This window comes from Sciurus vulgaris, assembly GCF_902686455.1.
Source record: "Sciurus vulgaris genome assembly, chromosome: 4".
Lineage (NCBI taxonomy): Eukaryota > Metazoa > Chordata > Mammalia > Rodentia > Sciuridae > Sciurus > Sciurus vulgaris.
Window position 1 is genome coordinate 651,027 of NC_136464.1, and position 137,903 is coordinate 788,929.

Here is a 137,903-nt window from a genome sequence, read left to right on the forward strand (position 1 = left end):
AGCTTCTTAGGCCTTCTCCAGGTGCCCTGTGCTGGTGCCTGGTGACTCCTGGACTGGGCAACTGCTGTATCTGTGTCCATGTAGGTGCCACGTGGCTACCTGGGCTTGCTACTGGCATGGTGGCTTCAGGGTCATTGAGCCTCCTGTTGGTGTCCTCTGCTGCCACGTGAGGGGCAGGTTCCAGCTGGCTGGAAGTGGCACAGTGGGGGCTCCAGGATCTAAGTTGGTAGACTTGCTGCCCTGTTGGGAGACCCTCCCAGAGCAGTGTCTTCCCAGCCCCTCAGGAGGGGCAGGGCTGGGCGACAGGACGAGGGCTTCAGTGACCTTAGGGTAGGGATGCCTGGACCACCGGCCTGGAATGACTGCCCCTTTGCTTGCCCATTGTGTTTTGGCATAGCTGCCAGGCAGAGAGCAGCATTGTTCATACAGGAACTCCCTACCCAGTCTTGTCCGGAGAATCCCCACAACCGTGTCCCCTGCTCACCCGTCTCTGAGCCAGGGCTGAAGGCCCTTCCATGCAGGCTGCCCTAACTGGCTGGGGAGAAACAACCCGAGGCAGACTCACTTGGTCTGCGGTCCTCACCAGGGCAGGTTCTTTACCCAGCAGGAGGGTGGGTTTGCTTTCTCCTTCCCGGGAGTTAAGGCATTTGGGGTTCTCCTGGCAGCGCCTGCGTTAGTGGTGAGTCTGCAGACCTGGCCCCGCTGGGTGTCACTTGGTGTGGGAGAGTGACGAGGGGCGGTCCTGTGACCTGGCAGTTTGGCTGCAAGTCTGGGCCAGGCACATCTACCGAGCAGCCCTCGAGGGCCAGGAAGACCGTCTACACTGCAGCGGGGTACCACTTTGGGACGAGGCAGGCAGCAGCAGCTCAGTAGAAATGACTTTATTCAGAAATCCGTACTGCGTGACATCAGGGTGCCATGCAAACAGTGCTGAAGCCGGAAGCCACCGCTTCCCCAGAGGCGCTGGCCCGCTGGAGTGCCTCCCGCCGGACGCTGTCTGCGCCACACACACCATCCGACACGGACACAGGGTCCTCACAGCAGAGCCCAGAAACGGAGTCGCAGGTGCGCGGATGGCCACATGACCGCCTCCCTCTCACATCCGCGAAGGCAGGGCTGTCTCTCAGCTGATTCGTGGAAAAACACCTCAGCCTTGGAAGTTCAGTGCCTACCGTGGGTTGCAGCTGCCCTGGGAACGTCCCTAGCTGGCCCACTAGAGCCACCTACCCTAAAACACACAGCCTTGGGTCTCCCAGCAGTGGTGCCTGGGATGGGCCTAGGCCTATGGGGTCCAGCTGGGTCCCTGACCCACTGCACCCCACGTGTTCCCAGCCCCTGGCCAGAGGGGCTCTCTACTCGCTGACCAGTGCTCACCACTGATTGCCTGAGACCACGAGCTTGGGGAGGGGCTTGGTACCACCCAGACGGAGCGAGCCTCATGTCTGCGTCTGACAAAGCGCTGGTGCTGGTGCAGAGCAGGGGGACAGGTGGTCGGGTGTGCACATGCTTGGCTGCTAACGGCCGTGGGTGCCGCCCCGGCCGCAGGGCAGGTGTAGGTGCTGTCAGCTCAGGGGCGTCCCTGCTCTGGAGCTGCTGTTGGTGCCTTGCACCCTCCTGGAGGGTTGGAGTCTTTGCCTGGACCTGTCCCTCAGGGCAGCTCTTCTCAGCTGGGGTACCAGGCATGGGGACGGGCAGCCGCTACAGCAGGAAGGCTGGCTGGGCATGGTGGGGCACCTGTGGGAGGCCTGGTGGGTGGGTGGAGGAGCTGACCCCAGCAGGGCCCCAGTCAGAAGCCGGGAGCCACCAGAGCAGGGGTCAGTTTTGGTCCTTTGCTTCCAGGCAGGTGTGGAAGCACTGCTGCGTGGGCAGTGTGTGGAACCTGTGGGGTTAGGGTGGGTGGGTTTTGGGTTGTTTTGGGGGAAGTCACCAAAGAGTAGGGGAGAGCCATTTGTCTGTGGAGATATTGTAAGTATGGAACTCGGGAGCTTTACTTATTCTAGCTTCGTTTCAAGTTGTAGCAGAAATGGGCACAACGAATGCTGTCCCACCCTGCACGGTGCCTGGGGAGGGCCGGGCCACTCTGGTGCTGGGACTGGCTGCAGGCTCCACACACCCTGTGGCAGGGACTTGGGCAAGTTCCTCCGAGCTCCACCTCCAGATCCGGACCTGGTGGAAGTCCAGGTTCTGCAGGGCTCCGGGCGCTCAGCCACCTCTCGTGGGTCTGGTCCTGCTTGGACCTCCCTGGCTACACCCTTGGCTACTGGAATGTGGCCTTCATCCTCCGCAGCTTGTCCTGGATCTTCCGAGAGTGCTTCTCACTTGGGATCTGGTGCAGCTTGGCCCTGTTGTCTGCTGCCAGGATGGCAATGTCGGCCCCGCTGAAGCGGGCGATCCTCTGCTTGAGGTGAGACTGCAGCTTGGGGTCAGGGCTGAACGTGTAGGGGTTCTCCTGGAACGCGTGGACCTGGCTCACCACCTTGGCTATGTTCCTGTCATGAGGAAGGAAGAGAGAAGGTCAGTCTGCACAGGTCACAGGGAGTCCTGTCCCCAGGTGTGATCCTGGCGCGTTTTAGGAAGGGCTCAGACCTACCGAGGGACAGGTTTCCTGCGTCTGTTCACAAGGCCTCAGCCCGGGTGCCATGTGGCCTGTCCACCTACTCCCTACGCTTGTCTCACAGTGTTTATTGGAGAGCCTCTGTCAGTCTGCAGAACTGAATGTCCGGGCATGAATGGAACCCAGTGGGCTTGGCTCATGGGGGGGGACGCGTGCAGACGAGTCCTTGTGTGGTGCCTGCCCATGTGGCAGCATGGCCAGTGGCAAGCGCACCACTGGGGCACCAGCCAAGGACTCGGCCCCTCTGCCTGTCAGGGGCACTCCACCCCACTCTGGGTGGAGAGTCGGTGTGTCCAGCAGGAGCCATGTGGCTTTGTTCAGCAGAGGCCAGCTGCATCCACATGATCCACACAGAATCAAAAGAGGTCACTGAGCCTAAGCCCAGGTCCTTTCTAGACGGTGGCGCTGCCTCGTGTTGTCAATTCTGTGTATGGACGCCGGCTTTCTGGTCTCTCAGGGTCAGATATCTCAGAATAAGCTTACATTCTGGGGGCACTTTACTTATTTTTCAAAATAATTAAATTGTTTTATTTAAATCATCATTGTTTCTGTCTGAAAGGAGCCACAGTGCACTGGGTCCTTGGGTCCTCGTCTGTTTGGCCAGGCCCCAGATTGACCAGGTGCTCAGCTGTGTGGATGACGCAGAGTGGGGTGAAGACAAGAGGGTGAGGAGAAGGGGAAGCGGAGACTGGGGCCTGGGCACCTGCAAGCTGTAGGCACCTGGAGGGCACCTTGGACAGGCCCGGGTCTGAGGAGAGGCTGCCTGGCCAGCACCTCCTGAGGCAGAATGAGAGCCAGGCCCCTCTGAAGCCGGGGTGTGCAGGCCGCGCTGGGTCACAGCAGTGGGCTTTACAGCCGGTTCCTGGCCTGTGCCTCCCAGGTCGCATGTGGATGGCAGAGTCCCGAGTGTGTTGGTCAGGGGAAAGCAGGACCCAGCAATGGCCCAAGAACTGACCGTGGTTTCACATGGATGGCTCGGGGGTGCCCCCGGGAGGCCTAGAGAAGGGACACTGGCCTTGGGAGCATTCACGTTCTGGGCAGCCTCCCTGCTGCAGGAGCCAGGGAGCGGGGACGGAAGTGTGCTGGGTCCGCAGCAGGTCACCAGAGACCGTGGGGCATCTAGGGACCATGGATACTGAAGTGCAGGAAGCACCACTTTTGAGGCCTAGCTGGAGGTCTCAGTAGAGGGAGGGCTGAGGTCCTGGGGCAGGGCAGGGGCCGAGACAGGGCAGTGCCCAGGCCTCCGACGAGCAGGAGGAACTGGAGGAGGGGTGCACCTCAGCCCACCTGTGGGCTTGTGGTCATGGTGGAGCCCCCACCTGAACCTGCTCACCTGTGGGGCATGTTGGTCATGCTGAGCCCCCTCACCTGAGCTTGCTCCACCTGTGGGCTCCGTTGGTCATGGTGAAGCCCCCTGTTTCTAGCTGCTGGATGTGCATGGCCAGGAGGCGGGCTGAGGGTAGGGTGGGCTGGGCCCGGAAACGCCGACCTTCCATTAGACACAAGCTGTCGCTCTTCAGGAACACCTGGAGGCCCGACCAGGGGTGTTGGCAGGGAGACAGGGCAGTGGTCTCTCCAGGAGGCCCATCCCCATTGGGCCTGCGCATTGGGCGACTGGGGCTGCACAACACTCTGCATACCCAGTCCAACTGAACCTGGGGTCCTGGACGAGGTGGCAAGCTGGACATTATGCTCTGGGCACAGAATGGACTGAGGTGGCAAGCTGGACATTATGCTCTGGGCACAGAATGGACAAGGTGGCAAGCTGGACATCTATGCTCTGGGCACAGAATGGATGAGGTGGCAAGCTGGACATTATGCTCTGGGCACAGAATGGACGAGGTGGCAAGCTGGACATTATGCTCTGGGCACAGAATGGACAAGGTGGCAAGCTGGACATCTATGCTCTGGGCACAGAATGGACGAGGTGGCAAGCTGGACATTATGCTCTGGGCACAGAATGGACGAGGTGGCAAGCTGGACATTATGCTCTGGGCACAGAATGGACGAGGTGGCAAGCTGGACATTATGCTCTGGGCACAGAATGCTGACAGGGAGCTCTGCTCTGTGCTGCTCAAATGGCAGATTCCTTATTCTCTGCTGGGCTCCAGAAGGGCCAGGGACCCAGCCTTCCCAGAGGAGACCTGTGCCAGCAGCGCAGGCCCTGTCCGCGTGTCTGCGTTTGCTGTGAGGACACACCAGCCCAGCCACACGGATGTGGCTGGGGCCTGGGCGGTGAGCGCTCTGGATGTCTGCCACAGGCCACAGCTGGGGGCTCCTGCCGCCTTACTGGAAGATGCCAGGGCACTTCAGCAGTGCTTCCCAGGACCACCTGTGTACTTGGAGCAGGCTCCCAGTCAGCCGAGCGCAGGGCCTGCTTCCGACCCCGTCGGTGCCTGGGGCACCTGTACCCTGTGCTGGAGGGCAGCCTGGCCAGGCCATGTGAGCTGGCAGGTGGGGCCCCTTTGCCCAGGTGGCCAGGCTGTGTCTGGGGCCCTGATGTGGGCTGTCCTGGGCGGATGCCCTGCAGGGCGTGGAGCAAGGCCTTGGTCGGAAGCTCTGGGGTCAGTACCTCCACAGCTTTCAGCTCCTCCAGGACCTCTGCAATCTTCGCGGGCAGGGTTCTCCAGGCCTGCGATGGGAGCGCAGGTGAGACCCCTGCTGGCTGTGTGCCACCCACCCACAGCCCGGCCCAGGTGCACGCACAGGGGACTGCCTCACGGCCAGGTTCTCCAGCCCGCCCAGGATCTGCATGGCCGTGGCAAAGTTCCTCTGCTCATAGCAAGACTTTGCAACCAGCAGAAACTTGGACAGCACGTTCACCTGCAGCTGAAAAGCGGAAGCAAAATGTTTAGTGTCTTTGAAGCTGAAGAAACGGCTGGGGTGCAGCTCAGGAGAGGCTTGCCCAGCATCCTCCAGCACTGCAAAACCAGGCTGAACCAAAAGAAACAGACATCAGTGAACGAGCTCACCCAGGTTCAAGGCACAGACAGTATGGCTGGCGCTCGTGCACAACAGAGGCGGTGGGGTGCATAGGTCTGAGTGGTGCTGTGGGCTCTGCTGGCAGTGGGGCAGGCTTTGCTGGAACAGCCAGCTCCCACCAGGATTCTCTGCAGTCTGGTGTGGTCCCTCCCCACCTGCCTCTGTCCCCATCCTCCATCCCCCTCCCTCCTCCCCTGCCCCTGTCCCCTTCCTCCGTCCCCCTCGCTCCATCCCCTGCTCCAGCAATGGGGGGCTGATCTAGCCAAAACACCCTTCTCAGAGCAGCACCATGGGGCTGCATTCACAGACCCACTTCCAGCCACTTCCTGGATTCTGGAGAACTTGACTCGTCCTTGGTTTCTGAGCTGCCTTGCCCTTGCTGCCATGCCAGGCATCCTTCAGGTGGGAACAGGACTCGGTGCTGTTCCACTGGGGGTTCCCAGGTCTGCTGGGGTCCTGCCTGGCGAGGGTCAGTCCTGCTCCTGGAGGTCCTTCGTTCGGCTTCTGGCTACAGCTGAGCCTCTTCAGAGACTCACGTGCTCAAACTCTATAAGTCGACTTCTCATTTTCCCCCCCATAGATGCAAAGTATATCATTTCCAGCATTTTCAGGTAAAATCATTCTATCACTTTTTTGTGTTTCTAATTCTTTTTTCCCCAGTGCTGGGATCAAACCCCCAAACCCAAGGGACTCATACCTGCAGGCCATCACTCTACCCCTGAGCCACATCCCCAGTCCTGTTTTTAAGTTTTAATTGTAAAAATGCAGACTTATGGGGCTGGTGGTACAGCCTGTAATCCCAGGGACTCAGGAGGCTGAGGCAGGAGGATTGGGAGTTTGAGGCCAGTCTTGGCAATTCAGGGTCACATTGCCCAGGAGTCCATACACCCCGGTGCCTGCCATCTGCCTGGGAGTGTGGCCACCCCAAAGGAAAATAACTCTGTGGAAAGCCAGGCCCGGCCGACCTCCGGCCACGAAGCAGGAAGCCCTTGCAGTGGGGCCTCTGTGAGGGTGCAGACCCCTTGGGCCCAGAGGCTGGACACCTGGCTCCTCCTTGGGTGAAGGCTGTGGCCTGAGGCAGGGGATGTCCCTCCTGGGTTGCCAGGGGCCTCCTGAGACCAGGTGGTCAGGTCAGGCTGAGAAGGCCTCAGGTGGGCCCAGGGCCGGGGGACTTCGAAACCAAGGATCGGGCCCATGGCCGCTGGAGCTGGACCCTGACCTGGCCAGACACTGAGCAGTGTCCTTCATCCAGATGGCGCAGGCCTGAGGAAGACCAGTGGCTGCAGCTGAGGCAGGTGCGTGGTGGCCATAGAAAGGCAGGTGGGAGTCACAGCCCAGCCCTGGACAGGTCAGGCAAATTCACACGGGACGGCAGCCTGGCTGTGGGGAGGGTTCTGAAGTGGATGAGTGTGTGCAGGACAGAGGGAGTGTGAAGAGAGTGTGTAAGAGGGCCTGTCGCAAGGGAAGGGTGTGTGAGAGGGAGTGTGTGTAAGAGGGCCTGTTGGAGGTGCTGTGTGTGTGTGTGAGAGGGAGTGTGTGTAAGAGGGCCCGTTGGAGGTGCTGTGTGTGTGAGAGGGAGTGTGTGTAAGAGGGCCCGTTGGAGGTGCTGTGTGTGTGAGAGGGAGTGTGTGTAAGAGGGCCCGTTGGAGGTGCTGTGTGTGTGAGAGGGAGTGTGTGTAAGAGGGCCCGTTGGAGGTGCTGTGTGTGTGAGAGGGAGTGTGTGTAAGAGGGCCCGTTGGAGGTGCTGTGTGTGTGAGAGGGAGTGTGTGTAAGAGGGCCCGTTGGAGGTGCTGTGTGTGTGAGAGGGAGTGTGTGTAAGAGGGCCCGTTGGAGGTGCTGTGTGTGTGAGAGGGAGTGTGTGTAAGAGGGCCCGTTGGAGGTGCTGTGTGTGTGAGAGGGAGTGTGTGTAAGAGGGCCCGTTGGAGGTGCTGTGTGTGTGAGAGGGAGTGTGTGTAAGAGGGCCTGTTGGAGGTGCTGTGTGTGTGTGTGAGAGGGAGTGTGTGTAAGAGGGCCTGTTGGAGGTGCTGTGTGTGTGAGAGGGAGTGTGTGTAAGAGGGCCTGTTGGAGGTGCTGTGTGTGTGTGTGAGAGGGAGTGTGTGTAAGAGGGCCTGTTGGAGGTGCTGTGTGTGTGAGAGGGAGTGTGTGTAAGAGGGCCTGTTGGAGGTACTGTGAGTGTGTGTGAGAGGGAGTGTGTGTAAGAGGGCCCGTTGGAGGTGCTGTGTGTGTGAGAGGGAGTGTGTGTAAGAGGGCCTGTTGGAGGTGCTGTGTGTGTGTGTGAGAGGGAGTGTGTGTAAGAGGGCCTGTTGGAGGTGCTGTGTGTGTGAGAGGGAGTGTGTGTAAGAGGGCCTGTTGGAGGTGCTGTGTGTGTGTGTGAGAGGGAGTGTGTGTAAGAGGGCCTGTTGGAGGTGCTGTGTGTGTGAGAGGGAGTGTGTGTAAGAGGGCCTGTTGGAGGTGCTGTGTGTGTGTGTGAGAGGGAGTGTGTGTAAGAGGGCCTGTTGGAGGTGCTGTGAGTGTGCGAGAGGGAGTGTGTGTAAGAGGGCCTTTTGGAGGTGCTGTGCGTGAGAGGGAGTGTGTGTAAGAGGGCCCGTTGGAGGTGCTGTGTGTGTGAGAGGGAGTGTGTGTAAGAGGGCCCGTTGGAGGTGCTGTGTGTGTGAGAGGGAGTGTGTGTAAGAGGGCCCGTTGGAGGTGCTGTGTGTGTGAGAGGGAGTGTGTGTAAGAGGGCCCGTTGGAGGTGCTGTGTGTGTGAGAGGGAGTGTGTGTAAGAGGGCCCGTTGGAGGTGCTGTGTGTGTGAGAGGGAGTGTGTGTAAGAGGGCCTGTTGGAGGTGCTGTGTGTGTGAGAGGGAGTGTGTGTAAGAGGGCCTGTTGGAGGTGATGTGTGTGTGAGAGGGAGTGTGTGTAAGAGGGCCCGTTGGAGGTGCTGTGTGTGTGAGAGGGAGTGTGTGTAAGAGGGCCCGTTGGAGGTGCTGTGTGTGTGAGAGGGAGTGTGTGTAAGAGGGCCCGTTGGAGGTGCTGTGTGTGTGAGAGGGAGTGTGTGTAAGAGGGCCCGTTGGAGGTGCTGTGTGTGTGAGAGGGAGTGTGTGTAAGAGGGCCCGTTGGAGGTGCTGTGTGTGTGAGAGGGAGTGTGTGTAAGAGGGCCCGTTGGAGGTGCTGTGTGTGTGAGAGGGAGTGTGTGTAAGAGGGCCCGTTGGAGGTGCTGTGTGTGTGAGAGGGAGTGTGTGTAAGAGGGCCCGTTGGAGGTGCTGTGTGTGTGAGAGGGAGTGTGTGTAAGAGGGCCCGTTGGAGGTGCTGTGTGTGTGAGAGGGAGTGTGTGTAAGAGGGCCCGTTGGAGGTGCTGTGTGTGTGAGAGGGAGTGTGTGTAAGAGGGCCTGTTGGAGGTGCTGTGTGTGTGTGAGAGGGAGTGTGTGTAAGAGGGCCTGTTGGAGGTGCTGTGTGTGTGTGAGAGGGAGTGTGTGTAAGAGGGCCTGTTGGAGGTGCTGTGTGTGTGTGAGAGGGAGTGTGTGTAAGAGGGCCTGTTGGAGGTGCTGTGTGTGTGTGAGAGGGAGTGTGTGTAAGAGGGCCTGTTGGAGGTGCTGTGTGTGTGAGAGGGAGTGTGTGTAAGAGGGCCCGTTGGAGGTGCTGTGTGTGTGAGAGGGAGTGTGTGTAAGAGGGCCTGTTGGAGGTGCTGTGTGTGTGTGTGAGAGGGAGTGTGTGTAAGAGGGCCTGTTGGAGGTGCTGTGGTGTGTGAGAGGGAGTGTGTGTAAGAGGGCCTGTTGGAGGTGCTGTTGTGTGTGTGAGAGGGAGTGTGTGTAAGAGGGCCTTTTGGAGGTGCTGTGTGTGTGAGAGGGAGTGTGTGTAAGAGGGCCTGTTGGAGGTGCTGTGTGTGTGAGAGGGAGTGTGTGTAAGAGGGCCTGTTGGAGGTGCTGTGTGTGTGTGTGAGAGGGAGTGTGTGTAAGAGGGCCTGTTGGAGGTGCTGTGAGTGTGCGAGAGGGAGTGTGTGTAAGAGGGCCTTTTGGAGGTGCTGTGCGTGAGAGGGAGTGTGTGTAAGAGGGCCCGTTGGAGGTGCTGTGTGTGTGAGAGGGAGTGTGTGTAAGAGGGCCCGTTGGAGGTGCTGTGTGTGTGAGAGGGAGTGTGTGTAAGAGGGCCCGTTGGAGGTGCTGTGTGTGTGAGAGGGAGTGTGTGTAAGAGGGCCCGTTGGAGGTGCTGTGTGTGTGAGAGGGAGTGTGTGTAAGAGGGCCCGTTGGAGGTGCTGTGTGTGTGAGAGGGAGTGTGTGTAAGAGGGCCCGTTGGAGGTGCTGTGTGTGTGAGAGGGAGTGTGTGTAAGAGGGCCTGTTGGAGGTGATGTGTGTGTGAGAGGGAGTGTGTGTAAGAGGGCCCGTTGGAGGTGCTGTGTGTGTGAGAGGGAGTGTGTGTAAGAGGGCCCGTTGGAGGTGCTGTGTGTGTGAGAGGGAGTGTGTGTAAGAGGGCCCGTTGGAGGTGCTGTGTGTGTGAGAGGGAGTGTGTGTAAGAGGGCCCGTTGGAGGTGCTGTGTGTGTGAGAGGGAGTGTGTGTAAGAGGGCCCGTTGGAGGTGCTGTGTGTGTGAGAGGGAGTGTGTGTAAGAGGGCCTGTTGGAGGTGCTGTGTGTGTGTGTGAGAGGGAGTGTGTGTAAGAGGGCCTGTTGGAGGTGCTGTGTGTGTGAGAGGGAGTGTGTGTAAGAGGGCCTGTTGGAGGTGCTGTGTGTGTGTGTGAGAGGGAGTGTGTGTAAGAGGGCCTGTTGGAGGTGCTGTGTGTGTGAGAGGGAGTGTGTGTAAGAGGGCCTGTTGGAGGTACTGTGAGTGTGTGTGAGAGGGAGTGTGTGTAAGAGGGCCCGTTGGAGGTGCTGTGTGTGTGAGAGGGAGTGTGTGTAAGAGGGCCTGTTGGAGGTGCTGTGTGTGTGTGTGAGAGGGAGTGTGTGTAAGAGGGCCTGTTGGAGGTGCTGTGTGTGTGAGAGGGAGTGTGTGTAAGAGGGCCTGTTTGGAGGTGCTGTGTGTGTGTGTGAGAGGGAGTGTGTGTAAGAGGGCCTGTTGGAGGTGCTGTGTGTGTGAGAGGGAGTGTGTGTAAGAGGGCCTGTTGGAGGTGCTGTGTGTGTGTGTGAGAGGGAGTGTGTGTAAGAGGGCCTGTTGGAGGTGCTGTGAGTGTGCGAGAGGGAGTGTGTGTAAGAGGGCCTTTTGGAGGTGCTGTGCGTGAGAGGGAGTGTGTGTAAGAGGGCCCGTTGGAGGTGCTGTGTGTGTGAGAGGGCCCGTTGGAGGTGCTGTGTGTGTGAGAGGGAGTGTGTGTAAGAGGGCCCGTTGGAGGTGCTGTGTGTGTGAGAGGGAGTGTGTGTAAGAGGGCCCGTTGGAGGTGCTGTGTGTGTGAGAGGGAGTGTGTGTAAGAGGGCCCGTTGGAGGTGCTGTGTGTGTGAGAGGGAGTGTGTGTAAGAGGGCCCGTTGGAGGTGCTGTGTGTGTGTGAGAGGGAGTGTGTGTAAGAGGGCCCGTTGGAGGTGCTGTGTGTGTGAGAGGGAGTGTGTGTAAGAGGGCCCGTTGGAGGTGCTGTGTGTGTGAGAGGGAGTGTGTGTAAGAGGGCCCGTTGGAGGTGCTGTGTGTGTGAGAGGGAGTGTGTGTAAGAGGGCCCGTTGGAGGTGCTGTGTGTGTGAGAGGGAGTGTGTGTAAGAGGGCCCGTTGGAGGTGCTGTGTGTGTGAGAGGGAGTGTGTGTAAGAGGGCCCGTTGGAGGTGCTGTGTGTGTGAGAGGGAGTGTGTGTAAGAGGGCCCGTTGGAGGTGCTGTGTGTGTGAGAGGGAGTGTGTGTAAGAGGGCCTGTTGGAGGTGCTGTGAGTGTGTGAGAGGGAGTGTGTGTAAGAGGGCCTGTTGGAGGTGCTGTGAATGAGTGAGAGGGAGTGTGTGTAAGAGGGCCTGTTGGAGGTGCTGTGAGTGTGTGTGAGAGGGAGTGTGTGTAAGAGGGCCTGTTGGAGGTGCTGTGAGTGTGTGTGAGAGGGAGTGTGTGTAAGAGGGCCTTTTGCAGCCGCCGTGTGTGTGTCTCTCTTTGTGGTCTGTTGTGGAAGGCCATATGTGAGAGGGGTGAGTGTGAACAGCAGCCCTGCTCTGTCTGTGGGCGGGGCTCATACCCCTGGGGTCTGGGGTATCCCTGCAGAGTGGATCGTCGGCTGGGTTGTGCTGGCCGTGTCCTTGGGCTGCCCGAGTAGCCACGGTGGCTGGCCCCTGGTCTGCTTGGGTGAGTGTGGTTCCCTGCCCCTGGAGAAGGGCTGCCTCCTGTCCCCACACACACGGTCCCGGGCCTCTGACCTCAGGCAGGAGGCTCCTACCTTGGAGGTGTGGCTGGTCACTATTTCGGCGGCCACCCAGGTGCTGACGTCATCTGCATTCCTTAAAAGCTGCAGCAGGTACTTGTCCTGGACGTAGTTGGGCAGGAACAGGCTGCAGGTTTTGGCTGACAGAGACTCAGAAGAGCTGGTTCTGGAAGAGAGCAGGAGCACCTCACCTGGGGATGTGGGAAGCTGGCCCTGCCTGGCCCTGGGACAGCGGGGCCTGTCTTCAGCCAGGAGCATCCAGGAAGCCCTCAGGGGAGGCCCGAGCCCTGTCACCAGTCCTGCAGACCAGGGACTCGGTGGACGCTCACCTGGGGATGGTTCCACTTGTGTCCACGACGCCCAGGGCCCGTGAGTTCAGGAAGTGGACGGGGTGGCATTTTTGAAACAATTCCTGCCAGAAACATGAAGTGGACAGTGAGACCACTGTCCCCAGGGGCCTGACCATCACAGCAGTGTCCCAAAGAGGGCCGGCTGTTTGGGGTCCTCTCTGGGAGTGCAGGGTGACCCAGGTGATTGCCTACATGCCTTGAGCTTGGCCAGCAGCTCCCCGTGCTCAGTCCCCATACCGGTGACATGCAACCCTGATGATGGGAGACTTCTTGGCATTTCTGTCACCTGCCTTGTGGTTCAGTGCCTCAGGATGGCAGGGGGTCAGGGAGGGGCCCCTGGGCTCTGGACCCAGGCCAGGAGCAGAGAGGAGTTGGGCAAGGAGCTGTGGCTGGCCCAGGTCCAGAGGGAGATGCCCCGTGTGTGGTGGCCTGAGCGCCATCCCTGTGCCCTGAGCAGGGGAAGAGGAGGGTCCTGCCTGGCTGGAGACCAGGTCTGTCCCTGCCTCTCCGCTCTAGGCAGCTGCCCCTTGGGACCTGAGTTCCTGGCAGCCAGGTTGCTCCTCGACTGTCCCACCTGTTCCTTCCGGGAAGTGTCTGCTGAGGCGCGTGATGCCAGAGTGTCCCTGGGCTTGGCCCTCGCTGCCTGCGGCCAGCCCGTGTGTAGGACCCCTGCCCCTCCTGGTGCCCACGGCCCCCACGCGCCTGTTGCAGCAGCGTCAGCTGTGTGAAGAGCTGGTGCGTGCTGCACTCTGTCAGGAAGTAGGACCCCTTCTCGCTGGCCTTGGTGTAGGGGCCATAGAAATCTTCAAAGAAGCAGGGCTTGGGCAGGGCAGACGCGATGGTGTACTGGCGCTCTTTGTGGTGTGGCAGTGTCAGCCCGTTGCCCCGGGGCAGTCTCCAGGAGAAGCTCTGCGGGCAAGCCAGGTCCCCTCCAGGTCAGGCGGCCATGTGTGGGTGGGGCCAGGTGAGGACGGGCGGGGTCAGCTGGAGTCAGAGAGCAGATCCCTCCCGCCCATGCTTGCTGGCACAAAGAGCACTGTCCTTGGCCAGGCACAGCAGGACCCAGCTCATTGGCTGCCCTTGCCCAGGACAAGAGGCCAACCCCAAAGAGGGGTGTGCACAGAGGGCATGTGTACACACACCCGATGCAGGTCTGTGAACATGGTAGCATGCATACACGTGTGCAGGCCTTTGCACATGTGTGTGCACATGTGCATGCATGTGCAGGTCTGTGTGTGCAGTGTGCCTTCCAGATGTGGCACGTGGTGTGCGTGCACATGTGTGTGAGCATTTGCACACCACGCCCTCCAGGTGGGGCTCAGGGAACTTCACCTGCTGGTACAGGGAAGCCCTTCCCTGGGAAAGGCCCCCACCTTCCGGGAGATGCCGTCCTCTGAGAATCTCTTGCAGAGGGCATTGAAGGGTCTGGCGTCCTCCTCAGCCTCCTTGGGGTCCTCCAGGTCTGTGCCTCGAGGGGAACCGTCAGCCCGCCGGTCAGTGCCTACCTCCAGGAGGCCCAGCAGGTGCTCCGCAGAACCATCCAGGGGCAGGATCTGGGAGAAGCATAGGGGAGGGTCAGGGCAGCGCCTCCCTCTGTGGAGCCTGGAGTGCTGGCTGGCCAGAGGTGCACTGGCCACCTTGGAGGAGATGAAGTCCTCGAGCCGCCCCAGCAGCCCTGTGTTCCTCGTGAAGTCCACGGTGTAGCAGTCTTCAACCCAGGCCTGCAGGACACACAGGCTGCGCCTGTAGATCTTGGTGAAGGTTGAGGTGGGGTCCTGGTGGGCCCTGGAGGGAGAGGGGATGCCAGCTTGTGTGGGTGGGGGCAGCGGGGTGTGCAGAGCTTTCTCCATAGCCCGCTGCCCCTCTGCAGCCCCGGCACCAGCCCTGGTGCCCTGGAGAGGGAGGCCAAGGCCAGCAGTCCGTTCCCTGGCCAGGCTCCCTGGTCCCTGGGTCCCTTCGCAGGCCTTCTTCCCCACCCGTCGTACGAGGCGATACCTGGACAGGGTGCTGCTGATGCGGTCCAGGAGGAAGTGCAGGAAGTCCTGCGGCGTGCAGAAGTACCGGAAGGTGTACAGGAACTGCTGGACGTAGCCCTCCAGGAAGGCGTCGCTGGGGAGAGAGCCGCAGCCTGGGGCCTGGGCCTTGGGATGGCCTTCCCACCGCCCTGAGCTCAGCTGCGCAGGACGGTGGGCGTCCTGGGCGAGCGAGAGAGTGGGCATGCGGCTGCGGGCCTGAGTGAGAGCGAGGCCCCTGCGGAACCTTGCTCCTGCGTGTGGGCGGGTCCCAGGTGGGCTCGGGCACCTTTGCGGGCCCTGCCCACGCGCCGTCCCCAGGCTTCAGGGGCAGCCTTCTGAGGTGCACGGCCAGGCCCTGTCCCCACCCCACAGGCTGCCCCAGGGCTGCACTCAGTGCAGGGAGCCGCACCCAGATGCAGCGCTGCGCTCACAGGGCTGGCTGGAGCCCCACAGGGGGCCCAGAGGGTGGGGGGCCTGGCAAGGTGCTGCCCGGGGCAGGGCAGGAGTGCAGGGCCGGTTCACCGTGTCCACCACAGAAGACCTCTGAGGGACGAGGACACTGGTGGGCACACTTAGGGAGGGCCTAGGCAGCCATTGGCTCAGCTGGCCCTACAAAGGTCAAGCCCTGAGGTTCTCGGAGCATCCACCACCACCAGGGCGCTGCTCATCACAGCGCTGAGCTCCCCCATGCCACCCCTACGTGGACACCAGTGTGCATGCCACACATCACCTGTCTACACCACACACTGCCCCAGCATGCACTGTGTGTGCAAGCATGCACATCAGTTGTGCACAGTCCTGCACTGTGCCCACATTACCTAACGCATCACCACATACACATGCGTACCGCACAGTACCACGTAGTGCCCACCCCACCCTACAGCACATATGTGCATGCACGCACTTCACACGTCATATGCACCACACCAATGTCAGCACACGCCCATGACACGTTAAGTTTGCACATCGCACTGTGCACACATAGCACCACACCGCCCGCCCCTGTGGCAGGCAGCAGGGCCCCTGGTGGGCATGGCTGCACCCTCCTGCTGGTGAGGGAGGCTGAGTCCAGGGTTGGCCTGGAGACCCAGCTGGCGGGGGCCCCAGCATGACTGGGTGAGTGCCCCTGGGAGACGGGGCTGGTGGGCAGGAGGCAGCGGTGCTCGGCTGAGCATCTAGAGGGACTCTGTTCCCTGACTGTCCTCCCCAGGCCTGCTGACATGCAAGGGTCAGTTCTGGGGTTGCCACAGACGCTAACCAAGAGGATGGCAGTGATGTGGAGGCCAGGAGGACCCCCGCTGTCTGGGAAGTCCCAGGTGATCTCTCTGGGCCCAGGTCCAGTGTGGGTCATGCTGTCTGACGAAGAGAGCCTGTGGGAGGTCTGGTGCCTGGGGGCACGGTGACGCTGCCAGGCCAGAGGGGACAGGGGCTGGTGCGTGGGAGAGGCGGGCACCCAGCCACAGACGGCCCTGTGGCCCTGGCAGAGGGGTGTTGTTTCCAGAGCTCTTCCCTGTGTGCCTGGTGGTCACTTGGGGCATCTGACACCAAAAGAGAGCTCACGCCCAGAGGCTGGGGCACAGCACCCCACAGCGCTGTCTGAGCCCACGCCCTGCTTTGGAGGTTCCGACAGAGGGCATGCAGGTGGCGCCGGGCTCCGTGCGTGTTTGTGTTGAAAGACTGTATTGTGCGAATTGTACAGCCTGTCCTCTCCTCCGAGACAGCCTCCCGGGCTCACCTGAGACCCTGTGCCGGCCACGGCACCGGCAGATACTGGCTGGGCCTCAGGCACCCGGCAGTGGCAGTGAACAAGGTCAACAACTCTGAGCGGATGTTTTCCTGAACTAAACAACCCAGCCTAGGCGGGGCTTCCCCGCCTCTTCCTGAAGAAGCTTTCCCCTCCTGCTCTCAACTGTGTGCCCGAGGGTGGGCGGGCGCCTCCCCAGGCCCCGGGCGCACCTGGAGTAGAGGTAGGCCATGAGCCCCAGCGGTGTGCCGGCCTGCAGGATGCGGGCCTTCTGCTGCCGGCCCCCACACGGGGGCTTGTTGACATTGTAGAAGATGAGGGAGGAGGACTCGTCCAGGGGGCTGAAGTCCAGCGTGTCGCAGGGGGCTGCCGCGATGTTCACGATCACCGGCAGAGCGCAGGGCTCCAGGCCCCAGCGCTCCGCGTACATGACCTGGGGGAGGGCCGGGTCACCACACCCACTGGCAGCGCTCACCCTGCGACTGCCCCCTCCCTGAGGGGGAGCTGGGTGCTGAGCAGGGGAAGGGCCTTGCCTGCAGGTACTGCCCACCCCAAGGGGGAGCTGGGAGCTGGGTGCTGGGTGCTGAGCAGGGGAAGGGCCTTGCCTGCAGGTACTGCCCACCCCGAGGGGGAGCTGGGAGCTGGGTGCTGGGTGCTGAGCAGGGGAAGGGCCTTGCCTGCAGGTACTGTCCACCCGAGGGGGAGCTGGGAGCTGGGAGCTGGGTGCTGAGCAGGGGAAGGGCCTTGCCTGCAGGTACTGTCCACCCTGAGGGGGAGCTGGGTGCTGAGCAGGGGAAGGGCCTTGCCTGCAGGTACTGCCCACCCCAAGGGGGAGCTGGGAGCTGGGTGCTGGGTGCTGAGCAGGGGAAGGGCCTTGCCTGCAGGTACTGCCCACCCCGAGGGGGAGCTGGGAGCTGGGTGCTGGGTGCTAAGCAGGGGAAGGGCCTTGCCTGCAGGTACTGTCCACCCGAGGGGGAGCTGGGAGCTGGGAGCTGGGTGCTGAGCAGGGGAAGGGCCTTGCCTGCAGGTACTGTCCACCCGAGGGGGAGCTGGGAGCTGGGAGCTGGGTGCTGAGCAGGGGAAGGGCCTTGCCTGCAGGTACTGCCCACCCCGAGGGAGCCTGGGAGCTGGGTGCTGAGCAGGGGAAGGGTCTTGCCTGCAGGTACTTCTTGACCAGGCTGAGGAACTGCACCTTGGCCTTCATCTCTTCCAGCTGCCCTCGCAGCTTGGACAGCATGGTCTTTACCTCAGAGCCTGTGGGCAGAGCAGGTTGGCACAGGTGCCCCCAGAGTCCGGGGGCTGGCCTGCATGGCAAGCTGGGCTTACCTTTGTTGCGCTTTTCCTTCTGCAGGAGTTTCTGGTAGAACTTCAGGGTCTTCCGATAGTTTCTTTTCTCTATCAGGAGCTGCTGCTCCAGCTCCTGTAAGGAAGCACAGCGTGTCAGCCCAGCGTGGCAGCCCCGTGTACCAGAGCCAGCACTTGCCCGTCCCACGAGCCCAAGACCAGAAGGACACAGCTCTGGCAGCTTCCTCCCCAGGGAAGTACCATGCAGCAGCAGAGGGCACGGTGGTGTGCCTGGGGATCGGGCAAAGCTGTCCTGTCCACTGAGGAGAAAGGGACAGGTAGGAAGTTCCTCCATGGCACACTGAAACAGGGCAGCTGGTGGAGCGTCACCTTGCAGTGACCGTCCCTCCAAGGGTCACCACATCCGTGGGTTCTGGTCTGTCACCCCCAGCCCTGCCTGGGCACGCCCATCCTTCCTGAAGTCTTGTTCCCTTCCCTCCCAGGCAGGGCCAGGATCAGGCCTCTTTGGGGCTCCCTGGTCTTGGGGTCCACTGCAGACTGCCCACCTGCCACGCATGTGGTCCAGGAGGCCCTTCCGCTGCCCCCAGCCTTGCTGGCAGCACTGGCTCAGGGTCAGCCACCTAATCTGTGGCCACAGGGGAGCCACCCTGACTGCTCGCCTTGTCAGGTTTGGGGCACTTGGGACAGCGCCTGTACTGTGGTCGGCTCTCCAGCCACCGCCACCCACCCCTGGGCCACTGGTGGGAATGGGTTTTGGGGTCACTGCCTTCCTATTAAGTCAAGCTCAATGAATCTCACCACCTGGGTTCCCGGCTGGCATGCAGAGCCGCCCCACCCCAAACCCTGCCCCTCCACCCCGGTGGCTGCACCACGCGGCTGGTGCAGCAGGCTTGGCTCCAGCCATAGCGAGTATGTGTACCAGTGAGTGTTTCTCCTGAAGCTGTCTGGAACCCACGCTCCTGCCCAGAAGACAGCAGGGCTCAGCTGAGTCAGTCCACCTCCATGAGGACAGCAGGACTTGGGCCAGACCCAGGTCCTGGACTCCCCTGCCCTGGACTCCCCTGCCCTGGGTTTTGCTCCAGATGCCCACGCCAGGTGGTCTAAGCTGGTCCTGGGATGAGGTGTTTTTCCTTCTTTTTCCACCAGGGATTGAACCCAGGGTCACTTAACCACTGAGCCACATCCCAGCCATTTTTATGTTTTGTTTTGAGACAGGGTCTCACTAAGTTGCTTAGGGTCTTGCCAAGTTGCTTCAGGTGGCTTTGACCTTGTGATCTCTTGCCTCAGCCTCCTGAGCTGCTGGGAGTCGGGAGTGTCACGGTGCCCAGCTGGATGAGGTATTGTGAGGGTTCGTTTCCCACTCAGGAGGAGGGCGCCTCACTCCCCCGGGACGCCTCTCGAGCCTGTCAGGCAGTCCCCCTGCGGCATCATGTCTCTTCTGTCTCATGGCCTGAGCCACCACCTCCCTGACTGCACCCGGGGCCTTGGGCTGGGCTGGATGGGATGGGTCTGGGCCAGTGTGTGGCAGGGTGTGGGCCAGTGGGCAGCCACGATGGTCAGTGTGGCCAGGCCCAGGCAACTGTGGGAGGGGTCGAGACCCAGCAGAACCTGAATCTTACTGTTAGGCCAGGTGGTCCAAGACCTCTGGTCTGCCTGTTTGGTGTGACACACTCGGGGCAGGGACTGTCCCAAAATGTACTGGAGAACACTGACGTGGACATGGCAGAACTCCATGGGAGTGGTCTTTGCTGGAGCTGCCCCAAAAGCTGAGGAGCATCACCTTCCCGGGGGCAGAGGAGAGCCAGGGTCTGACACCTGGTAGCCTGGCTTCAAGTCTGCCTCCCCTTAATGGTGGCTGGAGTCAGCTCCCCTTCACGGTGGGAAGCAGGTGGGGAGCAGGTGCCGTGGCTGTGCCACGGGTGCCTGCCCAGAGCCCAGGCCTCCCACCTGGAGGCACGTGAGGCTGTCTAGATTATTAAAATGAAATAAAACCAAAATGCCGATTTCTTAGCCACACAGTCCAGCATTCGAGTGCTCAGGAGCTGCACGTGGCTGGTGGCTCCTTACAGACACTGCAGATCCAGAACATCCTGTTGCAGAGAAGCCCAGGGACCACGCAGGCAGAGGCTGGCAACTAGCCCATGAAGCTATGTGTACAGACTGTGCCAGTTGTCTACTGGCTGGACCCAGGCCCGAGGGCTCTGCAGCTGTCCACACATGCTTCTCTGTGATCTTGGTTTCTGAGGATGGGCCACAGCCCCAGGGCTGTGTGACAGAGCTCACATCTGTCCCTGGAGGACACCCTGTTCTGGGTTCTGTCTCCCGTCGCCTCTCGTCTGCCGTGGAGATGCTGATGCTGACAAGTTCCTGGGGAGGGTTTGTGGGTGCCAAGGATCCAGGAACCTGGAGGTGGTTCCTGCATCCCAGCACGTGCCTGCCACCTGCTAGAACAGCTTGTGCAGACACGCCGCGGGGAGAGGCTGTTACCAACAGTCAGCGGCAGTGTGCACCACCCTGAGTGGTAGGCAGGTTCTTTGAGGACTGTTGTGACTGATTGTAGGTCGATCTATGTGACCTAAAATCCCACATGCTGGGGTGCTGGAGAGGGAAGCAAAGAGCTGGCCTCACTGTGTCCACCTCAGTTGGTTCGTCAGGCCCAGGTGCCAGGACGGTGAGGGAGGCCTGCCCGTCCTAACCAAGAACTCTTGGAACATCAGGAGGGCACTGCCATGTTAGAGAAATCCGGGTGCACGATCTGAGGTGCAGTTTAGGCACCACGGCTGCTGGGTGGCAAGACGAGCGGCTCATGGGTGCCAGGGTACATGGACAAAGTGGCTGTCAGGCGGAAGTTGGAAAAACCAGGAATTACAGAAAGTGGAAGAAAACGGGGATGAACGGAGCCACTGTCAATCCCCAAACGATGAAAGCAAAGCCAGGGGTCCAGTCTAGGACGTGGGTGTCCGGGTGCCACGGCTGCAGGCGGGGGTCAGGAGCCAGTGCTGCGGGAGTCCCTCTGGCGTGGGAGGCGGGGTGCTGTGGCTCCCCTGCCAGGCATGGTGCCTGGGCCCTGCCAGTCAGTGGACGTCTGTGTGCAGTGCCCCTCCTGGCTGGTCCCCAGGCACATGGGCTGGGGCTGGGGGTGGGTGAAGCCCGGGCAGGGTTCTCTCCTGCCAGGGTCCCCAAGGGGCCTGGGCCTGACTGCTGCCACAGTGGGAGCTCCCGGTCACGGTTGGTGCCCAAGGGCAGGGGTAGCTGCCTTCCATCCAGAGCTTTCCTGAACACCGTGCTGCCCAGGCCTGGCTCCTCGAGCTGCAGCCTGCTTGTGCCCTGCTGACCAGTGAAGAGCCTGGGCTGCCCCTAACCTGGATGGTGCTGCCCACCAGAGAAGCCCATGCCAGGCCACACCAACCTGAGTCCAGCCTGGACTTGCTGTGGACAAGACGCTTCTAGTGCTTGCTATCATCTCAAAATGGCACTGCCCGAGGTCAGGGTCCCAGCAGGGAGGAAAAGACTGTACCCGTGTGTCCTACCAGGAGATGATCTGAAACTTCCATGGTGGCCAGAATGGGGTGACCTGAGCCGTGTGACCTGGTAGTCACATGCCCAGCTGACAGGAGAAATCTATAGACTGCCTCCAAAATGTAGATCGGCGTGCTAATGGGCAGAGCTCTGCCACCAAGGGACCCGTGGAGAGGACTATGGGAAGGGTGGGCACATTGCCATCTACCCTTGGCGTGACCTGAAGCTCTGCCTGAGCAAGGCTTGCTGCCTACAGCACTCCCAAGGCCAGTGACCCCCACAGTGGGCGGGTGCCCTGGACTCACAGGGCTCTGGGCTTCGGGCTCCGGGTGCCCGCTGGCCTTCCGTGTGCCCAGACCCTTCACGTAGTTGTGGACGTCGGCTCCAAAGCAGTCAGCCTCGTAGAAGGCGCTGGACCAGCCCGGGCTGCAGCTCTGGAACTCAGCTGGGCCCAGAGGCCCTGCAGGGCCACAGTCCTTGGGCCTGGCCAGCTGAGACACTGTGTCCATGTCCGAGGCCCTGTTGGCAGGCTCTGGCACAGGGTCTCGCTGCCCGTCCACTTCAGGCTGACCCTCTCGAGTAGCTTTTATTGACTTTTGAGGCCGAAATCCCACCTCAAAGTTTCCCTGTGAGAGTGCATCGGAGTCTCTGTCCGACTGTGTGGGGGGCGAGCAGGGGCCCCCGCTGCCCCGGGCTCCTGCCACTTTCTCTTTGCCTTGAGAGAAAGAGATGAGGGTCAGGAAGGAGGTTCAGGCCTTGTGTCCCAATGAACGTGAGGGACTTGCCACACAGGGAGCATGGGGGCCCTGCACATGCTGTGTGGGGAGGCCTGATGCCCTTGGGGTGGGTCCCAGCCACACAGTCGTCCTGGGGACGGGACTAGGGAGTCTGGGGACACCACTCTGCTTGTGACATGCCACCGCCAGGTGTGGGCATGTGCACTGTTTCCAAACTTCTTGTGGGACCTGGACCCTCTGCCCCAGCCCTGGCCACCAGGCCCAGGCCCCTCTGTCCCTGCAGCCCAACCTCTCAGACCCAGCTGTACCCTTCCCTGCTCCCTTACCCTCTGGGCTCTGTCAACTCTGACACTTCTCTGCTGGCAGCCTCCTGAGTGCCTGGCCATCAGGAGCAGGTGGACCCAATGCCTGGCCCACCATGTTTTCCCTGGTTTGCTAAATAGGGATGAGGCCATCACCAAGGCCCTGTTCCTGCCAGCTGACAGACCCGGTGGTTAGCACCCACCTGCTCTGCCGGCCTGCCTCTGCTCCCTCAGGTTCCGGAAGTTAGTTTTCAGCTGATCTGGGGTCTTGGGCTGACAGTCTAGGAAGCCAGCTCAGAGTATTTAAATGGCTAGTGTTCCCAGGGGGATGCAGAGGCCCCCAGTGCTGTGCGGGTGGCTGGCAAAAGCAAGGAGGAGGTCCCTCTGACCGACAGCCCTCAGCCCCAGGATCCTGGGTGTCCCTGGGGCAAGTCTGCTCTGGACACTGGAAGCCCTTCCTGCTACTGAACAGCCAGGACGGGAGAAACCAGAGAGCTGTCTGTGGAAAGCTTGCTCCCTGCCCCCTGAGCTGCAGACCGTCTCTTACCCAGTCCATGGAGTGAGGGTCTTTTGCCGATCGTTGAACCTGATGAGCTCTCAGGCTGAGACCCCGGCTCCTCGGAAGTACTGACAATCAGAACAACTGGTCAGGACCCCTACCCTCCTGGATGAGGTAGGTCTTGGGCCTATGCAGAAAGGCCCCCAGTGTGGAGCCTCACCTGCACACACTGGGGGGGTGGGACCTATGGCCTCCAGCTACCTGCACCTTCCATGATATTGACCCCACGGAGTCCCGCTGGACAGAACCAAGGAACAGGCCAGGATGGCTTCTCTGCTAGAATCACCAGCCGGGGTGTGCTGCCCCGCAGGTAGCAGAGCTCCGGACAAGCGCCCCTGCCCAACAGCAGGCACACCCCACAACTGTCACACCCAGCAGCCCTGTGTGCAGTCACCCTGGAGGGGGCCCGGAGGGTGGCCTTGGCCCACAGACCCACCTGTTGGAGGGCAAGGCCGGCTGGTTGACCACCTTGAAGAGGTTCTGCAGCAGCCGCTCATCCCAGTAGAGGTCGCAGAACTTCTCAGATATGGCGCCACAGAAGGTGGCGAAGGTGAGGTCTTTCAAGGCGTGGATGTACTCTCCTGATTGTGCAAACGACAGGGCGGTGGGACGTGGGCCAGGGGCATTTCTCGTGTTTGCTCTGTCACCTGGAGGAGGTGGTCTCGGGGTGCAGAGGGCTGGGTATGGGTGGCGGCATGAGGTGGGCTTCCCAGACCTGCTTCCTGCCTGAGGCTGCCTGGCACCTGCTTCCCTCAGTCACTGCTGTCCCTGGGCTCTGACTGTCCCTCACTCCTGGGGTGGGGACAACGAGTGGGGCTCCAGATTGCCCTCTGAGCCGCCCCTGGGGTCAGTGTCTGCCCGCCTCTGCCTGGTCCTGGGGCTGCCCTTGGCCTGCGGCCCCCTACCCATGATCAGAGCCTCCAGCCCGTTGTCCAGGTAGCCGTCGAAAGCAAACTCCTCCCTGATGAGGCGCATGGTCTCCTGCAGCGAGGGGCAGGCTGTCCTTGTGGGGGGCAGTGGGGCGTCCACGCTGGACGGAGGGAGTTTTCGGTCTGCTGTCCGGGGCCTCTCAGGGTGACTCTCTGGGCCCCTGGGGTTGTCTGGACCCAGTGCAGCCGGGGCGGGGCTCCATTCGACTGGCCGGGGGCCCTCTGACTCTGTGGCCTTGCTCCTGGGTGGCTTGCATGGGTGACGAGGGCCATGGCTGGCTGAGGAGGGCCCTGGGGGCAGGGAGGCTCCAGAGGGGGCCTGCCCATCTGGCCCTTGGTCGGGCTGCAGTGTCAGTGCCTTCTGGGGCAGGGCAGGGCCAGGAGAGCCAGGCACCACTGACGTGGCTCCCTCTGGCTGGTTGGCTGGGTCAGGGCCTGGTTGGCAGGAGCCCCCCCGGTCCCCGACAAGCTCTGGGGCTGCTCCCTGTGGCCCTGCACCAGGCACTGGGTGACCAGGTGTCTCCAGGCTGGTGACCCTGGAGAGGTCGTGGAACACCTGCTTCCCCTTGCCCTCCATGTCTAGCTGGCTGTTCCTCTCCTTAGGGTGGTCGACTGGCCCTGAGGACACAGCAAGCTGGTCCCTGTGGGGAGAGAGGAAGAGTGCTCAGGAAGGCCACCCATGTGCCCTGTGTCACCAGCCAGGGTGGGCACGCTCACCTGGCCACACCTGCGTCTTGCGTGAGGATGATGGGTTTAAAGTGGGTGGCTCTGGTGCTGAAGGCCTCTGCTGGCTTGCTGGCTCCTTTGCTGGAGGGCGGGTGAGGCATGGGCCCTGGCACAGCCACGAGTCTGGTGTCACTACTGCCTGGCAGGAAGCCTGGGCCACGGGTGGTTGGGGTGGCCGGTGGGGAGAAGGGTGGTTATGGGGCTGGCAGATGCTCCGACCTGCACCTAAGGGCCCCTGCTCATCGGGCCCTGAGCTTGGGCGCTGTGTCCTCCCCATGCCTCCCCAGGCCCACCTCTGCCAGGCTTGGCCCGAGGGCCTGGAAGGTGGAGTGGCCATGCCTGGGGAGGACTGGGGCGGGGGGATGGGCTGGAGGCTGGCTGCAGCCGGTGGGTGGAAGAGCTGCTGGGAGGGAGCTGGCAGCGTGGAGCTGGGCCTGGTGGGAACTGGGGCTAGGAGCATGGATGGAGGGTGGGCTAGGAGCATGGATGGAGGGTGGGCTGGCCCACTTGGGGCAGCAGAGGGAATCTGACTGGAGAGTGGGCAGACGAGGCCTGCTGGGCGGGGTTGGCTGCCCACTGCACTCACTGTCCTGGTCTGGAAGCCATGATGTCCCCACCAGGGCAGGACTCCCAGGAGCCAGCAGACCCACCTGGGCTGGTCTCAGGAGTAGGTGCTGCCCGGGGCTTCAGTTCAACCACAGAGAAGGTGTCTTGGAGACCAGTTGTCTCTTCTTCCTGGTGAACGTGGGCAGAGGGTCACAGACAGCTCGTCACGGGACACTGGAGGTGCAGCATGAACATCTGCCCTGTGGTGGCCATAGGCCAGTCCAAGGGACTTCCTGTGGGGCGGGGAGCCCAGGACAGAGGGCCTCTGCCCCAGATTTGGAGCAGCGGCCGTGGAGGCCTCCTTGGTGCTCAGTGAGGCTGCAGAAGGCTTCCAGGGAGTGGGGCGACGGTGGCCAAGCCCAACCTACTGCCTGCTGCGTGTCCAGTGCCAGTGGGGTGCCCACCCTGAAGGTCACCTGAGCCGTAGAGCACTGTCTCACCTTGCAGGTGGACACCCGCAGGTGGGTGAGGATCTTTCTGCTGTCCATGCCTCGCTGAAGGAGATAGCTGCCACACACCTGAGGGCAGAGAGGTGGCTGGGCAAGCCAGAGGGCGGCCTGGACTTCGGCCCACCACGCTGGCCATGTCCCCTGATGCTGCAGGGAGGGTGGGCAAAGGCCAGGAGGCCTCAGCAAGACTGCCTCTGGGGTCTGGCCTCCCTGTCTGCAGCTGCGAATGGAAACTGAACAGGAGCTCCACAGCTCCTGCTGGTGCTCGGGTGGTGCCAGGGGCTGCCCCAGGACTGCCGCCGGTGTGGGCCCGAGTCGAGAGGCACTGGGCCAGGAGAGGCCCCCTCTGCAGAGCCTCGTGGATCTGGCCAGGACCAGTCCTGTATGATCACAGGACACTGCAGCCAGGAGGATGCACAGCAGGAGGGGCACAGCAGAGACCTCGAGGGCTGCCCGTGTGGATGTGGGCAAGGAATGAGACCCGCTCCCTCCCTCGCCCGTGGCCCGAAGGCCCTGGGACTGTGAGCAGGGCTCAGCCCTGTGTTTACCTTGATGGCCTCGGCCACAGATGGCCGCTCGGGGGCATGGCGCCTGGCCATGTCCAGCAGGAGGGTCTTGAGCCTGCGCGGCAGGGCCAGCTTGTGCTCACGGGGCACGCTGAACTTGGCTGCAGTCCACAGGATGGCGGCCACACAGTACACGGAAGCCTGGGGGGCCGAGAGAGGAGGGTAGGGGTAGCCAGGCCACTGGGCCAGCCAGGCAAGGCAGGCCTGGTGTCCTGAGGGGCACCGAGACACAGCCCTGTGGAGTTAGGACCTGCCCAGAGCCCAGGGGTCCACCCAGCTGGCCCTCAGGGGAGCCGGGGCAGGTCCTGGGAGCAGTACATCTAACACCACCTTTGTGTCTGGTCTTTAACACTTGAGCGTGAGGAGCTCCTAGGGAACTTCCCACCTCTGTCCTTACAGGTAGCGGATGGGCAGTGCAAGGAGACCAGCTGCCCCACAGCACCCGACTCCCTGCCCAGGGATGCGGCCCAGCAGTTAGCAGCGGGCTGGTGACAGGCACCTGCTCTGTGTGCTCAGACGGCTGCTCCATCTGCCGAGGGCCCCACGTGCAGGCCTGAGGTGCTTTCTGGAGAGTGCCAGGGCGGCCTCCTTCCATTGGGAACATCGGTCACTGAGTACCACGATGCTGGCTGCAGATTGCTTGCTGTGTTTATTTCCTGTAGATACTTTTTATTGACGTGATGTTTCTTCTATTTCCAGTTTTCCTAGGTTTTTTCTCTTTCGTAAGATCACGGATGGGCGTTGGATCTTGTCTGATGCGTTTTCTGCATCAATCATTACGCTCGTGGGTTTCCTTCCATAGTGCTGATGTGCTTGTCTACGTTGATTTGAGGGTTGAAGCAGACTCGGATCCTTGGAATAAAAGCCCTCTGTTGTGGCATATGACTGCTGTATATATTGCTGAATTACATTTGCATATGTCTTATGGATTTTTGCCTTCATCTCGTGAGAGATACTGTTTTTTTTTTTTTTTTTTTTTTTTTTTTTGGGTACTCTTGTCTAATTTGGGATCAGAGTGATACTAACTCCATAAAATGAATCAGGAAGTGTTTTTCTCTTCTGCTTTCTTGAAAAGATTGTGTAAAACTGGTGCTAATTGTTCCTTAAACACTTGGCATATTTTCTAGTGAGACCGTCTGGCCTAGAGATACATTCTGGTGAGTTTTAAAATCATAAACAAGATGTCCTCGATACCTGATGGACTGTTCAAGTGACCTGCTTTGTCCTGAGTGATGGTGGTCTGCTGCTGAAGAACCGGGCATTTTATCTGAGGCTCCAGAGTGGGTGAGGGCTGCGGACAGCCCTCCCTGGCCATGCTCTCCATGTCCGCAGGGCCATCCGAAGCCCCTCTGTGCTCCCTGGTGCTGGTAACTCACGTCTTCTCTCTCTTCTTCCCGCCAAATCCATGTCCTTTGTGGCATTCCCTTGTGGTATGGAGGTGGAACCCAGACTGCGTCATCAGGAGCCGTACCCCAGTCCTTTGGCTTTGCTCCTTTTGCAATGCTCTTGCCTCAGCCTCCCGGTTGCCGGGGTGACTGCTGTGGCCACTGTATTTCTACTGGGCATTTCCTCCCTTTCTCCTCCTTCCTTCTATCTTCCCTCCTGCTCAGAGTTTCCCATTAGCTGTTCTTGCAGGGTGGATCTGCTGCAGGAGTCCGTGGCTTCTCTTTACCTGAGGCTCTCTTGTCCTTCCTTTGTTTCTGAAGGGCCTGTGCTGGCCACGGGGTCCTCAGGACCAGGGCTGGAGCCCATGGGCGTGTGAGAGTGCCATCTGGTTGGCTGCCCTGCACAGAAGCTGTGCTTTCCTTCTTTTTTGGTCAGGAGCATGCGGAGGTTGACCAAAACATCTGTGCTGTTTTGGTGTAGATTCCCTTGAATTTGCTCTGTTTGAGTTTCATGGGCCTCTTGGATCTGTAGGTCTGTGCATCCTGCCATAATCAGGAAGTCTGCATCCTGGTTCCTGAGTGCCTCTGCTGCCCGCCTGCCTTTCTCCTTCTAGGATTTTGATGACTTGGCTGCTACATCTTTTGTTATGTTCCCACAAGCTCCTCAGGCTCTGCTCATTCTTCCGTGTTTCTCTTCTCTTTCTTGTCCCACCATGTCCTGTCTGTGGTTCTGTCTTGGTCGCACCACTTTCGCATCCACTGATTCATTCTGTGTGCACGTGGTGCTGGGCTTGAGTGCCGGGCTCCTAGCATGCTGAGTCTGGTTTTTAAAGCTCGGCTCTGAGATTTCCACAGTTTTCTATCTTCTCTGTATTGTTGAAACTTCCTGTTTCCATTTGTCATTTGCTTCAAGCATGCTTGTAAAACTGCTCCCTGAAGCTGTTGGGACGGCTGCTCCCAAGTCCCTTCAGTGACCTCTGGCGTCTGTCACCCCAGAGCCCACACTCTCTCATTCCAGTGGAGATCTTCCGGCTCTTGCTTTGGTGGGATCTTCAGTAGAAATCTGCAGGTGTTCCTACTGGGACCCTGATCTTGCTGAAGCCTGACCCTTTGGCCTCATCCGGCTGCAGTCCCCACTGACCGTGAGGGTGACAGGCCCGCTCCTGTCTGCTGGCCTGTTGGCAGTGAGTGCTCTGTGGTGTGGGCTGCAGTTGGGACTCGTGTCTAGACAGCCTGCTCCTTCCTCTGAACAGAGAACCAGGTTGGTGGGGCCTCGTCTGCCCCTGGGGTTTCCCAGCTGGGCTTCTTTGGCTCCAGGTCTCCACACAAGGCAAAAGGAGCCGTGGGGCCTGCCCTGCCCCTCAGGGCGCTCCCCAGGGGAGCCCTCGAGCTGCCCGTCCTCTTCCATGCAGACTCAGGTGTGAGGAGTGTCCAATTCCTGGAGTTGCTGGAGTGGCCCCTCCACCTCTGGAAGCCCTGCCTAGTGCTAGTGGCAGTTGTGAGTCACACTTGGAGTTCGCAGAGCTATTAAGCTGGGGTAACAACGCCTTCCTTGCAAGTTTCCCTGAAGGTGCCCTTGGCCCTCTGGAACCAGGCGCTGCTCCAGCACGCACACTCATCCTGCCTAGGGGCCCTGCCCTCTGCCTGCCTGTGGCCCCTGGAGGAGGCCCTGTGGTGGACACTGCTCAGCACCTGCTAGGCAAGCTGAGGTGCTGAAGAGGGCACTGCACTCGGGCCCCAGGCCACTGGATAGGATGGGGACAGGGCACGGCCAAGGCTGGGACAGGTGTACCTGGGAAGCTGGGGCATTACCTTCTCTGTCACCAGCTTTTCCTCTGCCACTTCGGGAGCCAGAAAGAGCGAGTTGTAAGCGCCTAGGAGAGAACAGCAGCTCAGCGGTCCGTGCACCCCGGTGAGCCTCCGGGCATCCCCGCCCCATGCGTACCATTGGCAGGGGGCGGCCCGAAGAGCACAGCCCCGTCCTCGGCCAGCAGCACATTGTCCAGGCACAGGCAGGCTGCAACAGAGTGCGGGTCAGGAGTGGCTGCCCATGGGCCTTGCTCAGGGTGGGCGGCCCCAGCCTCACCCAGGGCATGCCAGGAGATGGTCCTGCTATGGCCCAGCTTCTTCCTGCCACAGAGGCCCTGGCAGGGCACCCCTCGACCCCCAGCAGAAGGGCCTCAGGACAGACCTGCTGCAGCGCCCTCCTCAAGCTGGGGGTGGAAAGGGAGGGGCCAGAAGAAGTGGATGCGGCCCATACCATGCACTGCGCCAGGAGGCCGGGTCTCAGGGCCCCAGACACCCCCGCAATGTTCCCAGGGAGCTGCAGGCGGCCCTTTTGGTCTTATCTTGGACAGGGTGAGGCTCAGCTGCCCAGGCTGTCCTGGAAGGTGAGCTCCTCTTGGCTTGGATGACGGGCAGGTCACTGAGTCAACCCTGTCTTTCTAGACACTGCTTGCCACGGCCCCCTGAGCTTTGATAGCACAGGGACATTCATCTGTCCTATAGTTCAGCAGGGTCCAGCTTGGGAGGCTACACACAACGTGAAACACTGCCCCTCATCCTGGTCCCAGCATGGACACTGATCCCATTCCTGGTCACTGTGTGGACACTGCCCCCATCCTGGTCACTGCTGCCCCCCTCCCAGGCTCACAGCATGGACACCACCCCCCAGCTCGCAGAGTGGACACTCCCTCTTCCCCCAGCCACTCTCTGGCTGCCCCTGGGCCCAGCCCAGACTTCACCTGGGTGCTGGGTGTGGGTCTGCAGGGTGCGGAGGCAGGCGAGGCACAGGGCCCACAGCTCGTACTCCCGGAGGGGCCGATCCAGCTGGCACAGGAGGTCCTGCAGGGACAGGCTCTGTGGGGAGAGTCGTCCCGTGAAAAGGCCTCTGCCCTCGGTCATGGGAAGCACTTCCACGAGATGACAGGCGAGGGCGGCCTCGACCCCATGCCCAGTGCCCACGGGCAGTCCAGCGTGGGCCCAGCACGCAGGGCCTGACCGGCAGCCACGGGGGGCCTGGTGCTCCCTGAAGACCCAGACAGCCCGCCCTCCACCACTGCTTCTGGGCACGCGCTGGACACCCATGGCTGGACACCAGGCTCACGGGGCCCTGGGAGCTGCCAGCTTCAGCCTGGCAAGAAAACTAAGGCCCAGGCTGTGCAGTGTGGTGGGCATGTGGGCTGGGGTGGCTGGGGGCTGCTTCTGGTCGTCCAGAGATGAACGCCCACCTTCAAGGCTGGGGAGGGGTCCTGGCCTCAGAGGAGCACCTGGGACAACGTGCGTATTCACAGCTTCCTTCAAACACAGCAGCTGGATGCCCAAGCCGTGCCCACCCCACCCGACCTCGCCCACCAACCTGCTCTGTGGCTGCACTCTCTGGCTGCCCGGCTCCTTCTGGAATCCCCTCGTCGTCCCCTGGAGTCTGGGCTTCGTGGCCTGCATCTCTGGGGTCCATGGGACGGGGTGGAGGGCTTTCTCCTGCAGGCCCCTGGCCGGAGAGTGGGGTCTCTGGTTGTCCTGAGGACCGCGGCTCCCTGTGCATTGCATCTGGTGCCCCTTCCGGCTGGAGCGAGGGTTCCTGCTCGGGCCACAGTCTACTTGTGGGCTGTGCCTTGAAGCTAGGAAGGCCATTTTTCCCCTCCAGAAAGACCTTCCTGGGATCAGGGGGGGAGAGTTCAGAGATGGTCAGCTGTCTCCTTGAGCTGGTCAGTGACAGGCAGAGAGCACTGGCCTCTGGGCCCTCAGGCAGCAGCCTGGGAAACGTCTGTACCTTCCTCAGGCTCCGCCTGAGGACGTCTTTGTCCAGCTCGCGGAGGGGCCACTTGCTATCAAGGACGAGGCTGGCCAGCCCTTCCCGGCTGGGCTTCTCGCCGTTTCTCATGGGGGCTGACAGCAGTGGCTTGGTGGGCTGGGGTCTGGGGCCCCTGCTGGGCTCCTGCTCTGTGTCTTCATGTGCAGTGGGCTGGGGCTGGCCCTCCGGGGCGGGCAGGGCCTCTGGGTCAGCACTGGAGTCCCCAGGCGGCCTCCTGGGCCCTGAGCTTCTCGAGGCAGGTCTTCCCTTCCAGCTGCTCTCGCTGACGTCTGGCAGGAGGCAGGATGTGGTCACCACAGAGAGGCCTTGACTGTGGGGCCACCCTGGTGGGCGGGGCGTCTGTCCTGTGCTCCCACCTTCCCCTCAGGCAGGGCCCAGCGACCTCCGGGGTCATCCAGCGGCCCCCTCGGCCTGCCAGGTGCAGCTTCCCTGGGTCGCCCTTGCTGCCCAGACGTCCCTCCACGAGCTCCTCCTTTTCTGTTACGATGGCACCGTGGTCCTGCCAAGCGTGGACTCAATCCTGGGGCGGCTGTGCCACGCTCCTCAGGATGCTGTGGCCTACTTCAGTGGCACCGTTCTATGGCGGCCGTTCTGCACCCCAAAACTACACCTTCCCTGCTGTGGGAGCAATGCTGGTGGCCACTGTTGGCAGGGAGGACCCTCCGGCCACTGTGAGGGCCTGCATGCCGCTTTCCTGAGGCCCCTGGAGGCTCCCCAGACTCCACCAGGGTCCCACGTGTGCACAGCACGTGTGTCCCAGATGCACAGCAACGACCTTGCACATGGAGCAAGTGTCTCCAGACCACTGTGATGTGGGCATGCAGGACTGTGGGCTTTCCTTCTACAGGGCACTCGGAGATGGGCAGAGGAGGTGGGCAGCGCCAGCCTTGGTGGCATCCGAGTGTAAGCCCGATGCTCAGCTATGCAAGACTTGTTTGGGTCACTGGATGAGTGTGTACATGCCAGTGTATGCACACCTGGCACACGTGATGTGGACACGTGGATGCATGTGCATGCTTGTGTGCACCTGTGAGTCTGCATGTCTGTGAGCATGTAAAGGTGGACGTGTTTGTGGGTGCATGGGGGCTCTACCTGAGCACACACGTGGGTGACTGGTGTGGTGGGTGTTTGCAGGGGTGTTGGTATGAACAAGTGTGAGTGTGCATGCATCTTAACACACACTTCCCCAGGAGGGTGCATGTGTGTGTGCACCGTGTGCACATTTGATGCACATTTTGTGCCTACACACGGCATACATGTGCACGTGTATGCATGCGTGTGCACATGTGCAGGCATGTACTGTGGGTGCCCGTGCTTACCCTGGAATGCTCCGAAGGACTCAATGGAGAGCACCCTCCTCCCGACGGCTGAGAGGCTCCGGCACAGACGGCACGAGGATACGGGTTGCACCTTCTCCTCACACAGTGCTATGATGCTCTACGACACACATGTGCCACCCAGGTGAGGCTGGTCTCTCAGGAGGAGGCTGCCTCCTGAGACCGCCTGCAGTGTATCTCCGAGGAGGCCCCTGTCCCTGGCTGCCCTCTTGCCCGCCACACGCACCCTTTGTGTAAAAAGGCAAGGTGTCCCAGGTTACAGAGGCCAGGGCTTCACTGCAGACTTGCAGGACAGAAGTCATGCCCGTGTTCAAGCACAAAGCAGTGCCACTGAATTCTGGTCGGGAGACCCTGAAGAGGCTGCTGGGGTCTGTGCGTGTGTGTGTGCCTGGGTGTGTAGCATCAGGCAGGTTGGGCAGGGGGTCAGCTGTGGGCACCAGCAACGGACAGCTGTGGACTCACCTCCAGGTCAGGCCGGTCTCTGGGGTCCTCTGCCTGCATCTGGTTCAGCAGCGCCTCCAGGTCTGGGCTCAGCCTGGGCTCCAGCTCGGGCTCTGCCACGTACTCAAGGGCAGCCTTCAGTGTCGCCCCCAGAGAGTAGATGTGAGCCTGCGGTGGCAAGGAGCCATTACTGCCTGCTCTGCCCACGGCCACCCTCCTCCAGGGCCAGGACTCCTGGTGGAACACACCTGCAAGCTTGGCAGGGCACTGCCCGCTGCAGCCACCATCCCGGGAGGAAGCAGCAGCAATCACGCTGCTCCCAGGTCCCAGAGGCCCCACATGCATGCTCTGCCCTCCTGTCCAGTCCAGCCACTGCTGGCCCTGCCAGCACAGACTCAGGCCCTGTCTAGGTGCTCTTCAACAAAGGCCGGGGAAACACGGGTTTGCCTTTCTTTGGAAGTGGGGGCCTTCCTAACTGTGCCTGGGAGTAGGCTCTGCTCATGGTCCATGCCAGGACACCAGCTGCGCTGATGGTCAGCCCCGGGTCCTGGTGGGGCTGCAGTGGCCGCTGCCTCCCCTGTGCTGAGTGGCACCGTCGAGCCTTCAGCACTTCAAGAACAAACCAGCGTGGGTGGGATTGTGTTGAAACTGCAGTGGCTTCTTTTAATTTGGGAGAGACTGACTTTCTTACAGAATAAAATCTCTATTGCAGAGAGACTGTCTTTTTTGTTGGTTTTCCTGTTAACTGACGAGTGACTGGACACTCCACCTTTTCCGGTACTGGGATGGACCCAGGGCCCCCACGATGTGGCACTCCTCACCCACGGGGGGCTTTCTGCCTCTGGCTTGCTTTCCGGTCCGTTTGTGCCCTGGTTCCTATGGTTTTGTGGCAATTATTAAAGGAATGTGTAAGCTTCGTTTCTAGCGGTAGTTGCCAATGCAGAGGGTGCCGTTTGTTTGGGAGGCATCTTGTTTTGGCTAGCCTCTGACACCCTCTGTGCTCCTGGGGTCCGGGTCTGCAGACATATTGACAGATGAGGTGATTCTGCCCCGTCCGAGAGGCATCCTGTTCAGGGTCCATGTCACCGCACTGACTGTCCCTGAGCCCATCCCTTCTCCTCATGCCCACACCAGGACCAGGAGCCACCCCCACCCCTGGCAGAGGGAGAATGGCATCCCAGCCCCGGGCCCCGCTCACATGCTGTGAGCCTTGGCCAAGCCACAGACCCTCTCTGAACCTCAGGGAACCCCAAGTGTTGTCACCCTCACAATGACAGGCAGCAGTAGGCACAGGGTCTGAGAATGGTTGCGGAGGACATAGGCAAGAGATGGAGGCCATAGCCCTGCCATCTACCACCTTCCACCTTGTCTGTCCCACAAGCTCCTGGGCCTTCTGCCAGTGATCGCTCAAGTCCACACGGCTTGTCTGTGGCCTGGCACTTGCTAAGCACAGGCCCATGGACTGGTGACACACTGACCACACAATGAGCCTGTCTTCCTGGCTGGACCCTGTGAACCTGCATATGCTCAGGGTCTTGAGGGCTGGAGGACAGCCTGTGGGGCCAAAGCCCAGCAGGCTTAACTTCTGGGATCTCCTGAGCAAGGACCAAGGAGTGCAGTGCGTCCAGGGATTTAGGGAGCCCTGGGGTCAGTCTCAGAAGTGGAGGAGAGATGGTCCCAGGAGGGGTAGCTGCATGGTACCTGGAACATAGTGATGGGGCCAGGCCAGGACACTCGGGTGAGGTAAGAGTTGGGAAGGTTGTTCTGGGAGACAGGGAAGCAGGTGTGTGGGGGTGGGGGTGGGGCAGGCCAGCTGCAGGAGGGAGCAGGGCCCAGATGCATCCCAGCATCATCAGCACATGGCCAGTCAGTGGGGTCTGGGGTGACAGGAGGAGGCATAGGTGAGGGATGGGGCGGCCCAGCCTGGGTGCAGTCAGCAGCCACGGCCCGAAGCGCCCATGCCTCAGTCCAGAAACCCAGGAGGCTGGGTGGGGTGTCTATCTATGGTGGCCGTGGTGCCCTGCCACATGTTCCTGGAAGCAGTGGTGCCTGGAGGGTGAGCTGGGTGAAGGCTGCCCCCAGCAGGGTTAGCTCCTGAGCTGGGAGAGGGCTGTCCAGGCTCTGGAGCTGCCTCTGAGCTGTGAGGCTGTCCAGGCTCTGGAGCTGCCTCTGAGCTGGGAGAGGGCTGTCCAGGCTCTGGAGCTGCCTCTGAGCTGGGAGAGGGCTGTCCAGGCTGTGGAACTGCATCTGAGCTGGGCGAGGGCTGTCCAGGCTCTGGAGCTGCCTCTGAGCTGGGAGAGGGCTGTCCAGGCTGTGGAACTGCCTCTGAGCTGGGCGAGGGCTGTCCAGGCTCTGGAGCTGCATCTGAGCTGGGCGTGCCTGGGCTCCATTTGCAGCACTTTGATCACTCAGGGGTCCTGCAGCCCCCGGCAAGAGCCCCAGAGTAAAGTTCATCTGGGACAGAACAGAGACCTTGGCTCTGCAGGCTGGCCCAGATGATTGGCCCATGCTGATGTGGGAACAGGCCTTGGTGTACCCCAAGGGCCTTTCCACAGAACAAGGTAGGCAGGACCCACCTGCTCTGTGAGTAGAAGGATGGAACCCTTGCTGTCACCCTGGGGACTGACTGGGGGTCCTCAGAACAGAAGTTCATCACTCATCAGTTCTGAGATGTGAGGACCTGGGGCCCCTCCCCTGTCCCACGCCCTCCAGCCTCCTGGGTTCTCCGCCTGGCAGTCAACACGTTGAGCCCTCCTGCCTCACACCGGTCTCCTGGGGAGCTGCCTGTGAAGCTTGGTGGCTCCATCCAGACAGGGCCTCAGCGCCTCTGTGTAGGGTGTGCCAGGCTAGCTCAGGCACAGGTAGGAGCCAGGGGGTCAGAACCCAGACCCTGGGAGTTGGGTAAAAGCAGGCTTGTGGCGAGCAACCTGCAAACTCATTTATTGCAGGAAAAACCATACATTTTATAAACCTTTTGCCCAATCATGATGTGCCACGGGGGATCAGACCACCAGGCCCCTATACAGGTTCCCTTGGTAATACTAGGTGAACTTGGGGCAGTTGTTTACTTTCCTAAGTGGTCAGAGCGGAATGCTCCTCTCTGCAAGTTTACGAGACATTAACTGCTGTCAGCCAAGAACTAGGATTCCTCCCAACACCTCTGCAAACTCGGGAGCTCAGCATCCTCTACAGGAAGAGGCACATCCGCCCACCAGCAGAGCCCACCTCAACGCACTTGCCTCGATGGTAGTAGGTAAGTGGGCAATACATTAAAATAAACCAAAGTGCCACAGACACAGGCCAGCGCACAGGCTTGTGCCACACCACAGGAAGCCCGCATCCCGCCCAGGGGACACGAACCTTCTTAACACCAAGAAAACCCAGCAAACTGCAAAAAACCACAGCACATGGACAGCACTCTGAAGCCACAGCGTGACTGAGTGAGAAGTTACAAAGAGAAAGCAAGCCCTAGTGCATTCAGGAATGAGAGAGGCCCACTGGGCCTGAATGCTCGCCAGTGGACCACATGCTCACAACAGCAGCCGCCCAGTCAGCCCTGCTGAGTCCATCCTGCGAAGCAGAACAGCTGGGAGAAACCCACTCAGCTGTGCGTGGCCTGGAGGCCCGCGAGGGATGGTGGGTCCTGGCGTGGATCTTGCTCTGGCTGTGTCGGATGCCGCGCACAGGGATGTGCAGTGGAGAGGACCCGCGTGGCGATGTGCCCGTGGTACATTCATCTTCTGCATATACGTCTCAATGAAAGGTACCAAAACCCAACCTACTCACAAGGCTAAATTACTCAGGGGCTAAAGAAGAAATCTCGATGGAAATAAGGTTCTTAGAAGCAAATGCTGTGTGGCAAAGCTCACAGGATGCAGCAGAGATCACAGGTCGAGGGAAATTCATGGCCTTGGGTAGTTGACATGGACGCTGGGGAGAGGAGCTGAAAATGGGTGAGCTGGGTCCGACTCAGGAAAGGAACAGATGCCAGACTCAAACAGGTAAGAGGAGAGGGTGATCGACAGAGAAGAGCGCATGCCCAGGAGACAGTGCAGGACTCTGGACAGACCCACAAGGCAAGCTGTGAGGCTGCCCAGAGCAGGAAAGGGAGGTGCAGACTGGCACTCGGGCAGGGGCGGCCTGAGGAGCCGGCCACAGAGGGCTCTACCTGCCCCCATTCTCCTCTGCCGGAGTTGACCAGAGAGCCCACCCCATGAGAACGCTGGGTGGGCTGGGCCTCCGCCCACTAGAATGGACAGTGAATGCACCTTTCTGCCAGGACAGAGACAACTGCAGCAAGCTCTGCCGGGTGGTGGAGGCCAGCTCATCCCATGCTTAGACACACAGGGCGAAGACTGGGACACCAGCAGGGCAAGACCACCAGCCACCCACGGACCATGCAGGACAGTCCACAGGGGGCACTCTGAGCCAGACTCCGTTGTGTGCAGGAGAGAAGACAGCTGGCCAGCGAGGTTTTCCTCAGTGGGAAAGGGCGATTCAACACCAGGAGATAAATAGGTAAATCACTCTTGTGGTGAGGGACTGAACTCAGGGCCCTGTGCATGTGAGACGAGCAGTCTACAAACTGAGCTGTATCCCCAGCCCAGGGAGTCAATCTTGATGAAGAAAAAAATCACATCATCCTTTCAAGGAGCACAGAAGGAGCACCTCGCGGAAACACAGCGTGCACTCAGGACAACGTGATCGGTCCAGCAGGGGACGTCTGTGCCAAGGCAGATGTCCTGCCAGGAACGGTGGGGGCACACTTGGAATGGGCAACCCTTCGCGGGGGCAGGAGGGGCTCGCACTGTGCTGCTAGCCCGGCTCCACGCTGCTCCTCATCGCACAGAGTGCCACAGCGAAGGGAACCCCAGGGGTAACCTGGCGGTTATGTCGGTGATTTGATCGGGGAAAGAGAAGAGCTAAAAGAATCTGCCCACTGCTAGAAACAATAGACAGATTGTGCAAGATGGTGGGCTTAAAATCAGGATAGTAAAGTGACCTGTACCTCCGTAGACTAGCAACAAGGAGCAGAAGACTGCAGATAAAACACAACGTCAGTTTCAGAACAGAAGCAGAATTTAACAAAATCCTGAGAAAATCTAAACCTGACACCAGGACTCCACGGCAGGTGAGGCGCTGTCAGGGGCTCACGGAGGCCACCAGGTATCTCACCTAGAGCCACTCCAGCCACGTGCCAGCTGAGCTTCCTGGGACTTGTGGAGCCGATTTCAAAATTCACCTGGGATAAAGGGCCAGAGCAGCCGGTTGCTCCCGCTGGCACGGCCCTGAGGGCACGGGGCTTGCCGAGAATCAGGTGATTCAGAGAGCCAGTTCTAGTGCAGGGATGGGCCTGGGGGCACAACAGGACAGAGCCTGCTCTGTGGCGGGGTGGTGTGCATCGGAGCTGGCCAACTAACCACACCAGGGAGAGGCCGGCGACGAGGAAGGAGGAGGGGTCCGGGGGTCACACTGGGTAAGGGGACTGACATGTGAGTCTGAGTTAGTCACTTCACGTGTGCTTTGGTGAAAACGCAGGGATCTTGTCTGTTAATTGGAGTTGAGTAAAGTAGGAGTGACGTAGGCTTCAGGCAGATACGGTGTGAGGAGCAAAGGGTGACGCTTTCAGTGGAAACAGCAGCGAACGCCTGCCGGGTGCTGGGGCGGGAAGCCTGTGCAGAGACGGGCTGTACCTGAGAGGGAGGACGCGCTGCCCACTGCCCGTAGAAGAACCCAGGTGCTCGGCTACCTCCCCGCCAGCTCCCAGCTCCCCCACGCCCTCTTTCCCAGCCAGCAGGGCCTCCTCTGAGGCCCGTGATGTGCTATCACAGCAGGGAATGGAAATTGTGCACTCACAGGAAGGACAGGCGGCACAAAGCCACCCCTCCAAACACCCCTGTCCTCAAGCTTGAGGACGGGCCCTAAGGCAGCCCCAGGGATGGAGGGTGAGCTCAGAGGCCAGCTGGGAGCCACTGCAGCAGCCAGGCGGTCAGGAAGCTCAGAGGCAGCGAGGAGGGCCCCTGGTGGGCCGCCCTCCTGCAGCACTTACCTCAAACGTGTTCCCAGTCAGGTCGAACTCCGGGGGAACAAAGGCACCCTCGGGGTCATCTGGAGAGGAAGAGAAAGGCCTTGTTCTGATCACCCACCAGGAGGCAGGGCGAGGAGGCACGCCGACCAGAAGCCAACCAGGAGCCTCTGGGCAGAGTCGGGAAGGCTGCTAGGGCCAGGGCCGGGTCCTCCCCTCTGCCCTCCCACTGCCGTCCTGAGGATGGCCCAGGCATCAGGAGAGGCAGTGGTTAAAAAGAGGAACCTTTAACTGTAGCCCAGGGTCCTGTCCCTCTTCCTGAAGGCCACCTGGGGAACCACCCAGCAGCTCTGCTTCCCCTGGAAGGGTGCAGGGCAGCCTGCCCAGCTGAGCCACGTGGTCTCACTGTCGAGTGGTGGGTGGTTCAGGCTGGCCGAGACCCTCCCTGGCTCTCCGAGGGCATGTGCCCCGTCTGGAGTAGCAGGAGCCCACCGGCCACCTGAGTTCCTGCGCGGCCTGCCCCTCCCTCCCTCCGCAGTTCTTCAGGGCCGCGGATCTCATCAGGCTGCCAAGGACCCTGGCCCCGGGCCTGGGCCCCCCGGTCCGCCTGGACTGCCCAGTGCTCACGATGCCCTGAGAGGGTGTCTCTGTCCCAGCCGCACCCACCAGCGGTTTGCCATGGCCTCACCACTGAGCTGCTCCTGAAAGCACACCCGTTCCCACTGGTGTTGAAGGCCAGCGTGTCGGGCGTGATGCATAGCGTCTGGAAGATGGCGGCGTGGGCCACGCTCCGCATGGACAGGCTGCACTCCAGGCACACGGCCCAGGCCTCCTGCTACGCTGAGGCCGCTGTCCCGCAGGGAGAGGATGTCGGCCAGGGACAACGTTCTCCTGCCAAGACAGGCCTTGGTGAGCCCACAGAGGGTCACCCAGGCAGGGCACACGCCCAGCACCGAGCCGGGTTCTTGGGGAGCAGGGGCTTGCGGTGGTCTTTCACTTCATGGGTTGGGGAAAGGAAGTTTCGGGCCAGGACTTTTCCAGTTACTATTGTTACTTGTTGTGAGATGGAGTCTCATGGCCTTGCCCCAGGCTGGTCCTGTGCTTCTGGGCTTGGCTGCTCCCAAGTGCTGAGCCTGCAGCTGGGGGCCACCACATCTCACTCCAGTCTTTTAGATTTTACCTGTTTATTTACGTCTTGGTGCCGGAGCCCAGGGTTTTGTGCTTCCTTGTGCTCCCCAGGCCCTCACCACTGAGCCACACTCCCCTCCTGACCAGGTCATTTTTTTTTTTTTTTTTAAAAGACCCATCCCACTGTTCTCTGGCAGTCAGAACTGTGAGCATTTGGTGAAACCCCAGCATGTGGCCTGGAGCCGGCGTCTGCGCGTGTCGCGTAGGAACGTGGCTGTACTCCCGGGAGGCTGGCTGGAGCCTGTGAGCTTGTGCCCAGCTGGCCACCTGCTCAGAACAGCCCCGACTGGCAGCTCAGCCAGCTCACGGAGTGCTGTGGCACAGGTTAAGCCACGGTCTTGCCTATAGACCACACTCCCGTGCACAGGGAGCCGCACGGAGGGCTGAGGTGGTGAGCCTGCAACCCAGTCATGTGATGTTCAACTACACGTGTGTGACAGGTACAGGCGTCCAGACGCTAGCTGTGGGCAGTTCACATGGAGGACAGAGTGGGGAGGACCCCACTCAGCTGACCGCCTGGCCTCCCCATGCTGAGCCACTGCAAATTCTTAGTAGGCTCCAGGATCCCGGAGCTCAAGGAACCCGATGGCCTGTACCAACACCACACTCACATGCACACGGCTACCACAACACACTCTTGCACACATGTGCCATGTGTACCTACTGTCTGTTCCACATGTGCATGCACATGCACAGAAACACACTCCTCCACTCATGCATTAACATATGCCAACATACGTCCACACACATCACACACATCACACGTACCCACAGGCCTATCATACAGTCACACAATTCTGCATCAGTCACGATACACATACTGACTCACACCCACACACCACACCTGACTCTGAGGCCCTGTTTGGTGCATACCCCCCTGCTGCTCGCCCGTGTGTTTGTGTTTGTGTACCTATGGATGAGGGAGGAGGCTCAGAGGGAACCGGCTGGGGCTCTGGGTCGGCAAAGGATGTGGGCTCTCTTGGAGGGGTGAGGATGGGACAGGAGGCAAAGCCCCAGCACCTGTCCCAGCCTTGGCTGCAGCTCCCCAGGACATGGGCTCTTCTTCAAGTGTGGGCAAGAGCTCAGGTCCTAAGGGTGAGCCTGCCTCCAGGTGGCCCTGCTCAGGATCCCCACAGCCACAGCCGAGGGAGCCAAGGGCTCCATGGTGGGGCCTGGGTCTGCCCTGCTGTGTGTCTCTGCACATCCACCGTGTGTGTCCCTCTGTGGTCCAGGGAGGGGATTGTAATGGCACTTCCCTAGACCTTCCAGCTCCTCCTGTGTCGGCACGCTCTCTGCTTGCTCCTGGGGTTCCCTGGCTGTTGTGGGTTGAATCTAGACAGTCCCCAAAGGCTTGTGTGTTGAAGGCTTAGTCCCCACACAAGCAGTGTCCGAGGTGGGGTTTTGGAGGTGCCTGACCTTGAAGGCCTGACTTCATCAGTGGACTGGCCTGTTGGTGGATTCATGATCTGAATGGACTATTGGGCGGTGTGGGCTGGCTGGAGAAGTGGGTCACTGGGGGTATGGCTTGGACTGCACCTTGTCCCAGGCCCCTTCCTCTCTGTCTTTCCCTCTCTCTCTCTTTCCTGACTGCCATGACCTGAGCAGTATCCCCCCCTGCCCCCATGCCCTTCCCCCATGATGTTCTGCCTCATTAAGGCCCAGAGCAATGAAGCCCTCCAACCATGGACTGGGACCTCTGGAACCATGAGCCCAGATAGACCTTTCTTCCTCTGAGCTGTTTTATCAAGTACTTTGTCGCAGTGACGTGTAGCTGACCGACACACTGAGATACAGCCTTCTTGATGTGGGTCTCCCCGCACCACCTAGGCTCTTCAGGACCCAGAGAGCCCTAGGAGCCAGCCATGCCCACGAGACCCATGTGCACACACATGTATCACACCTGCATACACACCTGCACCAGCACAAGGCACCTCATGTGAATGCACAGTGCAGTGCACGTGCACACAGCACACAAGCACACGTGCACGAGCACACACCAAGCGAGGCACTGCCCCAACAGGCCCCGTGATTCTGTGCCACTTAGGAGGAACGAAGCCCGCCCACGACATGAGTCTGTGCCAGGCCCAGTCCCACAGCAAGGCTGCCGACACCCTGCTGCCGCTGCTCACACTGGCCAGCGAGCCCGCCTGCTCACAGGCGGCGACGGAGCCTGCCAAGAGAAGGGAGCCTCTTCAGGCACACTGCAGGGCCATCCTATGGCCGCAACACACCACCTCCTTCTCCGGCTCGGCGGGGAGGGGCCCCTGAGCGCTTGCCAGTGCTTGGGCAGCTGCAGACCTGCACCCCCAGCACCTGTTTCGTGCTGAGCGGGTCCAAGTGGGGAGGAAGCAGAAGCCCTGAGGGTCTGGAGCCACTGCTTCCAGTGGGGCTCGGGCCTCCCCCAGACAAGGTTGTCTCTGCCTCAGAGCACACAAGGTACCCCAGGCCCTGCTGGATCCCCTCATCCAGCACCAAGGGACCCCCAGCCTGGATGCTGGGCCCTGTAGCCACCCACCCTCTGAGGCCTGGTCTAGAGGAGGCAGGAACACAGGATGAGCCTTGGCTAAGGGGCCAGGGGGCAAGGATGAGAGACCGGGAGGGATGTGGGCAGCACTCACCAGCCGCTCAGCCTCAGTCCATGGCCCCCCCAAATTCCAGCAGAAGCCCCATGGCCACTCATGAACAGAGCCCAGCCATATGCTGTGCCTGCCCTCTGGAAAGGACAGCTGTCAGCCTGGTTGCCAGGCAGGCCCAGGCTCCAAGTGAAAATATGCTTAGCCCAGCTGCAGGGTCCCAAAGTGGGTTCCATGAGGCTTAGGGCCACAGAAGACTTCCAAGGAAGGGGAGTGCTGTGGTCAGCACACAGCTGGCCTGGGCTCCTGTGGAGGCCTGCCTGCATGGCACCCCTGCCCAGAGGGCCCACACTGGCTGGGGCATCATGACTCACACTACAGCCTCTTCTGGCTCCTGCCATCCGACCTCGCAGCCTCTAGCAGCTCCCTCTGCTGGGTGCAGGCCTAGCTCCTGGGGTGGGAGAGAGGGTCCTGCTCACCCTTCTCCAGCAAGGAACTTCCCAGGGGGTTGAGGGGGATCACCCAGATTTTGTTCCCTGCTGGGCAGGAAAGAGCAGCCCTTTTCCTGCGACTGTGTGGGCCTAAGCCCAACCCCCATGCCTGGAAGGAGGGTCCCCATCCCCAGGGGCTGTTCCCCAGGGCAGAGGTGGCACTTCAGCTCATCTCCTGTCCCAGAGGGTGGGGCACTTATCTGGTTGTGCAAAGCATTCAGCTCGGCTTCTGTGCATTGAGGGGGCCTTCCCCCGGGGCTCAGACAAACTTCGAGCCTGGGGTGCAGGGGACTCAGGGGTCACTGTGTCCATTTCAAATACACTTCTTACAATCAACTGACTTTTGAGATGTGGTATGTTCCAACAGGACCTCCAACCCAAACCAAACTCACCACTGAGAGCATGGCAGGCGGCAGGCCCCAGGGAGCCTGACCACCAGGCCAGGGGAGCTCTGCCACAGAGCCCTGGCCTGCCCTCCCCAGGAAGATGCCCTCCCCTGTCTGAGGCTGTTCCTGGAAGTAGCTCCCTGGGTCTCAGGCTGCCCCTGTTCTGGGCTCCTGGGTTCAGGAGCATGTCACACAGAGTCCAGGAGGGGACACTGGGAGATGCTCCCTGTGTGGCCCAGCCACTAGCCCCGGAGCCCAGCCAGCCCCACCCTAAGAAGTTCTGGGAGGTGCTTTCTGGGTTTGACAAGGGTGAGACCCTCCTGCCATCGGGGAGGCATGGGACAGGAACTGCCCTGCCTGGCACCCAAGGGAGCCATCATCATCTCCTAGCCTGCCCTGGTCTGCACCCTGACTCTCAGCCCTAGCCACTTGGCATGTGTCTGCCTGTCCGGTAGCCACAGTGCTGCCCAGGTCTGATTATGCTGTTCTGCCTCTGACCCCATATGCCCTGTCCAGAGCAGCTGAAATCCATGGGAGTTCAGGGAGGGACAGTTCTTCCCAGAGGTTGGCCTTGGGCAGTGCCTGGGCAGAAGGTCTCCACTGTGCACTTAAGGTCCTCTGCGGTATGCCTGCAGGTGGCCAGGGATCTAGGGTGGCGATAGCTCCAGGACCTAGCCAGATACTGCCGTCCACTCACTGAGAACTCTGGGTGGTTTCCAGCCCAACATCTCCTTGCACACTATGGTCTGCCATGTGCCACGCATCTTGGGGCGGACTGGGCTGCGGGGTGCTGACTCTGTTTCACAAGTGAATGCCAAGCTGTTTCCAACGGTGAGCAAGCACTGCTGGCCTGTGGGTCCCACCCACACACACCACTGTCCACCTCAGTTATCGCCATCTAGTGACCATGGGAGATATTCAGGATGGGCATGTTCTGCATCCCCCTGACCGTAATGAACTTTCTCTTGAGTTTGCCAGTCATTTGGACTTCCTGGATCGAGACGTGAAAGGACCTTCCCAGGCGTCCTGGGCTGTCTGTAGGCTCCACTGCTCCCACGTGGTCTGTTGTGTCCTCACTGGCACTGCCCTCCAGGTGAACAATCACCCTCTTCCTTACCCTACAGGACAGGTGCAGAGGCTAACAGGTAGGAAGCAAAACCCTCTTCTGTGAACCAAGCCAGGCAGTGCAAGAGGCATGAAGTCTGGACTCCAGGTCTGCTCTCAGACACAGGACATATGACATCTCAAGACTGGGCCCAGGGGACCCCACTCCTGCTCACAGGAGAGAAGGCAGCACCCTCCCCTGCTGAGAGGCCCACCTGAACCTCCCACTGGACACCACTAAAATGGTAGCCTCACAGTTCACCTGCAGGTCTCTGCACAGTCACAGAGGAGACTACCCACACCCCATGCACACCGAGACTGATCCAGTCCAGGGAGTGCTGGGACATTCCTGTGACAGAAGGTGACATGGTATGGTGGAAGGGCAGACCAAGCTCAGGTTGCAAGCCTGTGTTCAAACTTGGCATTGCCTTCTGTGGTGCCTGCTGCTGCCTCGGGTGCTGGACACAGAGCAGACCCCCCAAGCTCAGCAGCTGGTGCACAAACGTACATGGTGTGCAGAGCCATGTTTTCAGATCTGCTTCCAATGGCGACCAGAGGGCGAATCTTCTGAGGGGACACTGGAGTGCATCCTCTGGGGGAGTTTCTGAAGGCTGGGGCTGAGGACACCTTTTCTTTTCCATCAAAGCCAGGGAGATATCCAAAGGTTTATTTATTTCCTGGCCTCTCCTCTCTGCAGCCTTTAATTGCACCAAATCCAGGCCACATTGGGGGTGGGGGCGGTGCCAACCCCCTGCACTGCTCAAGCGGCCTCTGGGTGGCCAGGCAGCAGCAATGGATTCCTTCTCCCTCAGGAGCTCACTCCTCTGGGAAGTATGGGGCTGGCAGAGGGGCCAGGCTCTGGGGACTGCAGCCATGGGGCCTCTGCTCCAGGAGGGTTCTGGCCAACTTTCACTCATCAGACGGCCAGTTTGCCCAGGAGGGCTAAAGGAGGGTCTTCAGCATCACACTGTCCCCAATGGATACAGAATGCCATATTCCTTAACAGAGAGCCAGAAGCCCAAGTTGGAAGGCTCTCCCCAGAGACCCCATATTCTGAGAGGAGAGGGTGTCCCAGACACCTGACCACACTCTCTGGGGGTTGCTTTCATACTTGTTCACAGCACCGAGTTAGTGCCTCTGACGCCAGCATGGCCTGTGGGGCCAAGTGGGGCCCAGCTTCTCTGCCCCTTGGATGGAGACCACAGGCAGAGCACTCCCTGGGGAGGGGGTCTGCCTCAGGCTCCCAAGTCCCGGGCAGGAAGCACAGCTCAGTCCTGGGGAAGCACAGTGCTCACCCTGCATTAACCCTTCACCTACAGCTTCTGAGCCTGGCCCACTGCAAAGGTAAACAGCACCCTACACTGTCTGGGTGCTGACGGTGCCCCACTTGTCTGCCCAAGAGCTACAAGAACAAGCCCACCCAACGCTGGGCGCCAACTTTGGCAGTGACAGCTTCCACTGCCGTCCCATGAGGCATTCCAGCAGAACTGGGGGCATGAGGACAGGGCTCCCAGCGGCCACCACCTGCTCCGCCAGGTCTGCGGGGGCGGGGGCCGCCCAGCCCCCTGTTCCTCCGCAGATCCCGGCGAGAGCCGGTGGGGTCCCCGGTGTCTAGGGCTCACCTCGTCCTCCGGCAGGGTGGGGAGCGGCTCGAAGTCGTAGAAGTCCAGGTCCTTGCTGTCCTCCTCATAGAGGCTCACGGCGGCAGGGTCCATGGCCTGCATCCTGCGCGCTCCGCCCGGCCTGCGCGGCGGGCTGGTGCTGCGGCCAGGTCCGCGCCCCTCGCCGGTCCGCGCGCCCCCGTGGGTCCCTGCCGCGCAGCTGGCTCCCCTGGGGTCCTCTCCCGGCAGGTCCCCTCCGAGGCTGGCCGCAGCCTCTGCGCCCGCTGGGCCGCTCTGGGCACCACCAGCTACGCGCGACCGGCCGCCATGGCAACGCGCCCGCCGCCTGCCGCAGTGTCGACCGGCGCGGGGGACGCCTGGGGCGGTGCCGGGGCGGTGCCGAGGGCCGTGTCACTTGGCTGGCCCGGGGGCCCCGCGGGCGTCCTGGAAGAACGACTTCCACGGGGTGCGGGCGAGCCGCCCGCGCGGCTGTGACTGTCGGGGGCGGAGCCACTCGGTCCACGGCCGCCGGCGGGTCCGCGCTCACGCCCGGCACACCGAAGGCGGAAGGGCCTGGCCCACCGCGAGAGCGCGAGGGCGCGTAGCCCGCGACTTCTGCCCCATTCCCTACTCCGCCTCCCCGGGGGGCGAGGCTGCCGCAGTGTCCTCAGTGGCCGCGTGGGGAGGGGGGGTGCTGGGCTTTCCTGCGCACCAGAGTGAGTGTTGGGCTGGTGGGGTGGAGAGCCTAGCAAAGGGCCAGCTCCCCCTGCCCCTCTCCCCGCTCCCCGAGCTTTACCCAGGGCCAAGACTCCCTGCGTCCCACCTTTCCACGGGAATGGTCATTTTGGTGGGATCTCCTCATGCCTTAGAGAGCAGAACTGTGGGTCCGAGGTCTCTCAGGAGAGAGGACACTGGCCGGGCTTGCCTATGAGGCTGGCCCTAAATCCGGAGCCTAACTTGGTCAGGCATACAGAAGGTTCTTAATATGTGCTTCTTGTGACAGGTCCTGCAAAGTCTGAATGTGCAGTGTGGATAGGCACTGTCGGTCCTTGGGCAGGTTCCCACAGGTCCCCTCCTTCCTGGCAGGTGTAAGGAGCTCCCTGGAGAAACTGCCGGGAGTGGTTGGGTACAGCCTCACCTGTTCAAAACCCTTTCCTATGAATGGCACAGTGGTGTGTGCCTGTAGTTCCAGCTACTCGGGAGGCTGACACAGGAGGATTGCTTGAACCAAGGAGTTGGAGGCCAGTTTGGACAGCATAGTGAGACATCATCTCAAAAAACAGAACAAGAAGAACTGACCCCCAAGGCCAATCCAAGTCGACTGAATAAAAATCCAGCATAGCGCCCCCTGGGGTGTTCAGGAACTTGGATCAGCAGTCAGGGTAGGTTGGGGAGTGCAGGAAACCACGGCTGGAGAAAAGACATCTCATAGTTGTGTGGCCTTGCCAGATGGCCCTGCTTTTTCTGGGCACCACACAGGCTCTGCAGTAGCCCTTGCCCCAGCCTCAGAAGGAGGCGCGACACAGCAGGCAGACCCACTCCAGCCCCAGAGTGGCAGCCCGTCCTTTGAGTCTGGATAACAGAGCTGAGCCCTGGGCTTCAGGTTCCCCAGCTGTAGGGTCTGGAGGTGCCACACTCCTTTGTCAAGACCTGGGCATGGCAGGGCGCCTCTGCCTCCCCTGCTGCCCAGTGCTCCCCCAGGGGGACCTGGGGGTGTATGTCCACAAAAGGAAGGCTCCCAGCCTGGGGGTGGGACTTTGTCAGGGCTGCAGGTGTCCCCGAAAGGTCTTGTCTTCACTGCTCGGTGAAGTGACAGGAAGCATATGCAGCGGGTGTCTGGTGGGCCTCACTGAGCATGCCCATGTGCATTTGCAGCAAGCTTCTCCAACACGCATGGGCCCGTGTTCTGGTACCGCCGATGTCGTAGCATAGGTCCTTGCTTAACGTTCGGTGCTTAGATCAGAGCAGGCCTCCATCGGGCCCCATCTTCCCAGAGCTGATGAGTCAACCCGTCCAAGTGGACTCTGTATTCTCCATGAACAGACCCTGGGAGTGATCTTCCTGTCCATGTGCCTCTCACATGCCTAGCTGGCACACCTTGCTCCTGAGGTCTCTCTGGGGGATGTCAGACTTCTTCAGAGAAGGTCGGGCTGCACTATCTGGCCCTGGGCCCAAGCTGTGATTTGGTGGCACTCTGGTCTTCCGACAGTTAGCTTCTTGATTTTTACTCTTCTCTGTCTGCTCTGTCCTCTGTCCCCCTCCATCCCTTCCTCCAAGACCTTCCCTTGGCCTGCCCCATCCCTGCCCTCTCTGCCAAGTCCTGCCTGCCTTGAACTCCCTCTTCCATAGGCACCCAGGGACCCAGCCTTGGACACTTGCTTGGAAATCTGGCTCCATGTTGTCACCAAGCCCTTGCCACATTCAGCTGCTATCAGGATTTGTCCTGTCCTTCTGACCCCCACCTCCCCAGTCGAGGGCTCACACCTGTGCTTGGCTGTGCAGTTGGTGCTCAGCTCGACAAGGCAGGTGGGGTGGGAACTTCAAAACCTTGGCTGTAGTTTTCCCAGAAAGAGTTTTGACAAGCTGTCGAACCACTTGCATATTTTCAAGTCAACATCTAAATTAAAAAAATAAAAATAAAAAATATAAATAATTGCAAAGAATGTGATTTCTTGTGTGGGATAAATATTGATGCTCTGAAATAAAACTGTTAGTCACTCCTGTCAATGTATTCAAGAAGCTAAATACCAAAGTGGTTTTTTTAACCCACCATCAATCATTCACAAAATCCATAAACAGTTATTTTAGGTCAGAAATCTCTCTGAACTTCTTTCCCTCAGCTCATCCTGGACATCCTGCTTTGCCCCAAATCTTGTCCTCCTGTGACATGTTTTGTTACTTGGAGTTCTGTTGACCCTTGTGACAGATCCATGTGCTTTTAGTAAGCTGAATATTTAATGAACAATACATTCTGACCCTTTTGTTTCTTGCAGGGCCATCAGGCTTGTGCTCATTTTACAGGGTGGGAAGGGAAGTGGTAAGGTGGCTGGTGTGAGGTGGGAGCAGACACGGAGGAGGCCTCTGCATGGGCTGCTCCTGGTCTTGGTACATGTCTGGGTGCACCCGAACTGTCCGTCCTGGCCTCCTTGCAGGGGTGCTGGGGCAGCAGAGAGTAGGTAGAGCCCGCCCCCTCCCAGGGCTGTGGCGCTTCTCGCAGTTGCTGGCGGGAACCTGACTGTCACCTTGCCAGCCCCTGATGCCTGGGCACCAGCTTCCGGCAGCAGGCTGCTGTGGTCCCTCCACCTGGGGGTCCCATCCACCTGACAGAATGGCACACAGCCTGCTACCTCCTCCTCCTCCTCCTCCCAAGCAGGCAAATGTGCAACTGAGGGCCAGACCTGGCCTGGGGTACGAAGGCACATGTGAAGTTCACGTTCCCAGCATGCGCCCTGATGCAGCCTTGCCCGAGCTCCTGGCCCATGTCCCCATGGCCCTCCCCCGGGAGGTCATGTGTCTTCGCAGTGCCTCGGTATGGAGGTGAGGTCAGGAAAGGACAGGTGTCCCAGCTCAGCTCTTCCTTGCAACATGTGGGTCAGGGACACCCGAGGAGCCCAGCGGAACCCTGACTCCTGTGACTGGGCTCTCCACATGGCACTCCTGGTGAGAAACAGCTCTGGGAAGCTGGACAGAGCCCAGTGAAGAAGGGACAGTCCGCCTCCAGCCGACTGGTCAGGAAGCCACATCCTCAGCACGCAGACTGCACCCAGGACTGCCTGTCTTGTGGGCTGCAGTGCTGTCCACATGCAAAGCTCGCCCGTGGCCCTCTTTCCCTTCAGGCGTGTCTTGGCTACTCCTGGTCCCTTAGGTCTCTGTGCACATTCTAAAGTCAGTGCTGTGTCCCTAGATGTCTGGCTGGATCACAGCAGCCCTGCTCTTCCACAGGTCTCTGCGAGGGTCTGATTGTGAGCACGTGTTCCTCTTGCCGTTCGGAGTCTCCTCCGTCCTCCAGAGGATGCCCCGCAGTTCTCTGTGAAGGGACCGTGTGCACATCTGTTATCACGGATACTTGAACTTGTGTTGTTGTAATGACAATTTTGTAGAGTTGACTTTCTGCTCAGTGCTGGCCTATGGAGATGAAATGGGCTTTTGTATGATGACCTCACGTGCAGCCACGGCTCAGCACGCCTGTCAGTTCCAGCCTCTAGTGGCGCTGATTTCCTGTGTGAGGAGGTCCGATTCTTGGCAGCTGGTCCTTGTCACATCCCTGCGCTCACTGCTCCTGCGGCACCTCCTGTGCCGTGTTGGGACGGCAGTGGTGTGGTTCCCGATGTTCTAGTTCACAATAAATGTCATTTTGCTGAGATTTTTCTTTTTCAAATCTCCCTGTAGCAGAGTAAGCTTCCCTCTCCTGCAATTTGCCAAGAGTTCTTTTTAAAACCACAAACAGCTGTTGAGTTGGTCAGATGTGCTCTCTACCTGTTGAGGTGATTGTGATGCCCACCTTTGTCCTGCTGATGATCACACAGGTATTGAGCGTTCCTGGAATAGGTGTGCACCCTTGTGACTTCATCCTTCCCAACACCGCTGGAGTTGGTCCAGGGTTTTTTCTGCGGGGAGGTGGTCTTGCCTTTGCTTTCACTGGACGGTGGTGTGTCTTTCTCTTACTGTCCTTGTTGGCTCTAAGAACAGGTCATGCCTGCCCATGGATAAGGGGCTGTGTTTCTTCCTGTTCTCTCAAGAGTTCCTGTGAAACTCCGTTGGGTCCTCCTTCAGTGTGATCAAGCCATGGCCATCTGGACAGAGATGACTTTTTTTATGGGATGTTTCAAATTGTGTTTCAATTCTGAGTTGCGTAACCATTAAGCTGTCCGACCACCTTCTCCCCGGGAGTCCAGGTCCCAACCTGCCTGCCCGCTTGGTCCTCTCGAGGTCATGGGCAGCTGGAACCTGTCCAGTTCCGGCTCACGGCCCCCATGCCTTTCTTTTCTTTTCTTTCTTCTCTTTTGATCAGATTTTTGAGGGTTGTCGACTGTCCATCTTTTCAAAGAATGTGTCATTTTATTTTGCCTATTTCTGCTCTTCCCCATGTTTTTTTCCTTCTGCTTTCGGCTAAGGGAGAGTCATTTTCCTATTCTCCAGGTGAGTGTGAGGCCCACTGACTTTTGGCCTCCCCCCTAGACCCTCCTCTCTCGAGGCACAATCTTAGCACAACAGGGGTTGATATCACAATATCCTGGTCACTCGGGCCAAAATGTGTTCTTGAATTCCAAACATGGGGTGTTTCCTAGTCATCCCGATGTGAGCAGCTCCTGCTGGGATGCCTGGTCTGCAGCTGTGAGCCAGCATGCTCCTCCTGGGGCATGTTCCTGTTCACTGCCCGCACCTGGGAAGGTATGTGAAAACCATTTGCTATGACGAGAATTGGCTTCTGCTAAGTCTGCCTGTTCTGAGGTATTTGTTGTTGCCCATGCAAAACACAGGCGTTTTATATTTTCCTATTGAAATTATCCTTTGCCTTTAGGAAATGCACTTCTTTGTGGATTTGGGCAAATACTTCTTGCCTTAAAAAGTATTTGGGAAAATAATTCAAGGGCTAAAATCAACAGTGTTTGATTAGGCAAGACTTTTGGGCTCTCTCTTATTTCTCCCTTTCTATATCCTTATATTTAAGTTGTGTCTTTGTTAACACTATAAGGCGACAGAGATAAAGATGTAAATAAAATCCAGTGTGACCATTTTTGTGTTTCAACTGCAACATTTACTTCATTTATAGTTACTTTATTACTGATATATTTGCATTAAATCTCTCACTTGTTAAGATCTTTTCCCCCTGGTTCTATGTTCCTTTTTCTCTCTTCTGTGTTACACTTCATTGATTGTTATTGTATTTTGTTTTTCATCTTTTTTCATTTGGAAGTTTGTAGAACTTCTGAAATCCATTGTTTATGTTCTTAATCAATTTTGGAAAGTTTTATCTTTAGATATTATTTAGCTACTTTCTCTTATACCCTATTCTTCCCCTGAAGCCCCCGACAAGCCCTTGATATTTGGGTTTCAGCTACATTTGTGATAGATCTACTCATACTCTCCTTCATGTCTTTTGTCCTCTTTTCTGTATTTTCTTTTTATACTTTATTCCGGATATTTTCATATGGTCTATCTTCTAGTTTACAAACTCTCTTTGACTGTGTCTAATCTACCATCCAATCTATTCATGGAATTCTTTCAGAATTTGGGGGGGTGGTCTAGAACTTAATCATAGTATTATTAGAAGTTTTGGATTCTTTGCTAAAATTCTCAGTTATCTTTTATATCCTTGAGCCAGAGTTAAGCATGGTTATTTTAACACATGTGTCTGAAAACTCCAATAATGGGAGTTCCTGGGGGTATTTTCCTGAGTGCTATTGTTTCTGCTGCTTTTTATTTATGTGTGTGTGTGTGTGTTTTTTTTTTTTTTTTTTTTTTTTTTTTAAATCAGGTGTTGGTTACTGTGTTTGCAAAAGTTGTCTTGGAAATAATTTGAGAACTAGGGTTTTTTATCTTCACCGAGAGGGGACTTGAGTTTGCTATTTGCCATTGCTTATCCTAATGTATTTTAAAGTAAATTCTGTAACAGGGGCTCCTTTAAAGTTGGAGATTTAAAGCAGGACCTAGTTATTGTCTAGTTAACTCCATTTGTGCCTAATCTCTTCTCTCTCCTCCCTCTCCTTCTCCCTGCAACTCTCTCTTTCTCTGAATTATTTTTCCTTCCCAAACTGATCTCAAGTTTCAGGAACAGCAAGTTTTGCAGGTAGATCATCACCTGACAGAAGCAAAAGTTGTTCCTCAGGCAATAGTGACTTCCCTGGTGCCATGGGACCCATAGACACAACCTGAGATACGGGTCAAGCGGACCTCAGTTCGGCCAAGACCACTTGACCACACACTCTCCCGGGCCCTGCCCTAGCTCCTCCTCTGCACAGCGCTGGGGCTGTTGCCTGAGTCCTGAAGACAGGCGCAGGACACCAGCCCTGTTCCTTCCCCGTTGTCCACGCTGAGGAAATGTCTTCTCCGCCTCACCACCACATCCCTCTGCTGCCCGCGTAGTCATGGTGAGCGTCCAGACTGCCTGTTGGGACCAGAGCTCGGCCCTCTGACTGAGGGTTCCTGCTAATAACTCCAGACACGACTATGAAGAATAATCATACCATTACATTAGGACTTGACAGGCACTTTGCAGAAAAAGAAAGCACTCAGAGGATAGGGTGCTGGAGGCCAGGTGTGCACGCGAGGTCACATTCGACCTATTTCTAGAAGGGGGAGGGACTGAACCATTCTTGGGGAGGAGCGTTCCTGGCAGAGGGACAGTCAGAGCAAAGACCCTGAAGTGGAGGTAGAGAGCCCAGAGGCCTGTGATGGAGCTGAGAGAGGACGGGGAGAGGGAGTTACAGCCCGTCTCGGCCAGCAGACATTGTCAGGCAAGGCAGGCTGCAACAGAGTGCGGGTCAGGAGTGGCTGCCCATGGGCCTTGCTCAGGGTGGGCGGCCCCAGCCTCACCCAGGGCATGCCAGGAGATGGTCCTGCTATGGCCCAGCTTCTTCCTGCCACAGAGGCCTGGCAGGGCACCCCTCGACCCCAGCAGAAGGGCCTCAGGACAGACCTGCTGCAGCGCCTCCTCAAGCTGGGGGTGGAAAGGGAGGGGCCAGAAGAAGTGGATGCGGCCCATACCATGCACTGCGCCAGGAGGCCGGGTCTCAGGGCCCCAGACACCCCCGCAATGTTCCCAGGGAGCTGCAGGCGGCCCTTTTGGTCTTATCTTGGACAGGGTGAGGCTCAGCTGCCCAGGCTGTCCTGGAAGGTGAGCTCCCCTTGGCTTGGATGACGGGCAGGTCACTGAGTCAACCCTGTCTTTCTAGACACTGCTTGCCACGGCCCCCTGAGCTTTGATAGCACAGGGACATTCATCTGTCCTATAGTTCAGCAGGGTCCAGCTTGGGAGGCTACACACAACGTGAAACACTGCCCCTCATCCTGGTCCCAGCATGGACACTGATCCCATTCCTGGTCACTGTGTGGACACTGCCCCCATCCTGGTCACTGCTGCCCCCCTCCCAGGCTCACAGCATGGACACCACCCCCCCAGCTCGCAGAGTGGACACTCCCTCTTCCCCCAGCCACTCTCTGGCTGCCCCTGGGCCCAGCCCAGACTTCACCTGGGTGCTGGGTGTGGGTCTGCAGGGTGCGGAGGCAGGCGAGGCACAGGGCCCACAGCTCGTACTCCCGGAGGGGCCGATCCAGCTGGCACAGGAGGTCCTGCAGGGACAGGCTCTGTGGGGAGAGTCGTCCCGTGAAAAGGCCTCTGCCCTCGGTCATGGGAAGCACTTCCACGAGATGACAGGCGAGGGCGGCCTCGACCCCATGCCCAGTGCCCACGGGCAGTCCAGCGTGGGCCCAGCACGCAGGGCCTGACCGGCAGCCACGGGGGGCCTGGTGCTCCCTGAAGACCCAGACAGCCCGCCCTCCACCATTGCTTCTGGGCACGCGCTGGACACCCATGGCTGGACACCAGGCTCACGGGGCCCTGGGAGCTGCCAGCTTCAGCCTGGCAAAAACTAAGGCCCAGGCTGTGCAGTGTGGTGGGCATGTGGGCTGGGGTGGCTGGGGGCTGCTTCTGGTCGTCCAGAGATGAACGCCCACCTTCAAGGCTGGGGAGGGGTCCTGGCCTGAGAGGAGCACCTGGGACAACGTGCGTATTCACAGCTTCCTTCAAACACAGCAGCTGGATGCCCAAGCTGTGCCCACCCCACCCGACCTCGCCCACCAACCTGCTCTGTGGCTGCACTCTCTGGCTGCCCGGCTCCTTCTGGAATCCCCTCGTCGTCCCCTGGAGTCTGGGCTTCGTGGCCTGCATCTCTGGGGTCCATGGGACGGGGTGGAGGGCTTTCTCCTGCAGGCCCCTGGCCGGAGAGTGGGGTCTCTGGTTGTCCTGAGGACCGCGGCTCCCTGTGCATTGCATCTGGTGCCCCTTCGGCTGGAGCGAGGGTTCCTGCTCGGGCCACAGTCTACTTGTGGGCTGTGCCTTGAAGCTAGGAAGGCCATTTTTCCCCTCCAGAAAGACCTTCCTGGGATCAGGGGGGGAGAGTTCAGAGATGGTCAGCTGTCTCCTTGAGCTGGTCAGTGACAGGCAGAGAGCACTGGCCTCTGGGCCCTCAGGCAGCAGCCTGGGAAACGTCTGTACCTTCCTCAGGCTCCGCCTGAGGACGTCTTTGTCCAGCTCGCGGAGGGGCACTTGCTATCAAGGACGAGGCTGGCCAGCCCTTCCCGGCTGGGCTTCTCGCCGTTTCTCATGGGGGCTGACAGCAGTGGCTTGGTGGGCTGGGGTCTGGGGCCCCTGCTGGGCTCCTGCTCTGTGTCTTCATGTGCAGTGGGCTGGGGCTGGCCCTCCGGGGCGGGCAGGGCCTCTGGGTCAGCACTGGAGTCCCCAGGCGGCCTCCTGGGCCCTGAGCTTCTCGAGGCAGGTCTTCCCTTCCAGCTGCTCTCGCTGACGTCTGGCAGGAGGCAGGATGTGGTCACCACAGAGAGGCCTTGACTGTGGGGCCACCCTGGTGGGCGGGGCGTCTGTCCTGTGCTCCCACCTTCCCCTCAGGCAGGGCCCAGCGACCTCCGGGGTCATCCAGCGGCCCCTCGGCCTGCCAGGTGCAGCTTCCCTGGGTCGCCCTTGCTGCCCAGACGTCCCTCCACGAGCTCCTCCTTTTCTGTTACGATGGCACCGTGGTCCTGCCAAGCGTGGACTCAATCCTGGGGCGGCTGTGCCACGCTCCTCAGGATGCTGTGGCCTACTTCAGTGGCACAGTTCTATGGCGGCCGTTCTGCCCCAAAACTACACCTTCCCTGCTGTGGGAGCAATGCTGGTGGCCACTGTTGGCAGGGAGGACCCTCCGGCCACTGTGAGGGCCTGCATGCCGCTTTCCTGAGGCCCTGGAGGCTCCCCAGACTCCACCAGGGTCCCACGTGTGCACAGCACGTGTGTCCCAGATGCACAGCAACGACCTTGCACATGGAGCAAGTGTCTCCAGACCACTGTGATGTGGGCATGCAGGACTGTGGGCTTTCCTTCTACAGGGCACTCGGAGATGGGCAGAGGAGGTGGGCAGCGCCAGCCTTGGTGGCATCCGAGTGTAAGCCCGATGCTCAGCTATGCAAGACTTGTTTGGGTCACTGGATGAGTGTGTACATGCCAGTGTATGCACACCTGGCACACGTGATGTGGACACGTGGATGCATGTGCATGCTTGTGTGCACCTGTGAGTCTGCATGTCTGTGAGCATGTAAAGGTGGACGTGTTTGTGGGTGCATGGGGGCTCTACCTGAGCACACACGTGGGTGACTGGTGTGTGGGTGTTTGCAGGGGTGTTGGTATGAAACAAGTGTGAGTGTGCATGCATCTTAACACACACTTCCCCAGGAGGGTGCATGTGTGTGTGCACCGTGTGCACATTTGATGCACATTTTTGTGCCTACACACGGCATACATGTGCACGTGTATGCATGCGTGTGCACATGTGCAGGCATGTACTGTGGGTGCCCGTGCTTACCCTGGAATGCTCCGAAGGACTCAATGGAGAGCACCCTCCTCCCGACGGCTGAGAGGCTCCGGCACCAGACGGCACGAGGATACGGGTTGCACCTTCTCCTCACACAGTGCTATGATGCTCTACGACACCATGTGCCACCCAGGTGAGGCTGGTCTCTCAGGAGGAGGCTGCCTCCTGAGACCGCCTGCAGTGTATCTCCGAGGAGGCCCCTGTCCCCTGGCTGCCCTCTTGCCCGCCACACGCACCCTTTGTGTAAAAAGGCAAGGTGTCCCAGGTTACAGAGGCCAGGGCTTCACTGCAGACTTGCAGGACAGAAGTCATGCCCGTGTTCAAGCACAAAGCAGTGCCACTGAATTCTGGTCGGGAGACCCTGAAGAGGCTGCTGGGGTCTGTGCGTGTGTGTGTGCCTGGGTGTGTAGCATCAGGCAGGTTGGGCAGGGGGTCAGCTGTGGGCACCAGCAACGGACAGCTGTGGACTCACCTCCAGGTCAGGCCGGTCTCTGGGGTCCTCTGCCTGCATCTGGTTCAGCAGCGCCTCCAGGTCTGGGCTCAGCCTGGGCTCCAGCTCGGGCTCTGCCACGTACTCAAGGGCAGCCTTCAGTGTCGCCCCCAGAGAGTAGATGTGAGCCGCGGGTGGCAAGGAGCCATTACTGCCTGCTCTGCCCACGGCCACCCTCCTCCAGGGCCAGGACTCCTGGTGGAACACACCTGCAAGCTTGGCAGGGCACTGCCCGCTGCAGCCACCATCCCGGGAGGAAGCAGCAGCAATCACGCTGCTCCCAGGTCCCAGAGGCCCCACATGCATGCTCTGCCCTCCTGTCCAGTCCAGCCACTGCTGGCCCTGCCAGCACAGACTCAGGCCCTGTCTAGGTGCTCTTCAACAAAGGCCGGGGAAACACGGGTTTGCCTTTCTTTGGAAGTGGGGGCCTTCCTAACTGTGCCTGGGAGTAGGCTCTGCTCATGGTCCATGCCAGGACACCAGCTGCGCTGATGGTCATGCCCCGGGTCCTGGTGGGGCTGCAGTGGCCGCTGCCTCCCCTGTGCTGAGTGGCACCGTCGAGCCTTCAGCACTTCAAGAACAAACCAGCGTGGGTGGGATTGTGTTGAAACTGCAGTGGCTTCTTTTAATTTGGGAGAGACTGACTTTCTTACAGAATAAAATCTCTATTGCAGAGAGACTGTCTTTTTTGTTGGTTTTCCTGTTAACTGACGAGTGACTGGACACTCCACCTTTTCCGGTACTGGGATGGACCCAGGGCCCCACGATGTGGCACTCCTCACCCACGGGGTGGCTTTCTGCCTCTGGCTTGCTTTCGGTCCGTTTGTGCCCTGGTTCCTATGGTTTTGTGGCAATTATTAAAGGAATGTGTAAGCTTCGTTTCTAGCGGTAGTTGCCATGCAGAGGGTGCCGTTTGTTGGGAGGCATCTTGTTTTGGCTAGCCTCTGGACACCCTCCTGTGCTCCTGGGGTCGGGTCTGCAGACATATGACAGATGAGGTGATTCTGCCCCGTCCGAGAGGCATCCTGTTCAGGGTCCATGTCACCGCACTGACTGTCCCTGAGCCCATCCCTTCTCCTCATGCCCACACCAGGACCAGGAGCCACCCCCACCCCTGCAGAGGGAGAATTGGCATCCCAGCCCGGGCCCCGCTCACATGCTGTGAGCCTTGGCCAAGCCACAGACCCTCTTCTGAACCTCAGGGAACCCCAAGTGTTGTCACCCTCACAATGACAGGCAGCAGTAGGCACAGGGTCTGAGAATGGTTGCGGAGGACATAGGCAAGAGATGGAGGCCATAGCCCTGCCATCTACCACCTTCCACCTTGTCTGTCCCACAAGCTCCTGGGCCTTCTGCCAGTGATCACTCAAGTCCACACGGCTTGTCTGTGGCCTGGCACTTGCTAAGCACAGGCCCATGGACTGGTGACACACTGACCACACAATGAGCCTGTCTTCCTGGCTGGACCCTGTGAACCTGCATATGCTCAGGGTCTTGAGGGCTGGAGGACAGCCTGTGGGGCCAAAGCCCAGCAGGCTTAACTTCTGGGATCTCCTGAGCAAGGACCAAGGAGTGCAGTGCGTCCAGGGATTTAGGGAGCCCTGGGGTCAGTCTCAGAAGTGGAGGGGAGATGGTCCCAGGAGGGGTAGCTGCATGGTACCTGGAACATAGTGATGGGGCCAGGCCAGGACACTCGGGTGAGGTAAGAGTTGGGAAGGTTGTTCTGGGAGACAGGGAAGCAGGTGTGTGGGGGTGGGGGTGGGGCATGCCAGCTGCAGGAGGGAGCAGGGCCCAGATGCATCCCAGCATCATCAGCACATGGCCAGTCAGTGGGGTCTGGGTGACAGGAGGAGGCATAGGTGAGGATGGGGCGGCCCAGCCTGGGGTGCAGTCAGCAGCCACGGCCCGAAGCGCCCATGCCTCAGTCCAGAAACCCAGGAGGCTGGGTGGGGTGTCTATCTATGGTGGCCGTGGTGCCCTGCCACATGTTCCTGGAAGCAGTGGTGCCTGGAGGGTGAGCTGGGTGAAGGCTTGCCCCCAGCAGGGTTAGCTCCTGAGCTGGGAGAGGTCTGTCCAGGCTCTGGAGCTGCCTCTGAGCTGTGAGGCTGTCCAGGCTCTGGAGCTGCCTCTGAGCTGGGAGAGGGCTGTCCAGGCTCTGGAGCTGCCTCTGAGCTGGAGAGGGCTGTCCAGGCTGTGGAACTGCATCTGAGCTGGGCGAGGGCTGTCCAGGCTCTGGAGCTGCCTCTGAGCTGGGAGAGGGCTGTCCAGGCTGTGGAACTGCCTCTGAGCTGGGCGAGGGCTGTCCAGGCTCTGGAGCTGCATCTGAGCTGGGCGTGCCTGGGCTCCATTTGCAGCACTTTGATCACTCAGGGGTCCTGCAGCCCCCGGCAAGAGCCCCAGAGTAAAGTTCATCTGGGACAGAACAGAGACCTTGGCTCTGCAGGCTGGCCCAGATGATTGGCCCATGCTGATGTGGGAACAGGCCTTGGTGTACCCCAAGGGCCTTTCCACAGAACAAGGTAGGCAGGACCCACCTGCTCTGTGAGTAGAAGGATGGAACCCTTGCTGTCACCCTGGGGACTGACTGGGGGTCCTCAGAACAGAAGTTCATCACTCATCAGTTCTGAGATGTGAGGACCTGGGGCCCCTCCCCTGTCCCACGCCCTCCAGCCTCCTGGGTTCTCCGCCTGGCAGTCAACACGTTGAGCCCTCCTGCCTCACACCGGTCTCCTGGGGAGCTGCCTGTGAAGCTTGGTGGCTCCATCCAGACAGGGCCTCAGCGCCTCTGTGTAGGGTGTGCCAGGCTAGCTCAGGCACAGGTAGGAGCCAGGGGGTCAGAACCCAGACCCTGGGAGTTGGGTAAAAGCAGGCTTGTGGCGAGCAAACCTGCAAACTCATTTATTGCAGGAAAAACCATACATTTTATAAACCTTTTGCCCAATCATGATGTGCCACGGGGGATCAGACCACCAGGCCCCTATACAGGTTCCCTTGGTAATACTAGGTGAACTTGGGGCAGTTGTTTACTTTCCTAAGTGGTCAGAGCGGAATGCTCCTCTCTGCAAGTTTACGAGACATTAACTGCTGTCAGCCAAGAACTAGGATTCCTCCCAACACCTCTGCAAACTCGGGAGCTCAGCATCCTCTACAGGAAGAGGCACATCCGCCCACCAGCAGAGCCCACCTCAACGCACTTGCCTCGATGGTAGTAGGTAAGTGGGCAATACATTAAAATAAACCAAAGTGCCACAGACACAGGCCAGCGCACAGGCTTGTGCCACACCACAGGAAGCCCGCATCCCGCCCAGGGGACACGAACCTTCTTAACACCAAGAAAACCCAGCAAACTGCAAAAAACCACAGCACATGGACAGCACTCTGAAGCCACAGCGTGACTGAGTGAGAAGTTACAAAGAGAAAGCAAGCCCTAGTGCATTCAGGAATGAGAGAGGCCCACTGGGCCTGAATGCTCGCCAGTGACCACATGCTCACAACAGCAGCCGCCCAGTCAGCCCTGCTGAGTCCATCCTGCGAAGCAGAACAGCTGGGAGAAACCCACTCAGCTGTGCGTGGCCTGGAGGCCCGCGAGGGATGGTGGGTCCTGGCGTGGATCTTGCTCTGGCTGTGTCGGATGCCGCGCACAGGGATGTGCAGTGGAGAGGACCCGCGTGGCGATGTGCCCGTGGTACATTCATCTTCTGCATATACGTCTCAATGAAAGGTACCAAAACCCAACCTACTCACAAGGCTAAATTACTCAGGGGCTAAAGAAGAAATCTCGATGGAAATAAGGTTCTTAGAAGCAAATGCTGTGTGGCAAAGCTCACAGGATGCAGCAGAGATCACAGGTCGAGGGAAATTCATGGCCTTGGGTAGTTGACATGGACGCTGGGGAGAGGAGCTGAAATGGGTGAGCTGGGTCCGACTCAGGAAAGGAACAGATGCCAGACTCAAACAGGTAAGAGGAGAGGGTGATCGACAGAGAAGAGCGCATGCCCAGGAGACAGTGCAGGACTCTGGACAGACCACAAGGCAAGCTGTGAGGCTGCCCAGAGCAGGAAAGGGAGGTGCAGACTGGCACTCGGGCAGGGGGCGGCCTGAGGAGCCGGCCACAGAGGGCTCTACCTGCCCCCATTCTCCTCTGCGGAGTTGACCAGAGAGCCCACCCCAATGAGAACGCTGGGTGGGCTGGGCCTCCGCCCACTAGAATGGACAGTGAATGCACCTTTCTGCCAGGACAGAGACAACTGCAGCAAGCTCTGCCGGGTGGTGGAGGCCAGCTCATCCCATGCTTAGACACACAGGGCGAAGACTGGGACACCAGCAGGGCAAGACCACCAGCCACCCACGGACCATGCAGGACAGTCCACAGGGGGCACTCTGAGCCAGACTCCGTTGTGTGCAGGAGAGAAGACAGCTGGCCAGCGAGGTTTTCCTCAGTGGGAAAGGGCGATTCAACACCAGGAGATAAATAGGTAAATCACTCTTGTGGTGAGGGACTGAACTCAGGGCCCTGTGCATGTGAGACGAGCAGTCTACAAACTGAGCTGTATCCCCAGCCCAGGGAGTCAATCTTGATGAAGAAAAAAATCACATCATCCTTTCAAGGAGCACAGAAGGAGCACCTCGCGGAAACACAGCGTGCACTCAGGACAACGTGATCGGTCCAGCAGGGGACGTCTGTGCCAAGGCAGATGTCCTGCCAGGAACGGTGGGGGCACACTTGGAATGGGCAACCCTTCGCGGGGGCAGGAGGGGCTCGCACTGTGCTGCTAGCCCGGCTCCACGCTGCTCCTCATCGCACAGAGTGCCACAGCGAAGGGAACCCCAGGGGTAACCTGGCGGTTATGTCGGTGATTTGATCGGGGAAAGAGAAGAGCTAAAAGAATCTGCCCACTGCTAGAAACAATAGACAGATTGTGCAAGATGGTGGGCTTAAAATCAGGATAGTAAAGTGACCTGTACCTCCGTAGACTAGCAACAAGGAGCAGAAGACTGCAGATAAAACACAACGTCAGTTTCAGAACAGAAGCAGAATTTAACAAAATCCTGAGAAAATCTAAACCTGACACCAGGACTCCACGGCAGGTGAGGCGCTGTCAGGGGCTCACGGAGGCCACCAGGTATCTCACCTAGAGCCACTCCAGCCACGTGCCAGCTGAGCTTCCTGGGACTTGTGGAGCCGATTTCAAAATTCACCTGGGATAAGGGCCAGAGCAGCCGGTTGCTCCCGCTGGCACGGCCCTGAGGGCACGGGGCTTGCCGAGAATCAGGTGATTCAGAGAGCCAGTTCTAGTGCAGGGATGGGCCTGGGGGCACAACAGGACAGAGCCTGCTCTGTGGCGGGGGTGGTGTGCATCGGAGCTGGCCAACTAACCACACCAGGGAGAGGCCGGCGACGAGGAAGGAGGAGGGGTCAGGGGGTCACACTGGGTAAGGGGACTGACATGTGAGTCTGAGTTAGTCACTTCACGTGTGCTTTGGTGAAAACGCAGGGATCTTGTCTGTTAATTGGAGTTGAGTAAAGTAGGAGTGACGTAGGCTTCAGGCAGATACGGTGTGAGGAGCAAAGGGTGACGCTTTCAGTGGAAACAGCAGCGAACGCCTGCCGGGTGCTGGGGCGGGAAGCCTGTGCAGAGACGGGCTGTACCTGAGAGGGAGGACGCGCTGCCCACTGCCGTAGAAAGAACCCAGGTGCTCGGCTCCCTCCCCGCCAGCTCCCAGCTCCCCCACGCCCTCTTTCCCAGCCAGCAGGGCCTCCTCTGAGGCCCGTGATGTGCTATCACAGCAGGGAATGGAAATTGTGCACTCACAGGAAGGACAGGCGGCACAAAGCCACCCCTCCAAACACCCCTGTCCTCAAGCTTGAGGACGGGCCCTAAGGCAGCCCCAGGGATGGAGGGTGAGCTCAGAGGCCAGCTGGGAGCCACTGCAGCAGCCAGGCGGTCAGGAAGCTCAGAGGCAGCGAGGAGGGCCCCTGGTGGGCCGCCCTCCGCAGCACTTACCTCAAACGTGTTCCCAGTCAGGTCGAACTCGCGGGGAACAAAGGCACCCTCGGGGTCATCTGGAGAGGAAGAGAAAGGCCTTGTTCTGATCAACCCACCAGGAGGCAGGGCGAGGAGGCACGCCGACCAGAAGCCACCAGGAGCCTCTGGGCAGAGTCGGGAAGGCTGCTAGGGCCGGGCCGGGTCCTCCCCTCTGCCCTCCCACTGCCGCCTGAGGATGGCCCAGGCATCAGGAGAGGCAAGTGGTTAAAAAGAGGAACCTTTAACTGTAGCCCAGGGTCCTGTCCCTCTTCCTGAAGGGCCACCTGGGGAACCACCCAGCAGCTCTGCTTCCCCTGGAAGGGTGCAGGGCAGCCTGCCCAGCTGAGCCACGTGGTCTCGACTGGTCGAAGTGGTGGGTGGTTCAGGCTGGCCGAGACCCTCCCTGGCTCTCCGAGGGCTGTGCCCCGTCTGGAGTGCAGGAGCCCACCGGCCACCTGAGTTTCCTGCGCGGCCTGCCTCCCTCCCTCCGCAGTTCTTCAGGCCGAGGATTCTCATCAGGCTGCCAAGGACCCTGGCCCCGGCCTGGGCCCGGTCCGCCTGGCTGCCCAGTGCTCACGATGCCTGAGAGGGTGTCTCTGTCCCAGCCGCACCCACCAGCGGTTGCCATTGGCTCACCACTGAGCTGCTCCATGAAGCACACGTTCCCACTGGTGTTGAAGGCCAGCGTGTCGGGCGTGATGCATAGCGTCTGGGAAGATGGCGGCGTGGGGCCACGCTCCGCATGGACAGGCTGCACTCCAGGCACACGGCCCAGGCCTCCTGCTCGCTGAGGCCGCTGTCCCGCAGGGAGAGGATGTCGGGCCAGGGACACGTTCTCCTGCCAAGACAGGCCTTGGTGAGCCCACAGAGGGTCACCCAGGGCAGGGCACACGCCCAGCACCGAGCCGGGTTCTTGGGGAGCAGGTGGCTTGCGGTGGTCCTTTCACTTCATGGGGTTGGGAAAGGAGTTTCGGGCCAGGACTTTTCCAGTTACTATTGTTACTTGTTGTGAGATGGAGTCTCATGGCCTTGCCCAGGCTGGTCCTGTGCTTCTGGGCTTGGCTGCTCCCAAGTGCTGAGCCTGCAGCTGGGGGCCACCACATCTCACTCCAGTCTTTTAGATTTTACCTGTTTATTTACGTCTTGGTGCCGGAGCCCAGGGTTTTGTGCTTCCTTGTGCTCCCCAGGCCCTCACCACTGAGCCACACTCCCCTCCTGACCAGGTCATTTTTTTTTTTTTTTTTTAAAAGACCCATCCCACTGTTCTCTGGCAGTCAGAACTGTGAGCATTTGGTGAAACCCCAGCATGTGGCCTGGAGCCGGCGTCTGCGCGTGTCGCGTAGGAACGTGGCTGTACTCCCGGGAGGCTGGCTGGAGCCTGTGAGCTTGTGCCCAGCTGGCCACCTGCTCAGAACAGCCCGACTGGCAGCTCAGCCAGCTCACGGAGGCTGTGCACAGGTTAAGCCACGGTCTTGCCTATAGACCACACTCCCGTGCACAGGGAGCCGCACGGAGGGCTGAGGTGGTGAGCCTGCAACCCAGTCATGTGATGTTCAACTACACGTGTGTGACAGGTACAGGCGTCCAGACGCTAGCTGTGGGCAGTTCACATGGAGGACAGAGTGGGGAGGACCCCACTCAGCTGACCGCCTGGCCTCCCCATGCTGAGCCACTGCAAATTCTTAGTAGGCTCCAGGATCCCGGAGCTCAAGGAACCCGATGGCCTGTACCAACACCACACTCACATGCACACGGCTACCACACACACTCTTGCACACATGTGCCATGTGTACCTACTGTCTGTTCCACATGTGCATGCACATGCACAGAAACACACTCCTCCACTCATGCATTAACATATGCCAACATACGTCCACACACATCACACACATCACACGTACCCACAGGCCTATCATACAGTCACACAATTCTGCATCAGTCACGATACACATACTGACTCACACCCACACACCACACCTGACTCTGAGGCCCTGTTTGGTGCATACCCCCTGCTGCTCGCCCTGTGTGTTTGTGTTTGTGTACCTATGGATGAGGGAGGAGGCTCAGAGGGAACCGGCTGGGGCTCTGGGTCGGCAAAGGATGTGGGCTCTCTTGGAGGGGTGAGGATGGGACAGGAGGCAAAGCCCCAGCACCTGTCCCAGCCTTGGCTGCAGCTCCCCAGGACATGGGCTCTTCTTCAAGTGTGGGCAAGAGCTCAGGTCCTAAAGGGTGAGCCTGCCTCCAGGTGGCCCTGCTCAGGATCCCCACAGCCACAGACGAGGGAGCCAAGGGCTCCATGGTGGGGCCTGGGTCTGCCCTGCTGTGTGTCTCTGCACATCCACCGTGTGTGTCCCTCTGTGGTCCAGGGAGGGGATTGTAATGGCACTTCCCTAGACCTTCCAGCTCCTCCTGTGTCGGCACGCTCTCTGCTTGCTCCTGGGGTTCCCTGGCTGTTGTGGGTTGAATCTAGACAGTCCCCAAAGGCTTGTGTGTTGAAGGCTTAGTCCCCACACAGCAGTGTCCCGAGGTGGGGTTTTGGAGGTGCCTGACCTTGAAGGCCTGACTTCATCAGTGGACTGGCCTGTTGGTGGATTCATGATCTGAATGGACTATTGGGCGGTGTGGGCTGGCTGGAGAAGTGGGTCACTGGGGGTATGGCTTGGACTGCACCTTGTCCCAGGCCCCTTCCTCTCTGTCTTTCCCTCTCTCTCTCTTTCCTGACTGCCATGACCCTGAGCAGTATCCCCCCCTGCCCCCATGCCCTTCCCCATGATGTTCTGCCTCATTAAGGCCCAGAGCAATGAAGCCCTCCAACCATGGACTGGGACCTCTGGAACCATGAGCCCAGATAGACCTTTCTTCCTCTGAGCTGTTTTATCAAGTACTTTGTCGCAGTGACGTGTAGCTGACCGACACACTGAGATACAGCCTTCTTGATGTGGGTCTCCCCGCACCACCTAGGCTCTTCAGGACCCAGAGAGCCCTAGGAGCCAGCCATGCCCACGAGACCCATGTGCACACACATGTATCACACCTGCATACACACCTGCACCAGCACAAGGCACCTCATGTGAATGCACAGTGCAGTGCACGTGCACACAGCACACAAGCACACGTGCACGAGCACACACCAAGCGAGGCACTGCCCCAACAGGCCCCGTGATTCTGTGCCACTTAGGAGGAACGAAGCCCGCCCACGACATGAGTCTGTGCCAGGCCCAGTCCCACAGCAAGGCTGCCGACACCCTGCTGCCGCTGCTCACACTGGCCAGCGAGCCCGCCTGCTCACAGGCGGCGACGGAGCCTGCCAAGAGAAGGGAGCCTCTTCAGGCACACTGCAGGGCCATCCTATGGCCGCAACACCACCTCCTTCTCCGGCTCGGCGGGGAGGGCCCCTGAGCGCTTGCCAGTGCTTGGGCAGCTGCAGACCTGCACCCCCAGCACCTGTTCGTGCTGAGCGGGTCCAAGTGGGAGGAAGCAGAAGCCCTGAGGGTCTGGAGCCACTGCTTCCAGTGGGGCTCGGGCCTCCCCCAGGACAAGGTTGTCTCTGCCTCAGAGCACACAAGGTACCCCAGGCCCTGCTGGATCCCCTCATCCAGCACCAAGGGACCCCCAGCCTGGATGCTGGGCCCTGTAGCCACCCACCCTCTGAGGCCTGGTCTAGAGGAGGCAGGAACACAGGATGAGCCTTGGCTAAGGGGCCAGGGGCAAGGATGAGAGACCGGGAGGGATGTGGGCAGCACTCACCAGCCGCTCAGCCTCAGTCCATGGCCCCCCCAAATTCCAGCAGAAGCCCCATGGCCACTCATGAACAGAGCCCAGCCATATGCTGTGCCTGCCTCTGGAAAGGACAGCTGTCAGCCTGGTTGCCAGGCAGGCCCAGGCTCCAAGTGAAATATGCTTAGCCCAGCTGCAGGGTCCCCAAAGTGGGTTCCATGAGGCTTAGGGCCACAGAAGACTTCCAAGGAAGGGGAGTGCTGTGGTCAGCACAGCTGGCCTGGGCTCCTGTGGAGGCCTGCCTGCATGGCACCCCTGCCCAGAGGGCCCACACTGGCTGGGGCATCATGACTCACACTACAGCCTCTTCTGGCTCCTGCCATCCGACCTCGCAGCCTCTAGCAGCTCCCTCTGCTGGGTGCAGGCCTAGCTCCTGGGGTGGGAGAGAGGGTCCTGCTCACCCTTCTCCAGCAAGGAACTTCCCAGGGGGTTGAGGGGGATCACCCAGATTTTGTTCCCTGCTGGGCAGGAAAGAGCAGCCCTTTTCCTGCGACTGTGTGGGCCTAAGCCCAACCCCCATGCCTGGAAGGAGGGTCCCCATCCCCAGGGGCTGTTCCCCAGGGCAGAGGTGGCACTTCAGCTCATCTCCTGTCCCAGAGGGTGGGGCACTTATCTGGTTGTGCAAAGCATTCAGCTCGGCTTCTGTGCATTGAGGGGGCCTTCCCCCGGGGCTCAGACAAACTTCGAGCCTGGGGTGCAGGGGACTCAGGGGTCACTGTGTCCATTTCAAATACACTTCCTACAATCAACTGACTTTTGAGATGTGGTATGTTCCAACAGGACCTCCAACCCAAACCAAACTCACCACTGAGAGCATGGCAGGCGGCAGGCCCCAGGGAGCCTGACCACCAGGCCAGGGGAGCTCTGCCACAGAGCCCTGGTCTGCCCTCCCCAGGAAGATGCCCTCCCCTGTCTGAGGCTGTTCCTGGAAGTAGCTCTCCCTGGGTCTCAGGCTGCCCCTGTTCTGGGCTCCTGGGTTCAGGAGCATGTCACACAGAGTCCAGGAGGGGACACTGGGAGATGCTCCCTGTGTGGCCCAGCCACTAGCCCCGGAGCCCAGCCAGCCCCACCCTAAGAAGTTCTGGGAGGTGCTTTCTGGGTTTGACAAGGGTGAGACCCTCCTGCCATCGGGGAGGCATGGGACAGGAACTGCCCTGCCTGGCACCCAAGGGAGCCATCATCATCTCCTAGCCTGCCCTGGTCTGCACCCTGACTCTCAGCCCTAGCCACTTGGCATGTGTCTGCCTGTCCGGTAGCCACAGTGCTGCCCAGGTCTGATTATGCTGTTCTGCCTCTGACCCCATATGCCCTGTCCAGAGCAGCTGAAATCCATGGGAGTTCAGGGAGGGACAGTTCTTCCCAGAGGTTGGCCTTGGGCAGTGCCTGGGCAGAAGGTCTCCACTGTGCACTTAAGGTCCTCTGCGGTATGCCTGCAGGTGGCCAGGGATCTAGGGTGGCGATAGCTCCAGGACCTAGCCAGATACTGCCGTCCACTCACTGAGCTCTGGGTGGTTTCCAGCCCAACATCTCCTTGCACACTATGGTCTGCCATGTGCCACGCATCTTGGGGCGGACTGGGCTGCGGGGTGCTGACTCTGTTTCACAAGTGAATGCCAAGCTGTTTCCAACGGTGAGCAAGCACTGCTGGCCTGTGGGTCCCACCCACACACACCACTGTCCACCTCAGTTATCGCCATCTAGTGACCATGGGAGATATTCAGGATGGGCATGTTCTGCATCCCCCTGACCGTAATGAACTTTCTCTTGAGTTTGCCAGTCATTTGGACTTCCTGGATCGAGACGTGAAAGGACCTTCCCAGGCGTCCTGGGCTGTCTGTAGGCTCCACTGCTCCCACGTGGTCTGTTGTGTCCTCACTGGCACTGCCCTCCAGGTGAACAATCACCCTCTTCCTTACCCTACAGGACAGGTGCAGAGGCTAACAGGTAGGAAGCAAAACCCTCTTCTGTGAACCAAGCCAGGCAGTGCAAGAGGCATGAAGTCTGGACTCCAGGTCTGCTCTCAGACACAGGACATATGACATCTCAAGACTGGGCCCAGGGGACCCCACTCCTGCTCACAGGAGAGAAGGCAGCACCCTCCCCTGCTGAGAGGCCCACCTGAACCTCCCACTGGACACCACTAAAATGGTAGCCTCACAGTTCACCTGCAGGTCTCTGCACAGTCACAGAGGAGACTACCCCACACCCCATGCACACCGAGACTGATCCAGTCCAGGGAGTGCTGGGACATTCCTGTGACAGAAGGTGACATGGTATGGTGGAAGGGCAGACCAAGCTCAGGTTGCAAGCCTGTGTTCAAACTTGGCATTGCCTTCTGTGGTGCCTGCTGCTGCCTCGGGTGCTGGACACAGAGCAGACCCCCCAAGCTCAGCAGCTGGTGCACAAACGTACATGGTGTGCAGAGCCATGTTTTCAGATCTGCTTCCAATGGCGACCAGAGGGCGAATCTTCTGAGGGGACACTGGAGTGCATCCTCTGGGGGAGTTTCTGAAGGCTGGGGCTGAGGACACCTTTTCTTTTCCATCAAAGCCAGGGAGATATCCAAAGGTTTATTTATTTCCTGGCCTCTCCTCTCTGCAGCCTTTAATTGCACCAAATCCAGGCCACATTGGGGGTGGGGGCGGTGCCAACCCCCTGCACTGCTCAAGCGGCCTCTGGGTGGCCAGGCAGCAGCAATGGATTCCTTCTCCCTCAGGAGCTCACTCCTCTGGGAAGTATGGGGCTGGCAGAGGGGCCAGGCTCTGGGGACTGCAGCCATGGGGCCTCTGCTCCAGGAGGGTTCTGGCCAACTTTCACTCATCAGACGGCCAGTTTGCCCAGGAGGGCTAAAGGAGGGTCTTCAGCATCACACTGTCCCCAATGGATACAGAATGCCATATTCCTTAACAGAGAGCCAGAAGCCCAAGTTGGAAGGCTCTCCCCAGAGACCCCATATTCTGAGAGGAGAGGGTGTCCCAGACACCTGACCACACTCTCTGGGGGTTGCTTTCATACTTGTTCACAGCACCGAGTTAGTGCCTCTGACGCCAGCATGGCCTGTGGGGCCAAGTGGGGCCCAGCTTCTCTGCCCCTTGGATGGAGACCACAGGCAGAGCACTCCCTGGGGAGGGGGTCTGCCTCAGGCTCCCAAGTCCCGGGCAGGAAGCACAGCTCAGTCCTGGGGAAGCACAGTGCTCACCCTGCATTAACCCTTCACCTACAGCTTCTGAGCCTGGCCCACTGCAAAGGTAAACAGCACCCTACACTGTCTGGGTGCTGACGGTGCCCCACTTGTCTGCCCAAGAGCTACAAGAACAAGCCCACCCAACGCTGGGCGCCAACTTTGGCAGTGACAGCTTCCACTGCCGTCCCATGAGGCATTCCAGCAGAACTGGGGGCATGAGGACAGGGCTCCCAGCGGCCACCACCTGCTCCGCCAGGTCTGCGGGGGCGGGGGCCGCCCAGCCCTCCCTGTTCCTCCGCAGATCCCGGCGAGAGCCGGTGGGGTCCCCGGTGTCTAGGGCTCACCTCGTCCTCCGGCAGGGTGGGGAGCGGCTCGAAGTCGTAGAAGTCCAGGTCCTTGCTGTCCTCCTCATAGAGGCTCACGGCGGCAGGGTCCATGGCCTGCATCCTGCGCGCTCCGCCCGGCCTGCGCGGCGGGCTGGTGCTGCGGCCAGGTCCGCGCCCCTCGCCGGTCCGCGCGCCCCCGTGGGTCCCTGCCGCGCAGCTGGCTCCCCTGGGGTCCTCTCCCGGCAGGTCCCCTCCGAGGCTGGCCGCAGCCTCTGCGCCCGCTGGGCCGCTCTGGGCACCACCAGCTACGCGCGACCGGCCGCCATGGCAACGCGCCCGCCGCCTGCCGCAGTGTCGACCGGCGCGGGGGACGCCTGGGGCGGTGCCGGGGCGGTGCCGAGGGCCGTGTCACTTGGCTGGCCCGGGGGCCCCGCGGGCGTCCTGGAAGAACGACTTCCACGGGGTGCGGGCGAGCCGCCCGCGCGGCTGTGACTGTCGGGGGCGGAGCCACTCGGTCCACGGCCGCCGGCGGGTCCGCGCTCACGCCCGGCACACCGAAGGCGGAAGGGCCTGGCCCACCGCGAGAGCGCGAGGGCGCGTAGCCCGCGACTTCTGCCCCATTCCCTACTCCGCCTCCCCGGGGGGCGAGGCTGCCGCAGTGTCCTCAGTGGCCGCGTGGGGAGGGGGGGTGCTGGGCTTTCCTGCGCACCAGAGTGAGTGTTGGGCTGGTGGGGTGGAGAGCCTAGCAAAGGGCCAGCTCCCCCTGCCCCTCTCCCCGCTCCCCGAGCTTTACCCAGGGCCAAGACTCCCTGCGTCCCACCTTTCCACGGGAATGGTCATTTTGGTGGGATCTCCTCATGCCTTAGAGAGCAGAACTGTGGGTCCGAGGTCTCTCAGGAGAGAGGACACTGGCCGGGCTTGCCTATGAGGCTGGCCCTAAATCCGGAGCCTAACTTGGTCAGGCATACAGAAGGTTCTTAATATGTGCTTCTTGTGACAGGTCCTGCAAAGTCTGAATGTGCAGTGTGGATAGGCACTGTCGGTCCTTGGGCAGGTTCCCACAGGTCCCCTCCTTCCTGGCAGGTGTAAGGAGCTCCCTGGAGAAACTGCCGGGAGTGGTTGGGTACAGCCTCACCTGTTCAAAACCCTTTCCTATGAATGGCACAGTGGTGTGTGCCTGTAGTTCCAGCTACTCGGGAGGCTGACACAGGAGGATTGCTTGAACCAAGGAGTTGGAGGCCAGTTTGGACAGCATAGTGAGACATCATCTCAAAAAACAGAACAAGAAGAACTGACCCCCAAGGCCAATCCAAGTCGACTGAATAAAAATCCAGCATAGCGCCCCCTGGGGTGTTCAGGAACTTGGATCAGCAGTCAGGGTAGGTTGGGGAGTGCAGGAAACCACGGCTGGAGAAAAGACATCTCATAGTTGTGTGGCCTTGCCAGATGGCCCTGCTTTTTCTGGGCACCACACAGGCTCTGCAGTAGCCCTTGCCCCAGCCTCAGAAGGAGGCGCGACACAGCAGGCAGACCCACTCCAGCCCCAGAGTGGCAGCCCGTCCTTTGAGTCTGGATAACAGAGCTGAGCCCTGGGCTTCAGGTTCCCCAGCTGTAGGGTCTGGAGGTGCCACACTCCTTTGTCAAGACCTGGGCATGGCAGGGCGCCTCTGCCTCCCCTGCTGCCCAGTGCTCCCCCAGGGGGACCTGGGGGTGTATGTCCACAAAAGGAAGGCTCCCAGCCTGGGGGTGGGACTTTGTCAGGGCTGCAGGTGTCCCCGAAAGGTCTTGTCTTCACTGCTCGGTGAAGTGACAGGAAGCATATGCAGCGGGTGTCTGGTGGGCCTCACTGAGCATGCCCATGTGCATTTGCAGCAAGCTTCTCCAACACGCATGGGCCCGTGTTCTGGTACCGCCGATGTCGTAGCATAGGTCCTTGCTTAACGTTCGGTGCTTAGATCAGAGCAGGCCTCCATCGGGCCCCATCTTCCCAGAGCTGATGAGTCAACCCCGTCCAAGTGGACTCTGATGTATTCTCCATGAACAGACCCTGGGAGTGATCTTCCTGTCCATGTGCCTCTCACATGCCTAGCTGGCACACCTTGCTCCTGAGGTCTCTCTGGGGGATGTCAGACTTCTTCAGAGAAGGTCGGGCTGCACTATCTGGCCCTGGGCCCAAGCTGTGATTTGGTGGCACTCTGGTCTTCCGACAGTTAGCTTCTTGATTTTTACTCTTCTCTGTCTGCTCTGTCCTCTGTCCCCCTCCATCCCTTCCTCCAAGACCTTCCCTTGGCCTGCCCCATCCCTGCCCTCTCTGCCAAGTCCTGCCTGCCTTGAACTCCCTCTTCCATAGGCACCCAGGGACCCAGCCTTGGACACTTGCTTGGAAATCTGGCTCCATGTTGTCACCAAGCCCTTGCCACATTCAGCTGCTATCAGGATTTGTCCTGTCCTTCTGACCCCACCTCCCCAGTCGAGGGCTCACACCTGTGCTTGGCTGTGCAGTTGGTGCTCAGCTCGACAAGGCAGGTGGGGTGGGAACTTCAAAACCTTGGCTGTAGTTTTCCCAGAAAGAGTTTTGACAAGCTGTCGAACCACTTGCATATTTTCAAGTCAACATCTAAATTAAAAAATAAAAATAAAAAATATAAATAATTGCAAAGAATGTGATTTCTTGTGTGGGATAAATATTGATGCTCTGAAATAAAACTGTTAGTCACTCCTGTCAATGTATTCAAGAAGCTAAATACCAAAGTGGTTTTTTTAACCCACCATCAATCATTCACAAAATCCATAAACAGTTATTTTAGGTCAGAAATCTCTCTGAACTTCTTTCCCTCAGCTCATCCTGGACATCCTGCTTTGCCCCAAATCTTGTCCTCCTGTGACATGTTTTGTTACTTGGAGTTCCTGTTGACCCTTGTGACAGATCCATGTGCTTTTTAGTAAGCTGAATATTTAATGAACAATACATTCTGACCCTTTTGTTTCTTGCAGGGCCATCAGGCTTGTGCTCATTTTACAGGGTGGGAAGGGAAGTGGTAAGGTGGCTGGTGTGAGGTGGGAGCAGACACGGAGGAGGCCTCTGCATGGGCTGCTCCTGGTCTTGGTACATGTCTGGGTGCACCCGAACTGTCCCGTCCTGGCCTCCTTGCAGGGGTGCTGGGGCAGCAGAGAGTAGGTAGAGCCCGCCCTCCCCAGGGCTGTGGCGCTTCTCGCAGTTGCTGGCGGGAACCTGACTGTCACCTTGCCAGCCCCTGATGCCTGGGCACCAGCTTCCGGCAGCAGGCTGCTGTGGTCCCTCCACCTGGGGGTCCCATCCACCTGACAGAATGGCACACAGCCTGCTACCTCCTCCTCCTCCTCCTCCCAAGCAGGCAAATGTGCAACTGAGGGCCAGACCTGGCCTGGGGTACGAAGGCACATGTGAAGTTCACGTTCCCAGCATGCGCCCTGATGCAGCCTTGCCCGAGCTCCTGGCCCATGTCCCCATGGCCCTCCCCCCGGGAGGTCATGTGTCTTCGCAGTGCCTCGGTATGGAGGTGAGGTCAGGAAAGGACAGGTGTCCCAGCTCAGCTCTTCCTTGCAACATGTGGGTCAGGGACACCCCGAGGAGCCCAGCGGAACCCCTGACTCCTGTGACTGGGCTCTCCACATGGCACTCCTGGTGAGAAACAGCTCTGGGAAGCTGGACAGAGCCCAGTGAAGAAGGGACAGTCCGCCTCCAGCCGACTGGTCAGGAAGCCACATCCTCAGCACGCAGACTGCACCCAGGACTGCCTGTCTTGTGGGCTGCAGTGCTGTCCACATGCAAAGCTCGCCCGTGGCCCCTCTTTCCCTTCAGGCGTGTCTTGGCTACTCCTGGTCCCTTAGGTCTCTGTGCACATTCTAAAGTCAGTGCTGTGTCCCTAGATGTCTGGCTGGATCACAGCAGCCCTGCTCTTCCACAGGTCTCTGCGAGGGTCTGATTGTGAGCACGTGTTCCTCTTGCCGTTCGGAGTCTCCTCCGTCCTCCAGAGGATGCCCCGCAGTTCTCTGTGAAGGGACCGTGTGCACATCTGTTATCACGGATACTTGAACTTGTGTTGTTGTAATGACAATTTTGTAGAGTTGACTTTCTGCTCAGTGCTGGCCTATGGAGATGAAATGGGCTTTTGTATGATGACCTCACGTGCAGCCACGGCTCAGCACGCCTGTCAGTTCCAGCCTCTAGTGGCGCTGATTTCCTGTGTGAGGAGGTCCGATTCTTGGCAGCTGGTCCTTGTCACATCCCTGCGCTCACTGCTCCTGCGGCACCTCCTGTGCCGTGTTGGGACGGCAGTGGTGTGGTTCCCGATGTTCTAGTTCACAATAAATGTCATTTTGCTGAGATTTTTCTTTTTCAAATCTCCCTGTAGCAGAGTAAGCTTCCCTCTCCTGCAATTTGCCAAGAGTTCTTTTTAAAACCACAAACAGCTGTTGAGTTGGTCAGATGTGCTCTCTACCTGTTGAGGTGATTGTGATGCCCACCTTTGTCCTGCTGATGATCACACAGGTATTGAGCGTTCCTGGAATAGGTGTGCACCCTTGTGACTTCATCCTTCCCAACACCGCTGGAGTTGGTCCAGGGTTTTTTTCTGCGGGGAGGTGGTCTTGCCTTTGCTTTCACTGGACGGTGGTGTGTCTTTCTCTTACTGTCCTTGTTGGCTCTAAGAACAGGTCATGCCTGCCCATGGATAAGGGGCTGTGTTTCTTCCTGTTCTCTCAAGAGTTCCTGTGAAACTCCGTTGGGTCCTCCTTCAGTGTGATCAAGCCATGGCCATCTGGACAGAGATGACTTTTTTTATGGGATGTTTCAAATTGTGTTTCAATTCTGAGTTGCGTAACCATTAAGCTGTCCGACCACCTTCTCCCCGGGAGTCCAGGTCCCAACCTGCCTGCCCCGCTTGGTCCTCTCGAGGTCATGGGCAGCTGGAACCTGTCCAGTTCCGGCTCACGGCCCCCATGCCTTTCTTTTCTTTTCTTTCTTCTCTTTTGATCAGATTTTTGAGGGTTGTCGACTGTCCATCTTTTCAAAGAATGTGTCATTTTATTTTGCCTATTTCTGCTCTTCCCCATGTTATTTCGTTCCTTCTGCTTTCGGCTAAGGGAGAGTCATTTTCCTATTCTCCAGGTGAGTGTGAGGCCCACTGACTTTTGGCCTCCCCCCTAGACCCTCCTCTCTCGAGGCACAATCTTAGCACAACAGGGGTTGATATCACAATATCCTGGTCACTCGGGCCAAAATGTGTTCTTGAATTCCAAACATGGGGTGTTTCCTAGTCATCCCGATGTGAGCAGCTCCTGCTGGGATGCCTGGTCTGCAGCTGTGAGCCAGCATGCTCCTCCTGGGGCATGTTCCTGTTCACTGCCCGCACCTGGGAAGGTATGTGAAAACCATTTGCTATGACGAGAATTGGCTTCTGCTAAGTCTGCCTGTTCTGAGGTATTTGTTGTTGCCCATGCAAAACACAGGCGTTTTATATTTTCCTATTGAAATTATCCTTTGCCTTTAGGAAATGCACTTCTTTGTGGATTTGGGCAAATACTTCTTGCCTTAAAAAGTATTTGGGAAAATAATTCAAGGGCTAAAATCAACAGTGTTTGATTAGGCAAGACTTTTGGGCTCTCTCTTATTTCTCCCTTTCTATATCCTTATATTTAAGTTGTGTCTTTGTTAACACTATAAGGCGACAGAGATAAAGATGTAAATAAAATCCAGTGTGACCATTTTTGTGTTTCAACTGCAACATTTACTTCATTTATAGTTACTTTATTACTGATATATTTGCATTAAATCTCTCACTTGTTAAGATCTTTTCCCCCTGGTTCTATGTTCCTTTTTCTCTCTTCTGTGTTACACTTCATTGATTGTTATTGTATTTTGTTTTTCATCTTTTTCATTTGGAAGTTTGTAGAACTTCTGAAATCCATTGTTTATGTTCTTAATCAATTTTGGAAAGTTTTATCTTTAGATATTATTTAGCTACTTTCTCTTATACCCTATTCTTCCCCTGAAGCCCCCCGACAAGCCCTTGATATTTGGGTTTCAGCTACATTTGTGATAGATCTACTCATACTCTCCTTCATGTCTTTTGTCCTCTTTTCTGTATTTTCTTTTTATACTTTATTCCGGATATTTTCATATGGTCTATCTTCTAGTTTACAAACTCTCTTTGACTGTGTCTAATCTACCATCCAATCTATTCATGGAATTCTTTCAGAATTTGGGGGGGTGGTCTAGAACTTAATCATAGTATATTATTAGAAGTTTTGGATTCTTTGCTAAAATTCTCAGTCTTATCTTTTATATCCTTGAGCCAGCGAGTTAAGCATGGTTATTTTAACACATGTGTCTGAAAACTCCAATAATGGGAGTTCCTGGGGGTATTTTCCTGAGTGCTATTGTTTCTGCTGCTTTTTATTTATGTGTGTGTGTGTTTTTTTTTTTTTTTTTTTTTTTTTTTTTTAAATCAGGTGTTGGTTACTGTGTTTGCAAAAGTTGTCTTGGAAATAATTTGAGAACTAGGGTTATTTTATCTTCACCGAGAGGGGACTTGAGTTTGCTATTTGCCATTGCTTATCCTAATGTATTTTAAAGTAAATTCTGTAACAGGGGCTCCTTTAAAGTTGGAGATTTAAAGCAGGACCTAGTTATTGTCCTAGTTAACTCCATTTTGTGCCTAATCTCTTCTCTCTCCCTCCCTCTCTCCTTCTCCCTGCAACTCTCTCTTTCTCTGAATTATTTTTCCTTCCCAAACTGATCTCAAGTTTCAGGAACAGCAAGTTTTGCAGGTAGATCATCACCTGACAGAAGCAAAAGTTGTTCCTCAGGCAATAGTGACTTCCCTGGTGCCATCGGGACCCCATAGACACAACCTGAGATACGGGTCAAGCGGACCTCAGTTCGGCCAAGACCACTTGACCACACACTCTCCCGGGCCCTGCCCTAGCTCCTCCTCTGCACAGCGCTGGGGCTGTTGCCTGAGTCCTGAAGACAGGCGCAGGACACCAGCCCTGTTCCTTCCCCGTTGTCCACGCTGAGGAAATGTCTTCTCCGCCTCACCACCACCATCCCTCTGCTGCCCGCGTAGTCATGGTGAGCGTCCAGACTGCCTGTTGGGACCAGAGCTCGGCCCTCTGACTGAGGGTTCTGCTAATAACTCCAGACACGACTATGAAGAATAAATCATACCTTACATTAGGACTTGACAGGCACTTTGCAGAAAAAGAAAGCACTTCAGAGGATAGGGTGCTGGAGGCCAGGTGTGCACGCGAGGTCACATTCGACCTATTTCTAGAAGGGGGAGGGACTGAACCATTCTTGGGGAGGAGCGTTCCTGGCAGAGGGACAGTCAGAGCAAAGACCCTGAAGTGGAGGTAGAGAGCCCAGAGGCCTGTGACTGGAGCGGGACGCGGGAGAGGGAGTTGAAGTGCTGAGCAGTAGGGGAAGCTCTTCAGTGGGGCTTCGTCTGCAGGGGGGTGTCTCATTCTTGTCCTGAGGTTGCTATGACCAAGGGCTTAATGCAGTCGTAGATCTCCAGTTCTGAGGCCAGGCGTCTGGAAAGTCAAGGTGTTGGCAGAACCATGAGGTGGGGCTCTCCCCAGGCTCCTGGCTACAGCGGCCCCCAGTGCTCCTTGGTCGTGACACACTGTGGCAGTCCCTGCTCTGCCCTCGCCTGTCTCCCCTGTGCCCTTGTGTGTCTGTGGCCACACTTCCCTCTTCCCCCAGGGACTCGGGTGGGCCCAGCACCACTCCTCTTACCTCGGTGGCTTCCGCACAGGCTGTATTTCACAGGCGCCTGGGTGAGGACCTCACGTCTTTCAGAGGCACCCGTTGAACCCACAGCCGCACCCTAGCAGACCTTGTGGCACAGAGGCTGCTGGCCCGTGCCAGAGCCCACTTGCCAGGCTTGCCCTGGGCATGTGTGGACAGTGTCTGGACTCTGAGTAGCCCCTCACAGCTCCATGCCATGTGAGTCTGTCCCACCGTCACCCCTGCGAAGGCTTCGGAAAGCGCCTTCCAGGTCACGAGCAGCAGGGCCTCCCCAGCAGGGGGGCCCTGCACTGGGGGTTGTCTGCAGTTCTGTGGCTGCATGAGGGTGTTTGCTCCTGAGCAGGGAGGTCCTGGGTCCAGCGAGTGCCTGCCCTGTGTGGTCCCAGGGTAGATGAGGAGTGTGCCCAGCAGCAGGGCTGGTCTTCCTGTGCAGCTGGGGCCAGTCCACACCCAGCCCTGGGTCTAGTCAGCCCGCTTCCTTCAAGGGGTTGGCCGCGTCACAGGTGTGGAGTTCACAGCAGCCGGCTCTCTTGTGTTGTCACTAGATGCCACCCACGATGACTTCTCACAAGGGTGGATGCTGGCAGGGGACTCCACCCTGATGTCCAGCACTGGAGGAGGCCGGGCAAGGCCCTGACCCCTGCTGCCCAGCAAAGCAAGAACTTCAAATGCAGTCACAACCGCTGGCCTGCTTCGGGAGAGCCTGGGGAGCCGGGAGCCCCTGACGGCTCGCTTCCCAGATTGGTTGCAGGACATCCCTCTCTCTGCTGCTCAGACTCTCGCTGAAAAGGCCTGGTCGGGGTCCCGGGGCTATGGGCAAGCCTAGCCTTCTCTGCTGCTGGGGTTAGCCCTCCACCTCACAGCCCTCCCCCCAGGACTGGTACCTTCCCTCCCCCTTCTTCTTTTTTTGGTACTGATACGGAACCCAAGGACCTTAACCACTGAGCAACACCCTCAGTCCTTTTTATATTTCATTTATTGACAGGGTCTCCCTGAGTTGCTTAGGGCCTCACTAAGTTGCTGAGACTGACTTTGAATAGGGTCCTCCTGCTTCAGCCCCCTGAGCTGCTGCGACTACAGGTGTGCACTACCGTGCCTGGCCACCTTTCCGTTTTTATTTGAGGTGTTTCATGAAGTGTCTTTGGTGTTTGTCCTTGGTTCCTGTCACAAAGCTGCAGAACTCTGGGAATCTCTGAGTGGCAGGAATGTCTTTGTTACCCCAAGGAGCCCTTTGAGGACTTGGAGTTTATGCGAATGAGGTGCCATAGGACCCTCAGAGAGTCTCAAGATAGGGCCTGTCACGGGGGAGACCAGAGGTGGGGTTGAAACCCTGCAGGAAGGGCTGGAGACTCTGCTGAGGCACAGGCTTGCACAGGACTCGGGAACCCCTTACCTGATCTGCGGCCCTGTGCAGCCTTCGCTTGGCTATTCAACTGGAACTTCCATCATGTCCTTTAGAATAAACCTATAAACTCAAGTAAGGGTCTCCCTGAGTTCTGCAAGCCCTCGCCGCACATTTAATGAGTTGAGGGGGCCTTGGGCATGCTGTTTGGACCTGCCTCTGGTGTCAGGCAGGCTAGTCTTGGAGAGGGTCCTCAGCCTGCAGGATCTGATGCTATCTCCGCAGGAGTGTCAAAAGAGAGCTGAATGATGGAACTCCAGCTGGCGCCTGCGGGAGACCCACATCTGGCCACAGGAGCCCTCCACAAGGGTGCAGAGGAGCTGTGTGCTGCTTCTTCCTGTTGCGCAAAGTTCGGAAGCAAACTTCACACTGTGGTGTGGCCAGCGGGGCCTCCTCAGGCAGTGTTACCCACAGTCAGGCAGTCTGTTCTGGAGTGCACACTGCTCAAGACCTGGACAGATCCATTGCAGACTGATGTTGATCTTTGAAGACAGAATCGCAGAATAAACTCAGAGTGAATTTAAAAGAGTCACTCTGCAGCCACATGTGCCACCAGGTTTCCCTCCCTTGTGGCCCCCTGGTGCATGGGCTGTGCATGGGTCACTTTCACTGGCCCCAAGAGGCCTCTGAGGCCAGCTTTCCAAGGGTCACTCTTGTCTTGGCTCCAGACAGGAAAGCAGTGCCTTTGGAAAGTCCAAGTCTCATCTGTGCCATGCTGCCTGGGATGGAAGCCTCCATAGGCCCTTCACATCTCCTGGCCACCTGAAGAGCCACATCCCAAGGAAGTGGGACTTTACCAGGTTTATTGCAGACTGGTCTAAAGACAGTGGGTGAGGGGCAGCTCATCCTTGCTGTGCGTCCTTGTCGTGGCCCCTGGACACGCCTGAGGTTTCTACTGGGCTGCCTCCTGCTGTCTCCCCTGAGTCCTCCTTCCTGCCAGTGACAATGACAGTGACGAAGATGAACAGGAGTTGCTGGGGGCTGGGCTCTCCCAGCACTGTCCCACACAGGAAGGGCAGAACAGCTTCACGTGCCTGTCCTGCCACTGAGGTGCAGAAAGGTCTCCATCTCTTTGGCCGCTGCTGTATGTCTAGGAGGAAGCACAGGTCTCCGCCCGCCCCCTGCAAAGTGAACCTGATGGAACAGGAGAGGCCCTGAGGCAGGTGCACTTGTCCCTTCTGACTCTGCTGCTGTTGATCTCAGGGGGACTTGGGAACCAGGCTTCAGGACGCCTGGAGGGAGCCCCTGCCACCTCCGGGCTTCCAACTGTATGCAGATTCCTCCTTTTGAGGATGGCCAGTGACTTCTCAGGGCCCTTTCTGTCTTTTGTGTCTGCTGCAGGCCATGGGGACTTCCCCTTGGAACCCGTGGGGCCACGGCAGGGCTCCTTGGCCTTCCCAGGTGTCCACTTGGCTGCCACTGGTCAGCACTTCCCCAAACACTGTTCTTGCTCTAAGGACATAAGAGAGAGTCTAATTTGAGCCCCAGCTGAGTGACCATGGGCTGGGAACGTGAATTTGAGTCACCTGGAGCAGCAAGCTCTGCTGCAAGGAGATTGCGTGGACTTCCCTAGTAACAGCGAGAGAAGGTCACAAATCCACTCATTTACCAAATGTATTGGTCAGAGGTCTCTGGGGGCCACGGCACGGGGAGATTGTTTCTATGTTCAGATGCCACCTCACAGTGCCCTTGACTTGGGGCTGGTGGGCAGGAGGCCTGAACTTAGCTGTTCACTCTGAGGGTTTCACCTAGAGGCCAGAAGTTGGCACAGAGTGGGGATTAAGTGGCTATGGGAGGGACTGGGCAACCCCAGGACTTGGCTCCTTGGCTGGACCAGGCAGTCTGCAGGATCTCAGTGCAGGTGCAGCTTCCCCAGAGAGCTTTGGTTCACACTTGTGAATAGGTTTTCCTTTTTGCGGGGATTTAATCTTACCATTTGTCCCAACATTATGAGTGAGCCCTTCCCCACTTCCCCTGAAGATTTCCAGCTGTGATTCAGGGGCGCAAGGAGCTGACTGACATCAGTGTGGTCTGCTTTGGGGTCAGGAGCTCAGCATGTCGGACCTGGATGGAGGGTCTCTGGACAGGCATTTGTTACCCTCCTACTGCATGCCTGCTACCTCTGTGAAGGACAGAAGGGGGGATCAAGGCTGGCAAAGGGGGGCCTCCTGCTGGCTCCGTCACCTGCACCCTAGGATCCATGTTGCAGACTTTGATGCTTAGGAATGGCTTCCTCTTGTCCAGATACTGGTCTACTGCCCATCCTCTGTGTAGCTGGAACTTTCCCTGGGGCTGGGGGTCCAGGCCTAGGGCCTCCTCCAGCCCTGTGTTTCCTTTTCTGTTCATGTTGACCTTGTCCCCAGTGCAGGGCCAAGTTCTGGAGGACATTAGATAAGAGGACACACCTTGCAGGCTGCCCTGGGGCCTGTGATGGAGCTGGCCCTGAGCGGCTGATGTGCAGGCCCAAGTCCATTCCTGGCCAGAGCTGGGTTCAAGTCCAGGCCCCTGTGTCGACACTTGAAGAGTCAGAGCCCCCTCCTGGCCCTAGCCCAGGTTAGTCCAGCTCCTGCAAATTCACCAGATTTTTCTGTAGCAGGGTTTTTCCCTGGTCAGCCTGGGGGCCCTGCACCTGCCTGTGGGGGGTCTGAATGTTTCTCTGACCCTGTGGCCAACCTGGGGACCTTCTGGGTTGGACAGCACTGGCTCACAAACTCCAGATCTTCTGGGGAGCATTCCACCAGGGCGACGTGGGTCCTGGGCTCTCCCTGGGTGTTCCAGCATTTCACCCTCTGCCCAGAAGGGCCTGGGCTGGTTGGAATGGCAGGTCTCCTCCGCTCACCGTCCTCCTCCACCTGTTGGCCCACAGAGCTGGAGCAGCCAAGTGGTGTCCACCAGGGGGCTGGTGTCCAGAGGGTCTGCCCCACGAGCCTGGTCCCAGATGTTTCTGTGGGGCCTGCTGCCCTGTCCCCTGACACCGTGCCAGTCAGGGGGCCTGTGATAAGAGGGCCAACGTGGGAGGGTGAGAGCAAGTGAAGCCCAACACCAGGACACCCTGAGCACGTGTGAGGCCTGGGGACACAAGATGGCTTCAGTCTTGATTCTGCTTCCCAGGGTGACCATCCTGCCCAAGATACGCCACCACACTTGTGGCTGTGTGTGCGTCAGGAGCTGAGGCCCGCAGGTGTGCCCAGGCTCACCCTCTGCAATGTGTCAACTAGCGTCAAATCTTCAGGGCACCTCTGTCAATTCAGAGCAAAGCCAGTGGGGAGGTGCCCACATCCTGCACGAGGCCTAGGAGGGCTGGCTGTGGGGCAAATACTCCTGTGCTCAGGCTGCTGGCCCAGACACGGGAGGCCCAGGCCGATGCCACGGCAGGGAGAGCTGCTCATGTGGACCCTGGCTCCTCCCTCCTCCCCCTGCCTCTGGGCCTTCGGAAGCCAGCGGAACCTGGCTGGGGAGTTGTTCTGCTGCTGACGCCCTTGCAGCCTGACCCACTGGGGAAAGGTTGTCTCCCAGAGGTGGCCCTGGGACTCCCCTCAGCCTCGTTTCTGTCCCCCGTAGGCTCCTTCCTGCTCTGCTGTCCCCAGAGGCTGCTCAGGCTTGTGAACTTCAAATTCTCTCCCTGCCCCGTGTGACCTGCCCAGATGCCCATGGGGCCCTGCCTCTGCCCTGCACCAAGTCCAGTGTTCACCTTGTGTCCTCTATTCTACCTCTGCCCTCCTTGCTGGGCACTCCACCCATCACAGCCGTGGCTCAGCCCAGCCCAGTTCAGAGGCTGCTGGATGGTCTGGTCTCTGCTGAAACAGATGCCCCTTCAGCCCAACGGCAGGCTGTGCTGCAGAGGGGCTGGGCAGTTTTGGGCTCAATGGCAAGTCCTGGCGGCACCCTGGGGGAGGAGCCTGAGGCGGGAAGCCCAGTCTGTGGCCTGGAGGAGGACTGGCTACCCATGGGACCAACAGGCGTTCTTTGGCCCAGACTCAGGGGTCATTGGGTGACAGCAGGACTGGATTAGATAAGGGTGTCCTGTTGCTGCTTCCATTGCCAGGACACCCTGGCCCAGCAGGACTCAGAAGCCCCAGGGCAGCCATCTAAGCAGAAGGGTCTGCAGCAGGTCCCACCCCAGGGCTGCTCCTCACCACTGATGGCTGGGTTCTGTCCTCTGAGCTGACCTTCCTCTGAAGAAGGCTCCTGGGGCCCAGAGATGTCCTAGGTTTTGTGGGTCTCAGAGTCTCAGCTATGCAGGCAGAATGTGGCCCCACTAGCTTTTCCCTGACCTTCTCATTTGTAGGATGCCCAGAAGGCTTCCTGGAGGAGGCAGCAGTCCAGGGTGCTCTTGATCTAACAAACTCTGGCACCCCAGCAGGCAGATCTGAGACCCAGCTGTGCTGTGGGAGTCTGCCGGGAGATCTGCAGATGCCAAGGGGCCTCCAGGGCTGGGGCCTGGCTGCAGGAAGCAGCAGAACCTCGGGGTCCTGATGTTGGGCCCTGGCTCTCTGCTGCTTTAGATGGATAGAGTTTCTGCAGCAACCCTGTGTGTGGGATCACACACCAGGGTAGAGGGCACCCCGTGCTACCTCTGAAGGGCGTCCGTGTGCATATGTGTACACAACACACACTCACATGTGCACATGCGAGTCTGTGTACAACGGGCAATCTTGTGTGCTCACACTCATGCATGTAAGACCCCCAATGGTAGCAGCCCCTCCCCGCCCCCACTCACCAGGAAAGAAGAGACACACAGAGGCTGCAGACAGGCGCTGGACAGCCTCCCACTGCATCGTCCGTGGAAGTGACTGTGCCACTCTCTCCTGGGCACAGCTATGCCTGAGTCTACACTCTGAAAACAGCACAGGCGGAGGGAGCCGCACCCTGGTCCTCCTGGACTCGAGAGGCGGAATCAACATCAGAAAACAGCGAGGTTCAGTGTTTAATGCTGAATTCTTTGGTTGAATGGTGAGGTGCCCTCTCTGTTCTGCCAGGGGCACGGAGGGCAGAAAGGACATGAGGGGCCCCGGGGAGCATCCTAGACAAGGCTCCCGGACCCTCCTTCCCATGGAGGGCAAGAAACACGCACGGATGCTATTGACCAGCCTCACCCAGGACAGACAATGCTGAACACTGTATTTTGTCAGGACGGTTTGCTTCTGCAGCGTATGGCAGCATGTCAGGGTCCACGCGTCGCTACAGAAGCAGGTGGGAAGGAACACAGTGACGAGGACTGACCCACCTGGTGGCCCTCGCTACCCTGTGCTGACCCATATGCACGGAGGAGTCCATGTTGGGCACAGTGCCGTGGGAAGTCACGGCGTCTCTGTTGGTCTCCGAGTGCTAGGCCCAGGTTCCACTCAGACCCCGAGTGTGGGCCTTTGTGTGGCCTCCCACATGGCGTGCACATGCCCACGACCATGCCCTCGCCTCTGAGACACACGTTAGAAGGCTCTGCTCCTCTGCAGCCACCGCCTGGTCGGCAGAGCAGAGCACAGGGTGAGGCACGTGGATGGCTGGCCTGCTGTGACTCCCACAGCTGCAATGAGAGCCCGAGCTCGGGCAGCCGAAGACACCTGACTCTGTGTGCACATGTGCATGGAGTATGCATGTGCTGGCCCGTGTACACATCGCATGTGTACAGTAAGGCTCCTGCATGCATGCGTGCATGTGTGTCCATGTATTCCAATACGTGTGTATGTGTATACACGCATGTACGTGTGTGGTATGTATGGTGTGCATGTGTGTGCGCTCTGTCCTGTGTGCACTCTGTCCTGTGTGCACATGTTCTGGCATGTACGTGTGTGTGTGCACATGAGCCACAGGCTGGGAGGGAGAAGGAGGGGAAGGGTTGTGGGCTCTTGTAGGCATGGCCCCTGGACATGAGCTCCTGCATCTGGAGGACACTGCCCAGGGACAGGCTACCTGCTTTCATAAGACTCCTTGTCATCAACATCTGTCCTTTGAGTTGGGGCTTTGTTCCCAGATGTTCATGGAAATGCAAAAGAGAAAAAGGAATTTTGTCTGGTGATCTTGCTCCCCGTTAGCCCCTTTTCTTTGTGCAAGGGAACTTGCTTGTGAAGTGCCCACGCTGGGGCAGAGCCCAGGCCTGATGGTGGCTGGCGGTGGGAGCCGAGTCTCCACTGAGAAGGGTCTGGGCATCTTGCAGAGGCACAGCCCCGAGACCCACCCACAGAGGCTGGCAGCCATGAGCTGCTCCTCCCCATAGCTCCAGAGCGGGGCATGGGGCTCATCCTCCAGCATCCAGGTGCTCTAGGGCTGCAGGGTGGCTACATCCAGGACAGGGCTGGTGTGGGGGCAGGGAGTGAGCCTCCCGGGGCCCCACCTGCAGCTCTGACAGACACGAGGATGGCAGAGGGGTCTGCAGACACTGCCCAGTGTAAGCGTGTTCTGGAGGAGCAACTCCCCTGGCCTGTGGAGTGAGCTCAGCACCCTCTCGAATGCCCGGGAATGTCCAAGGGGGCCCTGCTGAGGCCTCCTGGTCACTACCTTGCATCTTCTGCCTGGGGTCTGGGCAGCTCCTGTGATAGAATCCAGTGCTCTGTTTCTGAGCTGCCCTGGGGACTGGACGCTACAAACAGAGAGTGGACATTATGTGGACAGCAGGACCACCTGGGGCTGGTGGAGGCCACAGCTGAATGCTTCTCACTGGGGTCTTCACAACAAAGGGTCTTGGTGGCGGTGGCTGAGCCACGTCTGAAAGGCCCAGTCTCTCTGTGACCTCCAGCCCCTCGGGCAATGGCCCCTGTGGTGCTGCAGCTTCTCCGGGGACCGGGGCTCTGGAGGCCAGTGTGCTTCCACTCCAGCTACACCGTGGTCTCGTTTTTCCAGGGCCCAGTCCGGATGTTGCCGGTCCCGTCAGTGCCAAACGGCAGGCCTTCTTGGACGTCACCCTTGAGCAGCCCGTTCTGGCTGGGGCCTCCGAAGGGCAGGGACTGTGTTCTGCGGAGCATCTCCAGGTGGGCAGGGCCTGGAGGCAGCCTTGGTGGGCAGCCGTAGAGGGCTGGGCTGGAGTCACTGCCCTCGGGCTGGCTGACCATGGGGAAGGGGTCACCCGGGGTGCAGCAGGCCAGAGTGTGCACCCCTATTGGGCCCTCGAGGGAGCTGGGGGAACTGTCCGTGCGGGAGCTGTGGGGGCTGCCGTCCAGGCTGGACGGGATGTGGTATGCGTACTCCCGCGGGGCCGGGGTGGGGGCGGCCGGGTGGAAGTAGTGGGCCTTAGTTCTGCCCTCCAGGCACGTGTGCAGGTGGGGCTCGTGCAGGAAGGCCTCTCCCTCGGGCATGTGGCCATGGGCCTCCGCCTCCATCAGCTGCTCACAGTGCATCTTGGCGCAGCAGGGGGTGGCGGGCGACAGGCAGCTGACGTGGCCCTGGGCGGCCTGCAGGTTGGTCATCTTGCAGTGGCCGGGCACAGGGTGCCCGAAGCCCCTTGCCTGACCAGGGCACGGTGAGTCCTGCAGGCAGGCCACAGGCCCCAGCACGTCCCCATTGGCATCGAGCGTGGGGTGTGTGCTGGGCTGGAGGGCGGGGTCCCCACGGGAGGGGCAGCAGGACCACCAGCACTGCCACACATCCTCCCGCTTGGCACAGTGGTGGATGAGCACAAAGAGCCCCAGAGTCACGCAGCAGGCGCCATAGAGACAGCTGAAGACCATGTCCAGGAGGTGGCCCTGCGACACGGCCAGCGCCCCGAAGGCCCACGTGGCCGAGAACAGGAACAGCGTGAAGGCCGCGGCCCGCAGCTGGGCCTCGAAGGAGTGCTCATTCTGCAGCTGCGAGGGGGCCAGGGGCCCGCAGACTGGCGGCGTGCAGGGCCGCGCCCCGTGGCGGTGGCCGCCCTCAGGCCCCGCCAGCCGCTGCTGCTCCTCCGTGCGCTCTCTGAGCTCGTACCTGCGCTCCGGGTGCCGTCGCAGCTGGACGTAGGTGCCCAGGAAGTACACACAGGTGACCAGGGTGATGAAGGCGGCGGGCCCGTAGAAGGCGCCCAGGCTGGGCTCCCAGGCCATCCAGCAGCTGCGGGGAGACGTGGGTGAGCAGCTCGGGTGCCGGCTCCCGGCTCCGAGCTCCCGGGCGGGGGACCTCAGCGGGCTGCTTTAATTTGGCGGTGAGGGAAAGTGCAGGGCAGCTGAGGCCCGAGGGTGGTGAGACACAGGTGCTGGCTGACCGCCACCTGCAGCTCAGTGCCATGGAGACAGTCTGGATGGGAGTCTGGGATCCGACGGGTCCACTGGTCCTCCTGTGTGCATGGGATGTCGGGGGGCCATGGGACAGTGTCCTGGGTGTGGAGGTGGCAGGGGCAGAGCTGGGGTAGGTGAGGTTGGGGGACAGGGGGCCTGAGAGCAGGGCTGGGTTGGGTCCAGGGGTCCATCAGGGCCCAGTGGCCAGGCTGGACATTCTGTGCCCAGGGAGAAGCTGGGGTGGGTGCTGAGAGGGAGAAGGGTCAGATCGGCCTCTGGGTGTGGCCCGTGCTGGGCCTGCTCCTGTGTGGGGGCAGGTGACACTGGGGTGTGGCCAAGCTGTTATCTGTCCCCAGCCTTCTCCTACCTGGGTGTCCAAGGAAAGAAGTGCAGTGGGAAGCTGAGACTGTAGGGAGAGAGGGTCTGCACACCCAGAGGAGGGCAGGGCACAGCCGAGTGTCCGGGGCTCAGGGCAGGACTTGCTGCTTCTCTCAAGGGGTCTCTTACCACAGGCACCTCGGGGATGGTCACTGACAGCTGACACCACTGGCTGCCCGTGGGCACCTGCCACCCACCCCCAACCTGGGCACGGGAGGCTGGGCTGCCCGGGAGGAGCCGGGCACCCTCCGGAGCCGGCTGCTCGCGCCCACCCTCCGCTCTCCCAGGCTGCCAGCACTCACTAGGCCGTTCCCTCGTCTTCAGTCCCGTAATTCCTGATGTTCGTGGCCGCAGTGACCCCACAGATGACGAAGGGGACGCCTCCACTGATGAGGTAGAACCTGCCAGAGAGCAGAGGGTGCTGACCGCTGGCCTCGGGAGCAGACTGCGCTTCCAAGAGGGACAGCGCGGGCTTCGAGCCGTCCTCGGTGCACTGAGAGGTGGCCCAGGGGACCCCGTGGGCAGCTCCCCTGGACGAGTGAGCCTGATCATGGGAGCAGGGCTGCTCCCTTGGGCTTGCTGCTGGTGGGCCTGTGGCTTCTCTGGTCTGCAGCAGACCCCAGCCTCATGGAACCCAGGGTGGAGGTGGGTTGGGCACAGGAGGCAGGGTGGGCCCCTCCCGGGTTGGGCACAGGAGGCAGGGTGGGCCCCTCCCTAAGGGGACTGGCTGCTGGTGGCTCGAGTCTCCTCTGGACTTGTCTCAGCAAAGCCTGGGCGGTTTGCTCCTGCCCCAGGTTAGTCCAGGGACTCTACACTCCTGGCCTCAGGGCGACGTCCTCTGCCCCTCCAGCCCTCTGTGCCTGCTGGGAGAGCTGTCACTCGGAGCCAGGTCCTGTAGGGACAGGGGTTCACCCTGATAGGCTGAGACTCCCCTCACAGGGCCCTTGGTCAACAGCTCCCAGGGCAAACAGGTTGGCCAGCACAGCACCCTGGGCCCAGCAAGGGGCACCACAGAGCTCCTGCCTGCTGAGAAGGAGCCACCCAGCTGGGTGTTACAGACCCCGGGGAAGTGGCGTGTCCCACAAGCTCTGATACTAGGTCTCACTTCCAAGGACTGCGACTAGGAGGCCCCCATAGGGAATCCAGGCTGCCTAGAAGCTTCCTGTAGCCAAAGAAAACAACCTTCGAAAATGAAAGGAAGTAAGAAGACTCAGAACACTGGGGACCGTGGGAGGCCTGGCGGCCTTCACTTCCTCAGGGAGGGCCTCAACGCCCCCCGCGGAGGTGGGTTCACCTGGGTCTCACACAGGAGGCGGGCGGGCCTCGGAGGCCAGGCTCTCTGGGTATTTTATGTGAAGTAGTACGAACTTCACACAGGTGTGAAGAAGCTGAAGGCCATAGTCTCTCAAGCAGCCACAAGAAGTTGATAGGAAAAGAACTAATGGATAAATTAAAACAAGAACTGAAAAGCGCTAGAACAGCCCTGAAGACGGAGGAAAGAAGGAACGGAAAAACAACAAAAGAAGCACAGCACAGCATCAGGAGGCACAGCGGAGGCTGAAGCAGAGGCTCCGCCTTAGACCCGAAGGGACCCGGTGCTCCTGCTGGAGGCAGAGGGCCTCAGAGTGGCAGAAGTAGGGTCCAGCTGTGGGCTGGCCCCAGAGCTGTCCCTGCAGCACAAAGATGAGAGAGCCCAAGGAGGCCCAGGGGAGGCTGTCCTGGTCCCTGGTGGGGAGAAAGCTTCCTTGTGCAGACAACTGCCAGGACTATGGAGTGAGTTGAGGAAGGGGGTGAGGCCAGCACAGCACTGATTTTATATTGAAAGTTAGCAGAAGCCACTGGAAAACAAAACAGAGATGCCACCCTAAGGCATCGAAGGCATCAGCAGCGTGATCCCAGGAGTCCCAAACAGCCTTTGTCATCTGTGTGTAGTGTGACCGACCGACCGTGCGGAGCCATCTCAAAGGGCTGAAGACCAGGCCGACATGATCCTGGAGAAAGGACTGAGTCCCTGACAAGGAGTGGAGAAGACCCGGTCGTGGCAGGGGCCTGGGATGGCCAGTCAGTGGTTTTTGCCAAGGCACTGGGCAGTGCCCTGAGGGAGGACAGTCCTCCAGCCTGCCCTGCATAGGCTCACGGCTCACTCTGACACTGTCTGTGTAGCGTCTCCCTGGGGTTACCCGGGTTGAAGCGGTCAAGCTCTCTGCTTGGTGTGTGTCCCTGCTGGGCTTGGTCTCGAGGGAGGGGAGCTCCATGCGATCTGCTGTAAGTGAACCCCATACACCTGGAAGCTGGAGCCTGCAGACAGACTGCAACAGTTTGGAGGGCATCTGCTGAGGCTGCAATGGACTGAAATGCTCAAATACCAGGCAGATGGACGAATGGCAGAGGGAGATGAGTGGGCGGAGATGCGGATAGACAGGCGGAGGGTGAGGGCAGGTGGAGGGTGAGGGCAGGTGGAGGGTGATGGGCAGGCGGAGGGTGATGGGCAGGTGGAGGGTGAGGGCAGGCGGAGGGTGATGGGCAGGTGCAGGTGTGGATGGATGGATGGAGGGTGATGGGCAGGTGCAGGTGTGGATGGATGGATGGAGGGTGATGGGCAGGTGGAGGTGATGGGCAGGTGCAGGTCTGGATGGACGGGGGAGGGCAAGGACTGGGGTGTTGGTATCTGCTGCAGTTCTGTGCAGACACCTATGTTCTGGAAGTGAAGGGCACCTGCTGCAGCACAAGCGTCTCTTCAGTGGGACCCCATGCCGTGGAGGCACACAGGGTCCAGTCTGAGGGGCGGCAGCCACAGGACTGCAGGACACGTGCCGTGCGGGCTGGAAGGCCACTGTGGGGTCTGGCCTGGTGCTGGTGTCACCAGCACCCTGCCTGGTCCCCCGTGGACTGAGGCAAGGTGGGGAGAGCTCTGTCCACCAAGGGCCCCTCTGGCCTGGGTGAAGGGAGTCCACAGGGTTCACCTGGCCTGCGTCCCTGAAGTCGGCAGGGGCTCTGGAAGCACCCGATCCTCTGAGTTACTGGCCCAGTCCTGCAGGCTCCGCTCCAGCCTCCCCTGCCCGTGAGGCCCTCCCTGCCCAGGCCCGCCTGTCCGAGCTTGTGCCTCTTGGGAGACCACGGGAGCCCTTCGGAGTAGGCTCTTCATTCAGGGCCCTGGGGCTCTCTACCCTTGGTGTGGAACACTATCCTGCCATCCTGGTCTCTGTCCCAGCCCCGCCTGCCCGCAGCACCTCCTAACTGCAGGCCGATTTCAGCTTCAACTGGGCTCCTGGGGGAGGTGAGGCCAGGGCAGCACCAGGGCCTCCTCCTCCCACACTTCTGCCTTGCCTGACCTGGCCCTTCTCTCGGGACAGAAAAGCTGAGTGCATCTCCTCCTCCCTGGGGCCTCAGGGAGGCCTTCCTGGACAGAAGCAGGGGGCCCTCGCCGGATTGGACACTGTCAGGGCTCTTTGGGAAAAGGAAACCCTCACGTCCTGAGGCAGCGTTTTCAGCCTAATGACAGTGGCCACAGAAACCACTGACCAGGCAGCCTCCAGGATGGGCCCCTCCCTGCAGTTGGCTCCTGTCTGCTCCCTTCCTAGCTCTGCCATGCAGCTCTGCCCTCCCGAGGGCTCCCTGGACGGCTCTGGAGAAGCTGCAGGCCCATGTCCCCAGCATGCACACCAGACACCAACAGCTCCTTCTTGTGCTGGATTTTGATGGGGGAGGGGAGCTCGCTGACCCTGCAGCTCCAGGGCTGCAGCCAGCAGCAGGTGCCTACCAGGGAGGCCGATGGACCTTTCCTCAGGTCTTCGCAGTTTCTTGGTGACATCAGGTGTGAGGAGGGAGTCCTGGATCCACCACAAGGAGGCTGTGTGGCCAGGAGTCTCCCAGGGCTTCCTCTGTGGCCTCTAGTGAGGTGGGGAGGGAAGACGATGTGCCAGAAAATAGCCCAATGTGCATGATGCTGTCACAGAATGGCCTCCAAGGCAGAGGGTCTGGGGCCTGCACCAGGACAGTGTTCCTGCTGAGTGCAGAGGGAAGGAAGCACCAATGCCTTCAGACGGCTCTGTGGGTGGAATCGGGGATGACCCAGTCAGGTGTGATCCGCATTCAGCGTGTGGGAGCAAGCAGGCCAGCAGGACAAGGTGGCCAGAGGGCACCGACCCTCTGAAATGACCATGGTATGGTTCCATGGGAGCCGAGCTCCACCTGGCCAAGGCAGTCCTGTGCAGAGCTCATTCTGGCTGCTGCCTGGGCTCGGCCGTCCACATCCAGCTGACTGGACTTCGTGTGGGGGGCTCTGCTCTGCTCCCATGGTTGGTTGTGGCGTAGATGTCCTGGGGGTTCTGCTGCCGCCACACGAGGGAGCCCCAGCACTGTGCTCTGAACCTGCAGAGGGGGCACAGCGCACGCCACCCTTCCACCCTCTAGTTTAGACCATGAGTGCAGGAAGGCTCAGGGCTCGCCATTTGAGGCGCAAACCTGTGATCCCTTGTGGCCCTGGGACCCGGGAGTCCACAGGAGGCAGGTCCTGATGTGCCAGGCTGGAGGGAGAACAGCTGTGGCCACTTGGATGACAGCTTGTCCTAGACACCCTGTGAGGGCCCCACGCGGCCACTCAGCACCGTGCACGCTGTCCTTCCTGTGGCTGCAGACCCCGCCTTGGGGGAACCCCTGGGCCCAGCAGGCACAGGTGGGGAAGCCTAACCTGCATCTGCTCAGGGGGAGATGCCGTCCACAGCTGTGGCCAGGGAGGCCATCCTACGCTGCACAGCTCAACTGCAGCCCATCCGGCCTGTGGGCGGGCTTCCTCTGCAGGGGCCTTCCTGGTGGTGGGGCCAGGCTCAGTCAGCAGAGGGCGCCGGAGGCCACTACTGTGCCTCCCATCTGGCTGCCACTTTTCTTGCTGCTGCCACTGGGTGGTCACCAGTGTGGATGATGAACATGGGTCCTCAGAGGAGCAGCTGCTGCTCCAACCCAGCCTGGCCAGGCCTCAGCAGGTGACCTCACCTGTCCCTGGAGCTCCTTGTCCACCTCCTCCTTGGCCCCCTGACTCTGCCTCAAAATTCACCTTTGCCCTTTGGAATCGATGGTCCCTTTGGAAAAAGTCTCCCGGGACACAGAGTGACTGTGGGAAAGGGCTCAGACCCAGGGTGCTGCCACGCCAGGGCTTCTGTGTCACACACAAGCCCACCGTTTCATGGGTGGCTGAGCAGATGGCAGGGGAGTCATGATGGAGCTGTGTGGCCCTCCCCCAGCACCTCCTGCGCAGTTGTCCACACCCTGGGGGGCAGACCTCTGACCTTGCTCTGCACCCACAGGCTCAACTCCAAGAAGAAGGGACCCTGGAAACGTGCAGCACTGCCTCTGCCTGTACTCAGGGCCTCTCTTGGTGACCTGCACACATGCACACTCACATCACACACAGCACGCACATGCATGCTTGCACACACTTCTATCCACATGTGTGTACATGCACTTGTAGAGTACAAAAAGCACACTTGTGCACACACCTGCATGCACACACATAGTATACAAATGCATGCTTGCAAACACCTGCATGCACAGTAGGTAACACACATGCACATTAACACACGTGCACACACACTTATGCTCACATATGCACACACCAGCACTTATACCACATGCATGCATGTGCACAAATCACATGCACTCTCACAGACACAATCACAGTATACAATGCATGTTCACACATTTCCATGCACACAAATGTGCACAGTACACACACACTTGTGGGTACTAACAGTACTCACATACTTGCACACACAGGCACACTTGCACTCACTTACATGTACACACTTGTACTCTTGCACACGTAATGCACCCACTCAGGTAGCACACACACAACCTGAACACACTAATGCATACTTACACTCTCACACATTCTTGCTTGCACACTGCAGGAAGCAGCCATGTTGGCTGCCAGCTAACACTGACAAGAGGAACAGGAGCAGGGTGAGGCCTGGCCCAGGATGTGGCTCTGTGACATGAGCCTTGAGGGACATGGCCATTAGGGGGGTCAGGGTCCTCGAGGGCCTGAAACAGCCAGGCCCAGGAGTTTGGGGCCTGAGGCAGGAAGGGACTTGGGCGTTGTTCCTGGAGGCAATGAGAACAGAGAATCCTGAGAAACTCATGCCAGGGCTGGTGGAAGCCAGGACGTGCGGCCTGGGACGCCCCCGGGACTGCCCAGGTTGTTCCTTTGCCTGCTTGTTCTCGCCCTGCCTCCCTACTGTTACAAAGCTGTAGACAGACAGGTCAGAGAGGCAGTAACCATTGATGACTGGAGATGATGTCCTGGGGTCTGAGACCTTTGCCAGCAACTGGGGGTCCAGGCCTAGCCCTCGTGGGAGCTCACGTCCCCAGCAGCCACAGCCAGGATGCCCTGGGGCACCTCTCTGCTGGCCCTATAGCTGGCTCAGAACAGAGAAGCACAGGCCAAGCCCCTCCAGCACTGTGGTCAGCCTCCTCTAGGTGACCATCACAAAGAAGTCCCCATTAGGCACATAAAACTGGAGGAGTCTAAGCAAGAGCAGATCTTGGAGCTCCTGGGCGCTTGGAGGGCAGTAGGCAGATGGGGACAGGGAGTGACTGAGGGACTGGGGTCAGCAGCAGCATGCTGCCTCTTTCCTGGGAAGGGTCTCTGGCAGGCAGGGAGGAATCGGGGCTGCATGGGCAGCCCAGGTCTGACGATGGCCTGGGGGCTGGGCAGGCAGCCTGAGCTCCTCGAGGACACTTCCATAAGGGGCCTGGAGTGCAGATGGCCATGGGGCCACTGCTCCCTGGTCTATGCAGAGTCAGTGCTGTGTGTCCGGTGGGGCCTCGGTTGTAGACACGGTCTACGTCCTTGACCTGGAAGCAATCCCATCACTGTCCCATCTCACTCTGGGGACTTGTTCTTTGTGCTTTTTTAAAATTTTCCTCAATTGCTCTTAATTACAGTCCTCTCTGCACTTGCAGTGAGTCTCTCTCTGGGAAGCTGCTGGCCTCAGCAGCTCTGCAGTGGACAACAGCTGAGATTCTTGGATTCCCAGTGAGCTTCTTGGGGCTCGGGTGCCCAGGCTGGAGGACAGCCGACCTTTGACAGGTCCTCTTACTGTTTTCCTTTGCCGTGGTCTCCTCCCAGGCCCCTGCTGCCTGCTGACCACCCCGGCTGACCCAGATGTGCTCTTTGCCAGGGGAACCCCCCAGTCCCGTGGGAGAAGGGTCTCCTGGCCAGGTGGTAGGTGGGATCAGAATCCACAGCCTGAGACAGGCGGCAGCTGAGGCACCATAGCGCTGCTCGGACCGAGTACCTGCATCCTTTCTGCTGTAGACATTTTGCCCACACTGGCCTCAGGGGCCGTCGCTGCACATGGGTACCAGTCAGTGCTACCTGCCTGTTCACTGAGGCTTTGGCCTCTGGACCCTGCAGAGGGATCTGGGGAGTGGGTCCTGGGCTTATGCTGCCTCTCTGGGGGAATGTGACCCCACCAAGGCCCTGTCTGTCTAGGTGGGGCATGTGTCCCCAGTGGAGCCTCCATCATCTGGGTGAAGAGACTCTGTGACTGGCAAGGGCCAAGGTGTCTACCACTAGATCTTGACTGTCCAGCTGCTCCTTGGGGCAACCTTTTGCAGCTCTCTGAGGTTGACTTTCCATCTGTAAAGCTCAGGGGTGCGCCAGGAGACTAACTTAAGGCCCCTTCTTTTTTTTTTTTTTTTTTTTTTTTGGTGCTGGGGATTGAACCCAGGGCCTTGTGCATGCGAGGCAAGCACTCTACCGACTGAGCTACCTCCCCAGCCCCTAAGGCCCCTTCTGGCCCGATGCCTGAGGATGCGTGCAGAGAAGTATGGGGCTGCTTCGTTGGAACTTGGAGCTCCCACACGCCCCGGTCCCCTTCCCTCCTGTGAGTGCCCTCCCCCAGCCTCCTTGGCCCTCTCCATCCCTTCCTCTCCCTCATGAACTCCACAGTGTCCTGCTCCTGGAGGAAGGGTGCCAGCTGTGCCCCACCTCCTGCCCAGCATTTGTCCACCTGCCTGTGACCCAGCTCACTGAGGCAGCTTGCCCAAGAACTGTCTGCAGAAGTAGTTGGGCTGTTGTGCCCCCAGGGCCCTGGCCCTGTGTGGGTCAAGCCTGGCCAGTGCTTGACTGTGAGCACATCTAAGCCCAGGGTAGTCCAGGATTGCCACTGCGGCCCAAGCAGGTGCTCCTGGCTGCAGGGTCCCAGGGAACTGCAAATGTGCCTTTGAAGGACACGTTTGGGCCTGGCGCCTACACAGAGCTGGCCCCACATGTGGGAATGGAACTGTGTCCTTGACGTGCAGCAAGGGGGTCTTTGTGCCTCTGTGATCGTCCTTTCGAACAGCAGACCTCCAATGACAGGAACCACCGGTGCGTGGCATCGGAAGCAGCAGAACAGACCGTGCAATCAGCTGTGATCACAGGAGCTAAATTGAGAATTAACCCCTAAGTATCTACAAAATTGCAGCAGGAAGGTTCAAAATGTCTCCCCTTGGCTGGTGGGAGTGGAAGACTTGGGGCGGAAGGTACAGCCAGAACCCTCCCTGGTGGGGAGGCAGCCATCGCCTGCAGCCCAGGCTGCCCAAGACTTCACCTGTCCTAATAGGTGAAGGGGGCAGTGCATGCAGTCCAAGGGTGCGTGTGGGACCCCAGCAGTGCTGACTGTTGTCATGACTCAGGTGAAATCGGAGACACTGACTGGGAAGTGCTCTGATTCAGGGAGGAAAATTTCGGGAAGCCGCCTGGACTATGAAATTTTGGCGTGAAGCCCTGAGGCTGTCAGTCCTTCAGAGAAGGGCTGCATCGACCTGCCCTGCTTTGACAGGAGGGTCGGCTCAGGGGCCTCTGTCTGTGCCCCTCATCTTTCTCAGTTCTGGCACCTCCTGCAGGCCAGGCAGTCCTCTAACCCTGGGCAACAGCCCTGGCCACTTTCTTTCAGTATTTACTACCCGATCTTTCTCTAAGGTATCTGTTCTCACCCATGTAGTCCAGAGTGGACTGTCCAGCGGCTCCCCTTGCAGAAGGCGAGCCTTGCTCAGGAGGCCGCCCCTTGCAGGTGACACTGCTCTGGGAGGGCCAGCTCCTGGTCAGTGAGGGCCAGCGTCAGGGACCTCTGCTTTGGGCACGTTCCCCTGCTGCTGACAGGCAGGGCTGAGTGAACAGGGCACCGAGCCTACTGAACAGCCCCCTGGACTGCGTGTGCGAGGCTGAGGATCTGAGGCTGCAGCAAGAGAGCACCCTGTGGCCTGTTCCAGCAGATCCTGAATGGCGTCCTGAGCTGGCCTTCTAGGTGAAACAGCAAACGTTGGCTGATGTAGGAGGAAGCAGGTCCTCTGTGGACTCCCCTCCCAGGGGATGACTTTCTTCGTTGGACCCTGCTTGATGGGGCTTCTGCCCTGCAGAGCATCCTGCTGCAAGAGGGGCCGTGTTCAGGAAGGCGACAGCCTGAGTGCCGTGGCAGCTGGCCCCTGATGATGGGAGGCAGTGGCCCTGACCATACACAAGAGTGGGAAACAACAGCCACTCTGATCACAAAAGGAAAAAGCTGGAGATAGATTTTGTTCAGCAATATCTAACTCAGACTAGGCACTGAGGCAATGCACCCAAGACTATTCAGCATTTGGTGACCAGAGTTGGGTACCAGGCCCTAATCAGGAGTTCCACATGTTCAGTGGAGTGAGGTCCTGGCACTATGTGGACAGTGGAATGAAGGTCCTGGTTTCCTGTGTCCTGTGGAGGGAGGTCCTGGTTCCCTGTGGAAAGTGGAGGGAGGTTCTGGTTCTCTGTGTTCTGTTGAATGGAGATCCTGGTTTCCTGTGTCCAGTGGAATGGAGGTCCTGGTTCTGTATGATCAGTGGAATGGAGGTCCTGGTTCTGTATGATCAGTGGAATGGAGGTCCTGGTTCTGTATGATCAGTGGAATGGAGGTACTGGTTCTGTATGATCAGTGGAATGGAGGTCCTGGTTCTGTATGATCAGTGGAATGGAGGTCCTGGTTCTGTATGATCAGTGGAATGGAGGTCCTGGTTCTGTATGATCAGGGGAATGGAGGTCCTGGTTCCCTGTGGAAAGTGGAATGGAGGTACTGGTTCTGTATGATCAGTGGAATGAAGGTCCTGGTTCTGTATGATCAATGGAATGGAGGTCCTGGTTCCCTGTGTTCTGTGGAGGGAGGTCCTGGTTTTCTGTGTTTTGTTGAATGGAGATCCTGGTTCTCTGTGTCCAGTTGAATGGAGGTCCTGGTTCCCTGTGTCCTGTGGAGGGCAGTCCTGGTTCTGTATGATCAGTGGAATGGAAGTCCTGGTTCTGTATGATCAGTGGAATGAAGGTCCTGGTTCTGTATGATCAGTGGAATGGAGGTCCTGGTTCCCTGTGTCCTGTGGAGGGAGGTCCTGGTTCCCTGTGTCCAGTTGAATGGAGGTCCTCATTCCCTATGTCCAGTTGAATGGAGGTCCTGGGTCCCTGTTTCCTATGGAGGGAGGTCCTGGTTCTCTGTGTTCAGATTAATGGAGGTCCTGGATCCTTGTGTCCTGTGGAGGGAGGTCCTGGTTCTCTGTGTTCTGTTGAATGGAGGTCCTGGTTCCCTGTGTCCTGTAGAGGGAGGTCCTCATTCCCTATGTCCTGTGCAGGGAGGTCCTGGTTCTCTGTGTTCTGTTGAATGGAGATCCTGGTTTCCTGTGTCCAGTTGAATGGAGGTCCTGGTTGCCTGTGTCCTGTGGAGGGAGGTCCTCATTCTCTGTGTCCAGTTGAGGGAGGTCCTTGTTCTCTGTGTCCTGTGGAGGGAGGTCCTGGTTCTCTGTGTTCTGTTGAATGGAGGTCCTGGTTCCCTGTGTCCTGTGGAGTGAGGTCCTGGTTTCCTGTGTCCTGTAGAGGGAGGTCCTCATTCCCTATGTCCTGTGCAGGGAGGTCCTGGTTTCCTGTGTCCAGTTGAATGGAGGTCCTGGTTTCCTGTGTCCTGTGGAGGGAGGTCCTCATTCCCTGTGTCCAGTTGAGGGAGGTCCTTGTTCTCTGTGTTCAGATTAATGGAGGTCCTGGATCCCTGTGTCCTGTGGAGGGAGGTCCTGGTTCTCTGTGTTCTGTTGAATGGAGGTCCTGGTTCCCTGTGTCCAGTTGAATGGAGGTCCTGGTTTCCTGTGTACTGTGGAGGGAGGTCCTGGTTGCCTGTGTCCTGTGGAGGGAGGTCCTGGTTCTCTGTGTTCTGTTGAATGGAGGTCCTGGTTCCCTGTGTTCAGTTGAATGGAGGTCCTGGTTTCCTGTGTACTGTGGAGGGAGGTCCTGGTTGCCTGTGTCCTGTGGAGGGAGGTCCTCATTCCCTGTGTCCAGTTGAGGGAGGTCCTCATTCTCTGTGTTCAGATTAATGGAGGTCCTGGATCCCTGTGTCCTGTGGAGGGAGGTCCTGGTTCCCTGTGTCCTGTGGAGGGAGGTCCTGGTTCCCTGTGTTCAGTGGAGGGGGTCCTGGTTCTGTGTGGACAGTGTAGGGGAAGTCCTGGTTCTGTGTGGACTGTGTAGGGAGGTCCTAGTTCCACATGGACAGTAGAGGGGAGGTCCTGGTTCCCTGTGGATAGTAGAGGGGAGGTCCTGTTTCCATGTGGATAGTGGAGAGAGGTCCTGATTCCATATGGACAGGGTAGGGAGATCCTGGTTCCTTGTGGATAGTGAAGAGGTGGTCCTGGTTCCACGTGGATGATAGGAGGGTGGTCATAGTTTCTTACAATGTCACTTGAGGTGGTTGATCTCCTCCACAGGTGGTGGGACCAATGTCTGGACCTAGTGGAGTCTGGCAAGGTTGCAGAGACCAATGGGCAGGAGCTCAACATGTCAGATGTGACAGTGGTGGGGCTAGTAACATGTCCCACAACCAGGCGAGGCCCTGTGTGGGTCTGGGTTGCCTGGGCAGTGCCTCCCAGGAGCGGGATGGACCAGTTCAGTGCAGCTCTGTCCCTCTCATCTGGGCCGTTGCCCTCTTGGGGTCTCTTCTCTTGCTTCCTAACGTCCCTCCCATCCTCTTCCTCCCATCACTATCTTTCTTCACTCTTTACCCTGCTCTGGTGTGTGCTGACTCTGCACAAGGTCACCCTCACTCAGTCCCTTGGGAAATCCAGAATGTCCTTAGCAGAGCTTAGGCCCTGCGGCTATCCCTCCCCAGGGCTCTGCTCTAAAGCTAAGAGTGGAACTTGTGTTGGTCAAGGCTGACACTCAGTTCCAGGTGATGTCTCACCTGCAGGACCAAAATTCCAGGACCTAACTTACTCAGTTTACAGCCATTCCTGGGTCATAGACCCCAGCAAGGTCTAAGCGAAGCCTGCTCAGGGGCCTAACCCAGGCCCTCTCTGGAGGTGGCAGCTCTCCTGGACACGTGACCCACAATCCTAGATCTCCTGAGGTCCCAAGAAAGCAGGTGTTGGCCAGCCTGGCTGCAGCTGGCGGCACAGGAGGATGCACAGATCCCCCTCCTCCTGGCCCTTCTGCTCCCACAGCACCTGCAGAGCCACGTGACCGGTGCAGATTCTCCAAACATGGGGCAGGAACAGACGTGTCTCATGTAGAGATCACTCCACAGAGACTGGCAGTCACAGCCACGTGGTCAGATGGGCTCTCCACAGAGGCTGGCAGTCACAGCCACGTGGTTGGATGGGCTCTCCACAGAGACTGGCAGTCACAGCCACGTGGTCAGATGGGCTCTCCATGATTGCACATACCACCCCTAACTATATGCTCTTAAATAACCAATGGCCAAGGAAGAAACCCTGAGGAAAGCTAGAAGAGGATCTGAGCTTGACCGAAACCCCCATGACACACCTTTGGGACCCAGAGGAGCAGCTCAGAGGGAAATTCCACCATAAAGGAGAAAGGTTTCAGATCCATGGTCTAGGTCATGCTGTAGAGCCAGAAGGAGAGAAATCCCAACCCGAAGTCAGTGGGAGAAGGGGCATCAAGACCAGAGCAGAAATGATGATAGACAGGGAAAGCAGATAAACCGAGCTGGGTTTTAGGAAGAACAGCAGTGGTAACCTCCGCTGGATCTGGAGGTATCAGGCAGCCAGGCAGGAAGGGAAACGAGTGCTCGGGCTGGCGTGGAGCCGCAGCAGCGTCCCCAGGCACAGGTGACGCGAGGAGCTGCAGAACCGTGGGTGCAGGGACCATGTTTCTATACGAGGACAAGGAAAGTGGGAGCGCAGCCGGGAGGAGCCCCATGCAGAAGCACTGAAGAGAAAGGAGGACCCAGGGAGGCCAACTGGGAGCTGTGGGGCTTGCGCTGCAGGCCGCAAGGCGCTGCCGGGAGGAGCCGAGGCCGCAGGTGCAGGATCCAGTCCCGTGGAAGGGGCAGCTCCCCCTCCGTGAACTGCGTGTCCTGTGGCCCCAGTGGAGCTGGTCACTCTCAGTCTAGAGCTGTGAGCTGTGCTGGCCCAGGGCCAGCCTTCCACCTGGGGGCCTTTGGCCTCTGACAGTTTGCTCCCAGGTCCCGTGTCTGTCCACTCACCTGGCCCTACACAGTCGGGCCTGGGTGTTGCTGCAGTGGCCATGGCATCCTCCTTGGTGCCCAGCTTGGCTCACGTCCCAGAGACTGCCACTGGTGTGGGCTCCTGCTACCTCTGTTGTCAGGGAGACCCGGTGGGCCACTGCTTCACTGCTTCTCCACACGCCCAGCAGGCTGTTCTCTGAGGGCCTGGACACCTCTGTGGTGCCTCCAAACAGGGTGTTCAGGGAGCCCTGCCTCAGTACTGGCCATGTACACCAGGGGCACGTCCAAGCCTGAGGGAGACCAGGCAACTCACCACCTAAAGTCGCAAAACCCCTGCTGAACCTAGGTGCTTGCTGTCAGGGAAACCACAAACCCTGGTCATGGTTGGGAGCAGGTAGACATGACTTTGACCTTGGCAATGAGGCCACTCAACAGAAAGTTTCCAGCCTTCAGAGCTGAGGCCTCCCTCTGCCAGGCCTCCACTGAGCCCTCCTCTGCCGCCACACAGCCAACACAAGGACAGGCTCCTGATCCATATATTGGGGCTGAGGGGCCAGCACCCACTGCCCACCAGGAGGCACCCAAGTTAACCTAGCCACATGGTGCCCAAGCTCATGCAGAAAGGGAGGCAGCCTTGTCGTGGGTTCATCCACTTGAGTCCTGCAAAATCTTACATGGCTGCCCTTTCCGTGTGCTCTCCCTGGAATGGACTTGGTTTCCCCAAAGCCCAGTGGGTGGTGTGGAATGCACACAAACACCTGTGGCCTCCGGAAGGGGCCCAGAGCATCACCAGTGTTCCTAAAGAGCCTCTGGGACATCATTTTCTTTTTACCTCGTTGGAGAACTTCAGGCTGGGCCAGGACACTCGGGACCTTAAGCTCAGATGGCAGCATCACCTGGGTGCTGACTGTCCAGCAAGAAGGTGCAATGTTCTGTCCAGGCTGCTCATGAGTTTTGGGATTGGGGCCAGCAGTGCAGACCCCAGATGCCCATTGTAGGGCCAGGGGAAGAGCCACTTCTGAGTGGGATGCTGGGTGGAGGAGATCATGGCAGAGGCTGTGGTCCAGGGTGCGGAGGGCCCTCAGGGGCTCTGAGAGAGAAGACTCCAGCTTACCAACTCTTGGGGAAGGGGCAGGTGCGGCACGTTCCCACCAGCACGGGCCAGGCCAGATGGCTACAGAGGGGCTCTGAGTTGCTCTGGGCAGCCTGCCCCAAATGCTCTTCCAATGGTGCTGGACCATGGTGGAGCTGGGGTAGTCCCTCCTGGTCAGTGTCAGAGGGAGCTGTGAGGGGCTGGGCATCCACAGTTCAGGAATCACCTCCAGCAGCAGGTGCCTGGCACAAGAACCATCTGGGCGAAATGTCCTTCAAACACTGAGGCCCCCAGACCAGGGTCATTCCAGGAGAGTTCAAGGCCCAAGGTGGAGGCTCAGTGGCCTCCCGGACAGGGAGATGAGGTCTGCTTCCAGCCTGGAGGTGCCGCTCTGAGCTGGGCATTTGCAGGCTGCAGCGTTTGGGGTTTGGTCTCCGCTTGGAAGAGCGGACAGCAAAGCTCCTGCTGCTGTGAGTTACGGTTGCAGTGCACGGAGCAAGGGGAACATGATTTCCGTGCCCTGCGGTGGGAGAGGGGCCCCTCCTCGTCCTCGCCCTCTCCTTGGGCTGTTCCCGCAGCCCCAACACACACAGCTCCTGCCACATCTGCTGAGTCCCCCTAAGGAGGGAGCAGGGCCCCTTTCCAGACCCTTCCGGTCCCACAGGCCAGCCATGGTCACCTTAAAATCAGTGCCTGTGTGTAATGACTTCAGCTGAGGAGCAGGTGCCTTCACTGAGACCAGGGGTGAGCCACAGCCACCCAGGGGCCCAGAGGGCCTCCCTCCAGTAACTGGGCAGCCCAGGGGCACGAGTTCCCAGTCACAGGTGTGGGGCTGCCTCTCCCACGCCACCCAGCCCCACCCAGCACGTCGTCCCCCAGCACCACTGCAGGTCACCCCAGTGCTGCCCGGCCCCAGGTGACCATGCAGATCTGATCATCCCCAGGTCTGGAGTTGCCTGGACAGGCTTTCCCGAGACCTGGGGGAGTCACAGGGGCCAGGGTCCCAGCGGCGGAGGGAGCTGTGCGGGGAAACAGACTCGGGTACCTGAGTAGGGGCTGCTTGGGGTACGGCGGTTGGTCTGGGCCTGGGCACGGCAGGGCCTTCTTGGTCACCTGCTTGTAGATGTTCCTGGCGGTCACTCCGATCCACAGCATGGTGGACAGTGTGGAGTAGTGCAGCAGGATGCCCACCTGCAGGGGGAGAGGGGTCAGCCACAGGCCCAGCAGCGGGCCCACCTAGTGACCAGGCTCCCAGGGGACCACACTCTACACCTGTCAGTGACAAGAAATGAGGCTCGGGAGTGGGGGGCACTTGCAGGGGTGGCAGAGACCCGTGGCTGGGTAGTTTTAATCTCTTGCAGAGAAGTGGGCACGTGCCCCGGCTGCCCATGGCTCAAGCACCCTTCCTGGAGTAGGGTCCACACCATGGCCTCCTGTCCTGGTGCAGCCCGCGGCAGGAACCCGAGCGAGGGCAGCAGCTGCACTGCTGGCAGGCACTGTGAGTGCTGCCATTTGTGGCACTACGTAAGAGAGCTCCGTGGGCAAGGCTCGGACAGCCCGCCCGTCAGTGCCTCCTCACCATGGCAACGCCCGAGCTGCGGCCGGCCCTGCGCGCTAGCTGAGCACACATTCCACACTACTTCCTTTCCATCTGATTTCCTGAACGGGGTTACCTTTGAGGTAATAACCTGACATTTCAAAATGACAAGTAAAATATTGCTATAATTGGAAAGGACATAAACGTTTAAGGAATACAGAGATTCCTTGAATAAAGCTAATGTTGCACCGTTAAAATGACTTATCAAATCTGAAGTTCCATTTTTACGTATGAGTGAACTCTGTGATGATTGACGAGGGTTTTGTCGGGGTGGAAAGATCAAAGCGCTCTGTCTGTGGTCTTGGAGGAGCTCCCTGCGAGTGGCTCAGGGTTTTCCTGGGCGTGCCTGGCCTTTGGGCGGGGCGGGGGCTGGTGTGCACATCTCAGGGGACCCTAGCCTGGCCAGGAGCATGAGGTGCTGGAGCTCTCTGCCCCCAAGAGCATGGGCAGCAGTGGCCACCTGGGCCTGACCTGGACTTGGAGGAGAGTCCCTCTCGCTTCTCAAGAATCCCCGTATGGCTGCCATTGTTGTGTGCACACAGAAACTCAGAGATGTCCTCAGAAGGAGCCCAGCATCAGTCCAGGGCGAGGAGGGCAGAGCGCTCAGGGAGGGCAGCCTGCTCAAGGGTTGGCCTGGCTAGGCCATGTGTGGATGGCAGGTCTGAACACCATCTGTAGGCTGGACACGTGGGGAGGCCAGAGCACTGCAGCTACCGTGGGAAAGGAGGTAGCAAAGCACAGCGCTCACGCCCTCGTGTCTGGGCCCAGGGCCAGCACTGACACACATGGCCACGGGTTTCGCTTATGATGTCACTTAGTACTTCAGTGAGACTCAGGGTCATCTCTGTTGCCATAGCAACGGTCTCTTCTCTCCAGTCATGCAGAGGCCTGGGGCTACTTCTCTGGGCATCCTTCTGTGGTGTTGGGCATGGGCTGGGAGCCCTTATTCCTGCACTGGGTTGTGGTCACAGGTGGATGACCCAGGTGGAGGCATCTGGCTCCTTGGTGTCTCCCCTGCAGCAGGTGCTGGAGCCACCACGCTGTGTGAATGTCCAGGCCAGCCCCCTTCCTGCCTGCCAGACTGCAGGTCAGAACCCACCGGGCTCCACCTCGTGAGCCCTGGAACATGTGTCCATCTGGGTCCACACGCTTGGGAGCTAATCCTCTGGGCTGGGGCCTGGCTCCTTGCGGCCTCCGAGGGTGTGTCCTGAGCTGCCTCTGGGCCTGGTTCTGCTCCTCTGGCCGGCAGCTAAGCAGCCCCCAGGGTGCTGCTGGCTTGTCTGTGCTTGTCTTCTGTCTGCTGTTGCCCAGAGTCCAGCTCCACCACTTGAGCGAGGCAGGCCTGTTTCTGGCTGTTCCACCGCACAGCTTGGCCTGGCACCTGGCAGGCACGTTGGCCAAGCGAGTGGGTGAGTGAGTGGACAAGCCTGCCCCTTCTGGAATGGTAGCAAGAGGTGGGGACGGCATCTGCACAGGCCACGGTCTTTCCTCCTCCAGCTCGCAGAGGCCTCTTCTGTGCAGAGGCTCGGGTCTTCGTGCTGGAGGGAGTCTTACCCGCAGAACACCGCCTCTACAGACACTGACTGACCTCCTGGCCTGACCCTGCCTGCCAAGCCCTTTGCCGGGCCGGACTGGCTTCGAGCCCCGGGTGCTGGTCCAGGCTGGCTGGAGCTTGGGGACTGGTGCAGGTTTCTGCAGGGGGTGGCAGGGTTCGCTAAGGCCCCAGGGCGACTCCCGTGGGCTGTGTGGCTAGCAGGGCCTGGTTGGGGCACACTTGGAGACAACATGCTGGACGTGAAGATAACAACCTCATGACTGCCTTTCAGATGACTGCAGATGGCCGTTTATAGCAGGACACAAACAGGATTCCGGGCGTTGCTGTGGCCCCAGCTCATGAAGAGGCAGTGCGAGAGCTTGCCCACCCGGGGGTCTCCTCAGGCATGTGTGACCAACTCTCCTGCTCAGGCCTGGGCATTGGGCTGGCTTCCCGCCTGGACGTGGCATGTAGCCACAGGTTCAGAACACGCGGTGGGAGGGCTCAGGGGCACCAGCACTGTCTCCAGGTGTGGGTGCCCTGGCCATAGAACACTCAGACTCACAACCTTTTAGTATTGGGAAAGAAGGTGGCCCCAAAGTGCTGGGGTGTGACTGGTGGGTAGGAGCTCAGGGGAGGAGAACTTCGATTGCAGCCTGAGTGGCTCCTGAGGCACACAAATGCCTGGGGCAAGTCTCTCCTGCAACTGGACAGGTCAGGGGATGCCAACAGCCACTGAGGTCAGTTCAGTGCTGGGTCACACGGGCCCAGGCCCAAGGAATGGGGCAGGTTTCCCATCAACAGATGTTCACTGCATTTGTGAACTAGGGCAGCAAGAGACCAGCCTAAGGCCCCAGGAGCCCAGGCAGATGCTGGCCCAAGAAGTGACAGACTGCATGGGTCCTTGGCGTGTTATTCTGGGTACAGGAGAAGCCCCACCATGGAGCCTGGGCTCAGAGCAGGTCAGGGGCTGTGTGTGCACCCTGGAGCCACAGCTGGGCTCCTGGGCCTGAGCCACAGCCCGATGTGAACGGACTAGCCTGGTTCTTAGGGGAGGGCCTCCACCGTGGGCTTTCCAGGAGCAGGAGGTAATTCCTACTTTCCCTTTTAAACTGAAGTCAAGCCAGCACAGGAGTGGAGAGGATCCATTTTGTGGCTTTCATTGCTTTTCATGCTAGGCGTTTTGAGGACCTCCCTTCCCTGAGAGAACAGAACCACAGGTGGTCTGCAGGTGGCCCTGAGCTCCTCCTGACTGCAGGAAGGTGGCATCTGGGGACTGGACTCTCCCCTGAGCCCCACCCCAGTGGCTCTTCAGAAGGGGCAGTGCAGCCCAACTCCTGGGAAAGAGGCCTCAGAGTAGGCCAGGCTAGGGGAAAATGCTGTTTCGTGTGACTGAAAGCTGAGCAAACTGGGGCTTCCGGGGGAACACAGCTGTCATGCAGGCGCTAGGTGGATGCCCAACTCCCTTCACAGCCGAGAGGCAGAGTCCCACTCCCACCCCAGGGACATCGAGGACACTGGCATCTGAAGCAGGACAAAGACAGTGACACTCACCGCCTGGCACAGGATTGGGTGCTTGGTGCGGTTAATGCCGCCAGCAAACACGGTGAAGGTCAGGGCTGCATGGAAACAGAAGTTGAGGAGTGTGTGCCGGCCTTTCCGGCTGATCCGGATGGCACTGCGGGAGACAGAGGCCTCAGGTTAGGAACCGACACTTCAGGGAAGAGCACTCCCCCCTGAATCACCCTTGGGGGGCGCTGGAAGCCCTCGGTGGGGCCAGCGTCCAGACAAGATGGCGGCTGTGCCAATGCGTGCCAGCAGTCCCTGGGGAACAGCTCCCTACAAGATTGCCTAGAGAGCGAACCGGAAGGCTCTGCAGAGTCCACCAATCTGACAGCATGACAGATGAAGGGACGTCATCTCTGGTTCCCAAGATGGGTTCCTTCCTCCCAGCAGGTGTCTGACCCTTGGGGAGGACATAGCTACGTGACTGGGCGCCCACAACCTGGACTGGGATATCACCTGGGCTGTGACCATCTCCATGACAACAATGTGTCCGAGGTGCTGCCCAACTGGCTGGGGCCAGGGCTTGGTGCTGTCATGCCTTGGACTTCACCATGGCCCTGAACATGTCTGGGTCTCTTCCCATGATCCCTGGGCTGAGGTCCGACTGTGTGTGCCCCCGTTCCTATGCTGAGACGCAATCACCCAAACAATGGAACTGAGAGTGGGATGTCTGGGCAGAGCTCCAGTGAATGGGATCAGGGTCCTTGTAGAGCGACCAGGAGCTGCCTGCCCCTTCCACCACAGGACACAGAGAACAGGCGGCTCTTGTGGCCAGGAAACGGGCCTCGTCAGGCACCGAACTATCACTGTGCTGATTTGGGACTCTTCTGTCTCCGAAACTGTGAGAAATGAACTTCTCTTCTAACTTATTAATGACCCAATCTCTGGTCATTTATCATGGCAACCCAGTGACAAAGACAAGGACTTCAGACCCTCAAAGCCCCTTCCCACGGCCAAGGCCTCTGTTCCTGCCCCTCCTCTCCCATGACCATGGCCTCTGTTCTTGTCCATGACTGTGACCTTGGCTTCCAGACCTCTCTCTATGATTGTGGCTTTGAATGCACCTGAGTGACTTGCTGTGGCCTTGACTGCATCCCTGTCTCCTGCACTGTGGCCGTGGCCAGGCCCAGCTTGACCTGTTCTTGGCTGTGGGTGGCCTGGCTGTGTCAGCACCCTGCTGACAGTTCAGTGCCGTTGCAGGTGACAGAGACCCTGAGGCCATCCCCCGCCCCAGGCAGGGTGGCCGAAGCCCAGCTCAGAAGTAGATCCAAGCAGACTGCTCTTCCCAGACAAGAAGTCTCAGCACAGAGACTCCTGGGGGCTTGCCGGCCTCAGGCGTGGGCTCTCGGGCGCTGACCGACGGCTCCCGTACAGGAAGGGCGTGGGGCTGCAGCTGAGGACAGATGGAGGCCCTGAGTGGAGGGCGGGGCTCTCCCTGAGGCCACCTAGTCACCCTGGGTGCTGGAGGATGTGTGCGGGGGTCCCCCAGGGCGTCCTGACAAGGGGAGGGGCTTGCAGTTGAGGGCAGGCATGCGGGCGCAGGCGGCTGCCAGCCTTACCTCCGGTGCACGACGTAGGTGACGACGGAGGCGAGGAGGCAGAGCAGCATGACAGCAGTGCAGGCGTACACCACGGGGTGCAGGAACGCCCCTGGGGACTGGGGCAGGGAGAGCACGGTCTTCAGATCCTGGGGAGGAAGCAGAGTGGCCGTGTGACCCGAGGCCAGGTGTCGCCCGTGGCTGGTCAGGAGCTGGCTTCCCCTCTGGTGGCCCAGGCCCCCGCTGAGGGGTTGGTGGTGGCTGAGAAGACCCTGCCCAGGTGAAGGGGTTCTGCAGCGGCCTCTGCCCGCGTGTGCCCGGTCCTCGTCTGCCCAGCTCGGCTTGGCTGAGGTGTCCTGCGTGCTTTGACCGTGGCTCTCAAAGGGTGGTGTTTCTCCAGAGCGGCCCCTGCCTCCACCCGGCTCTGTCTGCAGTGGCTGGCACAGGCAGGGTGTTACCGTTCAGACATGGTCGTCCCCCACAAGCTCAGCCTGAGACAAGCAAGGGCGCTCAGAGGTGAGGTGACGGCTACGAGGTGCGACCTGAGCCATCGAGGTGGACCAGCTGGGTGGAGACGGTAGCTGGGAGGGCTGCGACTGGGGGGTGGTCCTGGGCCACCTCTGTAGGGTTCATCTTTTGTCCCTGGCGAGTGGAGCCCTCTGCTTCCTGTGGTCGTGTCCTGAGCCGCTTTCCTCGGACACACCTCCTGCCATGACGCTCTGTCTCACCTGGGCCCAGAGCTGTGCCTCCCGCCAGCCGTGGACTGAACCTCTGAACCCCTGAGCTGGAATGAACCCTCCCTTCTCTACATAATCCTCTTGGTCACAGCAACGCAGAGCGAATGACATGGACACGGTGCTGACCTCCGCAGCACTTGCCTGCCAGCAGACGCCCGCTGGGTTTCAGAGACCTTGCAGAGAGGCAGGGAGACACCACCCCACCCTAGCTCACCGAATCTCACACCCACCCCTGCTGTGCTCTGAGCCACCCCTGGGAGTGGGCAGCACACTGCAGCAGGTCTGTGCAGGTTGACCATGGCCGAAGGAGGAAAAGGCGTTGCTGTGGACAAACACACAGGGGACCAAGGACCTCGCTCTCATCTCGTGTCCCTACTCCCCTGTGCATGGCGACAGAGCTGAGGGCTTACAGGTGAGCTCGACCTCCTGTGCTGGGGTAGAACCGACCACCTGGGGGAAATTCTTGGAGTGGATGGAGGTGTCCCCTTCACTGCCCCATGTGGGTCTGGGCAGAGGGTCAAGTCTCAAGGTGGCTCTGGGGGGCCATGCCCTGGCCAGGTGGCAGCTGCCTCTGGTGCTTACTGTCCTGCTCCCTGTCCCCCCCACCCCCCGACTGCTGGACATGGGCAGCACAGGGCTTCTGTCTGAGGGATAGGCGTAGACGGGGCAGAACTCGCACGACTCTGGGAGACTCGGAGCTGCGGGACTCTTGGGCCATGCAGCTGTCCTCCTGCCAGAGGGCGAGTTCACCCGGAGACCGTGGCCTGCAATGCAAGACCCCGAGGTCCCCTGCCCCTGACGGACCAGGAAATGGCAAGCCCCATCCTGGCCTTCAGGAAAGCCTCTTCCTGGACCTTGGCCAGACCTGCCACACTCATGGAGGAGCCTCTTCCGGGAGGCCCTGCGCTGCTGAGTGAGGGTGTCTGGGAGGCAGTAGGACCGGCTGCTTCCCTAGGGCAGCATTCGCAGCAGGTCCTTTCTTCCTGGACACTGGTCAGGCTCAGGTCGGTGATGGGCATGGACACAGCCCTGAGGGTTTGGGAAGGGGAGGCTGCCTGGAGACTCCTGGCCCCCGTCCCCTCTGAGAAGAGCAAAGGTGGAAGGGCCCGTCTGCATCTTCCGAGATCCCTGGTCCCCGAGGGTCAGGGGCCTCCTGCAGCATAGTGGGCTGAGGGTCTGGCCGGGATCCAGTGGGGTGAGCGGTGGCCTCCTCTGCGGTGCCTGGCCTACTGGGGAGCTCACGCATCTCCTGGTGCCTGGCCTCCAGGTGTTGGCTATGGGGAGATGGGGACCCTTGTGTCACCTTGGGATGGCCAAGGCTGTTCTCCTTTGTCTGTCACGGTCAGTGTGTCCTGGAGAAATCCTGTCACTGCTGAGAGGGGCACAGCGACGTCTGGCTCTTCCTCTGATGACGATGACCCCCTAGGCTGCTGTGAGCTTCACACCAGCGTCTGGGGCTCATGAGTCCTCCAGCCTTCCTCAGGGGCCACTGTCATTGCAGTGGGACATGTGCTGGGCCAGCTTTCCTGCCCATTTTGGCCTGCTCTGCTGGGGCGGGGTGCCGGGGACAGTCACAGCACATAGAGGGCTTGGCTTGGCCTCTGAAACGGTGTCTGCAGCCTCCCTCATGTCCCTTGCCTGTCGCATCACTTCTGTCCCCAGGGCCCACGTGGAACTTGCACTTGGACACACCTTGTTTGTGGTTCCAAGTCACCTGGCTATGGTTGGCCTCATGAGAAACTGGAACTGGTTTTTAATGCAACAGGCCAACCTCTCAGTGAGCCAGCTCAAGACACAGAGGTGTTTATAGAAATGCCACCGCGGCAGGGGTATATCCCACCTGCTTGGGGTGGGGCCTGCTTCTCACTGGGGGCTGGGGATGAGGCACAGCCCAGGAGCGGGCCCAGGGCCCTGGAAGGCCAAGGCCACATTGGGCTTCCACTGCAGCAAGATGACTGGGGTCAGGAGTGAATTCCTAAGGAGCGATCCTTTCATAGGATTTGATTTGGTTTCCTGTTTTTCTTTCTCCAAATTAGTTACCGGCAGTGCCTTTCTACATGTTTAGAGTTGGCATTTAAAATTCAAAGTAGCTAATGCAAAATAGAGATACATTTTACATTTCAAAGTTCACACATGGGCAAGTTCCTGTTGGAAGAGTTTGCCGTGCAAATGTTCCTTAGGCACGATCGTGGTGCCGATCCCACGTGCATTGGAATCTGCCCGGCTTGGGTGTGTAAGTCCTCTGATGCCAGGAAGCCGGGGCACCCAGGTGTGGGGACAGAGAGGCAGTGGCTCTCAGGTCCGAGGCTGGGGATAGGTGGGAGGACCTCTGGGCCGGGAGGAAGGGACCAAGGCCCCCAGCCTTCTTGGCCCTGACGAGAGGCCTGGCAGGCCACTGGTTTCTGTGTCCACAGGCAGCAGTCTGCCTCAGAGGCCACTGGGGAGACGGCTCTGTTCCCTGGGAAACATGGCATCCCCTGGACCGGAGTGCTTGGCGTTTAAGTCTCAGGGGTATCCCCGTTGTCCCTAGAGAAGCTCGTGCCCCTTTCTCTTATTTTAGGAGGACATGTCCTTTGTGGCATGTCCTGTGAAGGACGTGTGTGATGCTAGGAAGGCAGGAGGGAGAAGGTGGGAGGAAGACTGCGCTCAGGCTCCGGGCAGCCTCTGTGTGATGGTGGGCAGTGAGTGCCAAGCGGGGACAAGGCCACTCTCCAGGCCCACTCCTGGGCAGCGGGCACCCGAGGGCCGGGCCTTCGCTCCCGGTTCTTCTACTTCTGCCTTCTTCTTCCTAGTTCTTCTTGGCTCTGTGCAGAGTCAGATCGATGTCATCAAGGCCTGAAGTGTCCCCTATGCCTTTATGATGACAATCGCATCTTATTGAGCGATCAAATTTTCATGAAGGTGTTTCTGGGAAAGCCAGGAGACAGGTGACCTGCTTGTTCTTGACACAAGCGAACCTGCCTGGACACTACATAGATACTGCTGCAATGGTTGCATTTTGGAGGGGGCACAGGACAGTGAGATCGTGGAAAGCACTGTGAAAACACCAAGGCGACTTTCCTCCTGGGCTGGGGGCTACTTGCATAAAGTTCGGAATTTAAGGGGAAATGTTCAGTAGGATGACACTCTCTACCTCTGAGATCAAGGTACATTTTAGAAGTTTTTAGATTGGAGAGAACAAAAAGCAGCAAACTGAAAAGACCTTGTCAGAGTTCTGAAACGTTGGTGGGGTGCCTTGGGTGGTGGAGAGCTTTCCACACGCCAGGCCCTGGGTCCAGTCTGCTGCCTGCTGGGCCAGGGAGGGCGAGCACACTGCAGGTCTGTCATCCTGACGCAGGGTCTTTTATGTGCCCATCAGGAGAGAAGTGTCCAGGCTCCTTCCCACCATGGAGCGCCCGGGCCTGGCCACATGGTGTGGATTCAGAGGGGAGCAAACCACCACAGGCGCGGCAAGCACCTTCCAGCAGCTCAGAGCTAGACAGTCCCATCACCTACGTTGGACCGGGTCCTGATTCTCGATTCTGCCAGAGCTGACCTCATGCAGGGGCAGCCCTAGGGCAGCAACTGAGGTCTCCATCCATCTGGGGCACTGTGGGAAAAGAGGCACTACTCTGGGGCTTGTCTCTGTCCTGTGCAGCCACAGGGCCGGGGTTGAGGTCTCTGTGCTCCATCTCCCTGCCTTTGGGGTGGTGACCCCATCAAGCCTGTTTAGAATGTGGGGCTCTAGTGCATGGAAGGGGAAATAAGGGCTCCCAGCGGTGCTCCAAAAGCACCGTGCATGGGGACCCTCTGCTCCAGCAGGGGCTGGGCCAGTTCTGGCTTCTGGCTCCATGATGGGCTTGGGGCCCTGCAGCACGTGGCAGAGGACCTTCCAATGACAGCCCCAAATCCAGACCATAGGGGTAGAGCGAGTCCTCAGTGAAACCCCCAATCTGGCTGCTGCTTCCATTCACAGCACCAAAACCCACACAAAGCCCGGACATCGGATACTGTGCAGCAGCAGAGGAGGGAGGGAGCTCGTCCATCGCCCCCTCTGAGCGTGCAGATAGGTCCAGAGGCCAGCGCGTGCCACCTCACCCACTGTGCACTGGCCCCCATGCAGCATGCCACGCAGCACCACCCCCACACCATCCACCTCGGCCCCATGCCACCCCATCCCACCCCACGACCCACCGTTGTATGTCGCCCATCCTCCCTGCTCTCCCGACTCCTCCAACAGCGTGGTTGGACCACCAGAGCCGCACACCTGAACAGCACCTTCATCAGCCCATCAGACGCAGATGCTCACCAGGAAGCAGAGGGAGCACAAAGTTCTGCACGATCTTTACTGCAAGTCACTGGTGTCACTTGTTCCCTTAGGGACAGGTTTCCTTGGAGTCAGGAGTGAGGGCCACAGATGACAGAGTAGCCGCATGCCTCTCAGAGTCGGCTGGGCTTCCCGGCTCATGCACCTGTTGGGGACGCAGCTGGGCCACATCTGTGTGCCTTTTAGCAGCAGGGATGCAGGGGTGCCGTGGGAAACGGAGGTGCTTCATAGTGGACCTGGGTCCTGAATGATGTGTCCCCTCTTTCAGGGAGTGGCTTGTCCTGTCAGAGCTTGCGTCCAACAGAGCCGTGTCCAGGGAGGGATCCTGTCCAGGTGAGGTGCAGCCTGCTGGCACAAGGCTGTGTTGTGGTTTGGAAGACCAGGAGCTCTGTCTTACACAGGGAGCAGAGGAGGCTGCTCACTCCTGGACAGGTGCTGGGAAGCTGAGCGGGCACTGTGCAGGCAGCCACCGCGCATCAGGGGCCCCTGTCTGGGCCCCAGGTGGACCTGCCCACACACCTGCAGCACAGCCCCTAGACACACGGAAGATACGGACCCCAACAAGGCAACTTGGAGGTGGACAACACACTTGGTGCCTTTTGGATCCTCAGGTGTGGGTGTTATTTGTTAAGAACAACCCCACAGACTGCTGAAATTTCACTCTGAGTCCAAGTGCCCAGGCAGGGCTGCTGCCATAGCCACCCCTGCCTCGGGAAGCCCCGGTCAGTCCGCCTGGCATCTGCCAAGGGCAGGTTTCCATTTCACAGATACTCTGAATCGTAGGATAGAAAGCCACGCATGATGCCAAGTGCAGGGACAGCCACGCTGGGTGTGGCACCTGGGGAGCAGCGAGTGGCTGGTGGGAGGCCAGGGCCCAGGGCCTGCCTGCTGTCCTCTGAGAGCCACTTGATCCTTGAACATGGTCGCCAGGTGTCCTAGAGGGCATGTGGCCCTTGACCTTCAGCCTTGGGGCTCGTGCAGGTCGTGAGAGGGTGCTGAATTTTGGCAGAAAGCATCTCTCTTGTTTGGACCTTTTGAGTCAAACGAGGAAAACCAGGTGGTGACTCAGAAAGAAGCCGCTCATGAGGCAGAGGCTGGGCCTGCTCAGAGGCGCTCCTGCCGGCCTCTGGGCTACGGGAGCGCTGTCCCGCAAGCCATCAGCATTCCCCGCACGTGCCCGGCCGTGCTGCCCCGTCAGCTGTCCCTCATGAACACACACAAAGCATTATTTACTCGCTGTCCACCTGCCTGGAGGGGTCTAGACCTGCGGCAACCTCAGCAAGGCTGTGGGAGCCCTCAGCAGGGGCCCCAGTGGGTCCTAGTCCCTGCTCCAGCCAGCTGACCACAACATGCCCCTTTCTGGCAGAAAAACCGCACCAGATAAGCTGGGGTGTGGGGGAGGGCCTGTGATGGCTGTGGGTCCTGAGGGGGAGGGACACCAGGGGGCCAGACAAGGCCTCCCTGGGGCTGGACTTGATCCCCACAGGACGGACATCAGTGGACTAAATGATTTGACATTGCCACACACCTGCAGCTAATCAGTATGAACGGCACCGAGCCAGCCAGCCAGCAGAAGGAACTGGGCAGGCAGCGAGACCCAGGGCGGGCCTCCGCCCCACGAGCTTCCCCACACAGGACAGGGCTGCCCTTAACTGGCTGGCCACTCCTCACCCGACTTCCCTGACCAGGCCTCCTCCTTGAATGGGGGTCGCCCAACCCATGGCCCAGGGGTCCAGTACTCACCATGAGCCCTGCAGAGTCACCCAGGCAGGAGCACTGGAGGGGACTGGGTTGTGGAAGAGAGGGTTATGTCGTGCCCTTCTCCCCACCAGCCTCCATGGCCATCCAGAAGGTCAGAACCCCAAATGGCAGCCACGGGTCCGGCTTCCTGACGAGCATGCCTCAGGGTGCCAGGGTGGCCGCAGCGGGGCAGGCAGGGGTCTGCAGGCTGCACCCATCTGTGGAGACAGTGCAGGGTCCTTCCATGATCTGTGGCCAGCAGACCCCTCGCCAGTTACAGGTCAGCACCAGTTGCCGGCTCCGAAGGGGAGCAGCTGGCACCTCTGGAAGTCTGCCCTCCTGGACTCCTCTCAGCTGGTCCTGCCTGCTGGAGTCTGGCTCAGGCTCCGTCCAGGGCATGAAGGGACCTGGGTGACAGCCCGACTCCCAAGTTGGGGACTTGGGGGGAAGGAGGGAAGTGCTGCCAGCCTGTGCCTGCCCTTCTGGGCAGTACTCCCCTCCTTATTTAAAAATCAATCTTTGCTCACCATCCAGTACAAGAACCAAACTCGGTCATTTCAGACAAAGCCAAATAAACATGTCTGTCAGTTTAAATCAAGAGAGTCAAATAAACCTGAATGACTCTCCGGCTCACAGCCAGACCCGGCAGGCGGAAGCTCAGGCTGCCGGTGTGGCTGGACAGGGCTGGCACCTCCCACAGTGGCTCTCCCCCGCCGGGGCTGCTGGCTTCACCGGGCTCCAAGACTCAGCTCACCCAAAGTTATTCAGAACCCGCCTCTCCAGTCGCAGACACTGTCTCTCCCCCAGGTTGGCATTTTTGCCCAAGAAATGGTCCTGGTGAGTGGACTGCCTCCAGCAGCTTGACCATCGCCTTGGCTGCTGGTGTTCCCTGCCTCCCTGCAGGATGCCCCCACCCACTGCTTGGACCCCAGGACCAGCACCAACTTCTCACCTATTTTGGCAGAGACGGCGGGAGGGGCGCTGGCCCCCGGCCCCCCCGTGCAGGCTCAGAGTGGTGGGTCCCCAGCGCTGGGGAGCAGATTCCCATCGCCGGTGGCAGCAGACTGGAGCTTGTGAGTGCAGTTATCAACAGATTGCAGGGCTGCAGCCGCCAGGAGCTGTGGCCAGCGCACAGCGCGGGGTGACTGGCTGTGCACCCAGAGGGTGCGTCAGAGCCAGGAAGAGCAGGCACTCACCGCGGCTCAGCGGGCGGCTTCCAGGCCCGGGCGGGGGGCGCCAGCCGCCCGTGCCTGCCTTCCTTCCGCGCGGCGGGCGGGCAGGGATGGCCGGGAAGCAGGAGCCGTAACCATGGGGACTGGGGGAGGCGCGGATGGCGGCTCTGTGGCCGGCTCCCTGCCGCAGGGTGGAATGGTTCTTCCCAGCGAGGCGGCCAGCCGCCCGCCCGTCACACTGCAGAGCCGATTTAAAGAGACAACCGCCCAGGGTTTATACTCCCCTCCAACAGACTCAGGCGGCCTGAGCGCTCCCCGAAAGGAGGGCCTGACGACGGGGCTTCGTTTTTAAGGAAGATCCCTGCCTGTTGAGACTCCAAGAACAGAAACGTGAACCAGGAAACTGATTTTGGAGGAGTTTTCATAGTCTTTGTATGAAAATATCCTTAAATCCAAATATGCTAAGCCTGAGGTGAAGCCCAATCCATCCCAGCATGAGTCAGCAGGCTGGTCCTCCTGTGGACAGGTCTGGTCAGGCAGAAAGTGGCCCCTTCTGCCCCTGGCGGTGCCCTCCCTCTCCTGCAGCCTGGGTGAGGGAGCCGGGCCTGCAGAGGACAGTCCTGGTGGAGCAGGGTGGGCCCCACTGCCCCACACCAGCCTCAGCCGCCTAAGCAGCCTGGGGGCTCCTCCTCCCTCACAGCCCCTCCCCTGGGGTGCCTGGGGCAAAGCCAGCTAGCCTGGCTGTGCCGCCTTCCTGGGCTCTCCACCTCCCTCCCAGGCCTCACCTCCCTGTGCTCAGCCTTGTGCCAGCTCCAGGGCATCTCCACGTACCTGCTGCTCTGGATTTTGAGGGTCCCCACGATGTGGGCCTGGCCAGAACGTTGTCTGGGGGCTGCGTCCGCCCTACACCTCAGCTGAGGGATGTGAGACCCTGGGGCCTTCATCCGCCCATAGTCTCCCAGGAGTCCTGGAGACCACCTGGTGTCCTGACTTCTCAGGATGGGTGGTCCTGAACAAATGGGTAGGGAGGGACCCTGGGCCACCTGTGCCCCACAGACTCCAGAGTCGGTCATGGTGTGTGGAGCAAGGTGTCCCACCTCCTCCCAGAGGGGCTGGAGCTGGAACTTGGAGCCACCCTGGCCTGGAGCAAAGGCCTCAGAGCTGCTGTGGACCTGGTCTGGGGCAGTACTGGGCGCAGATCTGTGTTTTGCTCTCCCACAGGGCAGGACATGGTGGTCTGGGAAACCATGACCCAGCTGTCAGCTGCCTCATGGCTCAGTCTGCCGTTGGGGCCACCTGGCCTGTCGGGGGGTGCACGGGCCTCACGCCCTGGGCTCTCAGTAGGCCTGGAACCTCGGGTCTCCTTTCTGCCTCACCAGAACTGCCCAGCTGGCCAGGGCAGGAGGGAGGAACTGGCCCTCGGGTGGCACTTGGCCTGCAGTGCAGCAGAGCCTGGGCTCTTCCACCCGGAGCCTCAGGACACTGTTCCCCCCGGGCGATGCGTGCAGGGCCAGCTCTGCACCCTCCCCATGCTGTCCATAGCAAGACTCTGCTTTGTGCACTCAGCTGGCCACAGACTTGGCCCCTCAGCATTGCCCAACAGTTCCAATGTCTGCCGCAAGGGAATCTCCCCACTGGGTGTCCCAAAAGCACATGGCTCCCTCTCTTCCCTGGCCAGACAAGCAAGGCGAAGGACAGGGCCAGGCTAGGCCAGCCAGACCAAGCCACTGCTGAAGGTGCTTGACCTGCTGGTCGACAGAGTGGGAGGTGGGCCCCTGGGTGCCAGGTGCCACGCTGCCCGTGGGTGGGCCTCACTCGAGGTGGGCTTCAGCCAAGCGTTCTCAGGTGCTTCCCGGGTCCGCTCCTGCCGCCTGCTGAGCCGCACAGCAGTGGCCATTCGCTGCCCATTCCGGGCACAGCCACTGGTGAAGAGGCTCATTGTGGGGAGACAGGAGGGGGAGGCCCAGCAGCTGGAAGCCTTGGGCACGAGCTGAGCTGCTGTGCACGGTGGGATTCCTTTTTTCTCAGTTGGGCAGCTCTAGTCTTCGTGACTGTCCACTGCCCAGGACAGGGTTTCCCGTCATCCAGGACGATCCCCTTTGCCTACAGGAGAACAGGCAGTGGATTGTCTGCAGAAACCCCTCTCAGCAACACCTTGATGTGTTTAGAGGAAACGTGGTGGACTTAGCCCCAGGGACAGAGTTGACCGCCGGTCAGCACGCCTCTCCACAAAGGGCCAGCTGGCAGCTGCTCCACTCCTCAGGCTGGGTGCGCTTGGCGGTGCCCAATCCTGCACGTGGAGTAGTGGGTGCTGGGAAGCTCACCTACGGGCACAGAGTTCTCAATGCCAAATGAGTTTCACGTGCATTGAGACATTTTTCTTCTGATTTTTTTCTAACCGCTCAGAGTGAACGTTCTGCTCACAGGCTGCTTGTGAGCAGGCGCTGGCTCTACAGCACTGTCTGCCCTGCTGTGGGAGGAGTCGAGGCACCTGGCCTGCAGAGTTGCCTGGCCCTCTGCCCATGAGCTGGGTGGGACAGTGCTGCCCCGGATGCAGACACTAATCTTCAGGTCCAGCTTTGCAGTTCACTCAGTGCAGAGACTGGCTTCACCTGTTCAGAGATTTCTCCAACAGGTGGACGGGGACAGCCCCTTCACTGACCCATCTCTGCCTGCCTCTTGGAAAAGCCAGTGCACTGGACATCTCATGAGATTGGCCAGCAGGTCTCACTGACAGGGTAGGTCACTGCCCTCCTCTGAAGGGACAGGGCCTTGACAGAGCTGGCCTCTTCAGTGGTTCCGGGTCTTTGCTGGCTGATGGGAAGGTCCTCGACCAGGCGTGGAGTGGGCTGGTGGATGCTGGCTGCCTCTGCCCAGGGAGCTGGTGGGCTCCAGCTTGCTCACTGCTGAGGGTCCTGTCTTGTTAGGGATGGGAACCCAACTGGTTGTTCAGAAGGAGCAGGTTGATCGGCCCTGCAGCAGCTGTCCAGTCCCAGATGCAAGGCTTGGGGCCCTCAGGAGGTCACACTCCCCTCTGCACCTTGGGACCTCAGGACTCTGCAGGCTGTTCATGGAGAACAGGGGACTGTGGGCGATGAGGCTGGCCTTGAGACATGCTCTGCTAGGGCCCAGCAGATGGATGTGGAGGGGATGTCTGGCCATGACGGACCCATCTTCCCCTCCAGGAGGACTGGGGCTGGGGCTGCTGCGGGTGTGCACTGGCACTTGTGAGAAATTCACACCCCTGGGGAAAGGACGGCCTGTGGACTGCGGGCCTTAGGGCTCCTGCCCTTCCTGAGCACTGAAGTCTGTTGCTGCCTGCTTCCAGGCACCTCGCGGAGACTGAGAAGCAAATCAGAGGCTCCTGGGACGTGGACATGGCGGCCTCCTGGATGTGCGCCTGGCCCTGTAGGGCACGGGGCCGTGGCCAGCCTGCCTGTGAGCATCGCTGGCTCGCTGGGCGGAATGAAAACCCTCCCTGGTTGCCATGGCAGCCAGCGTCTCCCTCGCGGCATCAATCCGAACCTGTGCAGACCGTTTCTAACAGATTTAAGCCAACAAACTCATGCTTACCCCGAGGGGAGGCTGAGTGTGAGGACCAGATAATAGAATTAATGTGCTTAACGCATGCTGCTGGTCCTTCAGCCAGCACTATGGGAGCGGGGAGAAGCCTCAAGTCCAGCTCTGCCCAAAGCTTCAGCAGCCCTTTGACTACCCAGCTCCTGCTGACCATGCTTCCTGACCATCAGGCCCCTTTGGGTTCTTAGGTGGGTCTCACCTCCAAAAGGTGTTCGTTGCTTGGGGTCCGTGTCCTCTCAAGCCCTGCCTGGGAGAACCGTGGGGTTGGATGTGGGGCCTCTGCAGGCCACAGCTCAGGCTGGGAGGGACGTCCTCGCCTCCTCATGCCCAGGCCAGAACTGTTGAGGTCTTGCTGGCCTCCTGGGCCTCAGGTCCCTCCCCTCCTGAGGGAGGCATAAGGCATGAACCCAGGGCCCTCGAGTCTGTGGGAGGCTCATGAAGGAATGGCAGGGGACGAAGCTGCCCTGACCTTGGTGGTCCTCAAGAGCCCTACCCTGCCCTGCCCTGCTATCATGACGGAGGCCCTGGGAGTGGCCTCCTGCCCACCCTTGCCAGCTCCGTGGAGAGTCTCGGAGCAGTCATATGGACCTCTTGCCTCTGACACCCCCAGGCCTAGTCTGAGAGAGCCTGGGACGTGCTGGGGGTCTGTGGGGAGGGCTCGGCATTGTGGGATTCCTCCTATTCTTCAGGCGCTAGGGAGCCATGGTAGGGGTCTGGGGAGAGGGCAGGAAGCAGGTGTGCCCCTAGGGGTCATGGTGATATGGGGTGTGCGCGGCTTTGTGCCTCTTGGTGCTGTGCCCACAGCTGGGTGTCCCAGTGTCCTCCCCAGGAGCTGGGTCCTGGCAGTGGCCTCTGCCGCCTGCCCCACGTGCCTCGGGCTCACCCAGCACGTTGGAGGGGCTTCCCTGTGTTTGCGGGAACACAGTGCCTGCCTGCTGATGGCCTGGGGCAATAAGGAAGCACACTCTGACCTCTATCCCACATCCCTGGCAGCACACGGGGCCCTGGAGAGGCCTGACTGCCCTCCATGGAGATGGGGTTCCACAGCCCAAGACCATTGGTGCCTAATAGAGGACACAACATAGACGCAGCTCCAGACACAGTGACCATGCTGGGCAGCCTGGCTCCCCGCAACACACCCCTGCACCTCCCCTGCCGAAGCATGGCCTAGCCTTCCTTGCAGATTGGAGGCAGGGAGGATCCTATGAACTCCGCTGCAGAAGCTTCAGGTGCAGCTGAGAATTTTAATGAGGGCCACTCACAGGGATATGAGCAGCACACAAAGAGCCCCGCAGTCTGGTTTGCAGCCAGTGCTGCTGCCACCAGCGGTCAACTGCGCCAGCCCACAAAGCACAGCCGCTAGGTGCCGGCCCCGCGGACGCTGGCTCCGTTGAGGGTCTCATTTCATGCAGACAGTACCTGCTGGACTCTAGAGTCAGTGCGGGTCCTCGGGAGCAGGTGTGCCCCTGTGGCCTTGGCCTTCCTGCAGTGGAGCAGAGCGTCCCCACCCGCTGGCCTCACGGCCGGCAACCAGCACCTTGAGTGTCGGTGAGCAGACATGAAGCATCTGGGTGTCCAGGTGGCTCCACATTTTAGGGACCCTTCTGGTTTCCATGCCCAAATGATCCACCAGGTGACCTGCTTTTTTATGAAAGGGTCTGTCCTCATGGGACGGAGCCCGTGTCCTGGGGATCCGTGCTCCCTAGGGCAGAGCTCCCCTTTGGGGTCCTCCCAGGGGTGGAGCTGGCTGCTGGCTGTGTCCTGTCCCTGTGGTCAGGACTAGGACACCACTCTCTCTGGCCTGCTGTCCTTGGGCAGCAGACAGAGAGGAGAACTCAGGGAGAACCAGGGTCCGGGCCCTTACTCCACCTACCAGGGCCAGGCGCATGCCAAGAGAGGAGGCTCAGGGAGAACGGGTGGTGGCCCGGCCGCTCCCTCCCCCTCCAGAGGATGGGCCCCCACATGCCCCTGCCCACTACCCACCCCTTCACCCTGCTCATGCCCATCCACTCCTCCCTGACATGCTGGTCAGCTTTGCGTCTCTGTGACAACATGCTTGAGGTAAGCTGCTGGGAATGAGGAAAGATTGATTCTGACTCGTGGTTCCAGCCCGTGGTTGGGTTGGCCTGGTGGCTTTTGGGGCTCAGTGAGGAAGAGCAATGGCAGGAGTGAGTGGTGGAAGGAACCGTCACCTCACAGTGGCCAGGAAGCAGGACAAGAGAGGCGGAGGGGGCAGGGTCCAGGGACCACAGGCCCCCTTTCAGGGCATAGCCAGGGACCCATCTCCTCCAGCTCGAGCTTCTACTACTTTCCCGTGAGGCCACCAGCTGGCGACCACACCTCCAACACCTGAGTTTTGGGTGATGTTTAAGACCAAATTGCAGCACCTGACCACCCACTAGCCATGGAGACTGAAGGTCAGGCCCAGGCTCAGTCCAGGGGCCCATCTGTGCAGAAGACTCTGCACAAGGGCCTGGTCAGCCTTCCTGGGACCTGCCTGCCTGGGAGAGGTGCCTGGTGCTGCCCAGGGGGGTGGGGGCTGCAGCAGCTGGGCCTGGCCCTGGGCCCCATTAGCCTGCTAGAGACTCCTGTCCAGCCGCAGCCTCAGCCTCCACCCTCTGACCAGCTCAGCCTGGGTGCTTCTGCCTGAGCCCTGCCCACACTGGCCCATCGGTACTCAGCCGGCCTCGCTGTCTGCCTGCTCCCCGGCCTGGCGGCCTGCCTGGCTCCTGCCAAGGTTTCTGCAACTGTGCCAAAGCAATTTTGCCAGATTAGATGTGGTGGAAACAAGTGGTTCCACCTGGCGTTTTGTTAAAGTGGTTGTTTTGGGGTTGAATGGTACCCAGGCACCCGTTTTCCTAGGGCCAGAATTTTGGCACACCAGGGGACTGCTTCTGCCTCTGTGTGTTTTTTTTTTTTTTTTTTTTTTTTTTTTTTTGTACTGGGGCTTTAACCAAGGGGAGCTTAACCACTAAGTCACATCTAGCCCTTTTTAAATTTTTTATTTTGAGTCATGAGCTTCCTAAGTTGCTTAGGGCCTCACTAAGTTGCTGAGGCTGGCCTTGAACTGGTGATCCTCCTGCCTTAGCCTCCTGAGCTGCTGGAATTACAGGCAGGTGCCACTACGCATGGTCCTCTTTAAATCTTGAAATATTTCTTTCCCTCCTTTCAAAATGTCTTTGAGCCTAAAAATAATCTTTTTATTTTAAAATTTCCAATAATTTCGGTCAGTTTTTCCGGCTCTAACTTGCTGGTAAGAGCAGGAATCTGGAACTATGCAGATAACTAACAACAGGTGAGTTGGAGTGACCCACACATCGTCCCCTGGGACGGTCAGCCCATTGGGAGAGCAGGCCAAGTGCAGCTCACAGTGACAAGTCGTGAGAGTGCGTGTGCACAAGCCTGTTTGTGTGCGAGCGTGAATGTGACTGTGAACATTAGAGTGTGCAAGCTTGAGTGTGTAAACAAGTGAGTGTGAGTGTGAACGCTTGAATGTGAGCGTGCGTGTGTGGGTGTGTCCGCGTGAGTGTGAGCCTGAGCTGGCTGCTGGCCGTGAGGACTCATCACCCTCTTTTCTGCGTCCTGCCTTCGGCCCTTACTTTCTTCACTGTGTGTCAGTTTGAGCAGGGAGACTGCAGGTGGCGACGTGTGATGCTTTTTGGTCGCTTTCTTAGTTGTGGTTATTCGTGTTATTTGAACACTTACCTGCTTCAGAGCAGAGGCAGGAGCCCCAGCCTTGGGGGAGTTGCGCACTCTGCAGCCAGCAAACTTCCATGCCGCCTGCTCCAGCCCCTGGAAGCCAGCACATTTCTGGGCAGGGCTGGGCAGCTGGGCTGTGGCCAGCCAGTGCCTCTGGGAGGGGCCACACCACCAACACCCTACAGAGACCGGCTTTCTCAGGAATCTCTTTGTCAAGCATAGCACTGAGAATAAAGGCAGGCTCGACACCCGGGGTCCAGTCTCAGGACCAGGGAGCCGTGGGCTTCCGAAGCCTGCCCAGCAGAGATCAGTTTGGGTGGAGCTGGCTTCTCGTAAGGGGCACATTTTATCTATAAAAGCTGAAACCCTCATTAATTTAAAAATGTAGCTCCAAACTCCACATACTTGACCAGTGCAGCCACATGTCCACAGTTTCCCAGGACTCGGAGGCTGCAGAGGCCAGAGGCAGAGGGAGTGACGGAGGCCAGGCGCGCAACGCGCTCTCTGACTTCTGGGTTGGGCAGGCAGGTAGGCAGGGAGGGCCAGCAGCAGACACCCTGCAGCCCGGACCCTGGGTCCTGATTCCTAGGTGCTGCAGGAGGGGGTGGGCACAGCTGGCGAGGACCAGCAGGGGATGGGCTCGTCCTTCACCCTTGCCACCCCTCTCCCAGCACCTGGGGCCCACCCTGCTCCTCCTGTACCCACCAGCCCCTGAGGCAGTGGGTGCTGACTCCAGTGAAGGAGCTCCTGGGCACAGGCAAGTCCGTTACACCCAGTGCCAGGGACATGGAACAACCGGTGGGCACAGAAGGAGCCTGCCCAGGCAGGAGCATTCCACCATCCTGTGCCCACGAGGGTTGAGGGGTGAGCCGCTGAGGTGCCACTGAACCATGCCACCCTGTCACTTAGACCTTAGGTCACTGGGCCCTGCTGAGTCCCAGTGTAAAGGACGACTCCTGACAGGTGGTCTTTCCAGACGTGACCTGCATGGCAGACCCCTCGACTGGTCTCTTAGGTCGACCTTCGAGGTCCCCCTGACTCTCACCCTTGCTCTGCCTGAAGCAGCAGGTTCCTTTGCCCATTCCAGCTAAGCTGCCCCTGCTGGGCACCCAAGACCTGGGGAGCTGGAGGGGACAAAGGAGCTGTACCATGCTACCTGACAGCCTTGACCAGGTGGCAGAGGGTCCTGGCAGACCATAGCCAGCCCTCCTGGGGCCAGCAGCCTAGTGCTGGGCAGCACCTGCTCACATCCACGGCTGGGGCCTTCCTGACCAGGGCTCCCACACAGGATTCCCTGGGATCCCCCAGTGGCCCAGATGTGGGGCAGGGCCAGTGCCAGCTCTGGCCACCCCTTCTTCCTTCTGACCAGAGCCCTCTTGGCCTCCCCATGACTCCTGCCTCCGACGGCCTCTGGCCCCCGCTGGCCTGCCCCCGTGCTCGCCTGACAGGACACTGGTGTCTGCATTTGTGAGCGGCACCTGGGAGGCTGCGGAGGGGCTCCTGTCTTGGTTTTCCTCGCTGTGAGACAGGTGGCTGGCCCAGGGCTCCCAGACCAGCTCCACCCGGGGTGCACAGATAAGGAGATGCTGCTGACTGGGCTAGGGGTGCTGTCGGCACAGCTGGGCACAGAGGGCAGCCGCTGGCCAGGCCTCTGCTGGGAGGTGTCAAGAGAATGCATGGAGGCGTGGGGCCTGAGGCCAGCTTCCTGCTTCCTCAGTGGCCACAGACAGGCAGGGCCCTGAGGCCTCTGCTGTAGCCCCAGAAGAGGAGGTGCCCCTGCAACACCTTTCCCCTTCCAGGTAAGCTGTGGACAAGCCCTGTAGACCTGTCCACTTCCTGGGGAGGCAGAACCAAGGGGGCCTGCTCTGGACGCTTGGCTGGCCCCTGGGGGAAATCATGCTTTTCTCTGAGCTGAGATGGAAACACCCCTGGGTCTCCTGCACCACAGCTTTGGGGCAGTTCATTAGAAATGTCTGTTACTGAGAAATGTCCCCAAACAGCTGCTCAGTGAGAGGACTCAGGCCGCCTAGATGGCCTGGGTCTCTCAGTGCCTGGCAGGTGTCCTGGCCCCATGCAAGGGGGTGCTGCTCTGGACAGGCCAGCTCAGGCACTGCTCTTGGTTCCCACGGGACAAGAGTCCTTGGCCCTGTCCTCCTCCAGGCCACTCTCCACCTGGGTCTGCTCAGGTGCACATAGGTCAGGTGGCCTCCGGCTTGAGGCCTTTGCAGCTCCATGCCAGGCATCCCGGCGGCTCACAAAGGCCCTCCTGCCTCCCCTCCGCACCCTGGGTAGACCCCAGGCTTGACGGCTGACTCACAGGAGGAGGAGCCAGGGAGCAAACAGGCTGACCGGTTTCTTCACGCGCCGAGTGCTCGTGGAGATGCCAAGGCTTGCTCCTCACCCAGGAGCCAGTCGCCCAGGGAGGTACTGTCCTGGCCTGGGGCAGGAGAGGAGCCTGGGGTGTCTTGTGTCACCGGAAAACAAGGCTGCCTCGACCAGATGACTCTGGAGGACCGGGAGCCGCGGGTCCTGGATGGGGCTGTGGGTGTCAGCAAGGATGAGGCTGTGGAGGATGGGCTGGTTCTGTCCTCGGGACCCACACGTGCAGGACAGGTCACCCCAGGCACCGCACAGGAGTGCAGGACCAAGCTCCGTCTTAGCCCCAGGTCCTGCGTTCCGTGTGTGAATGCCTAGGGGTCCCCAGACGGGGGATGGGGAAGCCTCTTTATAGACGCGTTTTAGCAAAAGGAGAAAGCGTTGGAACTGGGGTTCAGGCCTCGTGGCCCACTGACATTGCCAGCGACCTTCAGGAGAAGAGGCCAGGTGGGACCCTGCAAGACGTGCCAGAATCCCCCGTCACTGGGGCCTCAGGCACAGCTGCCCACATACGGGAACCACGGGGACCCAGGACAGGGGCAAAGTCCACGAGGGGGAATGGCAGACGGAATACCTGCCCCCAGCAGGAAAGGTGCAGGGAGGGCACAGCCAGGGGCCCAGGCAGAGGGCAGGACACACCCACCTGTGCACGCGGGCCAGAGATGGTGGCGATCCAGAGGAGGAACCGGGCCTGCCTCGGAGCAGACGCAGGATTCCACTGTGACTTGTAAGGCTGCTCAGTGGTGTCAGGAGGTATTGACCAGACAGTTTTCATCTTTGAACTGTCCAGCCGAGCATTTACAGACAATGGCACATCTGGGGTTTGGAGCAGAGGGAGGTGCTGCCGAGGTGCCGGAGGCTGTGCATGGCCTCGGGGAGGACAGGGGTCAATATCCTCTCCTTGTGGACCAGACCAGTTGCTATGCTGGCAGATGTGTGTGCTCATGGGCGCATGCACGGAAGACACTGCCGCCCAGCGAGGTCCTCCCAGCAGCCCCCAGTGCCACAGCCCCCCACCCGCTGGCCATCCACCCACTGGCCTTCCACCCTCTGGCCTTTACCTGCTGACCCTCCACCCACTGGCTCTGTACCTGCTGGCCTCCAGACCTCCTGGGCCTTTGCTGTCCGCTGAGATGTGGAGCCAACCCCGCCTGCCATGGGCCAGCTCTGCAGCTTCAGCCCTGCTGCCCCTGCACCCTGCCCGTGAGCTGGGAGTGCCTGGCCCTGGGGCAGAGCATGGCCAAGCTCCCAGCCCTCTTGGGCTTGCTGATTGGCAGCCCCGCCCCAGGTTGGCTGTTTTCTCAACTCAGTGGCTGGCGAACATCTGGTTGGTGGGTGGTGGGTGGACGTTGTGCCACAGGTACAAGATGGAGGTAAAAACAACAGTTCTCAGAAGACGACTTCCTGGGAGAGTTGGCAGCCTTGTGATTGGTTGCCTAGGAAAGTGGGAGGAAGGCCCATGGCTGAGCAGCTGTGTCTCCACCTGTAGGCCCCCCGACCACCACCTGTAGACCCCCACCACCACCTGTAGACCCCCACCACCACCTGTAGACCCCCACCACCGCCACCTGTAGGCCCCACCACCACCACCTGTAGACCCCCACCACCGCCACCTGTAGGCCCCACCGCCGCCACCTGTAGACCCCCACCACCACCTGTAGGCCCCCCCACCACCACCTGTAGATGCCCACCACCGCCACCTGTAGACCCCCACCACCACCTGTAGGCCCCACCACCACCACCTGTAGACCCCCACCACCACCTGTAGACCCCCACCACCACCTGTAGGCCCCACCACCACCACCTGTAGACCCCCACCACCACCTGTAGGCCCCACCACCACCACCTGTAAGACCCCCACCACCACCTGTAGGCCCCACCACCACCACCTGTAGACCCCACCACCACCTGTAGACCCCCACCACCACCTGTAGGCCCCACCACCACCACCTGTAGGCCCCACCGCCGCCACCTGTAGATCCCCCACCACCACCTGTAGGCCCCACCACCACCACCTGTAGGCCCCACCGCCGCCACCTGTAGACCCCCACCACCACCTGTAGGCCCCACCACCACCACCTATAGACCCCTACCACCACCTGTAGGCCCCCCCACCACCACCACCTGTAGACCCCCACCACCACCTGTAGGCCCCACCACCACCACCTGTAGACCCCCACCACCACCTGTAGGCCCCACCACCACCACCTGTAGACCCCCACCACCACCTGTAGGCCCCACCACCACCAACTGTAGACCCCCACCACCACCTGTAGGCCCCACCACCACCACCTGTAAGACCCCCACGACCACCTCTAGACCCCACCACCACCTGTAGACCCCACCACCACCACCTGTAGACCCCACCACCACCACCTGTAGGCCCCACCACCACCACCTGTAGACCCCCACCACCACCTGTAGGCCCCACCACCACCACCTGTAGACCCCACCACCACCTGTAGACCCCACCACCGCCACCAGCAGCCTGAGGGATCCAGACTGTGGGCAGACGCCAGCACTCCCGGATGCGCGTGGCGGGAGGCACTGCTGAAGGTGTGCCGTCTCCCGCATGCTGTTCAAGATTGGAGGAAAACACTTTTGAGCCAATAATATTAAATTGGAAATGAAATTGAAAAGCTCGATGTGCGACTGTAAGTGAAACTGCAGTTCTTAAACTCTCAACCAGGTGTAGCGAGCACGTGTGCATTCTGAACTCTGCCTTGGAGCCGAAGAGCAGGCCGCAGGGACGCCCCGGGCAGGATGGAGCGGCTCAGCTGGAGCCCACAGCCATTCCTGGGCATCCGGGGGTGCACATCCGGGGGCTGGTCATGGCCCAGAGCTGTTGACCACAGGCCCAGTGAGCTCTGCTCCCCGGGGGTGTTCAACCCTGGTGGCTCAGCCCTGAGCTGACTCCTCGCCCTCCCTCCCAGAACCGGCCACACCTGCCCTCAGGTGGACGTCCTGCCGTGGACAGCCTCCGTGGGCCCTGCGGCCCTTCCTCACCAAGAGCTCTCTGGTACCCCCTCTTGGGGTTTGGTCAGGAAAGACAGTCTGAGCCCCTGTGGCTGCCTGGGGGCCGCGGCCTCTCCTCTCCACTATAGGCCCTTCCTGAAGGACCTCAGGGAGCCTCCTCAGCTGACCCCTCCGTGGCCTGCAGGGCTTAACTGCCACGATGTCCTTGGGGCGGGAGGCTGGCCCTGTGCACGAAGAAGGAGCTGTCCCGGGCCTGGAAATTCCAGAGGCTTTGAAAAGCTGGCACAGAGCAGAATCCCTGGCACACTCATCTGGAGAAGCGGAAGAGGCCTGGTCTCTGGGAGGCTGCCAGGAGTCATCCATCCTCTAGTGGGGCAAGCGGGCAGGGCCACCAGGAGGAGGCAGCCTTCCACCTGTGCCTTGAACAGGTAGAGGCCCACAGGTAGGGAGAGGCCAAGCTGAGGGAGGAACAGTGTGGACGGGAGGCCCAGTGTGCTGGCAGAGTGGACACTTGCAGGGTTTCAGGGCAGCTCCTCTGGGGAGCCTCAGAGGCTGGCGAAAGGGGCAGTTCCCTCAGCAGAGCAGGAAGGCGGCAGGGTGGGTGGGAATTCTCACAGATGCCAGCAGTGAGCAGGCGGGAAGGAGAGGAGACCCCAGGGGTTGGTGGGGCGGCCCAAGTTTTGGTGGGAGGGACACAGGTCCTGGGGCTGCGTGAGGTGGTCCAGGGCTTGGTCCAGGGCTTGGTCCAGGGCTTGGTCCCGCTGCTGGCCTCGCTTCTGACGTCTTGGGCCAAGAGGGAGCCTCTGAGGTCCCTCCCAGGGGCAGGAGTGCTCTGGCCCTGCTCCAGTGCCAAGGGAAAGCCTGCGGACCCTCCTTCCGACAGCCCCCTCCTCCCCGCCAGGGGCCAGCCTGCCAGGCCCTGACAGCGCCAGCCCCAGCCCAGACACCAGCTGGCAGCAATCACCTGAGAAATAGGTGTTTGGGCTCATTGCTCTCCCTCCACAAGCACACGCCGTCCCCAGTGCAGCCCGAAGGTGCAGCCCAGCTGCAGGGTCTCCAGTAAGGTTTCCTTACTGGAGCGCTGCCGGGCCAGGTGGAGCAGAGCGGCCAAGGCAGAGACCGTGCGTCCCACAAAGCCGAGGCATGGCCCCTGGCTCTTTCCTGAGGAGAGGGAGCCTGCTCTGGGGGATCCACGTGGGCCTGCCCTGCTTCATTCCTCTCCCTCCCCTGGCTCTGCTCCCAGAGGGCCCAGGAAGAGGCTGCTGCTGATGCCCACCTGCTGTGCCACGGCTGCCCGGCCCTTCTGCACCTGGTCCTGCCCTGGCAGAGGTGGGCTTCTTGCACTGTGCTGGGCACTGAATTTCCTTGGCCAATGCAGCTGGAACCGTCGAGGCCATCTGTCCATGACTTAGGAAAGCGCGAGGGGCATTTCCAGTCCCCTTTGCTGGTGTTCTGCGCCGTGTGCAGAGGCTGAGCCCGAGGCAGGTGGGTGTGAGCACAGGACCTGTTTCAGACCGCAGGGGCCGCCACGCCAGGGCTTCCCAGCCGCAGGCGCCAGGGGCCTGAGGTGAGTCAGGTCCGCGGAGTGGCCCTCCTGGCTTAGGGCAGGGAAGGACAGGCAGGTCGGATCTCCCTGCGGCTCTGCGTCAGGGCTGTGCTGAGCCCTGGCTGGCATCCCACAGGGAACGTGTTTATTGGTTTTGGTCTGAAACAGATGAAGAGTCGCCGAAGGCTTTGCAGTGATTAAACCAGGCCAGCCGCAGAGCTGTGGAGCTGCGGTCCCCACGGTGAGGACGCTCTCTGGTCTCCCCACAGAGCCTGAGCCGCTTCACAGAAGGGACGGCAGGCCACGGTTCTTGTGTGTTGATTAAAAGGATAAAGTGCCAGAAGCCCGGGAGCCTAGAGGAGCTCCAGCAGGCGGTGGCTGGGGACCCAGCTTCGAGCTGGGGCTGCGTGGAGGGGCCATGGGCCAGGATTCAGCCCCCACACACCAAGGCGGGGCTCTCTGTCCTAACTGCTTGGAGCTGCCCAGGGGCATCCTGGAGCACCAGAGGCCACCAGGGACACAGGCCTTCCTCTCAGGAGGGCCCAGGGCTTCCCGCCCAGACGCAGCTCTTGGCCTCCAGCAGCCCAGGCAGGGACCAGGCTGGGACTCCCACCCTATGATCCTCACATGTCTGTGCAGGGCCACCTCAAGGTGGCATAGCACACCCCCCTGACTTGTCCCCAGAGAGACAGCAAGAAACAACCCCCTGGCAGGTGGCCTGGCTCTTCTACCTTGGCAGCAAACGAAGCCCCTCACACCAGGAGCATCTGTGCATGTCCAGCAGGAGGGAGGCCTTAGGCAGAGCGAGTGGGGGAGCCAAAGCCCCTGGGCTGTGGCCAGGACCAACCCCCACCACTGTCCCCAAGCAAGAGTGATAGTGCTCCCTGTGAACCAGAGTGACAGTGCTCCCTGTGAGCCAGAGTCGAAGTGCTCCCTATGATCAAGTGACAGTGCTCCCTGTGAACCAGGGTGACAGTGCTCCCTGTGAGCCAGAGTTGAAGTGCTCCCTGTGATCAAGTGACAGTGCTCCCTGTGAACCAGGGTGACAGTGCTACCGTGAGCGAGAGTCACAATGCTCCCTGTGATTGAGTGACAGTGCTCCCTGTGAGCCAGAGTGACAGTGCTCCCTGTGAGCGAGTGACAGTGCTCCCTGTGAACCGAAAGTCAGGGTGGGGTGAGGCTGCACCAGGGCTGCAGCCGGGCAGTCACAGCTGTCCTGGCCACAGGCAGCCTCGTAGCAACATGGCAGACATGGGTGGACAGGAGCCCTGGGTCCAGTCTGGCAGGGGGCAGAGCCCTGGCCTCATGGTGGGTGTGTCGTGCTGGCTGAGGGGCTCCCTGGGGAACCTCACGACTGGGAGGGCCTGTCCAGCAGGCAGGGCAGTGGGTGCCCGGGAGGCGGCTCAGACCGAGGCTGTGCACGGTGGTGAGAAACGGGAGGGGCTGGTCTCTGAGCTGTGCCACTGCGGTGGGAGTCTCAGGGCCCCTGACCTGGCTGTGAAGGTGGACTGGACGCTCTCTCGGTCAGTGCAGAAAAGGCTAGAGCCCCCCTGGCTTCTAGTGGATGGCTAAGGGGCTGGACACCGCCTGCCCCTGAGGCCCTGCAACGCGTGCTACCCACAGACCTGCTCGCAGGCCGATTGTGTTGCAAGGAGGAGCCTCCTGAAGGCCCAGGAGGCTGGAGTCCGCCTGCCTGGCAGGTCATTAGACCCACGGGCCCCGCTGGCCTCTGTCCGCCCCCGAGGTCGGCATCCCTCTCCTACTGATGGTCTATCCCCAAGGTGGCCTCACACTGGGGTCAAGGTCAACAGTGGACAAGAAGAGGGGAGGGAGCGGGAGGCTCCAGGACACTGAATCTGATGCCACGGGACTGGTTTCTGTGGGATTCTGAGCTACAGACCCCAGAGAGCAGGTGGCCGCAGGCAGGCGGCCCAGCACAGATGGGCGGGGCTCGTGGCCTGCTCTTCAGCTCCAGGGATGGCACATGCACAGCCTCCCGTCCAGAGCACGGGGCAGCCGCCCTCTTCCTCTGCAGCCCGCACCTGGGCCTCAGCACTCCTGTGTGCTAGGCAGGGCTGCGTCTCCTGCCCACATGTCCACTGTCTGTGTGTCTGTCTCTTAGCACCCACACCTGACCAGCTCTGTCCAGCTGGCAGCAACTGGTCTACTGCTTGGCTGCCACCGTTGGACGTGTCCCGAAAGAACGGTTTCTGGAGACGGCACTGAGCCTTGAATTCGCACCAGACGGAGGTGTAATTTCACCCAGTAGCTGAGGAACTCCCAAATGTGTTTCTGTTAAACTAACCTGCATGTTTATTTCACTCACCTTGTTTCAAAAAATGACTGTCCTCCCATCGTCCCAGCCCCTCTGGACCGTGGATGGAAGGAGCTGCGTGAGCCCCAGGCACATGAGCAGCACCCCCTCTCCGCGAGTCTGGCCACTGATCTCCCATGAGGGAGTGCAGAGTTCCTCCACGCCCTGTGCTCATCACTTAGGCACTTAGGAGCTGCTATTTCTTTTAGGGAGTTTGAGACACCACTGTGTTTCCCTGTGTGTCATCCAGTTCTTGAATTTATTTTTTTATTTTTATTTTTATTGTAAACAAATGGGATACATGTTGTTTCTGTTTGTACATGGAGTAACACACACCATTGCATATTCATATATTTACATAGAGTAATGATGTTTGATTCATTCCGTTATTTTTTTCCTTCCCCCCCACCCCTCCCACCTCTCTTTTCCCTCTATACAGTCCCTCCTTCCTCCATTCTTGCCCCCCTCCCACCCCCCATTAAGTGTCATCATCCGCTTATCAGTGACATCATTCCTCTTTTGGATTTTTGAGATTGGCTTATCTCACTTAGCATGATATTCTCCAACTGCATCCATTTGCCTGCAAATGCCATAACTTTATTATTCTTTAAAGCTGAGTAATATTCCATTGTATATATATATACACCACAGTTTCTTTATCCATTCATCAATTGAAGGGCATCTAGGTTGGTTCCATAGTCTGGCTATTGTGAATTGAGCCGCTATGAACATTGATGTGGCTGTATCTCTGTAGTGTGCTGATTTTAAGTCCTTTGGGTATAGGCCGAGGAGTGGGATAGCGGGATCAAATGGTAGGTCCATTCCAAGTTTTCTAAGGAATCTCCACACTGCTTTCCAGAGCGGCTGCACTAATTTGCAGCCCCACCAGCAATGTATGAGTGTACCTTTCTCCCCACATCCTCGCCAACACCTATTGCTGCTTGTATTCTTGATAAACGCCATTCTAATTGGGGTGAGATGGAATCTTAGTGTAGTTTTGATTTGCATTTCTCTTATTACTAAAGATGGTGAACATTTTTTCATATATCTGTTGATTGCTTGTACATCTTCTTCTGTGAAGTGTCTGTTCATTTCCTTAGCCCATTTGTTGATTGGGTTATTTGTATTCTTGGTGTAGAGTTTTTTGAGTTCTTTATATATTCTGGAAATTAGTGCTCTATCCGAAGTATGAGTGGCAAAGATATTCTCCCACTCTGTAGGCTCTCTCTTTGCATTGCTGATAGTTTCCTTTGCTGAGAGAAAGCTATTTCGTTTGAATCTATCCCAGTTATTGATTCTTGCTTTTATTTCTTGTGCTATGGGAGTCCTGTTAAGGAAGTCTGATCCTAAGTCAACAAGTTGAAGATTTGGACCTACTTTTTCTTCTGTAAGATGCAGGGTCTCTGGTCTGATTCCGAGGTCCTTGATCCATTGTGAGTCGAGTTTTGTGCAGGGTGAGAGATAGGGGTTTAGTTTCATTCTGTTGCATATGGATTTCCTGTTTTCCCAGCACCATTTGTTGAAGAGGCTATCTTCTCCATTGCATATTTTTGGCCCCTTTGTCTAGTATTAGAAAATTGTATTTATTTGGGTTTGTGTCTGTGTCCTCTATTCTGTACCATTGATCTACCTGTCTATTTTGGTGCCAATACCATGCTGTTTTTGTTACTATTGCTTTGTAGTATAGTTGAAGTTCTGGTATTGCGATACCCCCTGTTTCATTCTTCCTGCTAAGGATTGCTTTAGCTATTCTGGGTTTCTTATTCTTCCAGATGAATTTCATGATTGCTTGCTCTATTTCTGTAAGGTACGTACGTCATTGGGATTTTAATTGGAATTGCATTGAATCTGTATAGCACTTTTGGTAGCATGGCCATTTTGACAATATTAATTCTGCCTATCCAAGAACATGGGAGATCTTTCCATCTTCTAAGGTCTTCCTTAATTTCTTTCTTCAGTGTTTTGTAGTTTTCATTGTAGAGATCTTTTACCTCTTTGGTTAGATTGATACCCAAGTATTTTATTTTTTTTTGAGGCTATTGCAAATGGAGTTGTTTTCCTCATTTCCCTTTCAGCTGTATCATCGCTTGCATATAAAAATGCTGTAGATTTATGCGTGTTGATTTTATAGCCTGCTATTTTGCTGAATTCATTGATGAGGTCTAGAAGTTTTCTGGAGGAGGTTTTTGGATCCTCTAAATATAGAATCATGTCATCCGCAAATAGTGACAGCTTAAGTTCCTCTTTTCCTATTCGTATCCCTTTAATTTCTTTAGTCTGCCTAATTGTGCTGGCTAGAGTTTCGAGGACAATGTTGAGTAGAAGTGGTGAAAGAGGACATCCCTGTCTTGTTCCCGTTTTTAAAGGGAATGTTTCAGTTTTTCTCCGTTAAGAATGATGTTGGCCATGGGCTCAGCATAAATAGCCTTTACAATGTTCAGGTACGTTCCTACTATCCCTATTTTTTCTAGTGTTTTCAGCATGAAGCGGTGTTGTATATTGTCAAATGCTTTTTCTGCATCAATTGAAATAACCATATGATTCTTATCCTTAAGTTTATTGACATGATGGATTACGTTGATTGATTTACGGATGTTAAACCATCCTTGCATTCCAGGAATAAACCCCACTTGATCGTGGTGCACAATTTTCTTAATATGGTTTTGGATACGGTTTGCCAATATTTTGTTAAGGATCTTAGCATCTATATTCATCAAGGATATTGGTCTAAAATTTTCTTTCGTTGATGTGTCTTTTCCTGGTTTGGGTATGAGGGTGATATTAGCTTCATAGAATGAGTTTGGTAGGGTACCCTCCTTTTCTATTTCCTGGAATACTTTGAGAAGTATTGGAATGAGTTCTTCTTTGAAGGTCTTGTAGAACTCGGCTGAGAATCCGTCTGGTCCTGGGCTTTTCTTGGATGGTAGATTTTTAATGGCTTCTTCTATTTCATTGCTTGATATTGATCTGTTTAAATCGTGTATGTCCTCCTAGTTCAGTGTGGGAGGAGCATATGTCTCTAGAAATTTGTCAATGTCTTCGGTAGTTTCTATTTTGTTGGAATACAGATTTTCAAAGTAGCTTCTCATTATGTTCTGTATCTCAGTAGTGTCTGTCATGATATTTCCTTTTTCATCATGTATTTTAGTAATTTGAGTCTTCTCTCTCCTTCTCTTTGTTAGTGTGGCTAAGGGTTTATCTATTTTGTTTACTTTCTCAAAGAACCAACTTTTTGTTATGTCAATTTTTTGAATAGTTTCTTTTATTTCAATTTCATTGATTTCAGCTCTGATTTTAATTATTTCCCGTCTTCTACTACTTTTGCTGTTATTCTGTTCTTTTTCTAGGGCTTTGAGTTGTAATGTTAGGTCATTTAATTGTTGACTTTTCATTCTTTTCTGGAATGCGCTCCATGCAATGAATTTTCCTCTTAGTACCACTTTCAGTGTCCCAGAGATTTTGATATGTTGTATCATCATTCTCATTGACCTCTAAGAATTTTTTAATCTCCTCCCTGATGTTTTTTGTTATCCATGTTTCATTCAATAGCATATTATTTAGTCTCCATGTGTTGGAGTAATTTCTTTTTTTTACTTTGTCATTGATTTCTACTCTCAGTCCATTATGATCTGATAGAACACAAGGCAGTATCTCTATTTTTTTGCATTTCCTAAGGGCTGCTTTGTGGCATAACATATGGTCTATTTTCGAGAAGGTTCCATGTGCTGCTGAGAAGAAAGCGTATCCACTCATTGATGGATGGAATATTCTATATATGTCTATTAAGTCTAGGTTATTGATTGTGTTATTGAGTCCTATGGTTTCTTTGGTTGGATTTTGTTTGGAAGATCTATCTAGTGGTGACAGCGGTGCGTTAAAGTCACCCAGAATTATTGTGTTGTGGTCTATGTGATTCCTGAAATTGAGAAGCATTTGTTTGATGTACAGGGATGCACCATTGTTTGGGGCATAAATATTTACTATCATTATGTCTTCCTGATTTATGTTTCCCTTAAGCAGTTTGAAATGTCCTTCTTTATCCCTTCTGACTAACTTTGGCTTGAAGTCCACTTTATCTGATATAAGGATGGAAACCCCCGCTTTTTTACTGGGTCCATGTGTGTGGTAGGTATTTTCCCATCCTTTCACCATTAGTCTGTGGATGTCTTTTTCTATGAGATGCGTCTCTTGCAGGCAGGATATTGTTGGGTCTTTCTTTTTAATCCATTCTGCCAGTCTATGTCTTTTGATTGATGAGTTTAGGCCATTAACATTCAGGGTTATTATTGAGAAGTGATTTGTATTCCCAGTCATTTGGCTCATTTTTGGTTTTTAAGTTGGCTTGGTTTCTCCTTTGAGTGGTTTTTCTCTAAGGTAGTTCCTCCCTTGCTGACCTCCATTGTTGTTTTTCATTTCCTCCTCATGGAATATTTTGTTGAGAACATTCTGTAGTGCAGGCTTTCTATTTGTAAATTCTTTTAACTTTTGTTTATCATGG

At 58.9% G+C, this 137,903-nt stretch overlaps 2 protein-coding genes, 2 long non-coding RNA genes and 1 pseudogene across 10 annotated transcripts; 1 reads left to right on the forward strand and 4 right to left on the reverse strand.

Annotated features, from left to right (window-relative positions):
- Window positions 1-872: 872 nt before the first annotated feature.
- Window positions 873-46,523, reverse strand: LOC306660470 (kinase non-catalytic C-lobe domain-containing protein 1-like). Its single transcript, XM_079138744.1, is given in 33 exon segments — window positions 873-2,489; window positions 3,983-4,140; window positions 5,187-5,246; window positions 5,321-5,443; window positions 11,892-12,042; window positions 12,206-12,288; window positions 12,929-13,135; window positions 13,600-13,779; window positions 13,864-14,011; window positions 14,222-14,335; window positions 16,198-16,418; window positions 17,142-17,239; window positions 17,312-17,405; window positions 21,115-21,524; window positions 22,396-22,475; window positions 22,844-22,988; window positions 23,313-23,977; window positions 24,054-24,213; window positions 24,680-24,797; window positions 25,109-25,186; window positions 25,666-25,824; window positions 28,881-28,942; window positions 29,014-29,085; window positions 29,813-29,927; window positions 30,427-31,151; window positions 32,202-32,319; window positions 32,682-32,828; window positions 38,710-38,768; window positions 39,374-39,398; window positions 39,401-39,520; window positions 39,522-39,566; window positions 39,568-39,576; window positions 46,050-46,523. Coding segments are annotated over 33 exon segments (5,283 nt in total). The 5' UTR covers window positions 46,152-46,523; the 3' UTR covers window positions 873-2,257.
- Window positions 46,524-55,035: 8,512 nt separating this feature from the next.
- Window positions 55,036-57,225, reverse strand: LOC306659208. The gene is made up of 3 exons (XR_013763240.1): window positions 57,084-57,225; window positions 56,603-56,721; window positions 55,036-55,555 (listed from the first exon to the last, which is right to left on the reverse strand). It is a non-coding gene; the product is annotated as an uncharacterized lncRNA (long non-coding RNA).
- Window positions 57,226-62,473: 5,248 nt separating this feature from the next.
- LOC306660319 (kinase non-catalytic C-lobe domain-containing protein 1-like) lies at window positions 62,474-70,906 on the reverse strand (annotated as a pseudogene). The gene is made up of 4 exons (XR_013766618.1): window positions 70,433-70,906; window positions 63,764-63,965; window positions 63,107-63,165; window positions 62,474-62,530 (listed from the first exon to the last, which is right to left on the reverse strand). The product of XR_013766618.1 is annotated as a kinase non-catalytic C-lobe domain-containing protein 1-like (transcript).
- A 14,453-nt stretch (window positions 70,907-85,359) lies between these two features.
- ADGRA1 (adhesion G protein-coupled receptor A1) lies at window positions 85,360-117,249 on the reverse strand. 2 transcript variants are annotated; one of them, XM_079138733.1, is made up of 7 exons: window positions 116,940-117,249; window positions 115,747-115,961; window positions 108,982-109,109; window positions 107,411-107,534; window positions 103,771-103,916; window positions 88,472-88,570; window positions 85,360-87,627 (listed from the first exon to the last, which is right to left on the reverse strand). In XM_079138733.1, exons 2-7 carry the CDS (start codon window positions 115,747-115,749, stop codon window positions 86,421-86,423), a joined length of 1,707 nt encoding a protein of 568 aa, XP_078994859.1. In that variant the 5' UTR covers window positions 115,750-115,961; window positions 116,940-117,249; the 3' UTR covers window positions 85,360-86,420. The 2 variants fall into 2 exon arrangements, with proteins under 2 accessions (XP_078994859.1, XP_078994858.1); XM_079138732.1 differs by having other exon boundaries at window positions 116,696-117,249.
- Window positions 98,535-100,701, forward strand: LOC306660473. 5 transcript variants are annotated; one of them, XR_013763637.1, is made up of 4 exons: window positions 98,535-98,650; window positions 98,743-98,802; window positions 98,986-99,713; window positions 99,745-100,701. It is a non-coding gene; the product is annotated as an uncharacterized lncRNA (long non-coding RNA). The 5 variants fall into 5 exon arrangements; XR_013763638.1 differs by having other exon boundaries at window positions 98,986-99,227; window positions 99,320-100,701; XR_013763639.1 differs by having other exon boundaries at window positions 98,986-99,075; window positions 99,107-100,701.
- Window positions 117,250-137,903: the final 20,654 nt, after the last annotated feature.

Bases quoted from the DNA above. Each gene is read 5' to 3' on its own strand.
- ADGRA1 (XM_079138733.1), bottom strand. The intron at 107,535-108,981 runs GTAAGGCTGGCA...TGTCTCCCGCAG, and splicing joins ACCTACGTCGTGCACCGGAG to TGCCATCCGGATCAGCCGGA. The intron at 103,917-107,410 runs GTGAGTGTCACT...CTCCCCCTGCAG, and splicing joins ACCCAATCCTGTGCCAGGCG to GTGGGCATCCTGCTGCACTA.